This window comes from Grus americana, chromosome 13, assembly GCF_028858705.1.
Source record: "Grus americana isolate bGruAme1 chromosome 13, bGruAme1.mat, whole genome shotgun sequence".
Lineage (NCBI taxonomy): Eukaryota > Metazoa > Chordata > Aves > Gruiformes > Gruidae > Grus > Grus americana.
The window spans coordinates 13,669,642-13,812,878 of record NC_072864.1 but is presented as its reverse complement, the minus strand read 5'-3'; the positions used below and the strand labels follow the sequence as shown (position 1 = coordinate 13,812,878).

Genomic DNA, 143,237 nt, shown 5'->3' with positions numbered 1-143,237 from the left:
TAGCTGCATTTTCCTGTGGTGACACCAGTTATCTCTGGGCAGTTAATGCAAGATCTAGTCAGATGGACAGTGTGACGGTGTTGCGCGTTTAAGGTAAGTTGCTTTGGTTTTCTGCAGGCCTCTCTGAAAAAACATGAATCAGGCAGTGGAAAATGAAAATAAAAATGAATCAACCTGGAATGTTGTATTCCGTAGACCTGGTTCCAATATTTGATTAAAATACATTCAGATTTTTAAAATTACATAATTGTGTCACTTGGCTTACCAAGTGAGCTTTCCTCTAATGAAGCAAAAGGCTTTTTTACAGTAAATACAGCAGTTATTTTTCTGTTCCAAAATGCTTGGAGTTTAAGTGAGATAATAGGATGACTTGGTAAAGAAACACGACTTTCTTTAGCTGAATTTAGGGAAGTACTTTGAAATTTCCTATGTCTGACTGTGATCCTTATCCTTTCATTTGCGTAGCATTTTAGAAAGGACCTTAATTGTGGAAATGGTAAAGTGACAGCTACAGCGCCAGCAGGACTCTGTCAGCAGCAGCAGTGGAGCAAAAGCAGGATGTGCCATTGCCTTACCTTGTACCTGAGTCCTCTTCTAGGAGGGCAGGAAGGGATTTTCAGTTTCTCAGATGGTCAAAAGTTGCTTTTTCTAGGACTGCCAGTAATAGTGAGGGATTTGTGCCACTTGCATCTCACTAGGTGCGAGACTAAAACACATCTGTGTTCATACATGCTACTACATTGTGGTAATAAAAGCCCTCTTGTAGTGGGGCAAACTTACCATGGGGACCCAAAGGTGGTAATATCTTTGTAAAATGTCCATCTCCTTAATGCCAGCTGTAGTAGCCTGTGGATTGGGGAATAATACATAATCATCCCACAAAAAGCAGAACTGCTCTTTGGAAGAAGTTGGGGGAGGTGGTGTTGCAAGCCTGGAAGTGCATCAGAGCATGAGAACTGAAGAGCACAGTCCTTGGCTTCCATATGCGCGCAGGAGGGCCAGTCTTTTATAACCTAAAAGGAAAAAACGGGTGGAAAAAAAGATCTGAATGTCAGGCCACACCTAAATTAATACCGGCATTCATGTCCGGGAACTTGTTCAAGGACAATTATTCAATGCAGAGGTATGTGTGGAGTCTGTAACGTCATGAGAGCTCTAATTGTTCGAGTAACGGCTGGTCATGACAGTGAAACCTGCCTGGGTTTGAACTGTGGGTCCTCTGGTGAGCTCATCATCACTGCTGCTTTTTCCCAAGGGCAGAGAATATTTCTCAGTGACTCGTCTTCCTTCTAAGGGAAAGAAACAAAAAAAAAAATCCACAAGAGGAAGAAGAAAATCTGCCTAAATTTATCTAAATAAATAGCTGACGCTTAAAGCTGTGGAGCGTGTCCATCTAGGAGTAGTTATGCTTCTATTTCAACTGGAGCCATACCTCAGCATGCTCTCTTAGTAAACAGATCATCTGCTTTGCGCTGATACTTTTGTTTCATCACTTACAGAGTACATTATGTCTCGAATTGCATGCTGTGTGGTTTGCAGAAAACATGGAAGGAAATACATCATCTCGCATTTGTCCTTCCCTTTGTATTGTATCCTGTTGCCTGCACAGGGATGTGGCAGCAACTGGAAGTTTTGTGTGCGGTGGCAGGAGTAGAATTATCAAGGTCTTTTAGACTTTAATCACATTAAAGGTGAAAAAGTATTAAATCTGCCACTAAAAATAACTTTTTTTATCCTTTCTGAGATCAGAATTAAGTGTGCCGCGGTAGGAATAACAATTCTTACATTCCAATTCACTATAAAACCTCAGAACTACTAAACAATAACCTGAGGATTTGATGAAAAATCTCTTCTAACAAGAGAAATAGGCATCTTTTCTTTCCAGTGAAGACATGCACACATACAGAGATAACTCATTCCCAGCACAGAGGATAACTTCAACAAGGGAGCAGATTGCCAGGATAACCTGGCTCTACCTTTACCTTTGCTATATTTCTGCCTTCAAAAATGTGCAGAATGAGTCCTCCAGGTTTTGCGGCCTTGGTTTCCACATTCAGGCCAGAACTTTTGGAAAATACACAGCCTATGTTTGGCCCAGTATTTGCATAGTGCAGGGGAAATAACTGTCTAAAGAGGAGGCCACAGCTTTTGGTACAGTATTTAGTCTTTAAAAAGCACTTAAAGGAATGAGAAACATTGTGATAGAAAAATGTAAAGAATTTGGAGCTGTATTGCTTGTGAGTGCGTTAAGGACTTCTGCTAAAACATCTGTCCTTTGAGAGTGCTCTTTCTTCTGAAAAGGGCAACTGCCTCACTTCTGCTGATTGTATTTACAAAGGGCAAAGTGAGGTTTTGCTGTACCTTTAATGGACAGAGGCTAGTAGCAAATCTTGCTCTTTCATAAATCTCAGCATTCCTCGTGGTGTCTGCTGTCAGAATCGATTAGGAATAAGTGCTCAGGCTGCAGAGCCATGGCCAGGCGCCGTGTGTCCTGCAGTGCCACGCAGAGCTGGGCAGAAAGTCCTGCAGCGCCGGGGGTGGTGGGCGCATTCCCGGGCACCTGGGGACAGCCCCTGGTCCCTGCACGGGGGACAGCACGGTCAGCAGCTCCTCACAAAGGCAGCAAGCAGGCGAGCTGGGAAGCACGAGTGATGGCTGTTAGGGGCCAGAGCTGAGTCATCTGTAATATAATCATAAGGAAACACACATTTTTCCTGAGAGAAAAATCAATAGAACTTTGCACTTTTCCTTGTAATATTTCCAGTCTGCGCCATCAGCCGCAGTTTGCTCACAGTTATACTGCTATAAATTCACCGCGAGTTAATGGATTTCTACAAAAATGAATGGATTTACAACAGTGTAACAGAGCTGATGCTAGAGCCATGCACATGTAAAAGTACATGGAACAAAAGTAGTTTTATAGCACACAGGTGACCTTCAAAGTGCCAAGACCTAGCAAGTAAAAAGCAAAATTACCTAGTTCCTGGTATGCTCCTTTTCTGGGAAAACTCCCAAGGAAAATAAAGTGTGCAGTCCTGAAAACATCACTGTGGCTGGTGAGAGGGCCAGAGCCCCACTGAAGACAAGATGGGTGAGTGACCAGTTTCACACTGTGATGGAGAATGCAAAAGACTGACTGAACATGTCATTTTTCATTTCCTGCATAAAACATTCTGGAGCCTAGTCTCACTTAGCATTAGTAAGTAAATAATGTGTTTCCAAATTCGTGTGTCAAAACTAGGTTGGTTAATGTATGAGCTGCCTCTGTTGCATTTGTTACTATGCAGTAAATTTCATGCTTAGCCAAAGGCTGGCAAAGTTCATTTACTCATTATCCCCAAACTTCGGGCAGTTATTATTCAGACTCCCCTAGTACATCTATTTAATAAGAAGAGAACAGAAAATTGATGGGATCAAAAATGTTAACGTCTTAATTAATGCTTTTAGCAAAGACTGATTGGAGGGGGGGCTGTTAGGAGAATATTAATTTGTAGCAAGCAAGTGTGCTGCCTGGTTCTGCGCAGAGCTCGGCCTCTGCAGCCTGGTGAGCTGCCAGCCCGTGGGGACACCGCCTGCATCACCTGGGGGCTCTTGCCACCCGGTAAGGGACACCAGTGCTACAAGCCATGGAAGAGTGCTAAAATACCAACATACGCCAACTATTGCTGGTTAATAAGAGAGTGTTTTGATGATAAAACATTCACTTACAGCAGAGAAAAGACGTGAGGTTTTTTTTTTTCTCTTCTTCACTGTTTTGGGCTTTTGTGGCATTTTTGTCCCCCGGCAGCCATGTAGCACTGCCGATCACTGAGCTGCGATGCAGGGGGCTGCTGGGTGGTTGAGGGCTTCGCTCTCCAGCGAGATGCCCCGAGGCAGAGCCCAGGGCTGTGTGCATGCGTGGGAGGTTTGGGTTTGTTCACACAGCAGCAGCAGTTACACTTAGTCCATCGGAAAGTTAACAGGCCCTAAAACACCAGGAACAAGAGGAAGGCTAGAAGAATGCCTGCCAGCAGGAGGGCGGCCATTGAGGAATTTCCACATCACCCTGTCCTGGCCCAGAGCAGCAGCAGCAGCAGCGGCAGCACCCCTTCTCTGGGCACAGCCATGTGGTTCGACAGGGGATGGGCAAGAGGAAGGGAGGGGGTTTGTTCCTGGTTTTAGACCATGTTTCTAAAACCCAGCAATCTCTGCTGAGTAAACGATGGCTATTATTATAAATGGAGCCAGCTGGGGAAAATATGTGGTTCAGAGCTGCATCAATGACGATCCAAAATTTAGCACTGAACAAGATGGCTTTTTTTAAGGATTCATGCTAATGTCAATGAATGGATTGAAATCTCCTATTTTTCCTCTGGTGACTGCCAGCCTTTTAATTATAGCAATTATGGACATTCCAGGCAAATCACAGTTACATTAAGAGTCGAATCAAAGAGGACTGTGCTGTAGTTAGTTAATGGATTTCCCTATTTGTTGCCTATAGATTTGGTTTCCTGTTATTGTTAAAATGTTTCTTAAATCTCATATGGAAAATAATCTGTAGTTTAATACAAATTAAATGACCAAGGTCTTGATAAATAACTCAGAAATGCTTACAATTCAATTGAGGAGTATACTTTTTCAATAGGACATATTTGAAATTTACTCTGGGGAAGATGGGAAAGGGGGGATTAAGCTATTATTTTTTTCTATTCCATGACCAGATCTGTCAAAAACTTTAATTCATCTCTGTGTTAATATCCTTGAAATAAGAAGCAACAGGTAAGACCCTGGGAGTGTAATGCAGGATGAAAAAACAGATGGCCACACAAAATGAGCTCTTATGTTTGTATTTTCTTGTCATTTTCCTTGAAAATCTGAAGTAATTGATTTTTTTTTAACAAACTTGAATAGGAATTCTTCATTACTAAATATTTTTCAGGCCTGTAAGTTGCTCTGACACTGTAGTGAGTATCATGACTCATTTTGGGTTTTAGGGTGATCTACATAGTATCTAAGCAGGTGTTGATCTGTCAGGGGTCAGCTGTTTTGGCAAAAATTAGTAGGCTACTTCTGATTTCCAAGTGCTGTGTTTTTTATATCAGTTTTTAATTTCATTTTTTTTAATAGAGTGCTTCTGTATTCATAGTCTATGGTAAACATGAGATTTACCTCTAAATTCCCATGGCAGAGCCTCTTTTTAAAGTATAGGCTGTAATTTATTTACTTACTGTTCTGGACAGTTGTATTTCAGTGCTTCCAGAGTTGTCAGAGTTGATCCAAGTCACTGATACCTGTCAGTTTGTCCTAAATCAGCTGTCTTTGCAGTTTTAAAAATGTCTCATCAGCCCCACAGGGAGAGCTTCTGCATTGTTAGGACGGGTATGAGGAAGGTTGGTGTAAGGACTGACACCCCGCCTTGGTTTACCTCATCCTTCCCTCCCACAAAGAGCAACATGGTGGGTTGCTGTGACCTAGATGTGAGCAGCATGGCCAGATGGGAGCCTGCATTGTTATACTGAACACACATTGCTCTGAGCTCTGGAAAGCTGGACGTACCTAGTCAGTGCACCTTGCTGCGACGTGAGCTTGGGAGCTGCGCTTGCTTGGGAACGTTGATAAATCTTTAGACCAGGACAAGGTGTGCACATCTAAATCTGAGTCAGGCCAAGGAATAACTGTACTGAGTGATGATCTAGACCAAACCATGTCTGTCAGCAATATCTGTTACCCTGAGGGGAATGCACCACTTGAGAAAGTGCACAAGAGAAGCTAAAGGCAACAAAATCAAATGAGACAGTGAAAATGTACAGTTTGAATAAGGAAACATCAGTTACTTTATGATCTTTACCAAATACACTCACGTTTGTGATTCATTTATACTAATTCAGTGCAAGACAGTAAAAAGGTAATCATTCAGTGCTACAAATAATGATAATAGCATAATCCATTTATAGAATGTTTGGATATAATTTCAACCTTTATAGTATAGTGGTATGAAAGTCTCAAGTTAGTTAAATGCACAGCGAGGTGCTAATTGCAATCCTGGTTAAAATGAACCTCAGTTTATGGTTAAGTTGCTGGTTGAGCTAATGACTTTGTATCTGAGCTAGCCGAGTCCCACTGAAGTCAGCAGCCAGAGTCCTAATATAGTGAAATCTTTTAATAATTAATAACACTGGCATTTCAGTCTCCAGAGAAGTAGGCAGAGTTTGACAAGGCAGGAAGACCAAAACTGAGTACTTACCGGGGCACTGATCCTGTGGTGGGCTTGTTGATGTGGCCACCTTGCAGACTTCCAGCACACAGCAAGACAGAAGAAAGGCTCGCCTTGCTGCCACCAAAACTGGGGAGCTCAAACCAGAACACACATTAGTTAGCAATGCACACTGGGCACCTGTCAAAATCTGAACTGTAATGTGATTTACTATCAAAACTGAGTAAGTGGAACTAAATCCAGCTTGCTGCAGTGTCAAATGTGAGAAGTTGAACTTTTTTGCAATATTTTTCAAGACCATAAAATATCTTTACTGACCCAAGAGTTAATTATTTTAAGACCAGAGAGGTCTTAGGCTACTTATGCTAAAGCATTTCACTAAAGCAAACCATCTCAAAAGCAAATGCTTTTTGTCAACCTGGTCATAAATGTGCATGGAAAAGTCAACCAAGTTTAGACTCATTGCCCGGGGTAATTCAAACCTTGCCACCACATGTTTCTGGAGCAGAGCGCACCAGGGAAAGCACTGCTCATGTTCAGGGCCGTGAAAATGCCGTGTGTTCACACAGCGCGTTTCCCTTCATTCACTGCTCATGTGTTACTGCTGGCATTTACACGGCTTGGGAAAAACATCCGCCTGGTCTGTTGTTCATAGTTGGGAGTGCGACTGCAAAACGGCGAGGGAAGAGGGGGGGTGACGTGGGAAGCCACAGGGGCCATTTACCTGGGGACACCGTAAAATTCACCTGCTGTGGGGTTGTGGGAGTAGGAGACAGACGTGCTGCACAGCCTGCACGGGGAATGTGCTCAGTCAGTTCTGCGGTCATGCTGAAGCCATTTATTTTTATTTGAGCAACACTTAACGTTCCCAAAACAGCCGGATGGAGCTCAAGGAGACAGGTGAATAAGCAGGAGCAGCACCATTTGCCACGGCTCAGAAGTTTCACTCTGCTCTAAAATAAGCTTTTTTCAGTGGAGAAAAAGGGTGTGCGGTTTTTTCTTCATGTGCTGAACAAAGTAGCATAATAAGGTGTTTTCCCAAATAAACTCACAGATAATGATTTTCATCGTGCATCCCTAGCTAATTGGGGTGCGATGAAGTGCATAATTCAAATGCTATCTAGCCTGAGGGCTTAAAGCAAAGCTTAACTCTGCCTGCAAACTGGAGTGGAGATAGCTGATGTGACAACTGCCTATCAGTAGGCTGCAGACTTTCAAACGAGCAGGCGACATAGGTGCACTATCTGATTGCAGCTTAAATTCTGCCTACAATTGTGCCTGCTTGGTTCAGCGTAGTTACTCAATGGCCAATAAGGCATTAAATAGTCACAATGTACAGCTTATTTCAGGAGAAAACATTTTAACAGCACAGGTGACTCATGCATGCATTAAGAAAACCAGGACACAGCGTACCAAATTTAGTTTAGCTACAGTAAAATAATTGTAATAGAGCAATGCTGACCCCAGCTACTGAATGGTGACACCTGGCTTTTGCTGCACAGCAGAGATTAGGTTTTTCTGGTTTGTTTTCCTCCCTCTCTCTTTAGATATATTTCATGTATATAACATATATTTAGTATTTAGATGTTTGAGACAAAACCCCAATGTTTTGGAGAGAGAAGTGCCCTTCCAGACCAGCAGTGCAAACCATGGTCTCATGGAAATAACAATTGCAAGTGGAAAACAGCCCTTGCTGTGCAACACCTCTGCTTTGTTATATTGCAATATATTTTCTTATTTTTCATGTGCCTGCTTTGTGTGACCCTGCCAGTATGTAAAAATAGCTGTTGACAGTTTCTTTGTTTTTGTTTTATTATAATATAATTTATGGGATGCTGAAAGTCTGCAAGTTACTTGTACTTGACTGACATGTCTCTGAGAGTCAAAAAATTGCTATGTATACTTGACTGAGATTAAAATGGGTAGACTGTGTATAGCTGTATCCTGCTTTCAAAGTGCAGGATTGGAAGGCTTCCATTAAATTGTTATTTTCAGTTATTATTAGCTCCTAAATCAGTTAATATAATTTCTTTCCCATAATGAATGCACAGCATTGTAAGCCTAAATGCCATGTTTTCTATTGATCTATTTCCACAACCTGTTTAGTGAAATAATTAAAATGATTTACATGGCTGACCCAATATCTTAGTGGTTTAGTAAATCATGTTGCCGTGTGGGAGGCTCAGCTAGTTTTAAACTCTTGGCAGCACCAGGGCCACGGAGCCGGGCTGCAGTGAGTGCCATGCTGCGTCCGAAGGCACGCTCAAAGCCGGCCTGTGAAACTGCCTCCTCTGACGCTCAGGGAGAACAATGGCTCTGACTGGTTTGTTCCTTCATCACCTCTGTGCAAAGGAGGAACATTGCTTGGTGCTACCAAGCCAGAGCAGAATTTGAGCTGCAATGTGCAGGTAACAGATCTTCACTGGCAACTTGACCATTCCTGTTTTCTGCCCCAGAATTTACCCCATATGTCTCTGTGGGCAGTGAAAATGGGGCAACTATGAGCTTGGTATTTTTACATGCAAGACAATGTGGGAAATGGCTATTTCTACCTTTTTTGGTTGCTTTAACTCCTAAGAAGAGGACAACTCTAAACACAAATTCTGTTTAAATGCCAGGGTTTTGAAGGGCTCAGCAGGACTCAGTAGTGTCAAGACAGAGATACACTAAGGCATGCCCCAAAGTCTCTTAAAATCTCTGGAAGTCCCTTTGGTAATCTCAAAGGGCCATAGGTGACTCCTCAGGTGACAGGAGAGCTTCCTTAAGACAATCTCCCTGGCACAGGAGCTCTCCTGTAATGATATGGCTCTCCTGACTCCTCCACATCTCCCACAGCTCCTACAGGCAAACACACAGGGCTGACGTGGGGAGGACTTAGAAAATATTCCCAGGTTTGTTTCTAGCTCAGCTCCCGGTGTTAGGGTGACACTAACGGGGAGCCCTCAGAGCAGGGGCAGAAGGACACTACAGCAGTGCCTGAGAGGAGATGTAACAGCCAGGCTCTGTAGCAAGAGTGGCAAGAGCAAAGTACATGTAAAGTACTACTCTGAAAAGCTGGTAGCAACCCTCTTTCTCATGAAAAATGTGCATTTTGACAGCTGCAGTCTGGAACAAAAGGGACTGAGGTGACTTCTGTGGGATCAGGGCAATGGCTGCAAAGCAAGGAGTGTGCAGCCAGGGCCAGCCCTCACGGGGATTGCGCCCTGCGGGGTCCTGCCCTGGCCAGCCGCACAGGGAGGACATCCCTTGGGGACATGTGTGCGGGCACGAAGGTCGCAGACCTCCATCCTGGCCCATGACAGGAGGGACAGAGCCCATAGCTCTGAAATCAGTCAGCGTTTGAGACACCATTTATAATGTCTCCACGTGCAATCCCTGAGCAAGTCTCAAGCTTGCTTTCAGCATCTAGTACATTTTTTTTTTTAGTTCTATTCTTTTGCATAATTATACAAAGAAAAGAAAAACATCCTATAAAAACTTAAACATTTGAAGACGGTTGTTGGATGCGCTTTGCCGCAGATGTCATTATCTTCCTTCCCTGACCTTAACCTGCCACCATTTCTATTTTGCTTTAAATGGACCTGTAATTTCACAATGTGAATTCAGCTGGAACTATTCTTTTTGTTTAATAAACTTTACCCTTGTGCTGACTGCTCCAGACTCTGACAAGAAACACTTCTTGTTTGTGACTGTTCCAAAACGTAGGTCTGAAATTCAAAAAGAAGCGTTGGTAAATGGGCTGTAATCACACTGAAGGACAAGCGAGTATTACTCCTCTAAGGCAGGAAAAAAATAAAGAAAAATCTGCTTTGCTTTTTGCTGTCTCAATGCTGATAATTTTACAGATCAGAGGACTTTTTCAGAAAGAAGCCTGCTGTGCTGCAGTGTTTCAGAGTTGAAATACCTATAGTCATGCCCTTACCACCACACTTGGAAGTGTAAATCAGGGCCTTGTTTCTACAAGCACCACACACCTGGCAGAACCTCGCTCTGCCGGCAGTGGAGGGCCTGTGCGGTGGCACCCACCACCAGCAAGCCCCGGCAACTCCGGATTTACCATGGGGAAGAGTGTGCAATGTTAATGGCATATCTATCCTCTAACGCAGGCAGCTGTGTGCGAGAGCTGTAGGGATGTTATATGAGAGCTTGATGGCTGTGACAAGTATGATTGAAACTGGACACAAGGGTCAAAAATTACCTCAGAGAGGGACCATAACACAAGCACAAGCCACTCGTGTGCACAGCAGGGTCACAGTCCCCTCACTGCTTTCCACATCAGGCAAACATCTCCCCCACTCTGACGTCTGTCTGGCCTCAGAATTAGTTTTCTTCCTGAACAGGACAACCACAAACCCAAAGGAGTTGGGCAGCTCTGCCAATGGTAAATGCCACATCACTAAAGCTGAGCAGAGACTTAGTCATCGCCCCGAGCCCTGACAGCACACGCAGTTCTGTAGTGACTACCAGCGCACTTTGACAAACCAGCCAGTCCTTTCCTGCACCCCCTCTGTGCACCTACCAAAGCATCCTTCAGCTTACTGTCGTCTCAGATAACCGCTGTTCTTCCTGTAGGTGTGATCGCCACTGCAGCACTCCTAATTTCACACTCACGTAACTCTTAGAAATCCTTTTAAACCGCACCAACCTCCGTGACTCAGGCTCAAGCAATTTGCTAACTAGGGCTCTGTACTTACTGAGCTGTGGCAAAGCAAAGGATCCTCGGGCAGCTGTCTGCAAATATGGTTCAGGTCAGTTATAAGTCTGTGATTAGTTAATTTTGTTTAGTGGATCTGCTTAAATTAAACATCTTCTCTCTCCCATTCTCACCCACTGTTCTGTTTTTAAGAAGTATAAGGTGCTTAATAATCTCTGCCACCTGAAATAATCACTGCCAGGATGAAAGCTCTCCCCCTCCCACCCCACCATCTTGTCCCACTGCAAAATGTATAAATTAATCTCATGCTAAAATTAACATACATTGCTGAGGCAAATGAATTGGCATCTCCATGTATATCTATTAGCTTCCAGCATTTCCTGAGAGGGGCTTTCATTTAATTACCAGCCTGACAGGCTAGCTCACTCCAGAACTGCAGCTGCATTTATTACTTTTATCTCCTTGGACACCTGCCTCTCTCCATGGTTTATCAGATTTCTACTGAAGAGAGGGACAAAATATTTTCTATTGCACCAGGTTATTGTTCCTTTAAAAGGCACTTACTAGAGCACTGACCTCCAACAGGGGTTTTTTTTTTTTTTTGGTTGGCTTTGGATGGTGGTTTGTTGGGTGTTTTTTGGTTTTTTTTTCCAATTATCAAAGCAATGCAGCAGCATTAACCCCTCACTGCCTCACCACACACCTGCAGTTCAGAACAAATCAGATTACAGATAGGAGCTGAAAACCTCACCGCCAGCTGTGTGTGAGCAGCTCACCACCCTGACCACTGCTCATAAAAACCTTGCCTGCAGTGGGACTCCAAATTCTCAGACACTGAGACTACTTTTCATCCTCCCATGTATGAAAACTTCAAGTGGAAATGCCGAGAGATGCCTGAGCACATGGCTCAGTACCCTCCATTGCAATTTGGTGAGAGGGAGCTGCCTGAATTCGTCTTGATGGTTTAGGCCATGCTTCATATTGTCACTGATGCCTCTATGACTGGATCATAAAAAGCTAATGTAGATACAAGGAACATTATTTTAAAAAGTTAAAAAGCTGGCTACATGCATTACCAGCATAGTCACAGCCAGTGTTATGGGTTATGTGTCACCTGCGTGACTACGTACCACTCGGTAAGTGGTGAGTAAAGCAGCTCTTACCCCTTATTGCCTCAGGCAGCAACTCAGGACATTGCTAGTTCAGGTGTTGGCTGTGGCCATGGGGCTCGTTCAGCCTAGCTCCAACACATAAATACTTTTTTTCATTTGTTTTTCTCTGGGTCACACTACCTGAATTCGTGGATACACACAGGTCCCCTGGGCAGGACTCGCGTGAGCTGGTGTGTTGTGACAGACACGTTCAAACCACTGGGGCCTGAAGCTACGTGGTGCCTCGGCCAGTGAGGCCTCCATGTGTGTGGCTCCAGCAAAGCATCTCTCGAACAAGGAGAGCGCAAGCTGACTCATTTTATTAAAAAGAATGGTTCACTCCTGACAGCCTAATTGTGTTACCTCAGAAGAGTCTGGCAGGAACAGGGCCTTGCTGATAGTGATGCCTTTGAGAAAGACACCTCATTACAGAGGAAAAATGAGAAATTTGTATCTGGTTAATTAATGAACCTTTTCAACTTTCTTGGGATTTCATCCCGGTTCCCAGCTCCACGCTGGCAGTTTGGCATGCAGCAGCTGCTGGCTGTGAGCTACGCGGGAGGCGGCTGCGCTGCAGATGCTGCCCTGCATGGCTGGAGCCTCCCGCTCCTTCCCGGGCCAGGGCGGCAGAGGTAGCCCTTGAGCTGGGGGCATCCTCTGCCCGGACTCCGACCCAAGCAGTCGGCACTTAAGCACCTTCTGGGAAACGCAGCAAAAGGTGCTTCAGTGAAACATAAATTATTTTAACATAAGCCTTGTGCAAAAAAAAGTGCCTCTTCCTTCCTGTCACCTTAGTCCTAGTAAAAACTACTGCATCTCACTCCAGAGCCCTGAGGCTGAGTTACACACAGTACATGTAAAACTCCTGTTTATGTTTAGGAGCTCACTGTGTGCGGTGCCTGAGCAGGTGTGTGGCCTGACAGTGCCAGGAGGTTTGGAGGTGACCAGAGGAAGCACCCTGGCTCACAGGTATGCACACATACTGCAGCAGCCACAGTATGGCAGCACAAAGCTCCTCCAGGTAACATTTGTTCCATTGCACTCTATTACAAAGAGAAACAAGCAGTACACAGTAACATATTTTTGGCCAAAACTTACTTACCATGGGTAAAATGGCAAGTCGAGACAACCAAACCATGTCCCACAGGCTTGCAGAGTGCGACAACCCTTTTCTAGAGAAGAGTGTAAACATTTTTTGATGAAAAGCCAACATAATTGATTTTTTTGAGCCAAAAACCTTTGTATTTGTATTCTTTTAAAATTTTAATGAATTGTTAAATTTATGTAGTTTAACCAAAACCAAATGAAATATATTAAACTATTCAATCTGCTATAACTCCGACTATTATTACTTTATAATTTACCATTTTTAATACTCATTTTGCATCACACATCCCTATCGCGTATGAGCCAATGTTAATTATGTTTTAAAATAAAATATTCGACAGGATCTAAATAAGACTCAAAAAACAGCAAAAGTAATGACTGTAAGACAGACTGTCATGGAATAATACATGAATGCAGAACGCTGGTATAATTAGTAAATACAAGCTGTTCAGGAGCAGCAGTGGTGTCTGTCATTCTGATGTGTGTTTGGATCATACGTGATCGCAGCATGCAGGGGAAACCAAACGTCAGCTGCCAAAGCCTCAGCCTACTGACTCCTCGTTACTGTTTTCGGGAGCAAGTGTTGCTTTTTTCGCTGGGTAGGGCTGGGTAGTTCTAGTTTGCAGTAGTCATCTCCAGGTATTCTAGGGTCCCTCACATTTTTAATATTTTAAGAAGGATATAGCTTCTTATTTTGATATAAGAATATATTGGTGTTTAAAAACGTGGCCTCAACTTGTGGTGAAATTGAATTCCTTCAAAATCCTCTTTCCACAGATAATATTACTGTGACGCAGAAGAGGTTGGTGTATGGGAGAACTGGAGTCCTGTGTGCTAAAAAAAAGCTGCAAACAGGCAAATTTCTTCCACAAGAGGAAGCAATATTTAATTTCAGAGTTGAATCGGTTAGTTGAATGTCCCCCACCCGCAGCAATAGGTAGAGAAAACACGGGGCAGGCAGGTGCCCACCTGGCTTCACAGGGGCAGGACGGGCTGCAGGCGGCTCCGGACTCGGGCTGCCCTCTAGTGAGAGTTTTGCACTTCAAAACCCAGCTTTTAAATCACTGACATTTTCTGAAAATATTTGGGGATTACCATTTGCCTTCTGATTTCTGTGCTATTAAGTTACACAGGATTTTTGTCTCCAAGCTTTTTCTTATTTTCTTCATGCACAGAAAAGCTAGTCTTTTTTATTCGCCCTTATGTGGTATCTGCCAGTTGAGATGACAAGGAGCTGGGACTGTAAGGAAATAATGCACCTTCAGCTAAAAAGAATAGTTTATCAGCTGCCGGTGGGGGAGGGGGGCACATCTCATCCTAATCCGTGTGTTAAAGACGAGCTGATAAAGCAGAAAAATTTATGGAAAATATATGGAAAAGAAATATTTGTGAGATACAGGGTACATCAAAAGATGACATTCATTAAGCAACTACAGCTAAAACTGGTCAACCAAACCCACAATGCAAGAGTTTGAACTTCCACGCAAAACTTACCAACTTTCCTCTAGCAAACCCAGAATGACATGAAATGAAAATTCAGGCTACTAATACCAAATACTCTACCCACCCACCTGGCTGAACAGCAGTTCTCACCCTGCCTGCCCACTGCCACCCCCTAGACATGACCCTTTCCTAGATGGTTTTCCCAGGAACCATGAGTATTGAGTGCCTGGAAAAGTTCCACACAGGGCACACCAGCAACATCCCAACGCTGTGCAGCAGAGCCAGGAAGAAGCCAAGTGTGCAGGGGACAGTCAGCCAAGGCGCCCGAAAAATGCTGCCATGGAGTGGCTCTGCGCTCCCGGCCAGGCCAAAAGAAGACGTCAGCAGGAGGAGGCAAAGGCAGCAGCAGAGGGGCAGCAAGAGGCAGGCAGGGGGTGGTGGGACAGCCATGGGCTTACACAGGCTGGCTGCACACTGCTTCAGCACAGCCCTGGGAACAGGGTGGAAATTGCATTAGCAGCTTGATACTTGGGTAGCGGAAATCAGATCAGAGGGTTTTAAATGGAAATTATTTTCACCAGTACGGACGTCCCTAGGGACCAAATTCAGCTGCTAATACAATTTGGCCAGGAGGAATAAACTATATTGATCTTGAGAGCTCAAATGCTTCCTGAGACCGTCCTAGAGAATTATGGTATTTATTTCTTGTATCAATGAGAATCAGCAAAAGTATACCAGTGAATATAGCCCAGTCACTTTTTACACACATCAGTTAACTTCACATACTTCTGCTCATCTCTCGCTGCAGTTCATAATTACTATCTTTTTAAAAAAAAAAAAAAAGCACTGATCTATTCTTGTGTCACACAAATATCTTTAAGTACCGTCTCTGGTCACTCCGCATCTCGTGTTTTAGCTTTCTGTGGCTGTCAATATAAAGCTCTTTCTATAATTGCTCCCACATTAAGTCAGCTTTCCCCAGGACACTGCTGTTTGTTACCCAGCCTGGCCTGCACACGGTTTTTCCCCATCACTGTAATTCAACAGTACCTACAGGTACAGCAATATGGCCCCCTAGTGCACACAGTTAGATTGCTTCAATGTTGGGGTTTTGCATAGTTGTTTTGGGTTTTTTTTTTTAATTATTACTTTTAGAAAGCAATAAATAAAGCCATAAATAGATTTAATAGAATAAGAAATGCCAGCGTTGGCACCTATAACTCAGTATTTAATAATACATGTTAGGGATTTATATCATTATAAACCTATTTTACTTGAAGTAAAAAGCCTCAAAAGTCTAAGACACTAAGACAGGCAAAGTGGGTGATGCTGCACATTCAGAAAAATGCATTATAATTACTGTGTCTGCGTATTTCCAGTTGATTTTATCTTCACATTTTACCCATCTTTCCTCATTTCTCTGAGACTTCTTTTTCTTATCTACAAACTGTCTTTGCATATTCTCTGGTTTCTCGATTTCTTTGCCTATTCTTTTTCATGTTTATTTGATGGGAGTCTAGACTCCTGACACAGAGCCTTCTTGCTGGGACATACGCTAACGCGCTGATCTCGCTCCCTCAGACGTTATATCTGAAGATAAATTGGGAAATGAAGATGTAGAGCTGTTGGAAGAGACTGGCTTCCCCAGGCACCAGTTTAGCCTGGATCATTGGATTTACAACACCAGCACCGCCAACACTGATTTGACTATTAATCCCTGAAGTGCCCTAGGAATTGCAGCATAAATCCAGTGAAGGAGCACTCATATGGCCCTAAAGACCCATAGCGCTTATCCCGGTACTTCATTCATGAAAATTGATCTTTTCTTAGTAGCAATGACAACTCAAGGAGTCCATGCTTTGTAAAACCAAGAGATCTGCTTGCTGTGGCAATGTACTTAACTGCCAGGAGGTCTATGATACAAACCAACTAGTGCTCACACTTAATACTCTGCAGAGACCAGCCCATTCTTCTTTACACACATATGGAGAGACCTACAATTTCATTCCCTGTTAGGGATCACTTTAGTGCCTTTGTGCTCCACAGCAGCACTCAACAAAATCATCGTGTTTCCTACACCCTGTCTCAGTAACTTTCTCCCACAGTATCCTTTACCAAGCAGTGCTTAACTATCTGCTAAACCAATATCCCCCCATGACAAGAATATAAACCTCTTCTGTGTTTGGAGAACCATCGTGTCTGAGCAGAGGGTAGCATGAGTTGGGACTGAGCTGGCAAGGAAAAGGAATTGGCTGTTCCGGTTTCTAAGCGCCTCTGTGTCGTACAGTGAGCAAGACACTGTCCTATCCCAGGAGGAGAGAGGCAGTGACTTATCAGAGGACGTAAATCCCACAGTGAGAGGCATCTTCCTGATTTTTTGACCTCGATTGCTAGAAAGAGAGGGACAGACTTTAAACAAAGATCTCACATTGCTGTGTGAGTACAGTAGCGTTTGACGCAGGGTTAGCTACTGGGAACAGCTGAACAGCAGTGTGTACGAGCCAGGTACCTGCAACAGCTGGAGAGGCCTTGAAGGACAGGCTGGGACTGGGAAAGAAACTCTCTCTCCTACCAAGGGAAGTGGGATGGGAAGCACTTTGGTGGGGGGCAGAGAGGGCCTGCACCTGCCCACAGCCTGGGGAGCTTGGGCAGCGGCTGCTTAGACTGTTCAGACACCTAAGAGAAGTTGAAGGTATTAAAAGGTTCCTATCTAGCTTAATCTAAATGACTAATCTAACAATCTACCCTGGCAATAACTCTCTCTCCCCTCCCCCCCCCCCCCCCCCGCTTTGTAGAACCTCATGGTTGTGATAAGCAATGTCATTTCCCTGTTTTACATTCTTTTCTTTGCATTTTGATCTTAGCAATGGCTTCCCTCTAAACCAGAGTCTAGCACAGTTTGTGATTTAGGAGGGACACTGAGCTCTTCGAGGCCCTTAGTGTGCAGACGCCAGTGCCAGCCCTGCTAGGCAATAACCCAGCAACGTGGCTATATGCAGGGAGGCTTCTCTTCCCAGGACACACAGGGGTCTTGGCTACCTCCAGCAGTGCAGCTTCTGAAATCTGAGGTTAAGGCTGGGATTTACTACCCTAACCAGCAGAGAGGTGGTAACAAGATGGTGTTTCCTTTGATATGCTGAGTAGTATAAACTCTCTATAAAAGCTTTCAGCAAGCAGAGCTTAACAATTCCCCCCTCCCCACCCTTTTGGCTCCCACTTGCTGAAAAGGCTTTGACACCCCTTTCCCTTTGTCCCTTATGACTTTGTTGTGCAGAGGTCAGGCAAGGCCAGAGGGAGAGGACAGGGCTCTCCCTTACCCAGGGCCTCCCACATGGCTCACACGGGGAGCTGAGGCTGGTGTGTTGGATACGCGACTCGTGTGAAAGGCAGCATTGAGTAGGTTTCTTTAAATCTGAACTCAACCCGGTCTCAAGCACGCCCACGGCCTGAGCTCCCGTTACGCAGGGCTGGACAGGCCATGGCAGCGCCATCTTCACAGGCCTGCACGCGCGTTTGGCACCTGTGGCAGGCCCTACGAGCTTTGCACACCCCGGGGACTACCGGGAGATACTTTTAGCACACAGTAATTACAGGGAAAACCTGCTGTTGAATCCCGGAGCTCCTCCCCACGAAGACAAGGTGCTCCCCAAGGCACAACGCCCCCCGACCCCACGCGCGCCGTTAAAAGCCGGCGCGGCGCAGACGCCGCCTTGCGGCCAGCCCTGGGAGCCGGCTCTCTGCGCAGGCGCACGTCGCCTCAGTGTCGTCAGCCGCCTGCGCCGGAAAGCGCCTGCGGCCGCCGCCATGGAGGGTGAGCGCGGCGGGCGAAGGGGAGCCCGTGCCGCGGCGGCCCCGCCTGACGGCCTGCCCCGCTCTGTTCTGCCTTGCAGGGGAGCTGTACCGCCGCCTGCTGCCGGAGGAGACGGGGGAGCTGCGCCTCCAGGTACCGCCGCCCGCTCGAGGAGCCCCGGCCCGACGGGGTGGCTCTGGGGAAGCAGCACCTCTCGGCCCAAGCTCCCAGCCCGGGAGCGCGGTTGTCGGGAGTTACTCGGCGCTGTCAGCTCTTTTCTCACCCGGTCTCGTAACAACCCTGTTCGGGAACAAGGGGAGGGGTGTCGGCTGGCTCCTCGGCACTGCATCCCCAGTGCGTGCGCTCAGTTCGGCTTTAGTGTGTGAAACTGGACGGAAAACCTGTCGTTTCCTCCCTAATAGCCGCGTTAGTTACACCGACGTGAGGAAACCGCGGGCGGCTGCATGTTTGTACCCGGCCTTGGGTGTGCGAGGCTTCAGCGTGTGAACGTTTTCCAGTAGCTGTTACTTTTGTGTAGATCTCTAATTTCTATGGCGGTTTTGTCAACCTGATAAAACTAGTAGTCAGCGGCGAGTTCTTCATTAAAATTTAATATTTTAAAGTATATTTTAAAATATCTTTAGCCTCAAGGATCAGAAGAGGCCAAAGCATTTGTAAATGCCTTCCTGAAGCGTAGTATGCCAAAAAAGAAAGATGAAGCTATCCAGGATATACTAACTCGGAAAGCTGTAGTTCTTGAGCATTACTCCAAAAAGAAGACAAAGCCAAAGAGGAAGAAAACAAAAGGGTTTACTGCCAAACAAAGGAGAGAAATGTGTCTTTTTGAAATTGAGCCTGAACAGCAAAGGTAAGTTTTCAAATATTTTCTTTGTGTAGTAAGTGGGAAGTACATTGAATGTCTATAAAAGCAGCAGCAGGAACATGTGGATAGTAACCCTTCAGTACGTAACATCAGTCTGAGACTGTGGCATTTCACCATGAGAAAACAACTATTTTGTCTGTATAGCTGGAAAATTAATTTCTGTTTGTTACTGATTCTCTTTCCTTTTGTATAACTAAATGTAATAAGAACTCAAATCCGAATACCATCACCTCTGATTTCAGTTTTTAAAGTTAGACTGCCTGTGACCAGAGAGTTGGAATTGTGCATCAGGTTCCCCAAACTAATGCATGTTGAATAAAGCCCCTGCTGCTGCTAACATCAAGTAAGTGGGGAGGTAAAAGAGTAGAAACCTCTTCAGTCTTAGACATAGCCCAATCCTCTAAAACACATCACTGGTTTGGGTCAATAGAGAGGAATGTATTTAGTTTATGATTTTTTTTATAAAGCAAACCAGTTTCTGGAGTAGGTTACCTCACAGGTTAAGTTAGAAGAGGAGATTACAAAAGTTACAAATGTTAGTCTTAACTCTGTTGTAAATATGGATTACTTCAGTAATCAACCAATAGATTTTTTGATAATTGAGTTTTATATAATACTTCTTGTCTTTTTACTGCAGATATGCCATCTTTCTACCACTACATGAACTCTGGAAACAGTATATCAGAGACCTGTGTCATGGACTTAAACCAGATGCGTAAGTTTGAGATATTTTAAAATCAGTGTGGTTTTGATTTAGTAGATATTTCCGGGTTTATTAAGTTACTGCTTGAAACATCCCAGTTACTTGATAAGGATATGTACTATTTCTGTAAGCTTTGACATGATTTCAATAGTCATGGTCACATTTTGGAAACCTAACTTTCCATATAATTTTCTTTCCCTCTTCCCTGATCCCACCCTCTTCTTCAAGGCAACCACATATGGTTCAGGGCAAACTGCTAAAAGCTGATCTCCATGGAGCTATTGTTACAGGTATTCTGTTTGTTTTCTTTTACGAAATCATCTGAACTTAAGTAGACACTCCTGTATTTCAAGTGCTTATTTTTAAATTCCTTTCGGTATCATTACATCTAGAATCACATAGTTGAAATCATATGTTGATGGATTCTTTCTCTACTTACCAACACAAATTACTTTTCAACTGCTCTTAATCATGATGTTAGTTGCAAAGATTAACTGCAAGTTTTACCAGCAATTACTGTAACTGCATTATTTCAGAATGTTGCAAATAATTTTTTAGAATGAAGAGGCAACTGTAGAAGAGCAAAGAAACTGCCTGTGTCTGAAACTAATACATACATACTTCTGTTCTTTCAGTCACAAAATCAAAGTGCCCCTCTTACGTTGGCATAACAGGAATCATTCTACAGGAATTTAAACATGTCTTCAAAATAATCACTAAAGAGGACAAATTAAAAGGTATATAAGAATTTTTTTTCAGTGCTTTTCACAAATTACTCAGAAATTTCTTAAACACAGTATTCATCTTTCACCTCTGCGTACATTGGTTTATACTGGTACTTTTAATTCTTTGCATAGAGTGGCAAAAATCAATGTCTCTACTGACCATGTAACAGCCCAATATCTTACCAGAAAAGTATCACACTAGAAATGAACAATTAAAAAAAAAAAAAAGCATTTCCAATGTACCAAACATGATTATGCACATGGCTCGTTCATCTGATTCACATTAGATGTTCTCTGCAACACTGACTGCAAGCTCCTGAAGGAGGACTAACTTTAGTAATTCCAGTTTAAAATTTTGAAGGTCTGGTTATTTTTGTTCTCTTGCTAAAACATTAAAACCTTGAAATATGGCAAACCTCAAGTCTACATGTGAATAATAGCCTCTGGCATGTCAGCATATTTGGATAACAGGGATTTACATTGGTCCACTTTTGTTAATTTCTTTCCTTTTGCATTTTCAGTTGTTCCCAAACTTAACAACGTGTTTAGTTTGGAGATTGATGGATTCATTTCCTACATCTATGGAAGCAAGTTCCAGCTTAGAGCAAGTGAGCGATCTGCAAAGAAGTTCAAGTTGAAAGGAACTATTGACCTATGATTTCATGGAAAGTCAGAAGTAATAATAGAAATGTCTGCTGTTTACTTGCAGTTTAAAGACCAGGTTTTCTGGCAGACTGGAAATGGAAAAGCTAGGTGAAATATTTCTAAAGCATTTCTTCTTACTGAAGAATGATTAGTATCTGTTTTCTTTAAAGCAGTCTTTCAGACTGTTGGAGTTTGTTGTATTTGTTCTGTTATTTGTATATAACATTTGGCTTTTATTAAACTTGTATGATTAGTATTGATTACCTGACTTCTGTTTCAAATAATTGTGCAAATTTATGATTATGAAAATTATATCTTGTAACTCTAAGATAAATGTTATTGTTGCCTTCTGTACAAATTGGGTTTTATCTGCCTATTATAGGCTTATGAGACTGCAGGTGATAATTGCTCTTTTATAATCATTGTTCCTGGGTTAACACCATCTTTGCCTGGTGAAAGCATATGCAAGTTGTTTCAACTGATAGGTTTTTCCTTGAATATCTCCTTCCTTGTGGTTAATAGTTGCAGATAACATGTTATCTGCATGAAAATATATACATACTAAGTACGTAATGCAGCCCTGCAAGCTGTTAGCCTACCAATAACATACTATAAGATTAAATCAGACATGTAAATATATATTGTCATGCTAGAGCACAGGGAACACAACACATTACATAAGAGGGAAGCACTTGAAGCTAGAAATTTAAAGATGGAAACAACTCCCATTCAATCTGTACTTAAATTACAAAAAAAAATGCTTTATGAATATTTAACCTCTATTCATAGAGCTTTAACCTATTTTGTATATATTTAGTCATAGTGTCTGTTCTACACTTAAAAATACCTTTCTTACTAAAATACATGTTACACAATTTTTTAAAAAGGCTAGTGTGGACAGCACTTAAGTTTGTATTAGTTATTTGTGAGCACTATATCAATGGAACGCAAGAAGTCAGGTAGTTTTATAATGTAAGTCTTCTAAACTCATCAACCACCTGTAATACAGCACCACTTGTGAAGAAGCTTCTAGTGTTTAAACCATCTATAAATACTTCCTTTTTGCAGCAGTCTGCAACAGTATTTATAATGGAGACCCCATACTTGCACCAGTGGAGACTTGTTCAGCTTTGAGTGCACATGCTTTTCATGTGTCCTCAGTCCCTTTATCTCATTTTTTCATAATATTTTTACTATACATAGAATGGTTTGGGTTAGAAAGGACCTCAAAGATCATTTAGTTCCAACCCCCCTGCCATGGGCAGGGACACCCTCCGCTAGACCAGGTTGCCCTTGCCTCATGTCTCAAGGATCCTTTTTTGACTGCCCAGATTATAATCTCTCATCAACTAGGCAAGTTTGACTTGTTTGGGAGGTGGTAGTGACCCCTGTATTTAGATCACTTAACATTGTTCTATTATAAGAGAGCCTCTATGGTATTTGCATTATAAAGGTAGCTTTCAGTGTAAATTACAAAGTCAATTTCAAGATCAAACAAAAGACCCATATCTAGGAAGAGGAGTTTTTCCCACCACCATTCAAGTGTTCTTAGCCAACCAGGGTCATTTCTTTAAAGAGAACATAGCTTGTTCTCTCACATACACTACACACCAAAGCCTAGTTAGTACTGGGGTTAGGAGTACAGCTCCAGCTAGAGCTCTTAACTGCACCGCAGGGCATATAAGCCATTTATCTGCCATGAGAGAGCTGAAGGATCATCACCACCTCCAAGGCTCCCCCATCCTAAGAAAAAACTGGCTGTACCAGCCAGCCCTCAGTCAGTTGGCCTCCAAAGCTCCTACTTCTCTCTGGACCTGGTGCTGGGAGAGGTTACAGGAGAGCTGCACTTCCCTGGCCCAATGCCTTGGACACAAACCGGATTCAACATCACTGAACCAGGCTCTGATCAGGTGAAATCACAGCACAGGCAATACTGGTTTTCAAGAAGAACAGACTGCTACTCTGCCCCCTTTGAAGTCAGGAAATAAAGTAGTTGGTATAGAAATAAATCTTTGTTGCAATTATATGAAGTACTGCCCTTGAGGTGGGGAAAACGGACAGTGTTTTTGCTAGAGATGTATGTTTTACACAGGAAAATACAGTCATTTCACACCAGTGGGAAATGAAGAGAAAAAACACTGGGGAAGCTTTTGAAAATACAGATAAACACACTTGAAAGTGCCAAAGAGTAGAAGCTTTTTTCAATGAATTTCTATCTGTGAAGTAAGAACAAGATGTGTTAAAGTTGTTAGACCTAAGTTATTATTCTACCTAGTACCCATTACTCCTCTCAATGTTCCCTGAAATTAAATCTCTTCGTTTCCTGTGAGAGGTGAGAAGGAAAAACAAACAAAGTGGTAGAAAGCATAAGTCATAGCAGAAACTTTCCTTTCAGGACAATGACCTAATTTTGATTTTCCTCATAGCCTTCAGTGTAACATCTAATTAAGACATCTGTTAAATGCCTATAATATTAAATTAATAGGGGGAAGCTAATAGAACTTTATTGGCATAGTCCGGTTAATTAACATTAAGGGCCTTTAATGGCTGTCTTAAATAGACATCATTAATGGGAATGCCATACAAATTGGAATTAGGCACAATCATGTTTCATTGTGCTGTGAAGGACATACCATATTTTACCATATGGACACTCAGATGAACATGATACAACTTCCCATAGCTAATGGCATTTCCATTTTTTAAACTATTTCAGCAACCAAAAAAAAGACAAACACTGCCTAGCAGTCCCTTTCAATAAATAACAGCAAGGCATTCATTATTTACAGTGAAGACTGCTGAAGAGATGTTCAAAGGTCTCCTCAAGGTAATCACATGCTAGTAGCACATAAAGACAGATGACAAATGAAGAATAACAAGAGAACCAAACAGCCAGCGCATTCACGACGCCTTTACTGCAGTTGGTAAATCACCTGAAGACGCCTTTTTGTAATGACTCAGTGAGGCGTTCCAAACAGCCCCCATAAATCACTTAAGCTACATCACTCCTGCAGACCACCGGTATCACTGTCTACCCATCAGCTCCTTGAACCAACCCCCTGTCCCATCAGCTTTCTCCAGAACACAGCTCTGTGTTCATCTTTCACTAGAACACATTAAACTCCCCATTGTCTGTGAAGAAACTTCCTTGGAAACTGGATCATGTGAAAATGACTGCTCACCAGTCCTCCGCTGCTGATTCATGACCGTTCCCCATCTCTTCATTAGCCGAGACAGTAAATACTTAATGGATTTAATATTAGGAAATTGGAGAACTAATCGCAGCTGTCTCTAATATGCCTCTTCATATGTTCAACTCTGAATTGCATGCAGGAGAGACATTTTTCGTTATGATTTTTATACGTAAACTCTCACTAAAGAAAAGGCTAACCAGGGAATAATGAACAACAATGAGCAATATACTGTCTTACTGTGTTACACACATGCTTTCTTATTACTATGTATATATAATATATTTATAACCAACCTCAATTGACATAATTGTAAACAATCCAGTTACTGAATTTTGAATGTTTAAACAAGAATGGGAAAACAAACAAGCCCCCCACCCATAATTTCTGTTTGAAACTTCAGAATAATTCATTGTAGGGAATGCTTGAAATTAAAGCCAAGATATATCCAAGAAAACACACAGAATTTTCTATTTGAGGTTGGTTTTTTTTATACTTCATCTAAAAGATGGATTACACAGCAATACAATGGAAGCCCCAAAATACCTCCTGCGACTCTTCTTGGAAGACTCATATTACACCACTGAAATTGTGGCAGCACGTAGCTGACATTAACTCTTTATATTCAAGCCACCCAATGTTTTAGAGAAGCATGAGAGAGAGCATAAAATTCTGATCCAGACCAGAGCATTTTTTAATGAATTCTCAAGTCTTGGACAAGTTCATCCCTCTGGCAGACCCTCTTTGGCCATTTTAGTATTTCAGATCTGGGAGGACTTGTGTCAATGCAAGAGGTTAGAAATAATTTCTAAGCCTCTTACAACCTTGGACCAAGCAACTCTTGTTAAACAAACCTTAAAATAATTTGGGACAGTAACACATAGTCCTTAATAAGTAGCTGCATTTTGCAAAGGAAAAGTCCCAGCAAGGACAGCTACTATTTTTTACTAGAACAATGCCTCTCTTGAACTGGAAAAGAAAAGGTGAGGATACGGCTATGCCAGGCTGGTATGATCTGGAAAAGGAGGTTTCTTGTTCTGAAGTGTGTACATAAAAGGTAGGCAAACCTCACTTAGCCATTTTCACCATAATTTGCAGATCATAGGTTTAGAAACCTTTACTGGAAATATTGGTGGTGTTTTCTAATAGAAAGAGAACAAAAATGTCATGGGGTGAGAAAGAGTACAGAAGAAAAAACAGGGTGAGTCAGGAGTTCAGACTGAATAACAAAGGGAAGGAAAATCCGTTTGGTAGGGGAAATAAATCCTGCAGAAAAAAGCTGCAGGTATTCATTGGCATGACACTAGTAATTCTGTGCAACATCTGCAGGCTTCCACTTTTCTAGGGAAAAAGATACTCTAAATTTGCTACAGACTGCATGTGTCACACACTAACCAACTGGGGGCTACTGGTCCTTCTCCACATCAGCACTTTTTCTTTACTTCTGGTATTTATAAAGCTTTTCCAAAAGATTTAGAGATAACCTTTAATATTCTAAAAGTAAATACGAAGCAGTCCTTGAGAAGTTAACAAAACCCACAGCATACCATCTAAAAATTATCAAAATTTTTCACTTTCCAAGGAAAATGGTGTCTCTGGGCATTCAACAGCGTGACTGGGAAACACTAAGCTTGTGACAGTGCTCTGACAGCAGCCCAGGACCACACTCTGCCGGGTGTTTCTGTTGGTGTGTATGTGCCAAAGAACACTGACAGATTTGCCATCAAATAATTTACATCTTTGCTTATAACTCCTTTCTTAAATAGCATTTTTTGCCTTATGCAACCAGAACAGTTCACTTATTTTTTCTACATTTCCTTCTACTCTTTTTAAAATTCACTTAAAACACAGCTGTGATGTTGGGCAGGACCCACTATACTGCATTAGACCTGAGACACCATCTTGCTTCTCTGCATCAGCAGCATGTTTTCAGGAAACAGGGGCAAAGTCTTCTCAAAACCAGGGTGGCTTTTATCTAAACTAGGCAATTCCTCAGCCCCTTACCAGAGCAGTTACATGTGCTCATTCCCCGATTACAAGTCCCCAAAATATACACAGACAAGTTTTTAAACAAAAAGTTCTGGTCATCTGAAGACCACTGGATGACTAATTCCTAGCTCCTGCTGTTCATACTCCTCACTCAGTACACACTAATTTCCCTAATTAACCTTCCTTTGCCTCCACAGTGACCTTACCATAGGCAATACAAGTGCAAGGCTTCAGCAATCCACAAGCTCTCCTTTCTGGCTCCAACAGCCCCATGTTCTTCAGCCTACACACCATGTGAGGTTTGAGCCATACAGCAGGATAGAAGATCCCAAAGAGCCAGTAACAACTATATATAAGGCCAGTCTCCTGCACCGTCACAGCTGAGGCAAATGCCCAACTGACCTTTTTGTCAACATCAAAACTCCAAACATGCTCTCTTGATATGGAAAACACCTGAGTACTTTGAAAGACTAACCCTCATCAGCTGTGCCTCTTACCCCAGCTGTACTGCACCAAAGGTGAGCTCCTTAGCATGCAGGGCCTTGGTGAGTGAAGTACATTAGTTGACCTATATAACAAATGCTCACCTTCATTCATCTTGTTAGCCAAACAAAAACTGGATTTACAAAGCTTGTCATGCTACAACATTCACTGGACCACAGTCCTACGTACCAGGTCAAATTATACATCAACAGTGGCCGATTCCATGGAATTTGACAGAGGTTTGACCTACCTTTGTCGCACACTCCCCTTCATTAATTCTGTCATTCCTATGGTATCTAACTCCAATTCTGAGTCACCTTCTCTACAGCAGGTAATGAAAATGTGTTCTTCTGGTAAGGCAAAAATCTCCCTCAGTGTACTGGTTTAATTAAATTAACGAGTGAATGTGAAAAATAGAGGATCAAGCATCCACTGCTGCTGAGAGGAGCAGTTACATCTGGCAAACACAACCCTCCTGGGCTGCAGAACAAACAGTACCTGGCACTCTACCTACAGACGGGTTTTGACACCTAGCTCTGCACACTCTGCCTGTTGGATAGGGATTACAGAGAACCCAGCAACATTTAATACTGAATTAAGAGCTCTCCCTGTTAAGAGACTTCTCTGCTGCTTTCTATTACTGTATTAAGCAGATAAGGTACAGAACCTTATAACGATTAGGAAGAGAAAATATTGAGTATACAATTAACCAAAATAACATAACTGATAGTTTTGAACCAGGATGCTGAAGGAAAAGGCACAACCTAAACTTTATGGTCTATCCTGACCTGCTTCCCAGCCTATTTTTAGGCTATTACTTTTTTTTCATCCTGCTAGGAACTATTCCCATAGCACCTAACTAGTGCCAAACAACACTGATTTAAAACATGTTATTTTCGTATACTTTCAGGCACTGACCAGTCTTCTAATAACCATCACCTCCTATAGGCAGCTGAACAGCACATTAAAGATTTGCAGTGCAGGCCTGTTAATAGAAATCTCTTCCTGGTGTATTAGTTAATAAATTCAGCCTTATTTCTTTCAGCTCTCAGAATGAGCTCCTAGCCTCATGACACATGTGCATACTTTTGACTGATGCACTAATCTTAAAATAAACAAAAATACATAAAAATATAGATAGAAAATTAATTATAATATTCATATAATACTTTCCGGGAAGTATGATATTACCAGAAATGCCAAAGGACTTTGGCTTGACCTCACAAATTTTAAATCAATAACCAAATTTGAATATAAATGCTAAAGTCCTCATATGCTTGTTAAAGGCAAAGTTAAGACTTCAAAATCAAAACCTCAAGCATGACTACACTCACTTGTCTGTGAGTCAGGGCTTCTCAGCTGAGCCACATGGCTCTGAGGCCCCAGGCTTGTAACAGAATGATTAGGGAAATGTGCTTGTTGTGTATGTGAGTCCAGCTGCCAACACAGGCGGAATCACAGAATGGTAGGGGTTGGAAGGGACCTCTGGAGATCATCTAGTCCAACCCCCCTCCTAAAGCAGACCTCTGACTACAAGCCCCTTGGCCATCCTCTAGTGTACACACAGTCTCGGCCCCCAAATGGACTCTACTTAATAGCACTGTTATTCTGGGGTGGAGGGAAAAATAGGATTATGTGCTTCTTGTAAATGTTAGAATAATCCCATAAATCTGAATGAAATGAATTTTTTTTGGTGAAATTGTCTGCAACACTCTGCCATGCATGTTCTTCCTCTAAAGGATTATTTCAAAATTATGGACTCAGAAATGTTCAGCTGGATAGTTCTTGGGTGGCTGAGGTGCTCACTGAAGAATTTAAATGATGTAATAGCTATTGAACACCCCATTATATGGCTGCCTAATTAATGTAAATGATAGTTATGTCTCACTCACAGAGGATTATTTTACACGGAGGAAAATCTACTCACTGCCACAGTAGCCATTTCGATAGTTTTTATAGGAGCAGTTGCATTATGGCTTCATTGAGTAAAAGGCAAGTAGCCGTCCTAAATAATGAAGATTGAAAGTTTAATAGTCCCAATAAAGAATCCTGCAGGTTTTTTATTTCAAAAATTAGAGTCTGATTGCAAGCGTATGATAATGAGAGGGCAAAGAGCATTGGCACGTGGAATCCTTCTGCAGCCCAGGCTCCTTAGGAACTTCCATTTCTTTTGCACAGAAATATAGAAGAATAAGGACAGAAAAAAAAGAAAATAAGCTCTTTTTTACTTTTCATGACAGCATGTCCAAGCTCCAAACCTCTCCCTGTGGCAACATTTCAGTGGATAAGGATATGCTGGATTGTGCCTGTTATACTTAGAAGGCTGACATTACTGGAACAGCTGCATACGGCTGATCACGTACACACAAATACCCTCAAATAACGTGAAGAACCCAGCTTAGACCCATTTGAATGATGATATGCAGACATAAGCCAGCCTTGCAAACTTGTCTCAGAACTGTAGCCTATTACAGCAACTCTTTTTTGCGAGGCAATAGTCAAGGGACTCGGCATTTCTGTTACGAGACCCTATTTCCAAGGTTATATATCAGAGATTATAACAGCTATAAAAATTCAAATGAGATTTAAAACTTGGCATAAGCATTCTCACTTGGGATCTAGTATTTTTAAGCAAATCTTTGCAGGAAAAGCTAAAAGTTTACTTGTTCCACTTGTTATTTTAGATGTCTATTGCTACGTAATTCTCAATCTAGATTTTTACACGCTCCCCATCGCAGTACCCAAGTAATCTCTTTTCACAGCTGCATTTTCAGAATGGCAGTTCAGAGCTAGGACAATTAATTTGACATTTGTTTCTCCAAACAGCAAACTTCCAAGAAGGGTTTTAAAAGAACTTCTGTTCCAAGGCAGCCACTTTTTTCAGCAATAAAGCACCACATGCGTTTTAGCAAGTAAAAAGTGGCAACAACATTAAGCTGAATTATGGTAACAATGCCTACAAAACAAGCTGGCTGGGGATTTGCAAACGCAATCTCCAAATGTCTGCAAAAGATCTGATTTATCAAACACATTCCAGGCAGGATTTGTTATAGGTTTGCACTTCCTAATAAAAGAGGTCTGTAGTATTTATTTACTGTTAGTGTTGGTGAAAGGTGCTACCCTTGTGACATCTTTCAGAAAGGTGAGTAGATACCTTCAGAATAATCCACAGGATACACAGAGCACCACAGACCTTAGAAATCAAAGCCTGGAATCTCCACTGAAATGAAACAGGATGAAGCTGAAGGTTAAATATAGGGAGGGAAGAAAAAAAGATTGTAAGAATCGTAGGCAGCCTCAACAGGAAACCTCAGATAGTGCCAGGGAAAAGTCCAATGCACTCTGGCTGCAGGGACAAGTTAGAAACGCTAAAGGCAAACCATGGAGGATGCAACTGTGTATCAGCACGGCCTGTGGCCATTTAGAATGCTTCCCTCTGTGTGGGGCCTTACTGAAGGGTAAAGGCTAGTTCGCCCTCGGGTTTTGATCCATAGCCTTGCTGCTGATGCAATGATGAGAAACCCTAGCTAGTGCTTTCTTTAGGGATGATTTTTATTATATGATTCCCTGATATACAGGAGCTGGACTGACACAAACACACTCTTTCCAAGCAGGTCTCCACACAACCCTCCCCACAGATTAGTGCTGCATGCAAATAACTCAGCATTTATGTTAGTGGAAGAGTGGCACAAGTATGGGCAGAAGCAGTGGGGCCATTAAATTTATGTTCCCTCACCTTCGTTCTTATAGTTCTACCATGCAGTAGTTTGGACTGAAAACTAATGCTTCATACAAAGAATACAGGGTCCCTTATATCCTAGCTCAATATCCGGGGGGGGGGGGGGGAAGGAAAAAAAGAGACATACTTACATATGTACATGGAAGTAAAATAAGTAAAATATATGATCCATATTTTTAATTTTGCATTTGCAGAGCAATACCTCCTATTTGCAATGACTTGTCAACAACACTTTTAGGACAGCACTGCATTAAGGTAAGTACCTTTGTTTCTGGTTAACAAAGAAACAAAGTTTCTTGTTTGTTGGTTTGTTGGGTTTTTTTAAAGCAACAAAGTTGGGGCAATTCTTTAAGATTACTTAGAAAACTCAAGGCTTTCCCAATGATAACATCTACTGGTTTTGCACAATGACTTCTGTTTAAAACAAAATGAGTTACTAAGGTGAACAGATTGAGTAATCAAGCTCAATTAAGCATGCGCAATATGCACTGTAACAACATTCACTGTTTAAGGAGTGATAAACCACCTTTATTTTCTTTTGACTTCTGGCAGACTACCTCAAAAAAACATTCATTTCTACTCCAACCCAGCTAGTGTTTCCATGAAGACGTATCATGATTTTTAGCTACTTTGCCACAGATGTTGTTGGGGAGGGTGAAACAAAGACAAACATCCTACAGCTACAAACAGGAGACAATATTAGCACCTACACAGACATCAGGCTTTGCTGGTACAGTCCATGCTCTGATCAAACACTGTTTTCTTGCAGGAGAGCGGTGTCGGGCTTTGGAAGACAAGCCACTTTTGGGGCTACATGCTTACGAGAATGTTTCAAAAGACAGTTTTCTTCCCATGCAACAGAATGGTTTGCAGATTCAGGAAAAGTACATTAATAACTTGTGGCTTGGCTCTGAGGCACAGGTATTTTAATGTATTATTATTGTTGCTGTTGGTTTTGTTGTTGCTTTTGTTGAAGCTAACATAAAAATGCTATAGAAATCTCACCTCCTTTTATTTTGCTTTAGTGCCAGAAGATGGAGCCACATGCTCACAGTTTTAAAGTGATTTTTTTTTCCCCTGTTATGACAGAAAAAACACCATGAAGCAGACAGCGCCTAGAAACTGCTCCCTTACCTTAAATGAACTTGCCTTTTTACTGTGTCTGTGTGTACTGCTAATCTGGTGCATGCCTCACTCTATGTCAGCTGCCTTTCTCAGATGTTTCCATAACAACTGAATTTTCCTTACTGCAAATATATTTTCTGAATTGCCTACTGTGTCAAAATGAAATCAGGAAACAGAACCAAACTAAGCCAGGCATTTCCAACTGCTAAAATATCACACTTTTCATTTCCTTCATGAAAGGATATACTCTTAAAGGAAGTCATACATGTCTCAGAACCATTAACATAAGACTCAACTCCTCATCTTGTTAAAAGGCCAAATAAATGCAGATATAATATCATGTTTACTCTGTGTCCTAAAGCTTAAAAATACATGCTCAGATGAAACAGTAGGCTAGATTTGTACTCTGCAAACCCTTCAGCACTGCTGCAGTCACTCAGAGCAAGCCATGTGTTCGATACAACTGAGGCATGCCTTTGCCCACGCCAGCAGTACCCTGCTGCACAGTGTGACTGGTTGCCACAAGGTAGGGCACAGTTGGTTTTTCTGTTGAAGGGAAATAAACGCCCTGTTCTGCTTCAAAGCCTATGTGCCAAAAAAAAAAAACCAAAAAACCAACCACCAAAAAAAACCAACCCAAATCCAAACCCTGGGAGATGCTTTACCATGGCAGCTCCCTCAGGCCTTGCTCTGGGCAGCTCCCACCCACTGACCTGCAGATGCAGCCAGGCTGTGCCAGTGCCAGCTGCTCCACAGGCCAGGCAGGCAAGGAGCATTGCTGACCCCTCCGCAGCTCCATGCTGGGCAGTAGGACAGGGCCAGTCAAGTCTGACAGCGAGTCTGCTAAACCCTGCCCCTTAGCCACAGTGTGTGCTTGTCCTACTGCAGCCAGCCATCTCCATGACACATAAAGATGAAAAGGGCCTTTGTAAAATGACATACATCCAAGGGGAAGAGAAACTCTTCACTAATGGTATTAAAGCCTATTAGGGCTTTCCTTTGTTGGCTGCTTGCTCCATGTCAGCCAGTCCTAGAGAGTCAGATCAAAGCAAGATAATGGCATTCCTAATAACGCCAGCAGACACCTTTCAGGTAAAAATGTTTATTGTTCAAGAACACTGTCATGTCCTTTCATGTCCTTTCCTGACCTGGCAATGTCCCAAGTTACTACAGAACTGTTATAAATACACAGAGTTAATTATTCTTTTTGCCACTCTCTCAGACTGATCTCAGGCAGCAGCAGGAGGAGACTAGTTTTACTCTCATTCACTTCCTTGGTACAATGCCATAACCTCTTTCTAACAAATCCTCCACCACAACGCTTAACACCTCTCTAACAGGACATTACAAAGGAAGTCAGCAAAACATTCTAGCAAAGTGTTTCACCAAACAAAAAATAATTTATTTTTTTTACAAAATCTAAATATGGGACAAAGTATGCTGCCTCTATACCCTGAATGCTGCAACTTGCTACCAGCAGTAGATATTCACATGTGGCTTCAGCTCCCACTAGTCCTTGGGGAACCACCATTTGATGGTGAAAACCAGAAAGGTGTGTGTAACAGTGAGTGGAGCCCACAGCAGGTAAGATTGACACAAGTGCCATCCTCCAGCCAGAGCTCGTAGGTACCACAAGAAGGCTTCAGCATGTGGAATAACTAGAGTAATAGTTACTATTAATTCTCAGCTTTTATTTAAAAAATTGTACTTGCAAGCTTATCTCCACCAATTAATTAAGAGCACCCTGACCAACAAATCGAAGAAAATGTCATACTGATGCTTTCACCCCCCACATTTACTTCAGTGCTGTGGCCAAAAGCTCAATTACAGCTTTAGCTGCCAGGAGGGTAGATTGAGATTAGATATTAGGATGAAATTCTTCTCTGTGAGGGTGGTGAGGCACTGGAACAGGTTTCCCAGAGAAGCTGTGGATGCCCCATCCCTGGAAGTGTTCAAGGCCAGGTTGGATGGGGCTTTGGGCAACCTGGGCTAGTGGAGGGTGTCCCTGCCCATGGCAGGGGGGCTGGAACTAGATGGGCTTTAACGCTCCTTCCAACCCAAACCATTCTGTGATTTCAGAGCAGTGTCTCTAGCATTCCCTGTATGGTTTTTGGACAATCACTTAAAAATTTGGATTTGCTTCCTTTGCCTGTAACATATGAACAATACTCAAAGGCCCCAGGGGAGTATGCTAGATGTATCCGAAATACATCACCTGCACTGATCGTGCTCTCTCTGCTCAGAGAGAAATGGATATCCCAGACAGAAATACAGGATTCCTATTGAAGATCTGCACTGAAATGATGGCAAGCTGAGGAAATCTCCAGGAGAAAGCTGAAAAGGCCACACTATTGATTGACTATTGTGTCTACAAGATAGACAAGAATTTGAACCCCTTTGCAAGGAGATCAAACATATCACTTAATAAAAACAAGGCATCCTACAATGAACCTCTCTTTCCCATATTTATTCCTCTCTAAACACAGCAGTGCACAGATTATAGGAAATGGTTTTACATTTAACTTCAACCCCAAGTGGTAAAGAAACGAATTGTATCTCACAATGTAAATTTGCATCTACCATCATTTAATGGATGTTTTATACATGCTATGTACTACTGTGTTTTTATGGAAAGGCAAAAAAATTACTTGGGAATTTGTTTTTAATTAAGCAATAAGGCTCAATGGGGTACTGCTATCATGCAATAAAACCACTCCTGGGGTGTTGTGAGGCATTTGGTCCAGATGAGTGCTTCAAATCACCCCCAGATTGTGATTAGATGATTACTCCCTGGAGTTAATATTAGATGGTTCTCTCTAGAGTTGTCTTATTGCTATTATAAAAAGTCTTCAACATGGGGAAACTAAGTAGCTTTTGTGCTTGAAGAAGATGAAGTTCGCAGTTTCGACTGTTGAGTGGCTGTCTGAGCTGTGTGGGTCCCATAGATCAATTTACCTATTTAGCATGCATGAAAGATCATCTCAGTGCATTTCTTTGACCCAAACAGTTTTACAATTAAGTGGCTTTCTTTTTTCTAGGAGATGGAAGGATATAAAGAGCAAATAACTCCAAAATAAAGGAATCCCAAGACAAGGCGCTGAGGAATTTGACTCTGAGATACGTATTACTGGCTTTATCTTTTTGTTGGGAATAATGAATCCTAATCGCTATTATGCTAATTGTATTAATGAAGGCTAATGCATGCAACAGTGGTAAGAGATTCTCCCAAGTTGGGTGCATGAGGAGGTACACGGCCTGAGGCAGTTGTGGGGGCTCCCAAGCTAATGAATTCAAACAGCCCAAATGGTACAGAACCAAACTGCAGTGCCCTCCCCAGCCTCCCCCCCAGTCCTCTTCAGGGTTGAGGTTAGAGAAGAGATATTTCATTCTGAGAAAAGACAAAAAGGGGGGGGGGAGGGAACCAGAAAACAACAACAAAAAAAAAGCTTCCTGCATATTTCAGTACACCAGTAAGAGAGAAATCTCAGGAAAACATTAACTCTTGCAGGTCCCTTCCACTCCCAAAAAGGCAGGAAGGCAGCACACGCACATGGACAATTTTTGCACAGCTTGAGCTGAAGTACAAAGCAGAATCCTCAACTTCTCCTTCAGATGTCCCTCAATAGCCCACCACACACCTCTTATTACACAAAATCCCTCTGGTTTCCCAAGCAGGCAATAATTTTTACACTTTACAAATTAAGGTGTGATCCTTCACACACCCTCTGTGCCCTCGCCTGTATCACATCTCATACCCTGCACAGCTCAGGCAGCAATACGCTCTCTAAAAGCCAATAAACCACTTCCACCCAGTAAGAAATCCCCATGGTTCCTCCTTCAGCTCAGTACCTCTCCATTTAAAGATCCAGCATGCCAATGGATGAGAATCCCAGCCAAGATGAGGTTTGTTCTCTTAATTTCCAAGATGTCAGCAGAACACCTTGGGCAAAAGAAACCCACACCGCCTTTCTGTTTTCCCATATATTTGAAGAACACAAAAGGAAACAAGGATTTCCTTTTTTTTTTTTTTCCTTCCCCTTTCACAGAGCTCTCTGCAATACACACTCAGTGCATAAAACTTCCCTAGGCAATTGCAGCAGATGCCTTCCTGCACAAAAGGCATTGATGTGGGGCAAGGCTCGGGTCCCTTACAAAGAGATGATTTTTTCTTTCTCAGCAACACACACACTCAGCCTGGGCAGCAGTTCCAAAGGAACTATAGAAGTTATATCCATGGGCAAAGCAGGGTTTATGAATGAAACTCTTTTACGTGTCTTTGACTAATCAGTCAATCATAGATGAACACATTTACATCTCTTTAAATTAACTGATGATTATCACACTCTTGTTCCCTGTGCTTCTTCTCCACTTTAATACTTGAAATGCCTAATCTACCTAAGTTTAGTGTTTGAAATACCTAATTGTTCACCATGATTTATCTTGTGCAATAAAAGCACACTCTGAATAGGAGATCACTGTTTAAATAGAATAGCAATAGTAGGAAAAGAGTTCAGATGAAGAACATGCACAGAATGATGTTATTCTGGAAGGAAAGCTGAGCCCAAAACATGCAGTACTCTCTCGTAGCACACTGCAACATACTTTCAGCAGCTTTTTTAAAAAGACACATCTCTTTTCCACATTAATTTCCACATTAAAATGTTTTTCCTTTAATATTACACCCCTCTACGCACTGAATACCCACACCTTCTCGCAGTTCTGGTATTTCATAGTCTCTTACCTCACCTCTTTCTCACCTCTCCCCTTCATATTCCGACTAGAACCTGCTCGCATTACTGGGGAACACTACTCAGAAACAGCGGTTTGGCAGCATGCTAAACCTACTGTTTGTTAGTGCGTACTCACCCATTCCACTTCTCTGAAGAGAACCAACTTCTGAGCTTTCCCTGTTGTACGTCCCCATGCTGGGCAGCTCTTGGGTGCAACCTGGAGACTCACAGCGACTGACCCACTTGATCAATCCACTCAGAAAATGAACACAAAGCTCACGCTGCTAAGAATGAAAGAAAGCATGAGTTAGTGACATCCTGAAAAATCTGAGACAAGGTAACCTGGATTAAAAAAACAACCAACCACCTTTTCCACTGAAACAATGTAGCTCCTTTCTTGCTTGGACCTGCTCACTTATCAGCTACAAAATGCCCTTGCTACCTTCAACCCAACAGCTCCATGGGAGAAGCCACAGAGCTGTCACAGGGCACGTGGCGTTGGTGCTCCAGGAGGCAGGGAAAGGGCTGCCAGTGTGGGACGGCGAGGGTGTTTCTGTACCATAAGGTGAGGCACATCCACAGTCCTGGAGGCAGCAGCTTCCCACTCACCATTTCCCACGCCCAGCACCAGAGGTCCAGTGTGCCCTCTGAACATCCACCTGCTCCTGCACACTCTCTGCTTGACCCCACGAGCATGAATCAGTGTATTTGGTTTGCTTATGGTTTCAAGTTTTACCATATCTCCTGCTCACAGTACACTCTACCATGCAGAATGGTACACACTGATGACGTTACATAAAGAACATTTCAGTGACAAAATACCTCAAGTATTTTACAGTTAAAAGGTGGGATATAAAATGGAACTACATATTACATGCTGATTCAAAACAAAAATTAAAACTCTTACCAAGCTTTGAATCAGATCTTCTACACACTTCTGTGATTACAGTTACAGACCACTGCGAAGAGAACAAGCTATTGAAACCGAAATTGGCTTAGCAGGGAAACCCCTAGCATTCCTCTCTCCCACTGGATGTTTCACCACTGCTATTTATCACTGAAAATTAAGAAGGAACAAGCAAAATACCTTATGCCTTCACAGCACTGAGATGCACAGACAACTGCCAAAGCTTAACACAAACACCAGCATACAGCCTAAAGATAACATGGGTTTGAAACACCTCTCGTAGTCCTGACAACCACACATGTTGTTTTCACTGGAGACAATACACCCCCTTCTTTTTCCTAGAACCCAACCAAGAGCAAGTAATTATTATGTATCTATACACAGCATTTAAATTTAGCCTCTGCTGTTTACCCGCTTAGTCATTGTTGGTTGGTCAAGACTTCAGTTCCAACTCTACCTAAAGGCCACACACAGCACTGCACACACGTGACCAGGAAAACAGGGAAGGGCAATGTATAGCAAGAACATAGGCTCTTATGATGCAAGCTTGCAACTTTTTAGGACTTGCAACCATGAGTGGTTTTGTGCTCCTTGCACACCACAGTTTTTGCAATGATCACTGAGATATCTGACCTGGGACATGACCCTGCAGTGAGGCACACGGGGCTATGAGTCAGGAGCTCCAAGGGCTGTTCCTCAGCCTCCCAAGTGATTCACTCTGAGCCAGAGCCTATTGCTGCTGAAAAAAATAGCAAATAACCCACTATTCCTATTTCAGTGATCAAGCTGTGTATGATCATATGTAACTCCAAGTTTCAGTTTTACTCTGTGAGGAAGGTACAAACCCTCACATGGTTATTAGAATTTATGCTGCATTTCAAGATCCTTAGAATAAAGTGCTGCACACATGCAAAGCACAGCAATGCCATTGTAAAAACAAAAGCACAGTGATTGCATACTGCTTCCTTACGCAAAAGGCAAAGGAGCAGGCAGGTCTCAAGGTTGCTTTCAGGAATACTTCCATCACTCTCACAATTGTATTGTGGCCAGGCTCCCAGGAACAACTCAGGAAGTGGGTAACTTCCCGCACGTGGGGCAAGAGAAGCCCTGAGGACACAATGACCCTCTGAAACAGGTTTGTCTGGCAGCAGTTCCAATGTGTGTGGACTAGTGATATTTTGGAAACTGACATTCTGAAGTTTCAATCTGTACTGACGGAGCCAAGCACGGCTCTGATTTCTGCACCGTCAGGCTTGGAAGCACCTCATTTCTAAAGAACGCAAATGATGCTGGTAAGGCTTCAGAGACACAAATCAATCATGGCAATTCATACATTTCTAAAATAGGCTGATTAGCTGAATCCACTGGGAGCCAGATCAGACAAACATTCATCCCTCCATGCACACCACACTCTCACAGAACGTAGGACAGAAGTTATTCATGCTTACAAGTAAGCCATATAACGAACACATGCTGATTTATTTTCTCATTAAGTAATAGGTAACAGTAATAAGCTCAATTCAATAAAATCTTGATAGTTAAAAGCTGTCTTGTCCACTGATGAAATACTCCATGTAGTCAATTAGTTAAAACCGCTGTCTCTCCTATGATCACAGTGGGTTCCTAACAGCCCAAACTGCATCTCAATATTGAGTTTTATTCAAAATAATTTTATTAAATGCCTGTTTTTTGTCTAAAACATGCACTAAACATACACTGAGCTCAGAATTTAACAGATGTTTTTGTTACTATTATAATCTAATCTTTTCCTGTAGGCTGTTGTAGTAATTTTGCCACTAGAAGACAATAAAAAGCCATTTTCTCCCCTGCAGAGCTTACCTTTGGCTGACTCAGCTGAGCAGCTGCAGTTTCCTTTACTTGCTTTGAAATTATTGCATCCCAGTTGGGCAAGATATTTCTGCTACTGAGAAACAAGTGGTTTTGGAAAAAATGCCAGAGGCAATAGATCAGATAATGCAACTGGAGCAAGGTAGAGAGATTTTAAAAGCTGGTAAATTGGGCTGCAGCTTTTTCAAGTGGTCCCACAAATTTTTCACTTTTACAGCCAAGAAAAAAGAGCTCCTGAGCCTTCCTATCAAATATGTCTTAAGATTACTCATTAAACTCTGAGTTTCTCTCTCAATAATGTATTCAAACAAGGATGTAACAGCTTTCAAAACAACCATCCAACAGTCAGCTCTCAAGTGCAACTGGTTAATACTGACTGCACGCCCAGTGCGTACCTCGAGGCTTCCCTCACCTCACGCAGAGTTGCCTGAACACACCTCCACTTCTGATTGGAGAGGGAGAAAGTAGAAACAACCTTCAAATCCCAGGCTATTTGGCTAACCCAATGCTACCTTTGGCCGACATGTAATGATTACTGCCCAGGGGAGCATATTGAGAAACGACAAGAAAAATAAATCAAAGTACTACCTCTCAGTGGTAAAGACTACAATTAGGATAACATGAGAGCAAATTCAGAATACTTTTAGCACATAAGGGGGAAAAAAAGTTTAAGAGTAATAACCTATGGCTGGTTAGATCTGAATTATTCTGGCAGCTAAGACAAACTGACAGATTTAGTTCAGCACTTTGTATATTTACAGTTAGCTTTATGTAAAAAAACATTTTGTCAAGGATGAATTTCTAAGCTAGGCAGATCTCCTCAGACCTAGAATTCTGCTTGCAAGGCAGCCAGGATGGAGATGGCTGGTGCCCAGGCTCAACACAAAACCAGTTGCGAGAACTGGTCTGCAAAGGCCCTGCCCCTCCTTCCACTGCCAGACCCCCCCAGTCCTGCTCTCCCACAGGGACGGAAGAGACCCCACACTAAAGCACTAGCAATAACCTGAAAATCACTGCTCAGCCCGGCAGCCTGCCCTCTGTGGTGAGATCTCTTCTCCCAGGTTTTTGGAGGTCTGTTGATGACCTGACAGCCCTCTCTGTAACCCTCCCTCACACACTGCCAGGGACTCATGGACTGCAATTAACTTAGTCTATGTCCACGCTCATCTGCTCATCTGACACAAAGTATGAAGAAATAAAGTCTCATGGAAACTCTCATGATGCCCAACCACTTTAGCTCTAAAGCACGCCATGAGCTTCCCAGCCCACGTTATTATTACCAAAGAAAACGAAAACCTGGAGAAAAAAAACACATTTCTAATACCATGACAGGTCCATCAGTTCCCATTAAAAATAGAAAAGCTATTAGAGAAAGTGAGCAAGCACCTGAATTATAGATCAGCACAGGCCCAGGTAGCTGGGGTTGTTTTAAAGCACCAGGCAAGGACCAGAGCTCTGCTCACCCACACCTCTGGCCCGGGGTGCCACAGCAGGTGCAGAGGGACACTCGTGGCTCCCGCTCACCCGCCCCACCACCCTCACGGCGGTGACAGGCGGCAGCGGTGCTCGGTGGCCCGCGGCACACGCAGCCGCCGGGGAGGCGCGGCCACAGCAAGAGACGCCCCTGGAGTAACCCCGGGCGCCAGCCCCAGCGCTGACAGGGCGTCGGCTGAGGAGAGGTGGCAGGAAAGGCGCAAAGGCGCCCGAAGGGCCGCACGGCCCGGCCCGCTCACAAACGCTGAAGGCCGCGAGCAGCGCGAGGCAGCCCCGGGGAATGGTTAACGGCTCCAGCGCGAGGAGCAGCGGCAGCTCGAGCCCACTCCCGCCCTTCCGCCGCGCAACCACCCGCCCCGCCCCACAGCGGGGAGGCCGCGCTCCGGCGCCCCCTGGTGGCGCCACCCCCCCCCCCCGCCGCCTGCCCCGCTCCGCCATTGGCCGCTGCCCAGCGAGGGGGCGCGGTCCCCCGCAGCGCCCTGAGCCCGAGCGGCGCCCATTGGCCGGCGGGCGCGGGGCAGGCGGGGCCGCGGGAGCGCAGCCCGGCCCGGTGGCGGAGCGGAGCCGCCTGGCGCCGGGCGGCCGGGGAGCGCTCGCCGGAGGCGGCCGAGGCCCTTCCGCGGAGGTACGGGGCCGGGCGGGGCAGCGGGGTGGGGGCGGCCCGGCGCGGCGGCCGGGCGGGCAGCTTGTGCCGGACGGTGGAGAGTTTTGGAAGAGTCGAGGGTTTCCGCCGCCAGGCCGGTGCGGCGGGAGGTGCCGGCGGGAGGGGAGCGGTCCGGCGGCTGCGCTCCCCCGCTCCGCCCGCTGCAGGAGAGAGGGGTGGGCGAGGCCGCGCTCGCTGCCGGGAGGGTTCGGCCCTGCGGACCCGCGGTGCGCCCTGCCCGCCTGAGACCCGGGGGTCTCCCGTCACGCGTGTGCGGTACCCTGCGCACGGGGGAGCCGGTCAGCACCGGATCGCTGCCCGCCGCTCTGCAGCACCCTGATGTCCGTGCGTGGCCCAAGCGCCGGTTAGAGTGACGATTTCTTGATTTTCTTTGGAAGGGACTCTTAAGTTACCAAGTTTGACCACGTACCGAAACCACAGAAATTGATCCCGTTGTTCAGTCGCAAGTGGAAACCCCACCTTTGGCCACGCACTTCTTCTGAAAGGCACTTCTAATGGCTTTCAGGCACTGGGACAGATGGGGAATTCATCTCGTCCCTTGGTGATTCCCCACCTCACCAGCAAGCCTGTGTATGTCATTTGTCATGAGCGCTTGTCCAGCCTGAGCCTGTAACCGGTGGCCTGACCAAATTCTGTTACGTTAGTTGTATCGCCTCCAACGCCCGAGAGTTCCTTATGGAGGCCTTTTCCTTATGGCTGCTCACCAGGTTGACGCTGATGAGCAGCAGAGTGGGGAGCAGGAGGTGCATGTGGAGTCGGAGTACCACTTGCCGCACCGCCTGAGGACGTGTGTGCGGACAGAGAGCAGGGGAGAGGGAGGGGGTGAGGCTCCTCCTTGAGTTTCAGGTTTTCCTTCCTTCCATACAAAGCTGCTTGGACACCTCTGAGCCTGGGTGGTATATGCAAGAGCCACAACTGAGCTCAGGCTACCAGCGGCTGGTTTTGGTAGAATTAGTCTGAGCTCCTCCAAAGCCTCTGTTCAGCTGTCCCCTTGCTCTGGCCCTACATGCTAGAAGTCACAGAATCACAGAACAGTTTGAGTTGGAAGGGACCTTAAAAATCATCTCATTCCAACCCCCCTGCCATGGGCAGGGACACCCTCCACTAGCCCAGATTGCCCAAAGCCCCATCCAACCTGGCTTTAAACGCTTCCAGGGATGGGGCATCCACAGCTTCTCTGGGCAGCCTGTTCCAGTGCCTCACCACCCTCACAGAGAATAATTTTTTCCTAATATCTAGTCTAAGTCTTCCCTCCTTCAGCTTAAAGTCCTGGGCATGCTGAGCAACAGTGGCAAGAAGCTCAGCAGGTCGGTTAGTCCACATCCCACCAGGACTGGTGGCATTTCTCAATCAAAGGCCTGTTGTGACAGTCAGTCCTAAAACGTACATGTACTGAATTGGGTTCCTCCTGAGCGTGGCTGGAAGGGGGCTGCCAGAGCCCACCCCCCTTGTCCTCAGTGGCCCAGCAGTTACAGCATGCTGGGAAGGAGGGAGAGGCAAGCTGAAATCCCCTCCAGCAGGAAAAGGAGAGGAACTATGTTTTTCTGGCTCTAAATGCCTGTTCTGGCTAAAAGGCATCTGCATCCTGCTTTCCGTGCTGGCTGAGGAAGAGCTTATGCCGGCCCTAACTCCAGGGGAGACTTCTCAGCTGAGCGAAGCAGAAAGAGGGAGTACGGGAGAACTGCAGAGAGATGAGGCTTGGGGCATTTTCTGCTGGCAGACCTCAGCAGTGAAATCTCAGTGCGCCAACAGTCACGGACCATCCCTTGCATGTGGCGTGCAGTAGGTATGTGGTGGATACCAAGACTGTCAGTTCTGTTTGAGAGCAAGAACGGAAGAATCAGGTAGAACAGCTCACTACATTGCTATGCCTAAGCCTTAAATACATACAGACTTGAAAAACATACCCCAGACTCGCTGACCCAGGAGCTTAAGTTGAAATGCTCTGCCTGGCATGCATCAGCATGGCTGTTTATAATCACAAGTGAACAAATGCTCATTGTTCAAAGACGTAGCTTGCTTACTTCTGGAGTGGAGTGCCAAATAGTATTTTTTTTTCCTTTGAATATCAGTTGTATTCACTGAGTTATATATTCACTGCAAAATATTTGCTCACATGCAGAACCAACAGGTCTTGATGAAACAAGCAACCCCAAAGTTTGCCATGCCAAAACCTCCTGTGAAAAGTAGCACGCCAATAAATTACATCTTCCCACCCTCATCTCAACTGTGCAAGCTTCTGCTGCACATGGAACACATGCAGACATATCACTTCATAATAAGCACTGTGGCCCTGCTGACCTGACAGGACAAACTTGAAGAAACGGGGAAAAATATTCACCAAAATGAATCAAACAGATTAGAATTTATATCCTCATTTTTATATCTCATCACCATTGTTCCAAAGGGAGAGGCTCTCACCTCCCAGTAAAGGAGACCATAATAGCACTCAGCAGCTCGCTCTATTTACCAAATTCACATAGTACTTCAATTCCACAGCCAAACTGAGTATTATTTGCAGAGAGTCACAATATTAACGTGAAATCAGTTTGTATGTGGTTACTCAAGCTGAGCGCTATCTGGAACTTGGGGCAGGATTGATCTTTCACGTGGTGGGATGAGGCGAGTCACCCTCTGCAGATGGCTGCTTCTCCCCTCCCTGATGGAAAAGGAGCGTGTAGATACAGTTAGTTGTCCAAGTCTAAAGGTAGGTGATGTGAATCCCACCCCTCCTATTTTTGTACTGCTTAGCATGTGTATGTGCTGTTCTCTAGTCATTTATGCCTGAGGGGAGAGAGATGGAAGAAAAATGCTCTGCTTTTGCTTCCCTGGGAAAACTCCTTCGGGAAGTACCCTGGGCTAGAGCAGCAGCTGACACTCTTAGTCTTGGCAGGGAAGATTTTCCCAGAATAGAGTTAGCTTTTCTTTGGTTAATTTGTGGCATTTTAACTAGGTAACAAACCAGACTGTGGAGGAATAAGGACATACCCTGCAGGTGGAAGCATGATGTGTCATGAGAGCCCACTTTGATTTCTTTCACGTTGCAGGATTGTGTCCATTCCCTGTCCAGCCCCTTCTCCCTTTGCTCCATGCAGCAAGTCCAACAGCTTTGTGGCCTATGCAGGGGCCCAAATCAATGCAACAGCTAAAGCTTGCACTGCTCTTTGAAAATGAGCTTATGTTTCCTGGCTCTTTGCAGGCACGGTCTTTATAGCTTACAAAACATTTTCAATTCCACTGGGATCCAATACATGGAGGTGCCTAGAAATAGAGTCGTGTCAAGTAGCATACTGGCTTGAGGGGCTGGACCATGTTCTAAAATACATAAAATAAAAGCAAAAGCAGCATGCTAAGAGCTGGGGCTCCATAACCCAGAAACACAAGGAAGCGAGACTGGTGGGAGCAGGATTAACTGCTTTGGTTTATCGCAGTTGGTGTTGCTGGTGCCAAAAATTCTTGACAGTATTTTGTTGCATTCACAGTCTTGCCACACCAAACTTCCCAAGCTGTAATTTCAGGTTTTCTTTTTCCTTTATTATTTTGTGTGCTCACCTTGCTCTTTCACTCAAAAGCTCCTCATCCAAGGATTTGTTTGTAGGAGACCTCAAGAGACCACATCCCACGATAGCTGAGTCCGGGTATTCATAGTCAGGGAGTTTGGTGTTCAGTTGTGGACCATAGTTTGCCCTGCCTGTTTGTTCTTCAGCCTAATTTGTGTATATAAGAGGGAGAGAAAAACACACATGCTTCATTGTTTTCATTCAGAATAGATTTGAATGTACTTCCTGCAGCAGAGCAGCTCCCTTCCACGCACAGGTCCACTTGGGCTGACAGATCAAGGAGGGGAAAGGAGCCTTTCTCCTCTCTTGACAAGTAATAAATCCCTTTGTACAACTTCTGCAAGTCTGTAGGGAAATGGCAGGTTGGTTGGGGCATTTGTGCAGCTGCTGTTGATGGCATCGGTCCCCTGGATTCCCCCATCTGGCTGCAGCACAGCCCCCAGTCAGAGCGTTGCGATTAATTGCCCTCCATGCTGGAGAAGACACACATGAGTGGATATGTTTAACGCTGTCCAACTCCATCGAATCCATTCTGGTGCTTAGAGGCCCTGAAGACACATATCCTTCCAGACGTTGGAGGCCTTGGGACCTTCCCTCTAGTTTGAGAGAGACCCTGAAGAAGCCAGCTCTTCAGGAGCACTGGCCACTCAACACTTCTCTGTGAAAGCTATTTCTGCAGAGTAGGTTGCTTCATTTAGGTCTCCCAGGGCTAAACCTGCATCTTAGATTTGTGCCTGCTCTAGAGAAGAAAATTCTGGGAACTCAGAGGAACTGACTGGTCCATCTGCCAGATAGCTCAGGCAAGAGGTAAACAGCACGCAGCAGCCTTGAGCAGCGGCTCTGTGGTTTCCCTTCTAGCATACCAAAGGGGTGATTTGGGGTGAAGGGCAAGGGAGGAATGTAAATCATCATTGTCCCAAACACACAGGACCAGGCATGTTGTCCTCCTCTTCCCTTTCCCCTCCAGCATCCACGGCTGTAGGGACTCTGGACAAGGAGGGCGGGGAAAACAGTGGAGAGCAGCTCGGCATTAGTGATTTGATGAACCGCTAACAGCAACCAGGGCGACACACATCCCTGTGATCCTGGAGCCGCCTCGTGATGGCTGAGCTACCTCGCTGGAGGAGGAAATGACTCACGTTCCCGTGGCCAGCCGGCCTCGGGGCAGCACCCTTCAGCACAGGAGGGGCTAGGTGCAACGAAAAATGGAAATTACAGCATGGAGTGCTTTCCTTACTGCAAACTGCCAATAGGAAACATTTGCTTTCACTTCAGTTACCCTTATCTAGGTTTTTCTATTAAAAAAAACCCCAACAGACTATCGAAACCCCAGATTGTATGAGAAAGAGGACACGGAGGTGTGGGGAGGGATGAGCGTGCTGCCTTCCACTTCCCCTTCAGCGGAGATCTGACTGTTTTCAGAATGATGTGTCTTGTAACTGGAAGCACCGACAGCCCTGGTGTAACTGGGGTAATGGAGGAAGGGCTTGGCTTGTGTGGGTTTATTCACATAGCGGGTGGTTTTTTGGGTGTGTTTGGGGTTTTTTTTCCCTTTTTGTCACGCAAGGAGGACCGGTGGGAACAAGTGATACTGTGCTCTTTTGTTCCTGCCTCAGCTCTGGCCCAAAGTGGCATTGTGGGGTGCGTGTGTCTGTAACTAATCCTCAAGAAGGCAGGTGTGCAGTCAGAAATGGGAGGTTTGCTCCCAAGACCACAGATCTCCCTGAGCCTGGATCCATCCCAGCATCAGTTAGCTCCCACTACCAAAAGGGACGGGGCTGTTGCAAAATGGAGTTAGAAAGTTTGAAAATTAAATTTAAAAAGGTAACAAACTAAAGCGAGGAGTGGTAAGGAGATTACTTGTAACTTCAGGTTGCATTAGGAGCATATCACTTGGGCATATGTTTGCTACTCAGCATTACCCCAGTGCAGATGTTTGCAGCTTCACCACTTCCCTCTTTATTTTCCTTTCTCAGAGCGAGCTGGAGATGGTGGACCATCTTGCAAACACTGAGATCAACAGCCAGCGCATTGCTGCTGTGGAAAACTGCTTTGGGGCTTCCGGACAGCCCTTAGCCGTGCCGGGAAGGGTCCTTCTAGGAGAAGGGATTTTAACCAAAGAATGCCGCAAGAAGCCAAAGCCTCGCATATTCTTCCTTTTCAATGACATCCTCGTCTACGGCAGCATAGTCATCAACAAAAGGAAGTACAATTCCCAGCACATCATTCCCCTTGAAGATGTCACTTTGGAGACGCTGCCAGACACCTTGCAGATGAAGAACCGCTGGATGATTAAAACCTCCAAGAAGTCCTTTGTGGTTTCTGCGGCCTCCCTCACGGAGAGGAAGGAGTGGATCAGCCATCTGGAGGAGTGCATCAGGCACCTGCTGACGAAGACGGGCCGGCAGCCCTCCACAGAGCACGCAGCCCCTTGGATCCCAGACAAGGCAACAGACATCTGCATGCGCTGCACACAGACCAAGTTCTCCACGCTCACCCGAAGGCACCACTGCCGCAAGTGTGGCTTTGTCGTCTGCGCAGACTGCTCCAGGCAGAGGTTCCTGATGCCCCGGCTGTCCCCCAAGCCCCTCAGGGTCTGCAACCTGTGCTACAGGCAGCTGCTGGCAGAGAAGAAGAAGGAGGCGGAGGCAGATCGCAGGCAGCCAGAGCCGATCCACTCTTCTATCCCGGGCTATGAACCCTCCAGTGGTGACGACAGCGACAAGTCTGATGACGACAAAGCTGACCAGTGGCCAGCAGACACAGAGTTTTATACCTCAGAAGTATCCTGGTCATCTTTCCATAGCTGACCTTGGGAGTAGGTGACATTTAGACACTGGGAAGCCAACTTCTGGCCTCCAATGCATGTCCTTCTTGACGTTTTCTCTGGAGGCCATGCCTAGGAAGGTGGATCTTGGTGCCTGTGTGTGGTGTCTGTGTGGGGAGCAGAGATGGGGTTACCCCTCTGAGAACGTGTCTCATACAACGCAAGCACAGAGAGCAACAGCTCAGTGAAGAGCACGGACTGGGGCAGAGACCTGCGGATCAGCCTCGGCCAAAGGAGCTCACCCTTCAGTGCCTTAGTCTCCCTGTCTGCAAAAACAGAACAATACTAACTTCTTTTCTCAAATGCTTTGAGATCGGTTCTTGGGAGAAAAAGGAGCAAGAAATCCTGGAGTTAAACACACTTGACTTCTAGCAGTGCGTTCCTCTGTCACGGCAAGGGGCACGGCGGATGCTGTTTTCCATGAGCATGGCATCTCCACCAGAGATTCTCATTGCAAGCATGCCACCCTGAGGAAAGAGCCGCTCAGCCCTGCACGGTGATGTCGACACAGGCTTCCATTTCTACAGCCAGGTCTCTCAACTTTGGAAACACTAAGGAAATGGTGCTCCAACTGCAGGGAGCTCATACAAGGCTTGGTGTGAGCAGCCGTAGCAAAGCGCTGGACCATCCAGCTGTCTTGCACGGAGAGAGGCCATTGTGGTGTACCAGGCCAGGATGGAGGAAGGAGAGGGGAGAGGGACAGGTACAATTATACAGAGTAGCGAGATAAGGAGGGAGAGACTTACCGCCGTTGACTCCACTAAGTGCAGAGCCCCAGATCTCGAAACCAGGCAGTTCCACGAGATTACCAGCAACTTGATGCACTCAAGCCTATCAGTTAAAAGGATAGCCCAGGGAAGACTTGTTAAAAGTCTTGAAAAATCCAGGAAAATGCCCCAAATTAAGATCCTATGAAGTACAGCACTTCAGCTTCCACTTCCCTCCTGCGCAGGCATTGAATGCTCACTTGTGGGCTCACTTCATGTCAGTCGCACGAGTCCAAAGTTAAGGTCCTTTATGTACTTCAAGGATTGGAGCCCAAGACCATACAGTTAACTTGAGATCAACTTTGAAGTTCCAACTAAGTTAGAACTAAATGGTGTTTATTCAAGTATTCTATCATAATATAGCGTGGAAGTAAATATACTGAAAAAAATCAGACAACAGCAATTGTTTTGCAGCAGACATTTCTACAAAACTCCATTATTACTTTTACTATATTTTTGTATTGTATATTTTATGCTCTGGAAAAGGAACGTGGCTGGGAGTACACTGCCAATGTCATAAAGCGTTCCCTTACTATGACCTGTTCCAATCAGTGCATTGCCTGCCAGATGGCCAGGCTTAGGGTTTTTTAAATTTCGGTTCAAAGTAATCATTCTTACTGTCTTTTGTAAACTGCCACTGTTCCAGTGAATTTGTATCATTTGACTGTGTGTGAATAAAGATATGGCCAACAGGAAGAAGCCAATAAGAGGACAATAAAGCATGTTGTTATTTAACAAGAGTCTTAAACAAGAACCGGGATTCAGGCCCGACCTGCCGGTGTGAGTTCTGACTCCTCGGCTGCGGGGCAAACGCTCTGGGTTTCTGTTTACTGCTTGAAGGTAAGCGCGAGTGCAAAAAAATTGCCAAATCTGATGCTTCCTTTCTATTTATGCCATATTATCATCTGACCGAGTTTTCCCAAGTCTTTTGCAATCCCCTGCAGTAGTCTGTATTATTTGAAACGGTATTTTTCTGGTGGGGGCACAGCTTAGAGTAGGTCAACAAACCTGATGACCTAAGCAGATGTTTTTGGGTTTTAAAGCAATAAGTACAGCGAGTTCTGTTTTTTCCATCCCTCTCCAAGCTTAGTTCATAACTCTGCGCAGCAGTGATTGTTTTTTAATGCCTCCCACCCACCAGAAGGGTGTACATGCTATGCAAACAGAAAATGACCTTAAAAATAAACAGCCGTTAGAACAGTTCACAAGCCAAAAATAGCCCAGCTGCTGAGTCCGCGTCCATAGCTGGCGTTCCAGGTCCCTGCTCCTGAGGTGAAACTTCCAGTTTCTTCCTAGTAACTGGCTCCCGAAACGTATTCCAGTTTTGAACCTACTCCTTTGTTCTCTTAGAGATCAGCTTTTCTTTATCTTACGTGTCCAAAGGTCTTACTATTATCAGCCCTGAAAGAGCTATGAACTGTTTTTATCCACTAATGAAGGACACGCATGCCTCTAACAAATGCCTTCTTGTTGAGCAAGAGCTTTTCTTAATCACAGCAGGGGAAACAAACTACACAAAACCCAAACAAACTCACTCCACCAAGAACAACCCAGCCCCTTTCTTCTGTGCACGCTGTAGCTGACGGCCTTTCTGGAAACGCACGCACCTTCCAGCAACTGGTTCCTTACGGGAGGTAGATATGGAAAAGGGTCAAGGGTGGAAAAGCTGCAACGCTCTTGTGAATAACTGAGACTAAGGGCGACTTGCATCACATAGACCCACTGCTATTCTGAAACATGGTGGTTTGGAGCAGAGGAGGCACACCCGAGCACTTACACTTGCAGAGGCTTCTTAACACGCCTGCTGCCTTGTCTGCGTTTCCGTGCCTTCTCCCAGAGCTTTCCCTATTGCCAGGCAGTTGCTCGGCGTTGCTCCCAGCTCCGCAGCCGCGCAGGCAGCACCAGGGTATCGCGCCGCAGCTGCTGCCGAGGAGGGAGACCCGGCCAGGCTGGGGCTGCCGCAGCTTCGGGAAGACATTTCACGTGGAAGCCCCGAGTAGCCTGGTGACTCTTAAACTGTTAATGCACACGGTAAAAGCAGCCTGCCCAGGAAAACATGGGCCTCTCCCCGCCTTCCTATCGTTTTATTAGCCAAGCTGGGGAGCTCGGCACTGGGATTAGAGCCTGGGGCTCCTGGCTTCTGGCCTGCTGAACACATGGGTTTTACATCACGGGCTGTGCTGTTACAGTCCAGCCTGGAGTTTTCCAGCCTGATTCTATCTGCAGTGCATTAATGGGGCATTTCTTGATGGTCTGGGTTTTTTTCTTTTTGTGAGCTAAATAAATGCCTTACCATTCATTCAAGTTTGCAAACCCATGTGACCAGGAAGAGCGGCAGCTTGAACGCTCACTTTGAAAAAACATCTGCAGGCTGGAGCTTTTTTGGGGTCACATCCTCCTCCTGAAAGGCTCCCAAACATGATGCGTGGGGATCAGTTGCCTGAAGGGGTTCCTTGCTCAGCCCCTGCCTGAAGGGCACAGCACCGTGCAGCCATCCCTGCTGCACACCAGCCTTGACACTGCCCGGCCCCGGGCTGCGCTGGTTCAGGAAATGAGACGTGCTGAAAACTGCTCCTTCTGCTCCCTTGAGCAGAAACTGGAGCCCAGGCACTTTCAGAAGAATGCAAGAGGTTTTTTGGCCCTCAGCAACATGATTCTGTTTCAGCTGGGCACACAAGAGCGAGAGAACAGTCCCTGTAGCTGTCAGGAACAAGAACAGCAGCACTAGTGCACCGGACATGGAAAGCAAAACGTGAATGTTACCATCAGACCTGCTGAAACTGCTGGGGATTCTCCAGCGAAGACAGGAACCCAGAGTTAAGGGCCACGCAGTGAGGCAATCCTCTCCTGCTCTCCAAAGCTGGTAGGAAGGCAAGGAAGAGGATGGCACTACTGTAGCAGCCCGTGACAAAAGCCAAAGGAAAGGTAATGGGGAGATTTTCTCTGTGAATATGCTGAAAAGAAAAGATCAAAGAGGTTCAGTGAAACACGTGTGCTCCGCCATCCCAAGGTGCAGCCGAGGCACACCACCAACTCCAGAGCACGGTGCTGACTCAGCAGTTCACAAGCATTCGGCGGCAGCAGGGTGAAGCGAGCCAGCTTCACGGTCACACTCCTGCTCCCAGTTACTCAAACAGTTTTTATCCGAGCAGGAGTTCTGGCTCTGCTGCAGCCCACGACCTCTTCCGACGTGCTACTGCTGCAAGACAGTTTCTCATGTTCCTCAGCCTGGGATTTTTGATTAGCAGGAGGAACACAGGAGCACAGATGGTCCCAACTACCACTGAGCTTTAAAGGGATGTGTTTCCAATGAAAATACAGGCTTCCGTTTCTGACTCTTTCTGCTCCAGGCTATGGATCTTTAAGAAAGGTGTGGGCAGGAACACTACTGTCACTTCCATGGTGGATACGATATGGCAAAACAGCTCCAAGAAACTATTGCCTGAGACCAAAAAGCTGGAGATGCTCTCCAGAGCACCTGGGAAGGAGCAGCGTGCTCCAGGGAAGCACAGGCTGCACACCATGGCGTAAAACACAGCGGGGGCAACACACAGCCAGGTCTGCGTTACATCGCATGTCACAGGCGGGAGAAATCCCAGTGCCGCGCACGTGTATGGGAAAGCGCCTCTCCTGCCCGCGCACTCGTTCATAAAACCTCCGAACAGACAGAGCCGGCGGTGCTGCGGTCCGGAGACGGCAGCTGGAGGAGGCGAGGCAGGCGGGGAGGCGGTATCGAGTGCTGACCAACGCTGAGCGACTCCCTTTGAAGCTGGCATTTGACTTCATTTCCCCTATGGCCCAGAAATGAAATTAAACCATTGGCAGGTTTTCCATAAACCTGTTGTCGAGAGGTTCACAGCCAAGAGCGAGTTACACAACCTCCCCGGTTTGCTGTTGTAGGAAAGGCAGAGAAAAAGGAGGAGGGGAGCTAGACACGAGGTTTTGCTTTAGCAGAGCGCTCTCATGTGCCACCCTCTTTTGCATGGTCAAACCACCCTGGGGCAGAGCATCCGCTGCCAGCAGCGATCCCGCTGCCCCCGCGCCTCCTGCCCGGGCTGCCCCACGCAGCAAGGGAGGCCTGACCCCTGTTTGCGCTTTGTCTAGCCTCCGCTTAAAACAACGTCTTTTGGTGAGAATCTTAGAAAAAAATGGATTTCAGAAGAGTAAAGCATTAACTCAAGGCCAGACAGCCTTCTTGTCCTCCAACAGACAGCAACAGGGAGAAGGAGTCACAGGTAGTTTTTATGGGGAGAGTTACACATAAGGTAAAACCGGACCCTTAGTGGTTTCAAAGGATCTTCCAGAGACAGCAGAGGGAAAAGTGAGTGTGACACTGAGGCCTCTCTGCGGATTTGTTCCCTCCTGTCAAAGCCCACAGGAGGAACCGTGTCCTCTAACACACATCACATTCCCACGTAGCCAGTAGCCTGCAACAACCGCCTTACAGAGCACGGGCCACCTGCGAGAAGGCAGCAAGGGCGAGCGTCAGTGCTGGGGAAAACCTCTGGGCACCTGCCTGAGCTGCACACAGAGTCACAGAATCATGGAATCATTTAGGTTGGAAAAGACCTTCAAGATCAAGTCCAACCATAAACCTAACACTGCCAAGGCCACCACTAAACCGTATCCCAAAGTGCCACGTCTTAAATACCTCCAGGGATGGTGACTCCACCACTTCCCTGGGCAGCCCATTCCAATGCCTGACAACCCTTTTGGTGAAGAAATTTTTCCTAATATCCAATTTAAACCTCCCCTGGCCCAGCTTGAGGCCATTTCCTCTCAACCCTTCCATCACCCTGTGTGTGGCACGCTGGCTCTGCACGTTGCCGCAGAACGAGCCCTGTGCCCAGGAGCGCGCGCCAGGAGAGCAGCTTACGGGAGCACTGTCCCATCCCACTCGGCGGGTTAGGGTGAGGTTAACTTTTAAATTCTCTGCGCGGTAATCATGAATAACGACAATTACTCTAGAGGTTCAAACAAATCACAAATTTACTTAAAACTCAGCAGAACTACAAAAGATAGAGGCTTGGCAAATGTTATAACAATACTTAAAACTTAGCAGAACTACGAAAGGTAATGGCTTAGCAAAACTTGTGACGATATTATCTTAATGTGCCAAAAATGAAGTTAGAGACAAAGAGAGTGATGGAGAGGAAAAGAAATAGAGACAGAAAGAAATAGAGAGAGCGATCCCTTGGATCCAGCGATATTCTCTGCTCGTGGTTGTAGCCCTCAGGTGGTGGGTGCGTGCCAAGAACTTGTGTTTCCCCTTTTTATACCCCAAAATGGTTCCCATAGGGGGTGGACTGTCATCACTGAGCAGGCACAGTATGTGCTCAGGAATGTTCCAGAAATGAGTCGGTGGGTTGTGGGGGTCTTGGGGGGTCTCACTCTCTGCCTTGCTCGGGGTTGACTGAGCGATGGCCTTTCACGGGCACGCACGCACAGGACACAGATGGTCTTTTGTCTGCACGTTTCAGGAATAGGGGAAGGGGTGCACAAGACGGTATCCTGCCTCCACAGGTTCTGTTCTTGGCCGAGACAGATGTCTGCCACGTTCCCTTGTTATCAGTTTATCCCTACTTGGGTCAAGATGGATGTTTGTGACATTCACTTGTTATCAGAGCCTTACAAGCACCCCTTACAGTCGTCCTCAACTGGCCTGACAGAGCACGTGGCCTGGCCAGCTCAGATACCGTGGTGTGAGCTGGCAAACCGAACTGTGTTGGGTTTGCATGGCAAGGTTTTGGTAGCAGGGGGGCTACAGGGGTGGCTTCTGTGAGAAGCTGCTAGAAGCTTCCCCTGTGTCTGACAGAGCCAATGCCAGCCAGCTCTAAGACGGGCCCGCTGCTGGCCAAGGCCAAGCCAATCAGCACCTCTGTGATAACATATTTAAGAAGGGAAAAGAACAGAGAGAGCGCTTTTGCAGCCAGAGAGAGGAGTGAGAAGATGTAGGAAACTCTGCAGACACCAAGGTCAGTGCAGATGGAGGGGGAGGAGGTGCTCCAGGTGCCAGAGCAGAGATCCCCCTGCAGCCCCTGGTGAAGGCCATGGTGAAGCAGGCTGTCCCCTTGCAGCCCGTGGAGAAAGGATGAGGGGGTGTAGAGATTCCACCTGCAGCCCGTGGAGGACCCCATGCTGGAGCAGGTGGAGGCACCTGAAGGAGGCTGTGGCCCCGTGGGAAGCCCACGCTGGAGCAAGCTCCTGGCCGGACCTGTGGACCCATGGAGAGAGGAGCTCACACCAGAGCAGGTTTGCTGGCAGGACTTGTGACCCCATGGGGGATCCACACTGGAGCAGTCTGCACCTGAAGGTCTGCACTCCATGGGAGAGCCTCACATTGGAGAAGTTCATGAAGGACTGTCTCCTGTGAGAGGGACTCCATGCTGGAGCAGGGGAACGATGAGAGGAGTCCTTCCCCCTGAGGATGAAGAAGCGGCAGAAACACCGTGAGATGAACTGACCGTAACCCCCATTCCCCGTCCCCCTGTGCCGCTGAGGGGGGGGAAGGTTGAAGCCGGGAGTGAAGTTGAGCCTGGGAAGATGGGAGGGGTGGGGGGAGGTGTTTTAAGAGTTGATTTTATTTCTCATTCCTCTACTCTGTTTTGCTTGGTAATAAATTAGATGAATTCCCTCTCTCAGTTCAATCTGTTTTGCTCGTGACAACAATTAGTGAGTGATCTCTCCCTGTCCTTATCTCGACCCACAAGCTTTTTGTTATGCCTTTTCTCCCCTGTCTGGTGAATGAGGGGAGTGAGAGAGCGGCTCTGGTGGGCACCTGGCCCCCAGCCAGGGTCAACCCACCACACAAACCCACAAACAAGAGCCACCAGCACCCAGGTCACAACTACCTGGTTTCCATCAAAGTCTTTGACTTGAGAAGTGTTTGTTCAGCAGCCAGTTTCAGGCAAACCAAACCGAGTCTCTGGATCCTTCCAAAAAATGGCCTTGAGCACACTTGTTTACTGGCCAGCCGGCAAGGTTTCACTGTGCGTGGCTTTCTTAGTTGAAAGGTCTTTCATACACCCCCGTAAGACTTTGCATGCCCTTTGCAGGCCAGCCCTGCTCCCCAGCGGTGCGCGGAGCAAGCACTCCGGTCCAGCCTCCACGGCTGAGGCCACAGCAGCAGGGGAGCTGCCCGAGCATCTTCCCCCCGCACAGCTCCGGCGGCGGGAAGGAGCCTCCCCCACTCGGGGCAGAGGGTGTTTTCACTGGCTTGGCGGGGCCCAGCTGCTCTCCCTGACACACTCCTAACACAGCCGACTTTACTGAATCACCCCAGCGGGGCAGGGGAGGAGCGACGCTGTGCATTAACCCTGCAAAGGCCCCGGCTCCGGCCGCATTTGCCCACTCGACTAGTACCACGTTCGAGGCAGACGCAGCGCCCGCGCGCTGAGCGAACCCCTGGATCCGTGCCGGGTCCTGACAGGCAATTGGGACGTCACATGCTGCAGCCATCTGTTTGCAAGGAAACGGCCTTAATGACGAGAGGTTCTACAAAATCCGCGGGTAAAGAGCTATGGTGTTAATTTGGGGAGGATGACAAATGGAGACTGTCACACTTTGCTATTTCAAGCCTTCAGCAGTACCATTGCTGTCCCTATATACAGCACTTAGAGGTATGTTACCTTCATAAAAATGAGGTGTGTGCTGCAGGTGGTGCAGCCCCCACAGCACGCCCCCGGAGCCCAAAGCCAGCCCTTTCTGGAGCAGCAGCGCTGCAAGAACCCTGGCAATCACTGAGCAACCGTCCCTCACGCCAGCTGACAGCCTCTCTCCCCTCCGGGACGTGCAACAGGCAGAGCCCAGCACACGGCTGTGTCACGGAAGGGATTCTAAAGGCTGCGTTTGCTGGTTTAGACCTTACAAGTTAGAGACAGACTGGTAAAAATAGGGTTACTCCTCCACACAGCTTCCCCCCATTTCAGCACCCTCACCACTCAGGAGAATCATCTGAGCAAGCCATGAAGCACGGGGCGCCCCAGGACTGCAGCTCCCCTTCCCTGGGGAGATGGGGGAAGGGTCTTGCGCTGGAAGCAGGCAGAGGAGCTGCTCATTACCCCAGCACGAGCGACGCAGCTCCCCAGACGCAAGCTTTCACAGGCAGCTCCAGAACCAGATGTGGTGTTAGCAGCTGTTTGGAGCTCAGCAGGCTGATCCATCTCCAGCACAGCTCTGCCTCCCACCCAGCACCACTCAAGCTGTCTCCTCCCTGCCCATCCTCCCACACCAGAATTTGTCCCCTGTGTTTCGGAGGCTGGGGTTGCCTGGGGCCGCGGGTGGGACACGCGCTGCGAGGTGGAGCAGCTGAACCAGCCCTGCACAACAGGTACCTCTGCGAGCTGGGCGTTTGCTGGCTGCAGGGTCGGCAAGAACAGTAAGGTAGGGGAAGAGAGAAGGAGGTTTTTGGGGTTTTTTTAGAGAAACTTTAAATTAGTTCTGTGAGAACACTTAAACATGCCAAAAGAAAACATGAAGAACTTTTCAATCAGCATATGACCCATGTTGTCTCTCTCTGTAAAACAACTTTCCTTTCTGCAAAACAGAACAATAGCATGACCGTATCTTAATAAAACTTTCACTGTATGTGAATGTGAATAAAGAAGCTTTCCTGCTTAAAAACACTGTCTAGTGATTTGGATTCTGGTGGCAGAGACATTTTCTGCTTGCTGCAAGCAATAAAGACAATTTTTAAGCTGATACTGCAATTTTGAGAATATGAAATAACTGATTGCAACCGATGGACCGATAGAGGTTAGGCTGCCTACCTCTGCTTAATCACTTGTTTGTGCATGGGAAAGTGTTCAGGGAGGAAGGCTCCGCTCCTGAACGAGATAAGAGGCACAAAGGCAAACAGGCAGGTTCCCTGCCAACAGGAAAACCCTTTTGTACCATGCAAAGCATCCCACACTCTTTTCAGAACGTGATTGCTTTGGCAGCACATACATCATGTTTTGCTTGCACATATATTGGCATAACACTGCAGAAATTGTGTGCTGCATGGGTTTGGGATAACATATGAAAGCAGTCTTGATAAACCGGAGCCAGAGTTCACCTACCCCAAAATCATGGAGGTTGGTGTGTAAGAGGCACCTGTAGAGCAGTACTGCTGCTGCTTTAGTCCCTTGACAGTTTATGGTGAGAAACTTCGAGACAGTGGTTGATTCTGGACCAGTGCATTTAATAGTCCTCGCTGCCATCAATCTGCCTAATTGCTTTCTGAACACATTTTCTGAACACATTGGGCACCTAGAGCATCCCGTGCCAACTATTCACAATTCACCCTTACACTGCGTGAACAAGCACTTCCCTTCACCTCCGCCAGTTCCGTGGGGGCACCCTGCCTTGTACCCCACGCTATTGTTCTCCTGTTTGTCTCCGAGCTGTTCACAGCCTCGACCAAAGCTCTCCCCACTAGTGTCTTTTCCAGGCTGAACAGTTTTAAACTGGCCCACCTCTCTACACAGATGCACTCCCATATCATGTTATCCTTCTCGGTATCCTTCCTAGCTCCATGATGCCCTTTTTGGCTCAAAAAGGACAAACCAGAGTGGATCGAGCAGACTGCACAGACTATTCAAATGTGGCTGTGACCTGGATTCATTCAATGACATAACGACATTTACTGACTCCTCCTCGGTTTCCTTCCCCATCCGCCCTAACCTTCTCATTGCCTTCTGACCTGCTGCCGAGCGCTGAGCTTGTATCGTCAAACACCCGTCCACAGGGACCTCAGGCTCTTTCCTGAGAGCAAACAGGTCACTCGGAGCCCAGCACTGTGACCGTATAACCAGGGTTACCTTTCTTCTGGGGGCATTTACCAACGCCTACTGCTCCACCGCCTGCTGCCTCACATCGACACTAGCAGCTGATGGCAGGCGCTGGAGCGCTGCGCGCAGGTGGCCTCACTGCCCAGAAAGGCTTTGAAACCTTGCAGTTAAAGTAGAGCATCCACTCTGCTCCTCGACGTGTCAGCACAGCACATGCACGCAGCGTGACCTCGTTTTCCTTTGCGACCAGTACACACCAGTATGATGCAGTCGGTACAACACGGCACCAGCAGCATGGAAACCAGGGCTCTCCAGTTAAACCCAGCAGTGCCCGGGTGTCACCGGGGTGCCAGCGGCACTGGGACCGTATCCTCCAGGCAGGGTTAGGAGATGGTGAAGGCCACATGCACAGATGGAAACTGAGCTGCTGCAGGAGCCACTCTGTTAAACACTTGGAATATTTGAGGTTCCCAAAGATGGGCCAAGGCTAACCAAAAGACGTGGGGCAGCTTTGAAGCTGGCTGAGTTATTGGGGTGTGAGGAGCCAGTAGTTAGTCAATTGATTTCCTGATTGCTACCCAAGACACCATCCGATTTTGGTTTATTGCATAACAAGACAGTACAGTTAAATTATGCACAGTAGAAATACACACCTTTGTCACAAGGCTGAGCTTAATTAGTATCAGCAGAGCACTTGGAACATGTAAACCACTACAAGAGTGCTCCTTACCATCCTCATTGCTACTTAGCATCAGTGGCACAACACAAAGGCTAATCTTCACCCTATTCTCAGGGGAGACGGGCTGCCACCATCGTCAGCAGCCCCGGTCCCTGTGGGACCGGGGCTGGGGACATGAAAGCCCGAAATTAGGATTAGACTCAGTGGCAGCACAGGCTCCTGCAGAGTTAAACTTAAGAGACGGCAGAAAGCCTCAAGTATGCGGGCGGCTGCCAGGCGAGGGGAGGCTGTTTGCTGTGGTTATGGAACAAAAATTTTTATGCACAGATTCTTGGAGAGAATGGCTGGGAAAAAGCAAGCAAGCCCCTTTTATGGAAACCAGCAAAATCAGATCCAAGAGCCTGCCTTGCCAGCACCCTGTTTAGCTTTTTATTACTGACTTTGATCCTGCATGAGCAATTAATAAACAACAGTTCAGTCAAGAGTCTGCTGCATGAACTTCAGCTCACGGACAGGCGCAGAGCAGCCAGCTGATTCCCACCGGTACTCCAGCAAGCCTTCCGCTTTAACACAGTATTTGTGAAACTGTTTTGCCCTGTCCCTTGCTTTCTTGAGTAACTTGAAGCATTTGCTCTTGCACTCCATCTCTCCCAAGCCCCAATATTACATTCAGCTGTTGTGTCTTCCATATCCTTTGCTGCTCTAAAAGGGACCAAGGCTTTAACTTAGCATTTGAAAATCTGGTTATGTAGGGCTTAAAGTTAACCTGGAAGGGTGAGGTAGAAGAGTTAGATGGTCCCCTCATTTTGGCCTGAAAGAGTAGGATACTTTGAGCCAGAGAGGTTTGAGTACATGCAGACGGCAGTCAGAAGTCAGAGCTGCCCTGACCTCCTTTCCTCTTGCAGAAAGCTTCCTTAGCATCACGCAGAGCTGCCTGCCGGGGAGAGGGCAGAAATTGAGAGGAACTACCCACTGGCACAGTTAGCTGGGCGAGAACAAAAATTCACGTTGGAAATCCATACAGTATGAGAAGAACAAGCTTACCTACGGTTCTGCACCCAGGACACGCTTCAGCAGGAGACACGGATCTCTTCCAGCTGGGAGCGAATGTCGGTGCCTGGGGGTATGGTCAGAGCTCCACACACCCCTGCCCCAGCTCTGTGATCTCTCTCACCGGGAGCCCTCCTATCTCCTCAATGTTCAGGGGCCAATTCTGACTCAGCTGGGTGATTCTCCAATTATTTTGTCCTAACATCTCTACACAAGGAGCAGCTCAGGGAGCTGCAGCAGGGTGAGGTAAAAATAAGACCTTCAAAGCCTTGGTTTTGTTAGATCAGGTTTGACCCCAAACTACAAAGATTATTCATCATATCTTATTGACTGATACAGAAATAACAAACCTTTCATGCTCTCTTCAGATTACATGTACAAGGGAATATCTGAGAGTGCTTTACTTCGAAGCAGCACATCAGAGCACAGGATAGATTTCATTTTGCCCTAAATCACTCCTGCCCACTGAGGCTGAGCAGGAAATAAGGAATACAAAACATTTGCATCCTGTTAGGCACTCCTCTGTGGGGTCTAATTAGTTAAGGTCAAACACCAGTGTAAATCTTTCATTCTCCTGCGACACAGTAGCTGTATTTCACAACCTAGCAGTTTCTCCATCCCCATTGCTGTGAACCTCTACTAACATTCATTACATTCCTCCTCCTTTGATGCTCTTGTCCTGACTGCAGGATCGGAAAGTGGTTAGCTGCATAATAGTGCTATTACATTTGTGTAACACACCATTTCCTATGGATAGATTGCAAAGTGTTTAACAAAGAACGCATTCAGGAACAAGATGGGAAGTTACTCAAGGTCACCCAGCAATCAAGCAGAAGAGCCAAAGGAGGTGATGCCTCCTCCGAGGCCCGGCAGAACGGGCTTTCCACCAAGCCGCGCGGCTTTCCCTGCTGACAGCTGAAGCGTTGTCTTTGTTGGGAGATCAGCAGTGACACTAGATGAAACCACGCCATTCTGAGGGAATTGCAAAGGTACAGATGTTCAAACGCAGTGTCTTTACCAAATGTTGAAAGCTGTAATGTTCATGTTTGCCTAAATCCTTCCTGCTGAACAGTCATCCAAAGAAATGAATGCCTTCATTTTTGCAGACTTCAGAATAATTTTATGTATTTACCTCTTAGGCTCTTCTGGAATTCATAAATCACACTTAATGAGAAGTATTAGCACACACTTACTGCAATTATGTGATGAATGTTTGATTTCTGGCTTACAGCCTGAAAAATACATAGATTTCTGTGATCTCTAGAAAGGTAAAGATGAAACCTCATGTTTTAATTAGGGGCTAATAGCTTCAGTTCACTGCAATGCAAAGGCCTTTGGTTTTTTAAAAGCTTTCCAACCCAGCTGAAAGTCTGCTATTCAATTAGTCTGGAGTTATACATCAGCTGGTCAAGCAATGACAGCCTTTCTAAGAAGCTATTGCTCTCTCCATAAGAGCTTTCTTTTACTCTGGGGAAAAAAAAAATGCATTGCTTTTACACCCTCTGGCTGCACCGGTGCTGCTAAACTGCTGGTGGAGACCGAGCTCAGCAGGTCCTACTGCTGCAGCTCTGCAGGATTAAACCCCTGAGCCTGAGTATGTCGCTAGTGAGCACTACTGGAGCTGCTGCGACACTGCGAGGAGAAAATGGGAAAGTGGAATTTCCACGTGGATCCGCATAGGTTTTAACAGAAGTATTAAGATTGTTATATATGACATATGACCGGAAATGTGTGTGCGTGGAAGCACCAGAACAACAATTAAGAGAGGCCCATGCGGCCAGCGAGGGATGCCGTTTCATCAAGCGGAGCAGAGCGTGGCTGCTCTCGGCCCCGGGGGCCCCTGTGCTGGTGAGACCACAGCACCGGTGGCTCCGGCGGGGACACCCGCACTGACAGCAGGACAGTGGCGCAGGTTGCAGCAAATCACGTATGGCAGTCCTGACAGCCCAGCGGGAACTGTTCCCTGCCCTTACTTCAAGGTTTCTGTTGCAGTTCTCATGCTCCTCCAGTGGATCAAGCCTGGGAGCCTCCGCGATGCCACTGGGAACGGGACCTTTAGGAAGTCTGCGCTGTGACAGTCACCAGCAAAAGACAGAATTTGCACAGCCAAATACTCCTCAGCCCTGCAGGGTCCACGTGAGCAGCAGTTACACGTGGGCCGGTTGTACGCGAGAGGCGAGCTCCACTCCAAAGGTGGCAGGGCTGCTACAGGTGAGAAAACTGAACAAAGAAACACAACCCTCCAAGAAACAAGCGGTTCCTCTTTGCTGCCTTGCCAATTCAACCGTGGTCAATCAGGCTTTGCAAACTGGCTGCTGCTCAGCTCACAAAATCCGCTTGTCCTTCAATAATCACGAGGGTGAAGCTGCCCTCCTCTGCCTGATTGGGTATTTTCTCACTATAATTAAACGTGACATGCAGCTGCAGTAAATATTTGTGCAGCCATAGCTCACATATTATAATCACAAAAAAAACCCCAACTTCAGCAGGGAATGTATACGAGTTCTAGTCTAATCTGTCAGCTGGGCTCATATTTGTAATCTAATACAAATTCATTAAAGCCAGGAATTTAACAGATTAAGAGCAAAAAAAGAAGTTAACCCTGCTTTTCATGGGAAAAAGATAACTGTGTTACCCATATACTGAGGCAGCCTTGATACGCTGAATTTAAGAAATAATCTAATTGCCACTAGATGGCACATCTCAATTACTAATCTCTGAATTAAAAAAAAAAGATATTCCCTTTCTTTGCTAACGTTTTACAATCATGCTTGCTTTCTATTTTAAAATCAGACAGCTTAAAAAAAACACATAAGAGAAAAAAAAGAATTTTTAACTAAAAATACACCATCTGCCAGTGAAAACCTAGCTTGATTCTGTCACATCTACCACCAAACCAGGTCAATAACCAGCATCACAGATGGTTTCTTTATATAAATATGTACATCTCCCCATAGTGACTCTTTCAGCTGCTTCCTGAAACTGCTGGCACTGCGTTACCATGTTTCCTAGGCGATAGCTGTGCCTTACGCTCAGCCCAGACGTTGTGCAGCTGGAATGGATTGCAGAGGATGCCAGCCCCTGCCTGTGGCTGTCTCCAATACGGACGAGGAATGCAGCGGTGGACAGCCACGTCTCTACCTAAGAACAGCAACAGATGGGTATTAATACATTCTCACGCAGCTGGTCTTTTCCTCAGATGATCAAATCTGCTGGAGTTCTTTAAACTTGCTCAAATCCCCACGTAAGGCTATATACCAGCTATTGTGGTGACCTTGATAGTATAGCATGGGGCTGTAGTCAGAGCAGTAAAGGTGGAATTTGGTCTTTCTGCAGCATTCAACAGTATGAACTGACAGAAACTGCTAAAATGCAAACAACAAAACCATTGTGGGGTGTCACGCTCATTCTCCCCCGATAGTTACATATCAAGGTCTCCACACTCACAAATGGTCATTTCCTAATTCTTGTATGTCCAAACTCACTTGAGACGGACACTTGAGCTGGATTCTGTTGTTCTTCTATCACCAGCAGTGAAAGGTGTTCAGACCAAACTGCAAACCTTGCTGCAAACCTATTGCTACCACTTTGAAGTTAAATTTATTATAATGACTAAGAGCACGCTACTCTGGCACAGAGTATAAAGCTTCTCAGGATCTCAGCAGCAGTGGGGTTTAACGTAAGCTAGACTGATCCATAGAGAACTCCGAGAGCACAGGATGTGACTCACATAACCTAAGGTCCATTTGTGACCATTACACTGATAAGAGTGATTAAAGTCAATTCATTACCTATGCTTGCGCCCAAATTTATGAATACCTGTAAAATGGGAGTCATGATATTGATGTCTGAAATCTGCTAATGATCTGTTTAAATACTGGATACTATTATAAATTAATTGAAACCAACATCTCTCCTATGGCCTGCTTTACAATCAGATGTCGACTTCGCTCACGTCTGGGTTTGAACAGCTGATTCCAAGATGGCAGGCTGCATCCTACTGTATCATTCAATCTGCTGCTGCTGTGAGCAGTGTGTGAATCAAGTTGTGAAATAACCAGAAAATTGCCAATAAAAGTAACTGCATTCATAAAAAGTAGTATTTTAAAACAGATATACAATGTAAAGTCTTAAAAAGCCAATTGCAGTGTGTGTAATCTGTCAACGAAACTGAACACTGATTTCAGGCTTGGCACTATGAACCTCTGACAGGGTAAGGAGTGCGCACTTACCATTCGCTTCAGTCTGTCTTTCACGTCACTGAAAACGTGTTTTCAAATGATGAGAAGAACAATCACTGCCCTGCACTCCAGGCAGGAAAGTACACTGAATTTATTAATGGCAAATTGTACCTGCAGAAGTAAGCTGTACAATAGCAACTTCTGAGTTTAAAGTTTCACCATTTAAAACTCAGCTTTTAGAAACCGCATCACACACAGAGATAAATCTTCATTTTAGGGGAAAAATGAAATTATCAGAACAGTTTCACATGTTTTTCCATACAAAAGAAGGCACACCTCCACACTCTTCTATTCACAAAGTTGTCTTACGAGTACCTTCAAACAAACGGTGAACCACTGGCTGGCTGGGATACTTGGCAACACTGCATTCGGAGCTTACACTGTTAACTGCAGCCGGCACGTCATGTCATCCCACGGCACCGACACCGCTGCCAACTGCTGGCTGGCCAGTACAAGGCTGCCTTCTTCCTCACATTTCAGTACCCAGTTCTTAAACACTTCATTTACTTTAAAGCAAAACACGGGCCACTATGATGTTTCTTATGAATATTTTAATGAAAACAGAGGACAAGCTGTTCAGTTTCAGTAAAGAAATCATTGATGAAATGACAACCCTAATCCTAGGGATAGTATAAAACCGGCAGATTCAGCCATTTCGGATTTTTTTAAAAGACTATTTTTGCCATGCTTTCCTATTCTAGGACAGCAGGAACTACTAATTGTGCAGTTTGTTTACCTGTTGCTTTAAATCTTGTTTAGGCTGTGGCTTCACTTGTTACAGAAAGGAATAAATAACTCAAGAATTACAATCAGAATGTGACAAAGAGTAAAGTAAGGATTGAGATTGTTGACTTCACAGTATAATAATGTACTTTCTTATAACTTTCTTTTGCAGGACTGAAACAGTACGTAAAATTCTTCAAGGTGCCCCAGCTACTTTGGCACCTCTACATCATTCACAGAAGAAAATTAAAGCACTTAAACAGGATTAAAGCTACTAAACAAAACACAATGACTTTGAAAGTTTTAACTAGTGATACATTAGTACAAGAGAAGCATAATTCCCTTCAGTGATTCTGAATTCAGTCCTAGTGTAGAATAATTCAAAATTACATAGCAAGTCAGTGTCAGGATAATGCAGTAATCTAATACTATCCTTATAAAAACACAAAAAAACCCAAAACCCCCCAAACAAATCCCAACACCAAAATAATTCTTAGATCTGCCTGTATTCATAATTAGTACTGATAATTAATAATTGCTATGTTGAAGAATCACACTTGTCAGAGTACAATTCGTTACACTGTAAAATGCCTGCTCCGGAAAGGTTTATTCTCCATACTGTATCTCTGCTCTTAGCTCTTTGGAGAAGTAATTTATCAGCACTGCTGTCAACTTCTGCTGGAGACTAGCATTTCCCATTACAAGAGCAGTCAGCTGAGCAATATCAGTCCAGTCTAAGCGCCTGAGAATAACAATGGCTTCATCATAGAGTTTCTGCTGCTCAGCAGGAGGCAATTCCAATAAAATCTGAGGGACCGGCCTGAACTGTCCACTAGTCAACCAGGCACCAAGCAGTCCACCAAATGCTCCTCCTAGAAAAGAGAGAGAAATGTTACTCTTTACCAGTTAATGTTAAAGTCTGAAATTCTATCCTCAGCCTTCAGCAACAACGTTCCCACCTTTATTAGCAATCAGCGCAGAGTTGCGTATGTGTCTACTTTAACTAGGTTTATACCTGACATTCAAAGCACCAAGAAGGATTTTTAAAGCTTCTTACATCCACAGCAATCACAAAGGAACTCTTTATACAATCAAAGCTAATAGCTCCAAGCTAGAAATCAGAAACAAAATAAGAGTCCTTAGGGCACTGGTCTCTTTAGGATAAGCTCCACTACTAAATAAAACCATGCCTAAGGAAAACGCCTGACCGACAATTGCCTTACCAGTGCCAGTCACACATGATCTCTTACTAGAGATTCCCAGAACAATCGATCCAAGCTTTCTGCTTCTGCAGGGCTGCACATTGCAGCCTCTTACTCCCACAAAGTCCACCCCTCAGAAAGTGCTCTCAGAGACCAATCCCACCCGCTTCATGGGGTTAGACACAGTCATGCTTCGGGATTAGACAGGGTCATGCTTTCACCTACCACCAGCACCCCACCCGTACCACCCACCCAAGCTGGCCAAGAAACGGTCTGGTGTGCAGGGTGGTTCCAGGTCACCAAGATAACAGCAAAGGGATCCTCTACAGCTGACGAGATTGTGGCTGCTGCTGCTGAGAAACCAGCCTTACACTCCTACACGGTTGTTCTCTTTCAGTTACCAGTCTAACTTGCAACGCAGTGCTTTTCAACATAAATTCAAATGACCAACGCCACTGCCCAGAGAAACAGACATCCTGGTGGAAGGAAGGTAGAACCCTCACAATGGGGGGGTGTCAGAACCAACTCTGCCTCCAAAATTCCCACCCTCAGCGACTGCTCCTAAAAAGTCATTTATGCACTCACAGAGATGCAGTTTTTCATTAGACCAAAATTTCTTAATTTGCACATTTTACTCAGTTGGCAATTTTTCCCATGGTACCACAGAAATACTTGAGAGCCTACGATGGCTGAATTCATCTTCAAGGAACTTTTATGAGAACATCAATATCTGATTTAGGGGCACTTAATGCAAAAGCCACGAGAAGTATTGATGTGTAAGCTCCTCGTCTATTGAGACAAGATTTGTTACATGACCACGCTTTTTCCCCCCAAGCAACACATCCACAATCCATTCCTCTCAGAGCAAGTAGTCCTTAGAAAGCGTGATACGCTGCAAGCTTCTCCAGTGACCACTGCAGATGGAAGGCAATTCATCCTCTAATTCTTGGTGCAAGGCAGCAATAAGGACAATCCCTGCTATCCAGTGCCCCACCTATCCAGGCTGTTTGTGTAAATGAAAATGCACTTAATTGCAAATGTCCCTGTAACTGTCCTAAAACCCACTGAAGACCCAGGGTCATTTACCTTTGCAATTTAATAGTTGAAGGAGGGTCTTCTGATTTAGTTGCACTGTGATCGGGACACGGCTTTTGGTATACTTAGTACTTATTATATATACTTATTATTGTATACTTTTGGTATGCAGTAATAGGTATACTTTTTCCAGGTCCCTCATCAGTGGCTGAAGAACATGGAGCTTGACTGGGAGACATTATGAAAGCTTACACAAACACTTAAACAAAATGAGGAAACACATCCAAGAATAACTTCAGTGTTTCTCATCGTCTCACTCAAGGACGGGGCCACGTACATTTTTACTTTTACTTCTGATTTACAGCTTACAAATTTCTTACAAAAGCTTAATTTCACTTTGTTCTTGATAACTTCAGCCATACGTTTGTCAAAATATTACTTCTGGCTATCAATTAAGCTCTGTACTTGTAACAGGAGTAAATACACAGCTTCATTTTGCATTTTCTGTTATCGCTCCTCACATATTTTTTAGTTATTCTTTGTAACTCAGCCTTGCTAACCCTCACGCAGGCATACTGCAATTCACTCTTAATTCAGGAGGTACAGAGGAGAGACAACTCTTTACTGGCCAGAAGACTCTGGCCTTCCTGTAATTTGCCATACATGGAATAAAAGCAAAGCAACAGGGAATAACAAATTCCAGAGAAAAAAACCAAGTTCACCAAGAAGTGGATAGCAGGTACTTTTAAAATACAGAAATAAACATCATTTTTCATAAGATCATTAGGAAGGTGATCCTGTCCCTTGCTAAGGCTGACTAAGAATACTTACTGACCCTCGCTTTACACCCTGATTTTCTTTTTTCTGTGCCACCAGGTACCAACACCCCCCCAAATGCTCCCATTGCCTCTTGTGCTCCTTTGCCCTTGCCTCATCCCTCTGCTCTTCACCCTCCCCCTCCGCAGTCCTGGAGCAGAGCCTGCACTATCGAGCTCAGAGCCTGTTAGTTTGCTCTCCGTTTTGTCCCACGCCTCGGACACTGGTGTACCTCAGCAGATGGGAAACAGGGCTCTACCCACCAAAAGCAAACAATTTGTTAAACGGTTGTTCAAAGGGTTCCAAAGGCGCCACTATCGCAGCCTCAGACCTCTGGACGCCTTCCTGTGTGCAGCACAGGAGCCAAGTCAGCGAAGTCACTATCATCCTAGAAGGAAACGCTGACACGTGCCTCCCTGATGGAACACCTCGTTTCTAAAAAACTGACATATAAAGTGGCATCTTGTTAAAGCCCAGCTACATGAAATCTCAATGCTGCACGCCCCTGTCCTTCAACCCGTACCTACTACACAGACTTACTAGTTTCTTCACTCAAGGAGTTAACCACGCTTACTGTTCCTGAAGTAGAACACACTTACCTACAGCGATTCCAGGTGGACCTCCCACCAGACCCCCAATAAGTGCTGTTGCACCTGCCAGCAGTGCTCCTCGACCAGAGTGTTTGAGAGCAGCTTTCATCCCCTTCTCCTGAGAGAGGTGGCAGAACAGTTGCATCACATCATCGACACTGATGGGCATCTTGGCAAGTTAAGATCCTGGAAAAGATATTTTAAGGGTTTTTTTTGATCGCTGCAACAGGGACTAAATCTTGCTGCCGAACACCTTTTAGAAAAGAAGCAGAGTTCAGGATTCCGTGAGACCAAAAGGACAGAGGTACATACAATACAGGAAACAATAAACTTACTTTCTCTTTTATTTCTGAGAAAATCAAACCTATTTGCCAACAGCTAAAAGTTACTGAAGCTGCAAATGAAACCACACGGTAGACGAGAAAAAAATCTTGTTTTATGACAGATTCTGAAGACCAAAGAAGGACACAAGTATCAGCAATGAAAGACTTAAGGAAGTTTCAAACTCTACAGTACATTGCCTTTGCCTTGAGCAGTTGCCACACGTGTTCAGCTCTGTGAAAAAGACAAAGCAGAGCCTCGAATTGACAAATCTGCCAGGTATTTTCTCCTTGTCCTAATTCTTGCCACAAATCAGTTGTTTGTTTTCACATTTCAGTTTTTCTCCCCATTTTGTTACATACTTAAACATTTCCATGCTGATTTCTGAAGGCAGGAGGCTGTTTATAGCGAGTGAGAAGAGCCTGAGGAAGGGAACAGATTTCAGGAGTCAGAGGAGAGACCTAGGACTGGGAGTAAATGGGGACTCTGGAGACAAGGCATCAGAAACACAGGGGTGTATGCGTACAGCGGGCGGGACTCAGAGCAGGCACAAGATGACTCTCATTTGTACGAGGAGGCAGAGATGGGACCTGAGCCCCCTCACGTGCCATGACAAGTCCCCAGCATGGGACTGATACCTGCCCCCAGAACGATCCCTCTGGGACCAAACCTTTTCCACCTCCTTCACTTTCTGCTGCTGCCTATCTAAGCCCACTCCTGTCCGCAGAGGCCCACGGAGAGCGTGGCTACCCACTGCTGCTGCCGCAGCCACCGCCGACAGAAAGGGCAGCAGGACATGCCTGGGTGAAGATTCCAGCCCCCAATCCTGCAGGCATGGGAAGCCATGCTATCGCACCGAATGCAACCCTGAGAAAAGGCACATGAACGTGACCTAGTTAAAAACACAAAACTAATACAGGGCACCTTTTCAGCATTTATGCATATGAAATACTCTCTTCCCCAGGTTGCTTGCCTTGCCACAGCAGGTAAATCAGGAGGCATAACAGAAGCAAACATGTGCCTCAGAGTTGCAGGTGCCAGCAAGTGTAGTGAGCAAGGAAGAGGCTGCATGGAAAGACAGTACAGCTTCTCTGCTTTAAAAAAGGGAAGATTCTACCTAAAGAAAAAGATTTTACCCCTTATTTTGCACCTAATGTTTGCTTGCTGTTAGCCAGTCACTTGAATCAAACTTTTTAGAAACGGTTACTAGGTTCTAAGTTTTCCAGGCACTCATCCTGCAATCTCAGAGATATTTGCAAAAATGCTGACCCCTCAAAATAACAACTGAATTCAAATGCAATTCTGCTTGAGTTCAGTCAATCTTTGGCTTTCAGTTAGGCAAAGCAAGTGGATACTTTTGACTTTAACAACTATTTTAATGACAGGAGAACAGAGATACTAAAAATATCCTCATCTCATGTTGCGAAAATAGGTTCAATACTAATGAAAGACGCTGATTCAGACCAGTGAGATCACAGGAAAAAACTCCATCCCCATAGCAGAGTTGGAGGAGTGTTCAGTAAGTAAGGCCCGAGGACTTAGCACTGAACGGTAAGACAAAGCTTGCTCATTAAGCAAATACCTTCCATTCTGCACGCTAGTTGAGGAAAGGGCTTACAGGGAAAAACAAAAAAGTATTCAATATGATTAAAAATATAATCACATATACACAGAAGGCACAGATTTACTGTTGTACATGTAATGTTAGCACTATCAAACAGATAAGTGTTCGGTTTTCCAGTCTCTAGAACACTTTTTATCCCAATGCATGTGCAATACTTTCCCAGCCCAAGCCAATTTGTCTTCAAGTTTTTCTTCAGTGTAAAGTAAAAGTGGAGTTGTATCACACAATTTTTCATATTACAAATTATCTACTGCAAAAGTGAAAGCTTTCTTTTACACTGAAACAGCTGACTTCAAATCATCTGTGCCACTGTAGTATCCAAGCACTGCTGACACTAAACAAAAATCTGGGTTTTGGGAAGGGACCGCATACACTCCATAGCTGCAGACAGGCACAGTAGGAAATTCATCAAATAGTTGCGCTTCTCTCACTACTTCATTCATCTTCATGCCAGTCTAAGGAAAACATCAAAGTTCTTCATTTTACCACCGTTGCTTTTGGGTTTTTGGCAGGCTTATGACACAGCAGTCTATCAGAATGGCAGCGCGTGCTGTTTAGTGACTGCAGAGTGACACACTCAGCTTCCAGAGTTATGTATTATTCAATCTGATTCAAGCTCAAAGTAATAAACAAATGGCTGCTCTGTTTGTCCTAGAGCAGTAGGGAAAAAAAACCCCAAATATACAACTGGTACAGCTCACACTGCCAAGCCTGATAATGCTGGAAAATGAGAAGATTAAATATTTGGTTTTACCTTCTTGACAAAAGGTGAGCAGATTGCCACCGAGAGTAACATTCGCACCAGCACCGAGAAGCGCTGCAGATTCCGTTCATCCCCTCAGTGAGATGGGAACTGATTTGTGCTTGTCCTGCACCTCCTTAGCACGACCTCAAACTAACCCAACTGCCTGAGTGCTGAAATGAATTTGCTGCTTCTCTTTGGTCTAAATCCAGCAAATGTCTGATACAAAGCTCTTCAGCATGAAGGCTCTGCGGCACGGACAGGACAACACAAGTTGGAGAGTTGACAACACGACACAGCTCTCGCCAAGCAAACTGACTTCCACAATTTCCTAAACCAATCTAATACATGTGCAAGGATGTTTTGTTAGTAAAGAAACCTGAAACACTGGGTTCCTGCAGTGCGTAGAAGCTGGCTGCCCACAGAAAGCCACCCGCATTACTCCATCCACCACGCTGCCAATGCTAGGAAGTTTCCTTATGGTGACACGGCATCTCAGGCAGTGCAAAGCTGATCAGATACCCTGCGCTTTCTCTGAATAAATAAAAAACTCTTTCATGACTAGATTCAAAGTGTAATTGGTTTAAGAGTGAAAAAAACCCAGACCATAATGAAAACAGGAATCTCAGTGCTATCTGGTGGCATGCAAAGTGTGGCTAACACACAAATTCGCAATAACGTATTAATCTTAAGGTCAAGCAGAACCATACTGGAACTCAAGCAAGTCTAAGTATTTTTTCCATAGTAAATTATTTTACTGCTTTACTCCCCTTACAACTTCCCCAAAGGGAATTTCCACTCGCAAAATTAACACTTATTTGGGGTTTTTTTGGCTTGATTGAAGAAAGTCCATGGCACAGCAGAGCTGTTCCTGCTTAATTCCAAACCTGAGTGTCACACTCACAATTCTCAAAGACATTACAAGGAGCGCTCATTTTCTTTCAACTCTTACAAGTACTTCTATGATCTCTGAGCATATTCACTATATTTTAAGTCCTGTACTGAACTTTATTGAATACAGTAGCTGATGCACAGCACATACAATTTTTTTTTTAAACTGTACATATAGAGCACTTGTGGGAGCCATTAAAATATAAACAACGTATTACAACACACACACATAAAGTAATCCCAGAGATTCTTGTATTCAGCACAAAGGCACAGATGAGTGGACCAATGTTCCAGAGATCTTTTACTAAGTCACACCATTATGAATTTCTTTGACAATTTCAGGTTCTGATGAAAAATCAAGGTGCCCAATCAGGCAATTTTCAGTGAGCATGTATTTTCTAACCATACACTACATGCCATGAAAGAAGGGTATTTTAACAGTACATTAGCAAGTTGCAGCACAGAGACTCCAGAAAAGTTTAACCTGCCACTAGAATAAGCAGCCACAAAAAAACCCCACAAAAGAAATCAAACCCCACCAAAACCCCACCAAACCAGCACTTCCCCCTCTCCCCCCCCCAAAAAAAAAAAAAAAGGTTAGACAGTCAGCTAGCTTTAGGCTGAGGAAATCAAACAAAAGGCTTATAAAGCTCTGCAGCTGCAACTCTAACACCTCACAGACTTGTAAGGTCTGCAGAAACCCAACTGCAAGAAGTTGTGGCTGACATCAACCTAATGATCAGAACCATTGGGCAGGCAGAATAGGAAGATAAGGGTATTTGAAAATGCCAGTGAACTACGAAGGATCAAGCATCCCACTCCGGATTAAAAGGACCTGTAAGTTTTATGTCTCAGAGGCAGAACCAGAAGACAGTCAAAAATATTTATAAATGTTGATTGTGTAACTGACCAGTAAACAAACACGCAGTTTGATGCTAGCAACAAGTTATTCTCTATGGAATCCACCCAGATGTTAAGAAACACGAGGAATGTAAAATACTGGATTTGCACTAATGGAAGGATAGAAACGCCAATGACATCCAGAAAATGGGGTCTGGCTTTTGGAATTGCTGAGCTTCCACAGCTCCTACTGACTTCACGTGGCATTGAGAATATTCAGCACTTCAAGAACAAAAAAGAAACACCAAGAGATTTGGAAACTGAAGTTGCTGAGAAATGAAGCTTTGCTGTATAACAGACCTTCCTTTTTTGTTCTATTGCACTTCAGGGGCTGCATTCCTCTTTCAGGTCTCCCCAAATACTCAACTGAGATGTTAGGCTCTCTTCTTCTCTCTCTCTCTCACCCCAGGGACTGGGGAGCAAAGCGAGCAGTGATCCTGCTCTACCTATCCAAAGAGAACAACGTCATGTGTTTGTATCTCATCTTTGAGCCTACAACCAACTGGGTTTAGTAAAAGTACATTCCTCTCAGAACTAGTTTATTACTTTTCAAGAAGAGAAATGCCATAGAAAGAATTAACAGAAGGATCACATTGTACCCAACTCACTGGAAGTCCTATTAATGCAAACAACCAGAGAGGGTCCCCAGATCTATGGTGTGAGCCTCATTTCAGCTCTTTCCTATTTAACGTTCCCACTTCATTATCCCACTTCCCGCTTCACAGAATGATGACTTTAGACAGGCAAAAGCTATTTTATCCCCTGGGTTCACTGTCCCGCTTACAGGTAAATGAACACACCCTCAAATGTCCACACGAGATATTCTAACCAGTACACAGCCTGGCCCACCGCTGAGCTGTCCTCACTGCTCCTCACAACCTCCTATTGAGTTAACGGAGTGTACTCTTTAGTAAACGTCTCAATCATGTGCATGTACGTAGAACAAAAGTCACCTACAGGACAAATTCCAAATGTACCAAGCAATGACGACATAGGTCCAAGTCCTCTTACCAGGCACTAACTTTATCTCAGTGGACACCATCCGGTCATAAGCAAGAATGTGGGGTGAGAATCTGCTAGAAAGAATACCACTGCTAGAAAGGAAACACATGAATTGTGTAGATCTTCGAAACTTCAAGACAATAGGAAATACTTCAGGCAGAGATACCCAGGACAATTTCTTCTGTCTCAATTGTACAGTAACAGCTCTGTCAGTGCTGCAACTTTTAATAATAAATATGAGATCAGCACTAGAGCAAAAACAAATGCAAAGTACTCAGCAACCGAGGCAGACTAAAGAACACAACTTCACAAACAACAGCATGCACAAAGATCTGACTTGATGATCAAACAGGCCAGAAGTCCATTAACTATTTCAATAACAGCTGATGGATGTGCAGGGAATCAAGATATTCCTATCTGCAAAGGAAGACAGTCTCATCACTGGTCCATCCGCATACCGTTGGCTTGGGTAGCATTTGTGCTCCTAAATCATCGCTTTCTGAAAATCCTACCCTTACAGCCCAGCCTAATATTTGAAATCTGCTAAGCAGGTGGCTTGATTTAAATCACGATTGGCATCAGCAGCCAGTAAAACTTCATTTAAATATACCAGTTTTAACCCTGCTCTGCATTTGTAATTTTCAGTTATTTTCCTAAGATAGGGTTCATTCCTACTTATTGGTGTAAATATTAAAAAGTGCTGATTGCCACTCGTTATCTCTGTATTTGGTACTCCTCTCTCTCAACCACAAGGATTCACTACATCTACAAATATTTATTATAATAATATAATCATGTTGCTGACTATACAAATCAAATGCTCATTTTTGTTTGAGTTTCGATTATATTAGAAGATGGTAAGAAACTCATCTATTTGCTAGACAATCTAAATTCAATTGAAATGCATAAAAGGGCATTTTAATACTGTTTTGTAAGAACTGCGACCTTAAGAATGTTGCTTATTTTCTTCTTCTGTGTATTTATCAAAGCACTTAATTGGTTTATTTAACAAAAGAGGCAACAAATTTACTCATATAAACAAACTACTTCTAGGAACCAAGAGGCTGATTGTACAAGGCTCTCAGATGCTTGAAAATGCAGGTAAATGTTCCATGGGAATGATAACCTTCCACTGAGATTGAAGGAAATTTGGCGTCTAACCTGTCTAGGCGCTTAGGACACCCCGCTTACCTGGACTGGACCGTTACTAAGTGTCTGTGAAAGACTGGCTGAAAGTCATTCAGCCCTTAAAATGTTTTTAGACCTACTTGATGTCTTTTTAATTTATAAATTAAGGGTGGACTTTTTTTCATTTCCTAGCCAGCTTCTCTGTTTTGAAAGCAGTATTTGAAAGAGTTACAGGTCACTTGCATCAGCTAGCCGGCACTGAAGCCAAAATGATCAGACTTTCAGTTAAGAAAAAAGAGCTGACACTTGGAAAACACACAAAGAGCAGAGCTGTTCCCCTGTAGAGATACTCGGCACAGCACACTGTGGTGGCATCTTCAAAATCTGAACTAAGCTTGAAAATTAAAGATGCCTTCCCTGACTCACTACAAAAACATAAACTTCAGCTCATTAAAATTAATCATGTTCTGAACGTTTTAAAATTTGTTAAAATCTTTATGACTAAAATAGGCTGAGCATAAAATGTAATTATAAACTCTTTCAAACAGCTGAAATCTAATTACACTTCAGATTTTTAAATTTATTTTCCTACAACGCCAATTTCAGGTGTACTATTGCTAAGACGATGACGCAGCCGCAACGTAACTCGGGGAGAAAAGGAATCGGGAGCTAAAGCAGCGCTCGATCCCATCCGAGGGTTTTCAAGGCCGTATCCGAACAACAAATGCAGGGGCGGCCCCGCGCCCCTCCCCACCCTCCCGGGGCGGCCCCGGCACCCGCCCGGCTGTGGGCCGCGGTCCCCCGGGCCCGCTCCCCGGCCTCTTCTGGAATCCTCCCAGCCCCGCCGACACCGGGATGGGGTGGGAGCTCACCCCCGGGCCAGGGGCAAGAGCCGCCGCGGCTCCCGGCCCCCTCGGGCAGAGCCGTTGCACAGCCCGGCCGCGGCCCTTCCCTCCCGCCTTCTCCCGCCTCCTGGCCGCCTACCTCTGCCGGCAGCGCCCGGCTCACGGAGGCCAGGCTGGAAACAGCTGCGGCGCCGGGGGAGGAGCGCAGCCCGGCGGCGCGACTCCCGCGCAACCCGGCCTCCTGCCCTGCCCGCCCCGGGGCCCGCGGCCCCCGTCCGGCATTGTGGGCCGCCCCGCGCCCGCCCGCCCTCACCTGGCCTGGGCCGGGGCACCCTGGGAGCGGGGCGGCGGCAGGCCTCGGGGAGCGGGCCCAGCTCCTTCCGCTCCACCCGGCCTCTACAGCAGCTCCCGCGCTTGCTCCGTCGGAAAAGCGCGTAGCCCGGAGCGGCGTTAGGCAATCGGTGTGCCGCCGCCTCCTCCCGCCTGCCCCCGCGGCGGCACCGAGAGCGAACCCGGCCCAGGCCCCCCGAGGCGGGCGGTGCGCCCCGAGCCGCGGGATTCGCTCCCCGCCCGGCCCAGGCCCGAGGTCCGGCGCGGTGTAACCGCTCTCCTGGAGCTTTGTGGTGCTCACCGTGGAACAGCACAGCACGCCCCGGGGAGCATCTGCTGCTCTGTGCGCGGACGCGGCCTTTGTGAAGGATGTTACAACCGTGACAGCGTTTGCAGGTACCTTGTTCTGGAAGAACACACCTCCCGGTCCCAGCTGAGCTACTACGGGAGGAGGAAGAAAGGGACTGCCTGCCACAGAATGCTATTAAGACATCCCTCGCCCTAATCTGAGAATATCATCTGAGAGTATTTTTGCATACTTTTCATCCAGGTTTATTTCAGTCATCAGCTCAGTAAGGTGCAGCATGCTAGCCTGATACAGCACCATATGTAATAAAACAAGCTATGCACCGAAGCAGCGTTAAACAGCTGCGTCACATATGGCTCCTGAAATACCACAGTTTTTTAACACCAGTACAATCTTTGAAAAGTTACTGCCTAATGTTAAAAATGCTGCCATTTCCCAAGAACAGATTATTAACAGAGGTGTTTGGTTTTGTCAACTAAGCCTTTATTATGATTTCACTTCTGATTTGAGGTAAACCATCTCCCCTCATTCCTTGTTGAGAAGATGAAAAAGCAGGATGAGAAAAAGGAGGAAGAATATAACTCACAATTTTTGTCCCTTTCCTGTGGCTGCACTGGGGACTTCTTAACCTCCTCATGCTTTATATGATCCCATAAAATAACTCTCTGTGTAACAACTCAAAATGTTACAGGTCTACTGGTGCTCTTGATTTTTATGATTTGGATGTAAAAAGCAAATGTAATTCCTAAAATGAGCAAAGAACCAAAATGCCATGTACATTTTAAAAAGTAACACCCCACATACCAGCTGTAAGCAGCTTTCCAAGGAGCAAAATTAAAAGCAATGAAGTCTGCCAACTATCAGAGGAAGGAATTTTTTCAGTCTATCCCAAACTGAATCGTTACTTGACTACTCCCATTAAAAATAAACACAGGTTATTAGGGCTACATCAGCAGGTATTCATTAGATCTAATTTTTTCTATGGTAGAAGTTACTAAAATGAAAGTGTGAGATAACAGTGCAGAGTGTATCCTTTAAGGGTATACATGCTGCTGTAAATCATACTACACTCAGAGAAAATTGACTCTGTTGAAGTCAATGGGAATCTGGTTATTGCAGTCAGATGGAATAAGATTTGACTCTGTGCATGGTTATCAGCCAGCACCTGATGGCTCGCCTGTATTCTCCCTGGGGAGCGTGAACCGATACACATGAATCAGCACACCATGCGTTCCACCAAACATTCTGTGAGTTTGGGCTAAGTAACAGACCAGAAGTCCTGTTCTTGGTCTTGCTAGACATCTAGATTTTCTCCTGACCACATTTGCTACCCAGCGGGCTCCATCTGGTGGCTGCCCACACCTTGCCATCACAGGGGTTCAGCTGCACGCTTGCAGGCTGAGAAAAAGTCATCCTAAGCACAAGAAGGGACAGCTCTGCTGGCTGTATTCTCTTCTACAGGATTGTGTATTCTGGCTGGATCTGTCACTGTAATTCTGGTGTGTATTTATGCACATTTCAACACCCACTCTTAAATAAATAGTACCTGAGACAAACGTTTATGTGCTTTTTAAATTCTAGGAGAGCAGTTCAAGGTGGTTCTGCTGCAAATCAGATCCTGCCAATAATCTCACTGTATTCACTGCAGTATGCTGGGCTCTTAAAAGTACTACATGTTATTGCTATTCCTGTATCATAGTTCTCTTTGTCCCTTTTATCAGTATTGATTCACTATTTAATTTCCTTTATCAGGATGTTTTACATATTTTTCCTCTTGCGGTTACTAGGAACTCTATACTTTTAAAAAATCAAGAGAAAAAAAAATTCCCTTTCACTCCCCAAAATCCTCAAGTCATCCATCAAAAGCAAGCATGAGAAATCAACTACAGCAATGGCATTCCGGTCTGGTGAGCCACTCGGCATATTTCTGTCAAGTCCTTCCCTAACATACCACAGAACCCAAAATAACAACAAGCCAGTTCAGCACAGCCTCAGCGTGCTGGGTTTACTGCATATTTTCACAGCTTTTGACATACTAGGAGACAGGCCAAGGGGCTCCAGGAACGATTTCAGCTGGAGATGGGCTGTTGCTACCAACAGAATGATTCACTCTGGCTTCTCCTTATGGGGTCTTGAGAAAATGCCTATCAGGAGCAGGCTCCGTCTGGAGGAACTGCCCAGAAATACCTGATGCAATTTTCTGAAATACCCATTACCTTCACAGGAAACTATGATGGATTTTTTTAAGACAAGGCACTTAATCTTGCTGGACAGAAAAAAGCTGTTTCTCTAAATTTTCTTCTGTGCCAGAGATTCCCGGACAAAACACAAGGATTATGCGACTCAATGCGACAGACTTAGTTTCATCGTCTCATCTAGTTGCACTTTTTTTTTTCCCTCCTTTTTTCCTTAAAATCTTTAAATGTCTTACTATCACAATGGCAGGGAAAACAACATTCAAAACTTGAGGCATGTGCAAGTAAGACAGATCCATTTGCCTAAGTTTGCAAAGCACCTAACAATACTCTTGAGATTTTCCTTTTGTGTCAGTGTGTTAACTTGGATATGGATGAGGATGGTTTAGTTTACAGTGTTACATCAAGGCAAGAAGAAAAGAGGAAAAAGGAACAAATGTCATGTGTTCCCCAGAACATGCGATGGGAGTGGTCCACAGAGATGAAAGGGGCTGGGAGATGTAACAAAGCAGGTTTCTAATCATATCCAAGTTTAGGAAGGTAAGAGACTTTTATCAGTTCCCCCAGAAGTCTGGGAAACCCTATGCTGCAGTGAAGAAAAGCTGCTTTGCTTATCCCTGTCTAACATCTAGGGCTCTACACAACCTACATCTCTCCCTGGATACTATAAAACCCAGTATGGGATGCTCTTACAGGGTCACGGAATAACAGCATCTGTTCTCAAAGAGTCTGCCACTGCTGCTTCATATTGCATTTGTAATTTGAACCTTCCCTTCTCGATGACAATACAGTTTTAGAACTTCTGAGTTCCTGATATCATACTCCAGATTACCAAGAAAATGGTGAGCCTCACAAGATCAAACAAGGCACAACCTTTATCAAAAGAGAAAATGAATATAAAAGTAATGCTATAGCATTTAAATCCTTAAACAGAGCCACTTAGTAAGGGGAGTTTTGCAACTGCAGAATGGCTGTTTAAAAGGAATGGTGCTTTCTCCAGAGCTCTGTACTATGAGAAAAGGCAACATTTCTAAAATCAGGAACCTAACTCCAATTTTCATCTATTAACACTCTTCACCTCTGTGCCTGCAGGTGTAAATAATATAGTAAAAATGACCAAATTTCTACAGTAAGACACAATAGCAGGTTACAGAGATCCACTACAAGCAAAGCATATGTTCAATGGCAAATCTTTTCCCCATTTCCTACATTAGATATTCATCAGGGTCTGACTTCTAATTGAATGCAAATAAAGGATATAACAGGTTTTTGCATATGAAGTGAAGATATAGAACATCTGTCTCTTCACAGCCTTTCAATGTACCTTATGTGACATTAAGCTAAGAGGTTTGCCTCATCAGCTTGTAAGAAACAGTTTGAATTTGAAGAACAGTGTGACTGAACTAAATCATTCCACCACTGCTGTAAAAGGTGCTGCTTTGGTCTCCCCGCAAACTCTCAGGTAATAAAATGATAAGTTGGACAAAATCAGTTTCAATGCCAATAAGATGGACTACTGGTGCAGAAGGTCACAAAACACTATTAATTGTCTTATATCATCTCAGTCTTGAAAGATGATCCAGAAATATAGGCTGGTGCTTTGGAATAATGCTCACATTGCTAGCTAGCACTATCCAAGCGAGCTGTTAAAGATATTTAAGGCATATCCTGAACTGCAAATGGTATACCTCTCTTCTGCTCTTTTAGACTCTTATTACAGTAGTCATTTATGCTGGTTTTCTACTTCCTCAGCAGCCTAATTCAGTAATTGTGGTTACTAGTGCAGTGTAGCCATTTTGTGACCTTTTCAGAAAAAGCTACAGCAAATGTGAAAGTAAAAGTCAGTGTCCTGAAATCAGCTTACATGTTTATATTTTATATCATGTATGAACACTGAAATGAAATAAAATCCTGGTTAAAAAATAGCTACACAAAATACCTGCAAGGTTTCCAGAGCAGAGCTAAAAAAGAGACTATCTCCTACAACTACTTCCTCCATCCGTTACTCTGTTACAGAATATATCTAAGAAAAGTGCATCTGAGCTTTCTTCCAACCTGTAATTAAAGCGCATACATAAAGTAGACGAAGTTCAAAATCAGATCCAATATGTGTATGGTAAATTCAGGTAAGGAACAAAGCATTCCAGTATCAAGGATGGAAGGATGACATTTGAAGGTGTCTGGAATAACCACAGTGATACATTTCCATGCTGATACTATTCAGTGGTGTGAGAAACCTGTACCATAACCTGGTGCTTGTGGAGTCTGAGAATAGTAAATGTTCAGCTACGTATAATTCTGGCCCCAAACACACAGTACTTTGGAGACACAAAGAGGAAGCACAAAGTAGCTGACTTAAGTCCCATCAGCGTCAAGGGTCCTGACTTCATGGGTGCTGAATGAAAGCCCAATTTTTACAAAGCTGTTAGACAAAGTTTCCTGTTCTTCTGGGAACACAGACCAATTCTCTCCAGCCTTCCTGGGTCTGAGTTCTGATAACGTGGCAAGCAAGAAAGGAGCTCACAGTTAGCTAGGTAGTAGGGTGGAAGGGAGGAGGCCAGCTTGCACAGATTGCATCACTGATTTTCTTCTCATGTGGAAAGTTGGAGGCAAGAAGATGGAAAGGTGAATTTGAATCACTTTCTACAATCATGGACCAGATTCAAAGCTTCCAGAAGTCACTGCAAGTACCCAAATGTGTTACAAAGGGATTTTCAGATTTACACAGTTTCGTGTGTTATATTTTAATACTGCCTCCAGGGCCACCTCTCTGCTTCACTTGCAGTCACAAGGGTGTCACAATTTAGGATCACATAATGCCTATGTGGCTACAACAGGGTGATCTAAATTGCTATTGCTAAGCTAAAAGAAGAGCAGGGCAGTGTTTATACCATATTTAGTTGTCCTATAACATGATCTAGATTTTGGAAACAAAAAGAACTGGAGTTTGCAAAGACGCCCTTTGCTAGCTTTCTGCAGACCTCTATTTGGGAACCAGTGCCTTAAAAATGCCATGAACGATTGTCTCAGGAGTAACAATGTGCATTCAAAACCAGTAACTGGCATAATTTATAAAGAGCAGCTAGTACCAAGTGGCTTTACCTACAACAGCATGCATATACACAATCACGAGACAAGTGCCACTGCAGTAGAGGGCACTGACCAAGCAGATGACTGAACGCTAGAAAAGGAAAGAACTGGGCAGCCCCTTCTCTATTTAAGTTCCAGGGGATCTTTTCTTCTGCCCTAAGTAGACAAGCATTAAGTTCTTAAAAGTCTGTTGAAAAGATGCACAGCAGGACATGCCAATCTCTATACCAGGGAAGAATAAAAGGCTAAGATTCTGCTGCAATTAGAATAAACAACTGTCCTTAATTTCTGTCAAACAGTAGATGTCTCCCTTTGCCAGTATTTGAAACGTGTAAAATGTTGTTAGGGTACACATCCACAGCCAGCATTATTACTCTTTTTTCAGCCTACATTCCCATCATGCCTCATAGAAAAATCCATGGGGGATGAAAGATAACACTGAGTCCCAACCCTGAGAACAGAGCCCCATGAAAGCAACAAATTATAAACTCTACTGAAGAGATTTTCTTCAGAAAGATCACAGGTCTCATGCTTTAGTCATGGCCTGTTCCTTTGCCAGCAGGTTCAGAGAGAGTGATCCGTGAGAGCTAAGTGATTTCTTTCAAGTAAGCTGCTCACGATGACTACAGAAACCTCAAGGATTACAGTGCACAAACAATGGGAGAAAAGCTGCTTCAAATAATAAACCCAGACAATGGAGTTGCCATTATGGTAGCAATGCAAAATATGGACAGGGATTTAAATGAAACGGGTGATATCTGTATACTTTGGAGGGCTCACGTGTGCCAAATTTGGCAGCATGAGTGTTCATATTGCTTGTTGCTCCACCCCTTGAACAATGAGGCTAAACCCCATATGTGCAGGAGTTGGTAGAGCACAAGCAGTTTTGCTAATCACACTGCATGCAAAAGCAAAAAGACAAAGGAAACTAGTAATGCTTAGACTAGCATTGGGGAAATAATTAAGCATGAATGAAATACTGTATGTGGATTTGAAATGAATGTTCTTGGAAACAATTGTGCTGTTTCAGTTGTGCTGCTTTCCCCCCAAGTTTCACAAAGTAATTTGCATGTCATTTAAATAAATACCATAAATTATCACAAACTTTTTGTTTTTATTTACATAAACCAAAATGCTCATTTCCATTATTGTTTGGATTACCTGACAAGAGTGAAATGCAGATGACTGAGAGGAAACTTGTCTCTCCCCGAAATATTACAGATTTCTCATGCGAGTCAGCCAGAAGACAGGAGCCCATCTTTAGCTTTACACGGGCAAGTAATACTCTGTACATGTACAGAAATACAGGATCAGATCTTCCTGTTGAGCCAAGCTGGAGCCTGTACTGGTACAGGCTGCCTTGCACTTGTCTGGGTTTCATGGCCCTTCATGAAAATAACAACAGCCTCAGCACTGCTTATCTGCCAGCCAAATCTGCGCTTTCTGGGATAGCTTAGTTCTTTGCAGCTTAAGCACACAGAGTGAACAACTGTACAAGAATACTGAGCTTGCACAAGCCACCCGAGCACTCGACAGCATCCGCAGCGGATATTCAGTACAGCTTTCACACGCAGGGAGGTTGGGACACTTAACTCACATTTCTCTGATGAATTCTCTGTTTCTCTTTGAGAACTCATACAAGGGTTAACTTCAACTGCCATAACTTACAAGGCCTACACTCTTCTCTGATGCTCATACTGTTTTCACTTCCATTCAGTGTTATCCACACATCACCAACTTGATTTCACCTCTGAAATATTTGCCTTCCCTCTTGACTATTTAATTATACTTCTTTCTCAGAGTCCTCAAACCTGCTTTCTCCTCTCACCCCATCAGGGGGTCAACAGCATCCAATTCGGAACCCTTGCTATTCTGTGCAGACAGTTAAAGAAATCAAATGATTGAAATCCTGAAAAAGGTAAGTACAAGGTAGCCTAAAAAGTTAGGTAGGAGCACATTCCTCTGCAGGTTCATATGGGGCCTGTTGGCCACTGAAAACTAAATATAGGTACCATCACCTGAAAAACCAACTGACCCAACCATCTGCAAAAGGAGGAATTGAATATCTAGCATAAATTTTAATGTTCTGGCCATAAGACAGTAAAGTATCATTCGGGCTTCTGACCTGTGAAGACTACCTGCAGGTATTCTCCACAATGCCTTATTTACATCTGGTTGCCCCTGCAGTCTAAATGGGAACCCAACGAATATTCTCTTCTCTCCTCACACAACTCTGGGCTGCTTTTCCCCATGGTCTGTTGTAAAATGCAAACCAGATGAACTTGTTATACGGATGTTCTTTTCACAGGAGAATATCCTATAGTCTCACTTTCTAAGGCTGTTTTTTGTTTTATAAGGGATCCAGCCCAATCCCATCTTACGATTACTTTCCCTGGACTTTGCTTAGCAGAGTCCAAAGTTTTAGCTTCACCACAAAGGAAGTAAAATTGACTGGGTCTAACTTCATGATTTGCAGATATCACTAGGGTGTGCTGTAGATCATGAAATTTCAGTAAAGCACAGTTAACAAGGAAAAATCTAGCTGCTATACTAAATATTTTAAATTAATTACAAACATAGAAGCAACTCAACACTGACTCAAATTCCTTTTAAAACAACATACACCCTCAAGAGAGGTAACATAACAGGTTAATCACTTAAAAACATTTTTGTTACAGAGGCTCAGTAAACAGTGTGGTACACAACAGAACTAACAAGAGTCAGGCAGATAATCACACCCCTAAACTGCACGTAGATAACAACAATCCAGGCATGCAGTCTGGTGGGAATTGACAAAATGGAACTAGAACCAATATCCATAACAAACACATTGGTAACAAGCAATAAGGGACACTGGAAAACTTTCTTTGAAAAAAATTACGAGACTATTTAAGTCACTGGAACTCACAATGGTAAGGCCTGGGGATGCAGAGTCAGGGGCTGAATGGTAATGATTTATAATGATTAATGCATATAAACAATGGTGCTGAAATTCCCAGTGAGGATAACAGTAGAACTGAACCAAATTCATCACAGGAGACTGCACCTGTCAGGCATCAGCTCTTTGTACAAGGGTGCCCAGCATGGAGTAACACTGGGAAGGGGATCACAGCCTCTGCGGGAAGGAAAGCATCAGCTCCCAGCTCTGGGCTTCCACCCACTTCCAGCCCCTGCAGGAGGTGGAACCCTTGCTACAACTTGCACCCAACCAGCTGCTCAGCTCTTGGGAAGATGCATCTTCCCACTCTTGCACCTATAACCTTCAGCCTAGGAAAGAAACATATATCCTGGCACACCGTCCTTCAGTGCCCACCAACTCCTGGTATAGTCACGGTGTGGTGGTGGGATAAGGAACCCAGCACAATAAGGGTGCTGAATCAGAAGAGTTTAGGCACACCCTTAACTTTAAGCATATATTTACACTAACAGCCACAGACTCAAATGCAAATTTAAAAACAAGCACCTATTTAAACACTAACAAAAGCTTAAATGGTTTACTGGGCTGAGGCCCCAACTGTCAAGACATATCCAGTATGCCATAGTTAGTGGTAACAGCAAACAGAATTATCAAGTGATGCTTCAGCAGGCTGTATGAACTGAGTTTGGTAGCCTTACACCATGAACCACGTATTCATTATTATAATAATTTGTATTACTATTTGTAGCATCTAGGGAACCCCAATCAGGGCTCTATTGTGTTACAGACTGTACAAGCAGAGAAAAATAGGATGGCTCTTATAATGAGTACATCACAAGGCCCACTACCATAATTAACATTGATTAGCATCGATGCAAACAGCATGGGAAGACAAAGATTGAGCTAGTTTGGGAGCTGAGGTACTCTCTCACCCTTTAAGGTGGCTCCACTGGTTCCCAACTGCAGAACAGAGGGGAGGCTGTTTCAGTGGAGGAGGCTGCAGTCTCCAGCACTCCCAGTTAGCAGCTCCCATGAGCACATTCTAGGACACGGGATTCAAAGAGGCAAGGAATCTGTCACGTACTAATCCAGTCGCTATCACAGGCAACTACATCACACAATCCTGCCCTTAAAATTGTCAAGAACTATTACAAACCAGCTAAGAGTACTTTTTCTTCCCACTCAGGGCATACATATCTGTCAACGTTACTCAGGTTGGCTGAAACGGTTGGACTATACTGTGTATCTTTACACATCAACCTAAACACTAAAGAAAGACTGCTATTTACTGTCACAGGCAAGTATCAGTCTGAAATGCAATGGCTAGAATTGACCTAAAATCACAAGAGTGACCTTAATGGACATGGGACATGGAGCTGCATGTAATCAACTTCATCCCTCCAATATACAGCCCTTGCTAGATCTGTAATGATCATATGCATCTTCTCCTCCCAGGCCCATGGCGTTTTCCCAGGTTTGCCTTGGATACTAAAGCACTTTTTCCTTTGCAACTGTAGGAAAGTGTTGACAGTTCTGCAATGCCAACAAAAAAAGATAACATTGTGAAATATAAAGTGTGAAATTATAGGGTTGAATATTTTGATTGCGTTAATGAAGTCGTCTTCGTTAACCAAATGACATTCAAGACACTAAACTTTACTGTGAACCACCCTCTCCCCAAAATGTTTTGCACATTTTTATTGCATAACCTAATGAAATACAGCCACCTTGAGTTTCACTTTCACATCCACTACTATGGAAAATATATCCACAGAAAATACATTCACACTAGAAATCTTGTTCAGTTCTCCATGACATCACTCATGTCATAACCTAATCTGCAACCTGGTGTATCCTCAGACTCCATGCATGTCTCAAATTCTCACATGCATTAAACAATGTGTAGGTAAATATTTTCAGGATTATACTATAGTCACAATTTCAAATGCAATTGGGATGGGTTTGCATGCTAAACTGTAGTTAGGTTCCAGTGTTTTGCTACTTTTTGCTGTTCTGGTAAAGGCGTTGGGTTTTTTGTTTGTTGGTTTGTTTTTTTTTTTTAAGATACTTCCTACAATTTCACTCACAGGGAAATGAAAGATAATTCTATAAAGCCTAAAAATAAACTTGGATTTGCTAAAAAAATTCATCATTTCACTCCCAGGCTTCCACCGGCTGGGCTTCTCTGCTTTAGGTTTGACACTCCTAAGAGCTACAGGCACGACTTACAAAGATGAGCAAGTTTACATGAGAATAATGAAGAGATCCATTTTTTAATCTTTACTTTGCCAAAATACTGTCTGGAGCACTTATTACTGGAAGATATGTATTTTTGGCAACTTCTCACTCACTTTTAATACTGTACTTGTTATTTGCAAATTTGGAGAGGTAATGTCCAAATACATACACTTATCTACATGTACTTCTTTCAAGTTTGCTCATTACATTCATTAAACTATTTAATTCTCAAGGATCTACTGGAGATACAGTGAAGACCCCCCGAACACCAGTTAAGAATAAACCTGTAATGAGAATAAATTACACATACATATCAATTGCTACAAGTCCTGTAAGGAGTGAGACCTTTCTACATAAACATCTGCTGCAGAATTAAATCTGATACAGTAATAAAAGCCCTCCCCACCCAAATCAAACAATGGCAGTACAACAGTTATCTGATCAGTTAAAAGAATAAACCTTTTAAATAAATAAATTTGCGCTACACCAATTTATGTCACTGTGGTACTTAAGGCGAAACCTTTTAAAGGAATAGATTTACTGTGCATACAGATCTCCACTGGGTATGTGTAATTATGCAAAGGAAAGGCATTACTTTTAAAGTGGATGAATGGGTGATACTTTTTGATTTACTGCTAGAAACAGAAAAATGGTAATGGCATGAAATAAGCATTTGCAAAACCGTTTTGGCAGACTGAAAATGTTTGATTTACCTAGGGCATCCATCAGGTTCTACGTTTTAGATCAAAGTAGATAAATGGAAAGGCAAATGGATATTTGGAAAAAATCTACAGCTTTTCTGTCAGCCCTGCAAGTAAGTTAAATGTTTGGAGGGGGAAAAGCCCAAGGCTCTTTGGATGGCAGGAAGTCATGATTCATCACTGCTCTGGCAACTACAGCTTTCTGTATTTACCTGGAAAGGTGAGAATTGCATGGAAGTAGTTGTAACTTGCTCATTCTGGGCCCAATTCTGAGATATGATTTGAAGGCAGCTGGCAAAGCTCAACATCTCTATCTGGCACTAGATAACAGATATCTGGAAATAGATAATGCATACTCTGGGTCATATTTTCCTCTCAACTCCAAGTTGTTCACTCTTTCTCTCCTCTTCTGGCTTGAATTCACTTTGGTGAAGAAAATATGTTCCAGTCAAGACACATACACCCCCAAAATCAAAACCTGCTGCCTTCCCAGATCCTTTTGAAATCTATGCAATAGGAAATCACACTGAAGGCAGGATAAGGTTTACTGAACAATTATCTGTGACAAGTCAGAAGACTGAAGAACCAAAAATCGGCTTCTTTCTATGGCTGAGTTATTCCTAGAGGTTCCTAGTGAAAAGCATGACTTCTGAGTGTGCCATGATCCTGTTCTGAACTCCTCCTATACTGAAATGCATCACCAGGAGCTGTGTAGTGTATGCAATGTGTCCAACCCTTAAAGCATCTTCAAACCTGTGGTACACGTGTTGCGCCGATGGTCTGAAAATGCACAGTAAATCCAAAATGTTTGGGACACATACGATTTGTTTTGCTCGTGAAAATCCACAGGAGGGCACATGCACAAGAGCCCCAGCCACATCAGATTTACCGCAAGTGTGCCCAACCTGTGCAGTGGGCATTTCCAGCATCAGATTTGCTATACATGCACAGTAGAAAGGATTTGTTCATGTGCCGAGAAAAGGCTGGGATTACTAGACATCTGGAAATCTTGACAGACATATAGAATCCTTGTATATAACCTCTCGACAAAATGTCTGGCTGGGGAAGGACACGTCTGGAGAAATTCAACATATGTCCCTCTGCCTGCTCCATCAGGAGATAATGCAGAGTGGGATATAGCCTTTCCAGCTCTCTCCACATCATTATGAACATGAACAGCAAATCTATCAGCTACTTCTGCATCCATTTACTCTATGGAAGGGTTGCCCAGCTCTTAAGAAGCCAAAGAGCAATCAAAACGCTTTTGCCCAGATAGGTAAAAAAAGCCAGCAGGACTTATAATTACACAGTAACGGAGAGCTGGCTGCTCTCTAGGATACTCATTTCATAGATTTATCACAACAAAATTAACAGATATCTGCTCCTGCTGATGTACGTGGCCTGTGTTTTTAACTCAGTAGCTTATCCTTGAACAGTGAAATACCAGAACAAGTTACCCAAAGAGGTTGTGGAAACTCCATCCTTGCAGATACTTAAAACCTGTCTGGACAAGATCCTGAGCAACCTGTTCTAGCTGACCCTGTGCTGTGGCTTAACCCATCAGGCAGCTAAAACAACCACAGAGCCATTCTCTCACTCACCTTCCCCAGAGGGATGGGGGAGAGAATTGGAAAAAAAAAAGAAAAAGGTAAAACTCATGGGCTGAGACAGACAGTTTAATAGGACAGAAAAGAATAATAATAATGAAAGAGTATATAAAACAAGTGATGCACAGCACAACTGCTCACCACCTGCGGACCACCAGTGCCCAGCTAGCTCCTGAGCTGCAGTCCAGCCCCCAGTCAGCTTCCCCAAAGTTACATACTGAGCATTACATCATCGGGTCAGCTGTCCTGGCCTGGCAGCTTCTTGTGCACCCCCAGCCTCCTCGCTGGCAGGGCAGTATGAGAAGCTGAAAAGTCCTTGACTTAGTGTAAACATTGCCCAGCAACAAACGAAACATCAGTCTGTTATCAACATTATTCTCATCCTAAATCCAGAACATAGCACTATACCTGCTACTAGGAAGAAAATTAACTCTGTCACAGCCAAAACCAGGACACCCTGATTTGACCTGGGGGGTTGGACTAGATGATGCTCCTTCCAACCTCCACTGTTCTGTAATTCTGTAATGAAGATTTTTCCCTTCAGTTTTGAAGATGCACTTGCCTTCCAAGAAGTAATTAATTGATCATACCTCTACCATACTGTCTACAGAGAGTTCAAAGATGTTGCACTTGTGGAGCAGGCCAGACCTTCTGCAATGATCAACAAAAACATTACCAAAAAATATAAAGTTTTACCAACAAGAGAGAACACAGAAAGACCCAGAAAGACAATGCTAGCCCTCTGCTGCATCCCTGTATGTGTCACTGGTAAACAGCCTTTTATGTATAAGTCTTTACATACACAGCTCCACAGATGAGATGAAAGCCAACGCATCTTCAGACCAGGGTCAGCAGGCAGCATCCAGACCTTTTGTGCCTATATGCCCTCCAGTCTCCTCAAGCTTATCTTTAGTTACGCCTCTCTGAAACCAACAGCAACCCCGCTACCGACTTCCACATACATAAACTCTCAACATCAAGACTGAAGACTAAGACCACCAAATGCAAGATGCATGTACACATATAACAGTCAATGCACTTACGTGAGCTGAAGATTTGTGCGCACCCAGAGATATCCGAAAGTTATACACTTTGTCTGCAGAAAAAGTCATTGCAAGCTTTCATGCAAGGAATAAGCGTTAAAATACTGAGCTAGAAGGCCAGACTGTATTTCTGCTCCTGTAATAAATCAGCACTATATGTATATATTAAATCCAATCCCTTGATGTGTCCAGTTTCAGTGATAAAAACTTAGCGAGCAGGGCAAAAGTTATTGGGTAGAGATCGATATGCTTGCTTGTTGTCCTTGATTGGCACTAATGCGACATTTTCTCCTTGACTGTAAGAGGCGCTTTTGTGATTTGGGAGCATAAAGAAATTCTGTACTTGACAGATTTATATAGTAGGAATACGCTAATGTCCTTTGACCTGCTTAAGAATAAATACGACCTACCAAATTGTCATTTTTATGGGTATTTACAACTGAGGCACTTTGTAAACCTAAGAACTAATATTTCCCAAAGGAAATCTGTGCTCTCCAATCTTGATAAATTATTGAAAAATACAAGCCACTACCAGCCCTACAAATTTTCTCTTCTATTTCTCCTATTTTTAGTTACATAGGAGTTGTCAAAGCAGATTGGACCACTGATCTATTTCACTGGGTATGTTGCTGCAGCCATGGCTAGTGCTTCAGAGGAATCATATAATGTTTTTGGCTATTTGATCAAGGCTGTGTAAAAAAATTCCTTCCTGAAACTTGAAGGTTTTCAGTGCGCAATTGAAAGTCCTATAATTCTTTAAGCTCTCAAATTACCATTAGAAAAGTATTACAAACTCTAATTTCCACAGCCCAAATACCACCAACTGCATTTACTCTCATGAATGCTTCAGTTCATACTTTAAACAGATAGTGCAAGGAGTAAAATAAGCCATTCCAGTTTACCCAAACTCCAGTGCTCACCATCTCATGGATATAGTGCAGATACTCTGCAAATTTAATAACTCGTTACTGACCAACTACATCCCTAGTTTCTTAATTCTGCAGGCCAAGTGACCCAGGAAGCATTCACTTGATTGCTGTATCTCAGCTCCACTTCATCTCACCTACCCACCCACTTGCCACATAAATTTCTTCCATCACCTTCATATTGCCTCTGCCCACAAAGGCTTTCAGAAAAGACAAACTAACTACCTGCAGAGGAGATGGAAACTAATGAGATGAGGACCTTTGCTCTTCAGAATCTTCCTCTGGAAGATGACAATGCACAACTACACCTCTATAGTTTGGCCTTAAGCGAACAGAAGGTTTTGACACAAAACTGGTCATTAATATTGTCATCCATAACAGAATGGTTGAAAGGTATTTCCTTTTATCCTTATTCTCCAGCTGAAAGTTGGTAAAAAGTCAACACTATTCAGGACAGTATCTAAGACATGAGACTTGCAGTATTTTTCCAGCAGCAGCTCATTGTTTCTCCTCTTGGTTATATCCCTTTACAACAGTACAGATCCTCTCAAAGGCTTTCAACACATCAGATTTTGACTAGAGCATCATGACGTAACGCTCATCTCTACTTTTACTCTATTTCTAAGGGCAGCTGCTTTTCTATTTTTCTTTGCACATCTGTGGACAACAAAATCTTTTCTCTATCACAAGAATGTCTTCATTAAGTCAGTTTCTGCCTTCAGCTTATTCTTAGTCTTCTGCATACTATAATCTATGTATATGCACAAGAAAGGCTTGAGAGGCAAACTGAAAAAGCAGGAAGCTGGAATAAACAATGAGGCAGGAACTGCAGGAAACTTGAGCATCTTTTCTTGCCCTGACTGTGCTGCCTTCCTTTTCATCCTTGTTTACTGTTGAATTTAGGATTCCTCCTACATTTGTATGAAACATGATTTCAATACCCTCTGTTTTGTGACCTCATTCTGATAGCAGCATGACATGGCACAACTAATACAGTGACTGCAGCACAAAGTCAAACAATTCTGAGTTTAATTGCTATCTTGAACACTTAATTTCATATCAGACTTGACAAATTTAGATATTTAAATGTACACTTAACTTACACTTTTATGCATATGTTTTTCACTAAGTAATAAAAAGGTCCTAAATACCCAGTGATTCATCAGCTCTCACCCCCTTCACTGGATATTCTATCTCCCTTTGCACAGGTAGTAGGACAGGAGGTGCATTTTAATGTACAAAACACCCAATAACCCAGCAATCCATGCAACCAAACAGCATCTGTGACCCACTCATTTCAAGGAGAGTGATGTTGTCTGGAAAAAGAAATTATGAAACACTAATGTTTGCTGTCTGACACTGAATTTACTTTGTGAAACAATGAAAATCTAACAGTGACAGGAAAGAGGGAAGTTAAACAGAGTAGTAGTTTCAGCTCAAATCAGCAAAATCTCTTTTTGACATCTTGAAAAAGCCTACCTATTAATAAAATCAACAGATTTTTAATCAAGATAATTACCCTCACATCTTTTCCTATCCTTAAGTGTTTAACAAGAAACATCTTAGGCTCTCCTTGCCTTTACTACTTCTAAAGCTTCAAACTGTAAGCAAAGAAACAGACTATGTTGTGAATTGCAACCCTTTCGCCTCATGTGAGAGGCTTTCCTATTTGCAGTGCAGAAAGACTTTTTTCTCCCTAAAGTTACCTGTGCATTTAAAGATTGGGGTGAAAAAGCAACATTTTCAACTTAATATTGACCAAGTATGGACTTTTCAATAGAAGATTCGTAATCAGTCACCATATGAGAACAATGAAGTGAAAGGTATTAGTCCTAACACAGGTCTTTAACAGACATCCTAAGGGAAATAGGCTTTTTATCCCTAAAACAAGTGTTCAAAGGATCAAATAATCCTTGTCACTAAGAGTCAAACAACAGTTAAGAGGAGGGAAAAAAAATGGAGAGAAGCTCCATAATGCCTCAACATGAACAATTTCTTGCAAGCCCCAGTACAAGCACTGGTTCTTACAAAAGCAAGAAGCTAACTGGGTAGTTTTCCCTGACTCCTCTAACACAGGAATCCAGCTCTGTTTTCCTCTGAAGGATTTTAAGTTCTAACGGTATTTCTGCAGCAGGGACCGTAGAGTGGAGGGTCAGTTCTTCTACACACCACGGCACATGAGCCCACAAAAAGTATCTCAGCCCAATTCTCCGCTCTTTCTGAACAACATATCATTTAGGTTGCATAGATAAGCGCTGCAAGAGAAAAGGCACAGACGGCAAACACTGACCGGACATTAGGGCCAAGGTGCAGGAAGTAAGAGAATATTTTGTAATACAAACCTTTAATGGTTTCTTTTTGAAGATACATAGATCTAAATCTGCTCTTAAACCAAGGACCTGTGAATTCCAAGCCTGAATTTTGCTACAGGTATCACCCCTTATTGCCATAATTATCCAGCAAAACTTCAGCTTTCATTTAGGAAAAAATGTCTCCCTTAGCACACATTCCAGAGGTGATGTTGGAAACATCACCTAGGTTGTGTGAGCTCTCGAAGTCTTAACTGAAGAGGCTGCAAACAACCAGAAACTACAGCAAACATCCCCATTCACTTCTCTCAAGAGAATCATGCAACAATTTGCCATGGACTTCAAGATTTTGCTAAAGCCAAATATTTTGGTTTCCTTCCCGCTCCACCAGGGCCTGCCTGCAAATCCTTTATATTCTTCAGTTTTCCCCCAATAAGGAGTTTGTTGGAATAGGTGCAGGAAACAAAAACTAGACTCCAATTTGTAATCAGGGAGTCTGCAGAGTCAAAATAATGGGATAAAAGAACAGCCTAGTGGCTGGATCGGCTGCTTAAATGACACAGGGAAGAAAATCTCTGAAAGTTATCCATAAATCTTACAAGCCGACATATTTTCAGCACCAAAATATATAAAAAAAACATTTGTCTTATCAGGTCCAGATAAAACTACTTAAGTTTTATGAATGGAATGAGGGATTATTAAGATTTATACATTGATTTAGACTACAAAGTCTATTATTACCAGTGATTTTTATTTATCTATAATTTCACTAAAGAGATCCCCATTGTACTAGGTATCTTTCCTGCACTAAAGGTGATACTGAATCCTCACGTAAAGTCATTTTCCTGCACAACCTGACACTTACATTCTCTCTGCTGGTTCATAAATTAACAGCAAGAACCACATGTGAAGTTTGGGTGGGCAATTACTTTTATATTTTCACAATCCATTGTTAAGTTTTTCCTGTTCAGCACAGAACGGACACCAGTAAGTACAGGAACTATGCAAGAGCAAAACCTGAGAGAAAGAAGAGATCCAGCAGGAAAGGAAGGCCACTATCTGACATTTTAAAAGGGCAAATCGAAAGCAATCAACACCCAACAAAATGCTCAATGTAGGATGAGGTGATCGCTTAGGATATACTTAGGATACTGTAATGAGGCTAACAAGTGCTGTGTGTTTTAATGTAAATTAACACAAGATAATCTCTTCACATATTTAAGTGATGCACTTCAAATTAATTAATACATATTTAATAGAAGTCTTCTTGAACAGCTGTTATTTACTTCTGGAGTTTCTACACATTAGCACTGCCTGCTTTGTTCTGCTCTGAAGTTGTTCATGCTCCAAAGTACTTTAACAACTTGGGCTGTATAAAAATTGAACACTCTTCCCAAAAGAGACAGCCTTTCTGATAACTTAATATTTTTTACATTAAATATTCAAACACTTTCCGAACAAAAGGTCAAATTCTACTTACAGCATCTGTGTGAAACAGGCAAGCAGATGCTTAATGCTGCTAGACAAACACTTTCGGCACAAAGAATGATAAAGAGTTGGCGATCAGTCACATTTCCAGGCTTTAAAATCAGCTTTCCTTTACTTCTGTTCTCTGAATTCTGCACTTAACCATTCATATGTAACAATACAGACCCCAATTATGGCCTCTTCCTTCCATAAGTGTTACACAGCAGTGTGTTAAATGAAATCCTGGCAGTGAAAGTGCTGTCTACAATATTCATTGCATGTTATGAGTATTAGCCCAACTCATTAGGTTTTTGTATTACAAAGACTACTGTGTCTGACATGACTTCATTTTGACCTTGCATAGAGCATCACTTACCACCCCTTAAATTCAATGAAAGCCTGTCGGAGTTCAGTCACTTCTGAGTTTTCAGGATGTGAATGAGTAGAAACCAAGTCAAGAAACATGTCGGTAACACATTGTATTTTCACAATCAGTGATCAATGTGACTTTTGGCAACTGTAATCAGTTTCTTTAAAAATAATTATCATCACTGAACAATCCTTATCAGTGTATCAGTTGTTTTCAGCTGACTACTTGAAGATGTTTACTCTTCTTGTGGCACTAGAGCACTGGCTAGTGCTCATCACTTACGTGTCAGCCTTTCTAGCTTACAGCTTTACTGAAAATAGCTTTCAAAGTTGGAAACAATTGTATTGTAAAATATCTGTTGGGACAACCATCATTAAATCTTCTGTACAATGATGCAACTTGTGAAAGGCCTGAAAACAGTCCTAAATACACAAAGGTGAAAAATATGTACTGATTTAAGCATGCTGGTATTACTGATATCTAAATTCATTCTTTTTATTTAATGTGGTGTTTTTCACAATAAAGAGGACATAAGACAGCACTCATTACTCAGGCTAAGAACTTAAAGACAACCAGATCAATGCTTTACCTGGTAAATATGCTGTGGGTGAATAAGTGTGTGGAAGACACATTTAGAAAGCATCTTCATGATCCTCAAGTAATTCTGCACTGCCTATATGAGCAGCTTGGAGATAGAGCTGCAGATGCAAGGAGTGAGGAAGATGATCTGCATTTCCCCTCCAGACTGTGGCCAGTACAAGACTGAGTTAGCTCTCAGCTAGACTGAGTTTCCTGATACCTGTGAAACCACATGAATGCTCCTGCTGGCATGAGAGAAACTGTGGGGACAAGTGGTTGGGACAGAACTGTTGGTTTTGATGAAGTCCAAACACATGGCAGATTAAAATGCCTGTGTAAATGTGGACTTCGGAAAAAGTAGTGCTGGTGCACTAAGTAGGCACCTGAAGGGATTTCTGTGCATTGAAACTTTGTCAGTGTATTTAGGAGGAAAAGGGAGAAAAGCACAAGAATGTCAAGATTGTCATAGGGTCTAAGGAATCTCTTTTCCAGGAGGTCAGCACACCAAAGATATTTCACTGCTTTTGATGGGAGTCATGTGGGAGACAGACTAGTCCAGAAAGAAGAGACACAAGAAGACTTAATTCTCACGTGTGATGTTCTGGAATCACCATTATGTTAATGAAACTAAATTTCTTGAAAATCTTTTTGCCTTTGGAAGGAGGATGTATCTTTTGTTCAGAGAAGCATGGGCACTCTGCCAGCTGACAAAAAAAATGTGTTTGTATACTTGCTTTGATATCTACAATATAACTTTCATTAGCATCAGCAGAAGCCTGATGCATAGATGTCAAGGAAAGAGAGAGAGATCCCAGAAGACAAATTCGGCTCCCAGTCCCAAGAAATGAAAACATATGCCCACATTTTATACAGCCATGACATAACAGGTATTCTTTAGGTTACTTTAAACTTCCCTAGAGCTAAAAGATAAAATTCAAGGGGAATCTCTTACAATATACACAGTGAGACTGTCATATTTTTCCTCTATGTTCTACAGAAAAATTAAAATCTCTGTTTACCTGTCAGCTTTGGTAGAAAGGTTCCCATCATAATTACACCTTGTGTACTGGAAGGAACCTGGCAGTTTTTAACATCACTAATACTAGTCTGGAGAGGTACAAAGCTGTAGGAGTTTGCTGAAAAACAACAACAAACCTTTATTAAAATTCCCAATTTTTGCAAAAAACATTTTGACTAAATTCCAAATCTACTTAGAATGTAATTAAATATTTACATTTATTCTCTAGTAAGTGTAAGTAAATCAATTTCCCAATTATCTTAAATTTTTGTATGGTATACAATTACTACATTTTTGTAATAAATGCACAATTCTAATGAAAAAATAACGATCTTGAACTTTAATAGAGCCCTTCATTTGAGGAGATGAAAGTGCTGTACATTCATTCATTTATTATGTCTTACAACCCCCATGTGATGTAGGTACTATTATCATCATTTTACAGATGGGAAACTGGAAGGCTAATTAACTTGTCCAATTTACAATACTTTTAGCTGTAAACTTAGGGCATCCTATTGTAGTCACAGGCAAAACAAAACGCAGCTCACCTCTGATGAATATTTACTACAAATTCTTAAACTCCATAAGCGTTTTACTTATAGGAGAGAATATATTACACAAGCCTTCAGAGAGTTGGTTTTGCATTGGCGATGGCTTTCAGTGCCACAGAAACGTGCTGCCTAGAAACCAAACATCAGAGCACCAGTTTATTGTAAAGTGTCACCATGTTTCCCAGCTAGTTACAGAGATGATGGGTGTTTTCATTTAATGTTATTAGCCATTCAAGCACACATTTGTGCTTTAATTCTGTACGATGTATCAAACTGCACTTATACACACACAAAAAATAGTTTGCTGACAAAATCATCCTCTCAGTTTACTTATGTGTTCCATAAATTTCTTTACTCTGTCAGGATCGACAGCATTTGCCCAATAACCTTCTTTCTTGAAATACGAACCAATTATTAGAGCGTTTGCATCCAAGTAACTCCTCACATTCTCCAGAGTCACTCCAGACCCAATCAACACAGGAATCTTCACAGCATGTTTAACCTCTGAAGAGAAGAAAAGCAAAATTAGGGTTAAGTCCCATCTTTGAAACTCTATCAAGACTAATTTGTGTAGTTTTTTCAATGCTAAAGAAAGGTGAGTATCAAGAAACTCATGATCATGGTATTTTTTACTTCTATAGAATGAAAAAACCTCTCTAGAAAAAACACCTTTGGCTCTGAACAGCTGTTAAGAAAAATCTCACTTTTATTTTGCATTCTGTTGTTGTATGAAATGCTACAAGAGAATATTCCTGGTCATATATCAGAGGATGGTTTCAGTGCTACGGAAGACATGAAAGTTGGCTCTTGGTACCACAGCTGTAGCCCTCTCTGTTCTCAAGGAACAAGGTTTAAGCAAGATTAAGTCAAATTGGCTGGTAAAGAATGTACTGCATTTTACTATATTCTCTCAAATTCATTTTTATTCCACATCACTGGTAAGAAGAGATGCGATGCAGGAAGTTTTTGCACAGCAGGACCAGACTCTTTCACTTACTGTGACCGTTACCATCACACTTAGAGGCTCCGTTGTGTGTGAGGTACTACACATACAGAAGGGAGCTATGTTTATTACTGTGTTGTAGTAGCACTCAGTATAGATTCCAGGCAGACCAGGTCCATTGCCTTGACAAAGGATTTACTGATGCTGAAGTGACCATGTGGGCTCCCATGCTGCATGTGGAATCTTAACTGTGTTCTAGATTTCCCTCACCTTAAGACATGAATAATCACCTCCCCCAATATTTCCACAAAGTAATCAAAATACAGCTACAAGGATAAGATACCATTTTTGTTTCCATTCATTTTATCAGCTCAGATTCTTTTTTGCTAGTCTGGTGAGATCATTACAGTGGCAGAACTATTCAGCAGAGCTGTGCTCATTACAATGCTTCAGTCATCAGTTTAAATCACAATAATGGTAGTTGGACTGGTGTGTATTTCTGCCAGGTCTCCTTGCTGAATTTATGCTATGTTGACAACTAGTAGAAAATCCTCAGCAAAGAAACAAGAAGGGCCTTATTCACAGGGAATGGAAAAGGAACATGCTCCCTACTTCATGATAAATTTCAGGGACATGGACAAGCAAGCAGTGGTCTTATAGACTACAATGATTGCTCCAGCTAGTTTACCAGAAAGCAGAAGACACTACTGATAAAGACTTCTTCTCTTTCTATGAACGGCAAAGGAACAAAAAAAGGCAATTATTTTTTCTATATACTGTATGTGTTACTTAATCATCTGACCTTTTACCTGGCTCCAAAAGGAGCAACAGACTTATCAAAACCAGGGCTCAAAAATATACAGACCCCAAAATAACACTTCAGATTTCAGTCTATGGTTCAGGTGATCACATTCACTGTGAAATGCATGCATTCTGACAGATCTGACTGTGCAGCAGGTGATACATGGCTCAGTCACTGTACTTCACATTTTTTAGAATAAAACCAAAAGGGGATGGCTGTTTTGACCATGGAAGGGTTCCCCATTGATAAATAAAAGGTTAATAGAGTATCTTCTGCAGAACTCAGGTCAGTACTAGCTCTGGAAAAATAAAAGTTGAAAAAATCCCAGTTCAAGAATTACTAAGCATCCTTCTCATCCTTCCATTTCACACTGACCATGCTAAGAATCACTCATAGGACCAGATGCTTCATCCCTTACTTACAGAAAGGTTATGAGGCATTACTTCTGACCTTTAAAAACATATAAATTGCTTTAATTGGTGATAAACTGATGTAAGATGGTCAGAGCTTGAGGTAACTAGGGAAAGCATATGCAACATACAAAAGTCTGCTTCAAAACACTATTTGTTTAAATGAAGTTTCATCAGAACCCTAACTTATTAATTATGCTTCAGGGAAGACTAATTATTTATCACCTTCCTACTTCACTGAAGAAAGAGGATCAATTAAAATGCTCTTGAATCTCTTCTTAGGTCACATGCCTGATCATTTTTCCATCTAGGAACAATAACTCCTTCTTACGAACATTTTAACACAAAAATAAAACCATTCCACACAATCCTTATTGAAAATTTTAAACAAAGTTGGATCATGCACATATGATTAAAGCTATAGTTATTTCTATGCATATTTTATATTCTTATAGTTGTCCTGCTTACAGGAACAAAATAATTCACATTTAGTTATTTATAGCATTATTACTGAAATCCTGTTCTAGAAAAATCAGATTTTTATTTATACAGTATCTATGTGCTCTTAGAAATATCGTACCTGCTTTACATAGATACCAATGCATAATTAAGGTGCTACAACTGACCGCAGATTTGTGTGACAGTACTTTACTGTATTCCCAGAGGAACTGCATTCCAAGTCAATATTTGTTTTTATGACAAGTGCGTAAGGCACATTAGCAGGTAGTTGTTTTATAATTATTTCGCATCAGCAGGAAAAAATGAAGAGCCAAATAATTAAACAGAGTGTGATCACATGAGTGAAAGACAATAGCTTAGCCCTACAAGGCAAAGGGTAAAAACCAGTGAAACCCAAGGCTGCTGTGACACTATAAAAAAACCCCAAAGCTTTCCAAAGTAGCAAGATATCCAACTCCTGCTGAGATTCATACATGACATGCCAAGTCCACACACATCTCCTGTGCTGGAGATTTATTCAGATTGATAATGTGAAGAATGGCAATGGGAGTGCTCAGTCTGCAATGAGTCTGGGTTACCTAATTAGGTATGCTTCAGATGCTACTTTTAAGTCGTTTCCAAATACATCAAGGCCTAAAGTTGATTAGTAGAAGGTGATTTGTCTATTAGCTGTGTTACTACAAATTCTAACTTGTAAAAGAAAAAAGCAACAGCACCAAGATATGCTTTTGCATGGCAATGTTCAGTCACTGTCAAGATGTCTCTAAACACAGAGCCTTGCTTAAATAAAAATCTCTCAGCTTTCTTCTTCTGATTATATTTTGACATAGAGAAAAGGAGACAATTTTGTGATGTTACAGTAACAAGATCCTAAAGTTTACACAACTTGCACATTTTTCTATTTCAGTAAACTGTAACTAGAGGGCACTGTGCTCTTTCTTGTGACAGTACATCTGCAGACATGTCTTTAATAAAATCAAATGAGATGGTGCTTGGTTGCAAAGCACAATGAAAGCATTTGAACTATGGTATGCACAAGTTACATGAAATAAAGGCCAAATGCTCCTAGCTTGAAAACAATGGTGAAGAGCAGCGTAAAAATAAGCACCACTGTGCCAATAACTTGCTCGGCTACTCTTCTTTATCAGCTTTTTCATATGCAGTAATCACTGTACCATACACAACACTGTTTATGGTAATGCTCCACTGTAACACATTTTAGTTTTTTAATTCAAAGGACTTTTTCTCTGTCATTAAACCTAGGGCTTACAAGAAGTACAGATCAGAGACATCTCCTGTTTATCTCTACGAGCCTCTATTTTGACCTAAACGTACCATCGAAAGGTGAGAGGGTGAATCAGTCTTGATGCCCCTTTTGTGAACAATAACTAAGGAGACAGTCACAGCCAACCGTTGGGTTTCATGATGTACCCCCTGTTCCACTCATTACTCACCAGAGGCCATTTGCCTTATTCACACAGGTAACTAGGCAGTCATGACACAAAGTTTTGGTCACTAAAAATCCAGACTGGATGTGAAGCAGGTATTTCAGCAGTTATAGCCAAAGAGAAAACCCGATAGATTCGCTCTCCAACCAAAGAACATTTTACAGTGTAGCAAACTGGAACAAACTTCTATAACCTCTTAAAGGAAAATATGGTTTATTAAATAAATTAATTGTAATTCAAAACACTCAGCTATAATTCCTGCTCCTTAATAACCTCAAGTCTGATTTTAGGCCTCTTACTCCCTCAACCACTGTTGCCTTGGTATGCTCAGGGAGCCCTGGAGCAAAGTCTGCCAGCCGCTGCAAGGAGCGATGCTGATGGTTGCCTACAAGAAGGCAACGACACAAACTACAAACAAAACCCTACTGAAGACAGTTCTCTGGCTTGACAGGGAAACACTCATTTCCCACATCCCATCACAAATCAGTCAGTTCAACACAGACACAAAGGCAAAACCACTTCTATATTACTGCATGACAAAGCTAAAAAAAAAAATGACAAAAATCTCATCAGTCTCTTGGTTCTGCTTTCAAGAGATGCTTTGCAGTGTGATGAAAGGTGCCCAATTGTGTGTATCATCGTAATACAGCACTTCCAGGGCTGCATAAATTTGTGAAATGCAAAATTTCACTCACATCAACACCAACTTTGTAGACTGTAGATCTGATTCCTTTTAAGAATCTGCTGACATAGATATGCCTAATCTGTCATTTCCTTCTACTCTGGAATATTGATTCTTAAATTCTTCTCTTAGCTGTTTTAAGCCAACATTCTTCTCATAAGAGGGCCTGTTAACATCCAAAATGCTGTGACCTAAGTAAAATAAACCTATGATCTGCAGACTCTTGTTTTCATAGCATAAATCCAAACACAAAATTAATGGCTGTACTTCATTACAGCTGCCAACTGTGATTCATTTTGTTCTTCAGACCCAGAAAGAGAAGACGGCAGAGACGGACATGTTTGTTCATATGAAAGAAAAGCAGAAGCCATGGTGCTGTCCGGTCGGAGTCCTGTGATAAAAAAAGCGTGGGCCTAGAGGTCAGGTTTTGCTCTCTGATGCAGGAAATCAATGGAGGTTGCACGTGTATATGTGAAAGCAGAATTTAACCTAGGATTTTGCCCTAAGACTTATGAAATCTTTACTTTCAGGGTCTCCTGTTCCATGTACCATTTCTAGTTGACTATACCAAGAGACCCAACTAATTCAAGAGCTCAGTGTTCACACCAAACCATCATTTTCTTTTTAACATTGGTGACTGAAGCATAGTCATTTATAACCTATTATTTGTCACAAAGTTTAATATGTACGAAGTAAGAACCCATTTTGACAAGTTCAACATTCATTTTAAATGCTGTTAAGCACATATGATATAGATAAACCCTGAAAATGCTGAATGATTTAATGTTATTTCAAACGATGTTTCAGGTCCAGATAGCTATGGCAAGTAAAGTATGTTTTTCACTCTGATCAGCTAACATAAGTTGTATACAATACACCTTGCACTGGAACTTCAAAACACGCTAAGTTAAAGCATGTCAGCAAAAGTAAAACCTAAAAAAATTACACATTCTATTTTATGTAGTGAGACTCTCAAAATTCAAGCCATTAATCTAAATTAAAATTATTGATGAAAATTTAATGCCCCCATGACAGAACTTTAATTCTAGCATGGGAGCAGTCTAGTTTCATGAAGACAGCCCAAACTTATGCCAATATAAAAATATGAAGAATCACATAAAACTTTTGCAAAGGTCAGAACTCATAGGTCAAATGATTCTCCCTTGATAAAGTCCACACTGTTTAAAAACTATTTTCATGTAATATCTTTCTATCTACCAACAAACCTGTATTTTTTTTTAAATCTTCCAAGCAGTACTTTCCCCAGTATTGCTGTTTGGAATGTTGCCTTATCAAAATGCCCCTTTTCCTGTAGGAATTCCATTTTCATTGTGAAAAATAAAAATGCTTAACTCCTTCAATGAAAACATTTATAGTTAGTTAGTTTTCTAATAAGGCTATGAAGTGGCTTTTTCTTATATTAAGACTTTTTAGAATTAGAACAGGGTGTTTTAACAGTTTTACATACTTTTTTCATTTCAGCCCCAGTGTCATAAAAGCTTGAAATAATTTTCATTTTTGTCCCACCAAATTGTTGTTTAGAAACATATGACAGCCAATCTGAATAGCACCTCAATCACATTAGTTCTGCCGTATCAAATCAAACCCTACAGTGAGAGCTTCTTTTCTTCCCCTTAAGGAACAGCGGATATATAGATTTCCTTCTACATTAATCCAGAAGCTGATTCACTGCCTGTTGCCCGACCTTCATATGACAGCTCTCACCTTTCAGCTCCTGGGGATCTGCAGGCAATCCGGTAGCCGTGCCAGTCAGTACAACCCCATCAGCCAGGAAGAGCTCGGCAGCCGAAGCGGTCTCGGCCACACTGATGTCTGCTGTCAGGGCATGAGCACTGTAAACAGAGGGAACATAACAGTGGTTACTGTCAGCACACACATTTGTTATCCATCTTGTTGAATGTTTAGACTGCATTTCTTCATCTTCCCTGCTGTCAGAACAGTCAAAGGCAGGCTTTGTGAGAGGGTAAGGGTCCCGTTTTAAATTGGGAAGTAAAATTGCAATATAAACAGGAGGAAAAAACCCAATCTTTTCCATCAGGGAACCATAATTGATCGGTCTATTGCTCTGGGTCTCCCATCTCTAAAGAGTGATTGCTAAGTGTGAACTACCAAGTGTCAATTGAGACAGCTGCTTACATGTCGAGCACCTGTATTTCAGAAATGTTGAGCACACACAGCTCTCTGACTTCAAGTGGGAGCTGTGGATGTGCAGTCATTCATAAATCATATTCTGTTGCCTAGAACAGAATTAACACCCTTTACTTCATTTCACAAAGTCCAACTAACAGAAAGTATAGTTATTACCTATGATATAATCACAGGAATCATCTTACACAGCAGATATAAACATCAATTACCTGCAACCTAGCTTTTCAACAGCAGTCTTTGGTATATGGGTGACGCACTTTGTCTGAAACCTATAGCAATACCAGCTTTTAATTTAAATGGTTCTAAACTTTGAAAGAATTCCAGCCATTGCTGGTTCAACACCTGACTTTGTTGTTTCTCTATTTCCATTTAAGCAGAAAACAATGGCTATGGCCAACATGTTGCACTGATGAGTGGTGATGGAGCCAACCTCTTTCCTGGATCAGACTAGATGGACAACACTGTTGGGGGGTGGGCCATGCTCTGGCCATAGAGGCAGTACATGTGTGCAATGCATTCCGCTCATGGTGATGAATGCAAAAGGAAGTACACTAATTCCCTTTCTGGAGAAAGGCAGGCCTATACCTAATACGTACAATGAGGATGAAATGGGGCTTAAGAGTAGCAGGCGCCCTAAAAGTAGGGCATGGAAGGTAGTCGTAACATAGCACGTAGACTACAAAAATAGTTTCTCCCCATTTAAAGGAGGCTAGCAGCTCTCAGTGGCAGGCATATTTTTCTACATTAAAAAACTCAACCAAAGTCCTTTAACATCTCCTTTTCAGCTTACGAATCTGCCTGAAAAAAACCCCCCTCTTTTCCTTTCTTAAGAAGCAAATCCTTTGAACAACAGTAAGTATAATCCAAATACCCATTCATCAGTTGTCAAGACAAAGGGAAAAAATCATGATACAATCAATTTATTTATTACAAAAAAATCTAATGCAATGTATTTTTTTTACATATATACCTAAAGAAATCATTAGAAAGAAACTACGCTGAAAAGATTTTAAAACCTTAATTTGACCATGCTACATTGTTTCCTTTCTATTTTGAAATTTACTACCTTTTATTAGGTATTTAAGATCTTCCAGACTTGGTTATTCTCATGATTATCCACATACTACACACAAACATTTTAATTAGGTTATTTAGCATGTATAATACATAACACTTGAGCAGTTCTTCTGGGGAAAAAAACAACCAGAGTGACATCTAAATAGCTGAAAGTACCATGTGACAGTTACGATAAAGTATCAGCAGAAAAGAGACTGGATTCATCTGTCATAAGTTCTTTCTATTTGATAATCATAGAACATAATCCGTACATAGACAGCACTGATTTAAGTAGAAGAAACCAGTATTATTGGCATGAAGGAGAAAAAAAGAGAATAGCTTTTTAAAATGCCAAAATATTATGATTTGGATGCTTTCATATGGCAACTGCTTGTGTAAATAAAAATAATGTTGGATGCCTAGCCTCCAGAAACAAAATTTCTTTAAACATAATAGGCATACACACTTGTATACACACATACACAAGTGTACAAAATCTCACCTAATACCAGATGTAAGACTTTTGCAGTCTGTATTTATAAATCCTGAAGGTTAAACAACTGCAAACTTCACAGATGCAGCAACCTGCAGCTTACATGTGCAAATTTGGTTTTAAACATATACCTGAATATCACTGCAGGACTTTCCTTGAACTATAAAGTTCTCCCTATATCATTAACTCTCCTGACACTAAATAGGCATTAAAAAAAAATCAGAAAATGGAGAAAAATATAAGATCATTATAACATTCATATTTACATAAAATATTGCTTGTATTTACCTATGTTTCTTTTTAATATCAGCAAAAATCTGAATGTTCTCTGCTCCAACTTGTTTTCTGTACCGTAGCAGGCTACCTGCACAGGCATTTATAATCCCTTCATCAGCAACATGAGAAAACACGAACCCTTCAGCCCGGATAAAATTAAGACCTGAAAAAAAAAATAGCAATATCTTAGTTAAAACTGAAGACTGAAAACCAGAAATACTCAATATAAACAAAACCTCACCTTACTGCCCCTTTTATTTGATCCCAACACAAGTTGTTCCATAGGCTCTAAGACTAACCAATCTTGGTTTTCCACACATTTAAGTTTTACAATCTCTATTTTCACCCATATTCTCTTGACTATTTCTTTCCATCTTAGTACTTTCAACTCCCTTCTCTCCCATGGAGCCCACCAGCCTTCTCCCTGTCCCTATGGTTCCCTTCTCTTTCTCAGCCCCTATCAATTTGTTCCTGTGCAGCTCAAAACAGGCGGCTGCACACCCTGACCTGCCTCTTGTCATGACATGCCAGTGGGCACATGCCGACAGAGGAGCAGGTAGGTCAAAACACAGCTCCTCTGTTCTAACGAAGTGTCTTCTCTCCAAAAAGGGTCATTACATTGGGTTTCTCCTCTCCTTCCTGATACTCTTTCATTGCACTACTTATTTCCCAACATCTATTCCCCTGTTTAACATGCCTGAAGTTGGCCATCAGGTCAAAAAAAACCATCGAGGACATGGACACAGAGGAATAGCATTAAGTCTTCTTATGTCTTAGCAACACAGTTTCCACCATATTGATTAACTTTTTGCACTAGGAAGGTTTTGTGCGGTGGATACTTTACAAGAAGATTATGAACAGCAATGACTTCACACAGGCCATTCATCTACCCTCAGGGACCCCCTGCACAGCCTTGAAATACTGAAGTCATGGGCCATGGTGTAATAAGCCCACAGCTGTGAGGCACAAGATTGAATTCACACTCCCTTATTGTATTTCCCTCTTCTCTCCAGTCCTTCCTAGTCTTGAAGTTTATTTCACCTGCCACTTAACATACATGTAAAGGTTCTGCACTCATCTTGTGCAGCTTTCACTTTAGAGGTCTCTTCCTGGCCCTTCTGAAGCTCTGCTGCTGCTCCAGCTTTGGAGTCAGCTGCACATTTAATTAGGGTGACATCACACCACAGAAACCAATGCATGTGAAAGCAGCCATCAAGGATCCATCCAATCCCACCCACCAGAGAACTGCTTAGGCGAAGAGGCCTCACCTTATCACATTTCAAATGTAAACATAAACAATCTTTAAAATGTATTTACCAAATGATAAGGTGCCTGTTTATTTTAAAATTTCAGTTTCATTCCAAAAGCCCTGAAGTTGCAGAAACAGAAGCTTATGCCTGATAGAGAAAAACCTGTACAGCTTAGCAACACAGGCTCCAGCTAACAAGAAACATCAGAAGAATGTCAAATCAAAAACGAGCTGTCCTATGCCTTGAGATTAGGGGGTGAAAAGCATGGAGTCTCCTTGGGACCGAAAGACAAGAGCATGCCACAAGTATAGTTACAGGTGCTAGTAGACATTGGGTAATAAACACAGTCCAAATAGCCAGACTGATTTCTCCATCTAGGAACAAAAAGTGTATGTTCTATTTAAATCACCCAAGTTTACAGTACAATTCAGAGTTAAATAGGAAAAACTACTTCTCCTCTAATGACACTATTGATGAGTCCAGAGATATGTTCCATTTTCACAGCAATCATAATGTCTAACTCAGGACAGAGGCTATTCATTGAGTAATTTCAAAGTCACTGCTTACATGTTGTTTGTTGATGTCTGGTTTGTCTTTCCTTAACTGAGTAATTTAAGACTTTCTGCTAAACATTAGGATTGTACTTAGTTTAACAAGGCTGCACTCTATCTGGGTTTTTGGGGGCTATGAAAACACAAATTTTAACCAAGTCTAATAGGTGCAGGCACCAAATCATTACCCTTCTGTTTCATGAAGCCATAATCAGATTCTGCTAATGAATTCATTTTTACACTCATAAAATTGTGAGAATACTATTGCTTATTTTCACATTTAGCAACTTGAAAAGTAATAGCTGTTGAATAGTAAATGGCTAGTTCCATTTCTGACTTGTATGGGAACAAAAAAAATTTGTAATCTCACTGGAAAACAAGAACAGGAAATTTCCAACAAAACCTAATAAATGGAACTTCAAGACTATATTAAGAACATGCAATCAAGTAACCAGCCACTGCAGGGCCTGCTCAAGGAACTAGAGCTTGTCTCTTTTTCAAAAGTTAATGTTACTCCACTTACTTTAATCCTACTTAAACAGCTTTACCTAAACAGCTGTGAAGGTCTATCAATTGTAGAGAAAAGCTTTATTTTTTAGTTTCCTTTCCATGATAAGTTATGATTAAAAAAAAGGACAGACTGAAACGCTTTTGTTGGGTGAGAAAATATTGCAAGACTGAGTTGATGGAGGAAATAGTAATTTTACTTTATCCATCTTAAATGCTGCAAATATGCATATCACTGCATTTTAACACCCCAAAACAGGGCTTCTCAATGGTTGCATCCAATTCACTGTCTCAGGTATGTTCCTTCCTTCAGTTATAAAGTCAAGAGGACTAGCTGGGAGCTAGTACTTACTGCTTTCACAGAAATGAGACCTGGCCTCTGCAAGGCAGCAACTCCTGGGTGCTGCTGAATTTTGGACTTGAGGCAAACATCTCTGCCTTCACATAAAGGCAAGATGCAGCAGCTAACTGTACTGGAGGCATCTTGTTTTATACACGCAGTAAATCCTGGCTCCTAGCTCTTCTTGCCTTCCTAATCCAAAAAGAATCTGAAAGACTGATTTTGTGCTGAAAATGAAAACTCGGGAGTAATGACTGCCTGCTATTGACAATAGAAGCATACAGTCTCCATGCTGCGAAGACCCTTTACTACTCAGGACATTGTCTTGCAGCAGCTCCTTCCATGCTCAGCATGAATGGCAGGCCTGGGAGAAGCATCTCCAGCAGAGCGCTCACTGCCTTGCTCCACAGCACCTGCGGGTGCTCAAGGCATGCACACCCCTGCTGCCATTCTCAGCTTAGCTGCCTCTGCACCACCACAGCATTAGTACGGTGGCAGTTAAAAAACCAAACAAGCAGCACACAGCTCTGCCCAATTCTATCCCACCTTAAACAGTACCAAGGGCTGTAGCAAGTGAATTCCTGTGGAGGATATCTCTGCTGGTGGATGAGGGCACAGAATTGTCTCAGACAACAAAGCTGTATTTCTAAAAGACATGGAGATATCTGGGTACCTGGTATATCTTCTGAGATGAAGCCTCACTTAATCAGCTACCAACTGCATCATTATCATTGATGAAGACTTAATTCATAAATGAAATTTCAGTAACGTGATCCTTAAAGGAAAAAAGGGCAGTTTCAGTCAGGTGGAGATACAGTCAGACTAGATGATCATTTTAAGTCCCTTCCAACTGAACTATTCTATTCTAAATTTATGAGCTAAGATAAACTTAAAAACTGAGCCCTGATTCATGATGAGTATAACACAGGCTCACCCAGGTATAAGGAGGCTACACTCTACAGTAGACCCAACACTCCTTCCTCCCAGGCCCCCAGACTGAAGCTCTGGCCAGAACACAAGAGCAGAACTTGCTTCTGGCCCATGTGCTTGGGTTTCCACCCCATGGAGTCAAGATACAGCAGGGAGGGGTACCTGGAATAGCAGAAGTGTTCAGAGATACAACTGTGGGGACTGTTTTATGCCTCAGAGATCAGCAGATGGCCAGGCCAATATTCCACAATGGCAGTATTTCTTGAAATCCTTCTTACCATTAACTTTGTTTCCATTAGTTAATGATGGGTCAGTTATTTCTTTCACTGCTGTATGTTGGTAATGGAGAACATGCAGAAATGCAAAATAATAAAGGGAATATCACCAGCATATATGCCCTCTATTATAAAGGCTCTGCATCTCCTCTGCAAAGACCTACACTGGTAGATTAGAGCCAAGCAAAACATCTAACACAAGGAAAAACACAAATAGCAGCTGAGGGCTTTTGGGCAATTCCTTTAGACACAACAGTCCCTTCTGATATGAATAGTGCTTCACAGTTAGCAAACTTTCAACAAAAGAAAAGCCATGTAATTTGGAAGTAGATCAACCACAAACATGAGTACATGAAATTAACACAATGGTTAACTTCAGGAAACAAGACACACTGATAAATAAGGAAAACTAAACACTGTGCCTAAACCCGACCCAGACTTGATGAACATATTGTAGACATTCCCAAGCACTGAGAAATGATAACCAGTAATATTTGCTAAACAAAAATAAATTAGGGAGCATTTGTATTTTTATCTCCTCTACAAATGCTCATAGAAGCTGCTCATATACATCATTCTGTTTCACTCTTGAGCACATGTAGTTAATTAAATCAGAAACTACAAACAGGAAATTATACACCTCTAAAAAACACATGGTACACCTGTTAATAATGAACCAATTGAAAAGTAACCCTAGCAAACAAATTCTGACTTGCTTCTCCACAAAGAGCATCTGAGGAAAGAAAGAAGATAATACAGTCTTTGGAGGATGTCATTAAAATGAACTATTAAGAAGGGTCATTTTTCTGAGAATAAGTATTTGAGATTAAGATGGCTTCCAGTCAAAAATATAAATACAAAACTGTACTATTCTGTATTGCCTCTATGTTTTGCAGTCTATGGTTCCTTAGGGACATTACTGTATTTTAAATTAAAATGCCTACATTAGAAGAGTATAAAAATTGAGCAGTAGAGGACTTTAATTTTAAGAAAGATGTGACATGAATCTCCCTCACTATTTGTGTACACCCATTTTTGAGTGGGCTGACATTGCCACATCTGCCCTGAGGAATGGGGAAATCCGGCAGCTTTCAACATAATCTCTTGAAGTCAAAAGTGAAAGCAAAAGGTCAGACACAGTGATGCCGGTTTGTGGGGCAGAGGGAGGGAGAACACGGGCCCTGCCACGAGGCCCACGGCAGAAGGTGGCCATGGCCTACTGGATGGTTGCCCTTGGGCAACCGCCTCCTTCAGCCCCCTGTGGTGGGCCTGTCCGTGAACCAAGAGCACTCAGCACTGGTGTAACAGTCTGCAATAACGTTTTGGAGCTGGGAGGATGTTGGCAACAACTGTTTTGGCTCAATAGTTCTTTTTTGGTAACATGAGGAACTGCTTGTTTCTGTCAGAGTGGAGACACAGCAGTTCCCTTTTTCCTCAAGATCCCCCCACTATTTTCCTACCTCTGCCCCATGCCTTTGCTGAAGCACCCAGAATGAACATGTTCTTGCTGGCATTCCTCCCTTTAGGTGCCTAATTGAATAAATGTACGTTGCCTAAAGAACCAAAATAAATTAAAAAAACCACTCCACTTTCTCAGATGCCTCATCCCCTGATATATTACTGTTATTTTCAGATTTATCCAATACCTTGTCAATATGCTAGGAAAATTCAGTAATTTAATCTGTTACTATTCAGCTACCCACAACATGTTTATTAGCATAATCATGTTATTGATGTTGAGCTCCTTCTAGCCACACTGTAAACCTGCTGACTTTTTTCCCCCTTTACAAAATAAAATCGTTACCTTCACATAGAGACCACTTACGCTTTCCCTGTGCAGTTCTCTTCAGAGCAGTTATTTCTACTGAGATAGGAGTTTCCACATGGAAAATGAAATGACTGCATAGTAGCAGGAGATGCTACATACGCTTTTTAGCTAAAACACCTTCAGCAAGTTATTTTTTGTAGCAAAAGCATACAGGGCTTGCTTTATTAATAGCCACCTATTAAAACTGTATTGACATTAAAGTCACTACTAAGTTGCTAAAGAAAAACTACTCAAAGATTTGTTACCTACACAGCAGCACTCATTTTACTATGATTTTGCTTAAAGTGATTTTCTTTTCTTTTGCTTTCCTGTTCAGTGAACTTGAGACAATCATTTTTAGAGAAGTGCAATGAAACGCATTAAGCACAGGCCCTTCCTAGCTGGTGTTCTCCAGTTACAGAGCAAATAGCGCAGAACAGTAGTAGAGCTGAGCAAAACCCAAGCCCTCCAGGAACTTCCTCCCTCATTAATAACTGCTGAGAGGTAAGAGAAATACATTGTCCCCACACTATATCCCTTATTTAGTGATCAATTTCGCTCCTAAAAGGATGCATAACTCACTAACAGTTTGACTATTGCATTTAAAAATAAGATGTGTAAATATCTTTGCAAATGCCTGTGTGCCTCAAGTATCCTACATGCATACAATCCCTAAAAACTAAAACTTGGTTCTGTTAGCAAGCATTTTTCTTTTAAGTTTTCATATAGGTTCTACTACAGCAATAAATAGTAGGTTTTGTCAGTTTGCCAAGTAGCTGGATACCTTGAAAATGGCAACTTCTGATCTTAAAGCACTCCAAACAAATCTGAGTTCAAAAGACATCTACGAACAAGAATTCCCCCAACAAAAAAGAAATTTAAGACTTATAGAACATATCCAACATAATTTGCAGATAAGTTAGCCTACATTATTTTACCTGAAGCACGGCTTTCAATTAACACCAGCATCTTTTAGTTTTGCATTCTTACAAAATTCTGCCTGTTTTTAAGATTTGTACATTCAAAAATGTGCACCCTTACTGTAATCACATATGCAATTTGGGTAAAACCAGGCATTAACCCTCAATTTATGAAGTGTTTAGGAAGTACAAGCCTTCCATATTAAACCAGCCTCCATCTTTAAATCATGGAATATTACATATGAAAAACTAAAATTGCTTCAGCAAGCAGTAGGAGCAGAAAGGTTAGCAAGTCTAGGGTTCGTGCAATAAAGATAGATTAATTTGTATTTAATTCCCTCAAATGCAATTTAATTTTAAGTAGTTTGGCTAGCTGTACACTCAATTTTTTTTGTTATTAGATAAAAAGCTTAATTCCATCCATTCATTAAAAAAGGCAATGAAAACTTAGTTTTAATGGATAACACTAGTAGCAACAACATATAATTAGATGCTGAAACGGGATGCTCGACCACAGTGGGTTAAATTGATCCTCAAATATAATTTAACTGAAGTAAATAGAGTTACACCAAAGGTGGCTTTTAGACATGAGTAGGTTTAAACTAATCATTATCTTTAGACAGGTTTCACCTAGAAAGCTGCAGCAGCGGCCTTGGGATTTTTAGCTGCCTCCAACTGAAGCAGTGCACAAGTATCATCTATTATAATCAAGCAGGCATCTTTCTCAAAATCTAATTTCTGCTTTTTCAGGGTACAGTGAGCTTTTCATGTCTCATTTTTCATGGTATCTATGTTAGTACAATGCACAATTTGCAGAGAGTAAATGCCATAGCAAACAACAGTAGTAACTGATGAGTCATTTCTATTACCTGCAGCAAGAGCAACTGCTATTGCCTCTTGGTTTGCAGCACACAGGATCTGGACACCCAGCGCGAGATGGGGGCAGGTTTGTCTCACTGCAGCACTAATGACTGTCATTGCTGCGGTTACTTCAGGCCCAGGACACACTGTGTAAGGAAGATCATGCATATTTTCTACTATCAAGCCATCCTGTGGAGATTATGGTAAAGAAATATGATTAAACTGGGGAAAAAAGGAACTTAAACGTGGCTAGTTTACCATTACGCTGTTTTGTATTAAAAGACACGTGAGTTTAAAGGTTTTCCTTCAAAGGAAGGATTATCTACAGTAAATTGTGTTGATGCATACAGCTACTTATAAAAGTGCTTTCATCAACAGCATGGTATTTTCAGGGAAATCATGAAGAGAAATAAATGTGATTTTAATTATACATTCATCAATTTGGTTTCCTTTGATCCATCCTAAAATGTGAACTATGGGCGAATGAGTTAAATCTTATACCTCATTAAAAACAGTGTAAAGTCAAACTTCAATTATCCAAGTGGAATACAGGATATTGAGTATGTTTGGATAACAGAGGATTTAGAGATAATCAAGGCAATTTTCAATTCAATTAATGTCAGAAAATAAGTGTTATTTTGGATAAATAAAGGAATTTTTTGTTTGACTATTAATGTGCCTATTTGCAGCGTGCCTAACACCACAGTATTATATTAACTATTGATATTTCTCCCATTTTGGATTCAGAATTACTTGAAGGAAGATATTGCTATTTATTATCTACTATACCTCTCACTCCACATGGACATACTCTTAGCAAACAACAGAGCAATGATAAAATACTCTGCTGATACAATTTATGCAATTTATTGAAAATCTTTGCACATTATCTGGTACGTTGTACTTTTCCAATCATTGTATAGTATATACCAGAAAGTTTTCAGCAACTACAAATCATATATAATTTTGTCAAGGAGTAATAACAAAAGTATAGCCTTGAAACATATTTCAAGCCTGATGTTTTGCATTTGAAGCAAGAATGTCAAAAGAATCTAGAAATTTCTCACCTGCTTCAATCTAAAAATACACAAAGTTTAATAGACAAATTAATTGCATATATAGAAAATAAATTCCACTCTCTCTGGAGTTTTATCTCACACATCTTAATTCTTTAAAATGAGAGCTTTACATTTCAAAGATATTGCAACTGAACCAGAATAGAAAGAAGAACATTTGGGGGAAAAAAACAACTAGAGATTAAACAAAGAAGTTTGGTTCATAATAACGTAGAGAATCACGAAGGGGGAAGAAAAGGTTTCCTTTTTAAAAAACTTTCATATGTAACGCTTCTTTAATCTTTGCTGTAGTGTAGAAGCCCTTTTGGCAGTAAAAGATAAGACAGTATATAAAATGCAGTCAGCATTTAATGGCTGAATTACAGGCTAAACCACAGACATCATAAATGAACACCTAACATGGAGGAAAACTGAGAACAGAAATAATCCAGTGGAACAGTAGGGTCAGTCCACAACCCACGTAAATTCAGTGCACCAGGGTACAGCTGCCTTTACCAAATGACTTATAGCTGAGTATTTAAATACGCAAAACACATGCTACATTAAAAACAAAAGGATACAACCTATCAGTGGAAAAAGTGATCTAATACTATGAGCACTCAACATTAGACCTACACACTACTTGGTGCCATTCATCAGCATATTTAATTACAGAATTCCAGTCCAAGAAAACTGCAACTAGGCAAAGGAAAGCCAGATATGGCAACTAACCAAAACATCTATCCTTGATTTTGCTTCTACACCCAATTCAATGTATAATTTAACATCCACACTTCTCTACCTGTGATGGGAAGTAGCCATATGACAAAGATGACAACCAGTCCTCAGAAAACCCATGGCATTTTAAGGGGAAAAAAACCATCACCACCTTTTAGCCAGTTTCTCTGGGATGAGGTCAGGACTGTTCCAAGAAACCTGAACTGACCAAATGGTGCTGTACCTCAGGCACAACTACTGAATCCTTTGTGGTACCAACAGAAAGAGAAATCCCTTAGCCTTTTGCCTTCTGTACACATAAATACCTTAGGTCAGTTTAATCAAGAATGCAAAGTTGGTCAGTAATAGTATGTGGCAAAAGGATTAATGTAGAACTATAATATTTTAACAAAAGAAAACAAACTTAAAAAATTGCGATGAACCCTCAAAACCAGGTAATTCCTTGAGGCTACAAAACCTGGAAGCCCTTAGTCCTTGGCTCAAGAATGCTCTACTTGGCAGACTTCACCCAAACCTGGATAGCTAGGAAACTCCAAGCTTATCATAAGGGCAAGGAGCTGGGATCTACAAACCAGAACCCCCAGGCTTTCCGGCAGTCAAGAATCAACCTCAATAGGACAGGCAAGAAGAAAGGCATCTGGGAACAGGGCTTCAGATGCTCAGCTCCTGAAGAGCTGTGCTAGTAGCTGAAAAAGCAGGAGAACAGATTGGCAGAACTCCACAGGAATTCCACAGTGAAACTAAGCTTTCTTTGAGTTGCTACTACTTTGACAGCTCAGGATTTGCATAAAGCAAACTATTCCATTAGATACATTAATGAATTAATTCATTTAAAAATAATTAAAAACCCTAGCCATACTACTGTGCATAAAAAGTATCTGATTGAATTCTAGTTCAAAATGCAGGCATATGGGAAGATTCCAACATTCTTCTCTTCTGCCTTAAACTTACTATATTCACATTTCAGCAGTTGTCTCTCCCTATAGCCTTAAGGTCCACGGTTGCACTGAATATTTTTGGTATTACTTTCTTTGGGTACCATCTGATAGACTATGTTCTTTTGCATATTATGTTTTGTTTAATTAAAAGAGAACAACATACGTTCTGCAATACAGAGAACTGAATTACAGATGCAGTAACTCAAAGCTTTCTTTCATATTTTATAGAAAAATATAACACCACAGATTTCTGTGTTTACTGAATTGATATGTATATAAACCAGACTTCAGCACTATCAGACAGCTAATTAAAATGGTGGAAAGAAAACAGTTATGCTAAATTAAAGTTCCTGGAACTTAAGCTTATAGTTTAGACTATGGGAACAGCTACTGTATTACACCCTCCAAAGCAGAATTTATTTAGATAGTAAGAGATAAAACTCTAGCAAATACCTTTTGTGCTCCTTTTCCACTGAGTATTTAGATAATTTAAGTGTTGCTTATATATAATAGCCTTATTATAAGTAATCCTCAAACAATATATTTCCTTTTTACTTTGAATGACTTCTGAAGTGCTACATATGCACAAAGTGCCTCTTGTATCACAGTTAGCTACTGGAAAATAGGTCATTTAAATAGCTCTCTGATTATATAGAAAAATAATTTCCCTAGCTTTATTCCACTTACACAAATGACCTCTTAAAACACTTCAGCCATGCACATACACATATCACAGCACAAAAGCATCAAAAATAGTCACAACATTATAAACCACAACAGGTATAACAATCTTACAAGCTTTAACTCTGCACCAACTTTAACCCCAGCGTTTCCCCTAAAAGAAAGGCTTTACCTACAGACACATACATAATAATACAAACCCTTGCAAGCTTAAAACAACTACTTTTTCCTACAGGAAGAAAAGGGGCTTTTTGTACCACACCCATGATTATATAGGCTCAGGTGTGTACTAAGACAATTACAGCCTTTCTCACCACTACAGTCATGTGCCCCTTATAAAGGAAATCAGGTGCCTTTGTAGAGCATTTATTTGCAATGTTGAGGCACACCTTCCTGGCAATTCCTTTAAAAACTTCACCTCCAGAGCTAAGAGATTACTGCCTCAATACAGTTAAGTAGGTATTGTATGTTCTCCTGCATATACCATGGGAGGTATGTCCGCTATTTTATTCCACTGCAATAGAGCTAAGATTTGAAATGCTAACTTCTGTAATCCATGTGATAACATGTTTCTATGTAGAAATACTAGTTTATTCTATCTCAACTGTTATTAAACTTTAAGTAATTTGAATGCTAACTATTATTATAGTTATAAGAATAAAAGGCTTAAAACTTTCTATTTCTTAAAAGCATCAATATAAAACATATACTAGAAACTCTCCTTCTGGGTACAGAGACTAAAGAAGGGTCAGGAGGATCAGAATAGTAAAGAATGTATCTCCAGAGACAGCATTGGTAAAAAAAAAAGCACATCTAAAACATCGTGTGGTGAGAAGCACTATAATATTTGCAATTCAATGTAGCTTTATAATTTGGGGATTTTTTTTAAAGAAATAGTTTTACTTATGGTATCTCTAGTTGTCTTTAATGTCAACTACTCAAGTAGCTACAGCTAGATAATAGCAACTAGTAGTAAAGTGATCTATATCAATGAAACTAGAGGGAACTTGTGCTCTCTTTCTGGCTATAAAGTATCACCCAGGCTGAAGAGAATGAATTAAAGTTAACTTGAATATATATTTTGCATTTTTCTTAAACAAAAGCAGATATACAAATTGGAGGGATCATAATGCCTTATAGCTTGCTGCTTATAAAACCTTGTCTAGGGAATTTCATTGTTTAGCAACATGCAAGTACAAAGCATATACATTTTGAGCACAGATGGCTTCCTAACTGAGCACTCACTTGTTTTCATTACTGTGCTGTAATATCACAAATCTTTCATATTTATTATGTTAAGCTGCTAATGTGCCAGACAAGTCACCTTTTTCTGAATATACTAGGATTTACTTCTAAGTGCAATGCATATTGAGTGAGCAAGACCATATACTTTATTTTTAAATGTTAACACCAATTCAAGCAACTTGAGACAATATGCGAACATCTAGTAGCAGCAAAATAGTTACATATCTTCTTAAAGGCTACTGTAGACAGCATTTGGAAATACTGTCAGTGGAAACATCTGTGGAAAAAAACCTTTATGTTTCTAGCTCCTCTTCTAGAAGAAAAAGACTGCTTAACAGGTCAGTTGGAGTACTGAGGGGAAACCCAAATACATCAAAAGAAGTGTGACCAGCAGGCTGAAGGAGGTGATTCTGCCCCTCTGCTCTTGTGAGACCACACCTGGAGTACTGTGTCTAGCTCTGGGGCCCCCAACATAAGGACATGGAGCTGTTGGAGTGAGTCCAGAGGAGGCCACAGAGATGATCAGAGGGCTGGAGCACCTCTCCTATAAGGACAGGCTGAGAGAGTTGGGGTTGTTCAGCCTGGAGAAGAGAAGGCTCTGGGGAGACCTTATAGCAGCCTTCTAGTACCTAAAGAGGCCAACAGGAAAGGAGGAGAGGGACTGTTTACAAGGGCATAGAGTGATAGGACATGGGGTAATGGCTTTAAGCTGAAGGAGGGGAGATTTAGATTAGATATTAGGAAGAAATTCTTCACAATGAGGGTGGTGAGGCACTGGAACAGGTTTCCCAGAGAAGTTGTGGATGCCCCCTCTCCCTGGAAGTGTTCAAGGCCAGGTTGGATGGGGCTTTGGGCAACCTGGTCTAGTAGAAGGTGTCCCTGCCCACGGCAGGGGGGTTGGAACTGGATGATCTTTAAGGTCCCTTCCAACCTAAACTATTCTATGATATTCCCATTATAGAAGCAGGATGGTTACTTTGGAAGAGTGGTGATCTTTGGGCAAAAGCTGGGAAGCTCCTGAAGCACCCATCGTGAAAACTTGCACTTCTCTTAAAGCACCAGGAAAAACTAAACAAGTGAATTGCAGAAAGTGTTAGGCAACCATACTGATATTTATGGATGCCCTCCTGATTATCTCTGACCTTTACAGCATTAGTAAAGGATTTGTTTGTCATATTGCTGTAAGACTATTATGTATGGACCTTTAGAATGAAGATTGGTGTGGAACATATACTGATGTTCTTGTGACTTCTACAGGAAATAGACTAAGCATAACTTTAAGCCCTGAGTTTGTCTAAGTGTGTAGAGAAATAACAGCATTCACCTCATCTGTCTACCTGAGAGAGAAGTTTAAAAATATATTCAAGTTCAGAGACTGCAATGCAGTAGGAGAAAAGGTAAACCAGTTAGACCTGGAAGAGCAAAATTTATTACAACTGTTGAAAAGACAAAGTTTAAAACATAAATTTAAAATTTTGTGTTATTACTGATTTTAAAGCTTGTCTTAAAACTCCTCCAGCTTTGTGCATGCCAGCAGTGAAAGTAACCGCTTCTGTATCCTCCCTTACCTTTAGGTATACTTGGGTGTTTTCTCCCTGCTGCTAAACGTTTCAATGTGTAATTATTAGTAAGGGAAATGGGTAAACAGGCACTGGAATGTGGGGCAATGGCTTTGAGTTACAGATCACTTGTGAACCACTTCCGCTAACACAGGAAGACAGACTAGTACTTGCTACTCTTCTGATGTAGATCAAATCGTGTTATACCTCATGTTGATGCTGTAACTGTAAAGACAAAATATAAAGTCACAGTACAGCATACAGAGCTATTGCACACCTGTTCTTTCAGGAGGTATGAAAAGGAAGAAAACTTACTCATTCTGTACAACTTGCAGTTAGAGATTATTCTAACTGTGTGGACATCTTACATGTGCTTATCTGTTTAAAGGCACTGAAGCCCACCTACGTAAACATCATTCTTCTGCACTGCTCTTTTATCCTTTCAGCAATTCTGTTCTCAGGATTCTTTCCTAATTTAACCTTACTAGTTTCTGCCCATAACCTACTTCATGTGACTTGTCTTGCATTTTGACCTTGGTCTTCTATAATTCAGACTGAGCTCTTCTGTTTTGTTCAGCCTGTAAAATATTGTTCTACCTTATGCCATTAAAAAGGTTTCAACTGGCCTGTTGTTAAAGTTTTGCAGAAAACAGTAGTTCAGAGCAGTGACTACTTGTTCATTTAAGACATTTTCAAACCTCAGACATTAGGACACCACCTTATCATTCCAGAAAACGTACATAATACTGTAGGCAGGTCAAAAGAAAAAGCATATCAACACCCAAAGACAAGGTGCAATGAAATGTTTAAAACATATCTGACCTTTCAAAAGGACATACACCCTGTTAAAATAGACTGACCTATGAAGATTACTACACCACTTTAGGTCCAATTGCAATTCAGTCAGTAGTACCTGCCTCTTCTTGCCTCTGGCTGAGACTGGCCTTTTGGGCCTTCTCTTCTAGATGCACAACCCAGGCATGCCTGCTGCCAGGGGGCTATGATAGAAGGGTTAAAGAGGGCAGAAAAGGGCCTAAGCTTTTTTTAGTCCCTGAATAATCTATGCTGTTTTGGCACAAACACAAATGTGGGGTGCTCCTGCACCCCAAAGTGACTGAGGTATGCATGCAGTGCCTCAGCTGTGCACATGGCATTCCTCTGTGACTTTGGGAACCACTGTTGTACAGAGCTAAAAATAACAGTGGCCTGTCAGACCGGATAACGAAGCTTTCTACAGCCAGATACCTAGAATGCCATCAACCATCCATGTTGCAGTCAACATTCCTTTTTTGTTTTCTTTCTTCCCCTTAAATTGACTTGATTATTAAAAATGCGTGGTAATCCAACTTGAGCAACTCGAATTGCATAATTAGAATCTAAGCTTTTTCAATTATTCTGGGTGTATGTGATAGTTATTTCAGGTTTTGTAATCTAGAAGACCTACTTACTCTGTTGAAATAAAAGATGTGGATTTAAATACCTTCCTAAACTGTGTGGTTTAAGATGCATTTGATGAATTATAGACTCAAATATTGGCTATGCAGAAGCAGCTTTGTGTAAACGCTGCCATAGGAGGAAGAAAATCAAAACTTACAACTCCAGCATCCTTGTAAGCTTCTGCCTCTTGACAAGCTTGATCAATGATTTGGGTCAATGGAAGAGAACTTCTTGGTGTCCCTGCAAGAATAATGCTGCTTACCCCAGGGCACGCACAAACCAAAACCACATACAGTAATAGCTTTCAGGTAGGATAACTATAGGGATTGGCATACTGAAATAGGGAGAAATAGGGTAAACTTGCTAAAAGGCTGCTCTATCTCCTTGTGACGTGGTTTAGTGGCATCTCTTACCTTAGCTGAACTTGACAGATCTGCTGTAACCATTCAGCTCCTAAATCTGAATCACAAAATTGAAGAATATCTGCTATAATCTCTTACTGCACCAGGTCTGCTCTCTCTCTCTATTATTCCTGTACTACTTATAGCTTGTCTTGCATTAGTGATGCTCCACACAATACAACCTATGGCAAGACTGACCTGTAGGTCTGCAGAATACCTATGTTAAACACCAGCCAATTTAAAATCAGTTAAAGCTATCTTAAACTCTAATCTGCAGGGTTGATTGTATCTGATCTTCAGTATAAGTGCTTCATGGCAGAAATGAACACGCATGGATTTTGAGTTCAATGAGTTTCTCTTAAGATCAAGTTCAAAGTCGTTCCTGATACTTTGGCTCCTAAAGCCAGGCACTGAGAGTCTGAAAGGGGGAGTGTGATGAGCCCTCTGACAACTTTGTTAGATGGTCTGATTTCACAGCGTGGGGAGAGCTGGCATTAGTACCTGGAGGCTGCTTCTGGGAAAAGTGGAGCACAGCGAGCTCTGGACACCAGCCTGTCCAGGGGAAGGTGAGCTGCTGTAATCAGCTCTGGTTATGCTGAGCCCCTGGGAAGGTGGATGGGGAGGTCAGGGTGGAACAAACCCTGCCTGTTGCCTGAGCTTCCATTTGCCTCTCGGGACCCCACGAGAGCGTTACCCAACATCTATGTGGTCCCAATGTTCATTTGCATAATTACCTAACCATTGCCTCTTACAACACAGCAGTGGACAGCTCACCAAAACCAAACCCTTGTTTTCTCAGTCTGCCTCCCTGCACGGAAGCGTCTCCTGCCTCTGGCACCTCTAGAAAGGGGAGATGCCCAAACCTGTGGCACTTCACGAGGCACCCGCGGCGGTGGCTGACGGGACGGGCTTCCAGGGGAGCGGGCTTTGCTCCGGGGGCTGCAGCCGGCTAACGGGTGACGCCGACGACAGGGCGGCCGGTCCCGGTCCCGCCGGCTGGCCGTCTCAGCGGGCGCAGCGCCAGCGGGCCGCCCGGCCGCCGCTTACCTGGCAGCGCTCCCACGTGCACCACCCCGACGACCGCCGCCTTCAGCCGCCCGAAGAGCCCGGGCGGCCGCATGCCCTGCGGGAAGGGAAGGAGGGAGGGGATCAGTGGGGCCGGCCAGCGGGGCGGGCAGGCGCCGGCCGGCCATGGCGGCGGCCTGCCTCTCGCCGCGGACAGGCCGGGCCCGTTCCTGTTCCCGCTCGCGGGCGGGGCGGCCCAGCCCCTCCCGTCGGCTGCCTCCGCTCCGCTCCCCTCCGGTCCCCTCAGCTCCCTCACCCTCCGCTCCGGTCCCCTCCGCTCACCTCAGCTCACCCCGCCGCAGCCAGCCCGGCGGTGTCCACCTGCGGCGGCCGCGCGCCCTGCTCCCGCCGCGGCTTCCGCGTCGGCGCGGCCGGCCCCGCCCCCGGCCCGGCCCCCGGCCCGCCCCGCCGGCCCCGGCGCGGGATCTCGCGCGCCCGCGGCGCCCTGCGCCGCTTCCCCCAGGGCCCGCCGGCGGCCGGCGGCGCCCCGCCGCGCCCCCCGCAGACCCCGCCCCGGCCGGCGCCGGCCCCCGGCGCTGCGCGCGGGGCCACGTGTGCGGGCGGGCGGGGAGGCGGCCCCGCGCCGCGCGTTTAAATGTCCCGCTCGGCGCGGGCTGCGCTGTGCGCAGGGACGGGAGCGGCCGCGCCGTGAGGCAGGAGGCGCCCAGCGGAGCCCGCCCGCGCCGCGCTCCCGCCCTGCCCTTGCGCCCCGCCAACGCCGCCGCCGGGCGGGCACCCGCTCACCGCTCTCGCCCGGGAAGGTCGGGGGTGACCGGCGCGGCGGTGAGTGAGCGAGTGCGTGGGCAGGGGGCGGCTGGCGCCCCTGCCGCCTCCCGGGGTGCCCGGCCGCCGGGCGGGGGGAGCCGGCGGGGCTGGCCCGCGGCTGCGGCCGCCCTTTCCGCACCGTGCGCCCGCGCCTCCGCCGCCCTTTGTGGGGGCTGGGGCCCGGGCCTGCTCGGCGGCTCCCCGCACGGCGCTCCGCCCGCCCCGCCCCGGCCCAGTCGGGCACCATGCGCCGGGAGAGGTGAGTCCGCCGGCCCCGCCGTGCGCGGGGCCCTGTAGGCCGAGGTCTCCGTCAGGCACCCCTGAGGAGGCTCCCCGCGGCCGGGGCTCCCTCAGCTTCTCCTCTCTTGGCAGCGACTGCGTGGAGGAGAAGGCTCCCGCCACGGGGGACGGGGGCGCGGAGTGCGCCGTGCGAGCCCGCAAGAGGAAAGCCGATGTGGCCACGGTGAGTGTGGGCCCGGCCCGGCGGCCCGCCCCGGTGCCCGCAGGCCAGCGCCTGCCCCCGCTGCTGGGCTTGGCCTCCGGCCCTCCCCTCCTTTTGTTGGGTGGCAGGGGCCATGTGGTGGTCTGGGCATTGGGCAGGCGGTGGTCAGCTGCGGGGCTGCGATCCTGAGGGACCAGGTGTGAGTCGCGGTGCCCAATGGTCGCTTGTCCTGTGGTTTGTACTACTGGAATTATATGTTCCTTTTTGTAGTTCTTACAGGATCCTGACGAAGAAATTGCCAAAATGGAGATGACTAGAAAAAAGCAGTATGAAAACCAGGTAACCCATTTGGCTTTAGATCGTACTCCTGTATTCTTACTTAACCCTACTATTATTTTGCAGTACCTCGTTATTATTGCAAACGTGGTGCAACAGATATGCAACTACCGTGTGCTGTATAGCAATGGGCGAGGGGGTCTATCAACCCTGGCTGATGAAGAGTGTGAAACGCTTCAGGTCATACAGGTTGCTTTGGAGTCTTTGCAAGAGATGAGGCCTATGTTGGTCTCAAACATTATGTTTGCATGACATAATTGCAAGGGTGCACCTTACAAAAGCCTTAATATGTATTTAGGCCTATGCAGAGGGACTCGGCATTGACTTCCCTAGAGAGATGCAAGAATACAGTCATGTGCTTACATACTGTACCTTGCAGGCCAAAGCACAGGACACTTAACCGAATCATCTTTTGCCATGGTTCTGTTTGCAGTCGTGTCTCTACTTGCATATTGCCTGGTAGAGAGGAAAGATCCCCCTTTCCTTCTACTGTCAGCTCCGTTCCTATTGACAAGTGTCATTGTCAGACTGACAGAGAGTACGAGGTTCCTGATTAGAGCTTTGAAGTTTATATTAGATGCTAATGCGGTAGTACAATGGGCTTTGTTTCTCTGCGTAACAAAGGGATAATTTCTGTAAAGCCACTTAGCTGTGGAAATCAGGCCTGCAGTGGAGGTTGGTAGTGACTGTTGCCAGTTTTCTCACTAAGACATTTAGCATGATCTGAGTTATGAAGTCAAAACTAACTTCAGTAGCATCCTCTTGTTCCCTTAGTGCCCTTCCTTAGGCATTGCCTAAGGCGATAGCTACTGGCATCTATATTGGATGCTACGTTGGTATATGGTATTGAAAGCATGATGCTTTTGTACATTGAGATGCCCACTCTGAGTAGCCTGTTTTATGAAATAGGTTTATTCCCCTCTGTTTTTTTTTTCCTGCACGCACACACGCTTGCTCAGTCACTGTCACTAGGACTTCAGCCTGTTAATGCACGTGCAGGGTGATACTTAAGCTGCAAAAGTCATGATCAGGGAGCACAGACCGTATTTATTTGGTACGCAAGGCTATGCATAATGTGGCACATCTAACCAGAAGTGGCAGCTGGAAGTTCTAAGACTAAAGTGCTACCATAACAGATGGGCATCATTGTTTGGAATGGCCTCTGCTTGTTGCAACTGTGTATACTAGTTATCAGTCAACATATTAAGCAGGGCTCAAATGGTGAGCATTTAATGAGGGGATCTCTCCTTCCCTTCTGTCTTTCTTTTGTGCAGTATATTAAACTAATTTCTCACTTCTGACAAGGAAGAGCTGCCTGTCCTTCACCACAGCTCTCTCCTTCACCAAAAGATTCATTCTGTTTGAGCTAAGCAAGGGCTTCTTGTGCGTGTTTATTGCATAATAATGTGTTGTTAAAAAACCCTCAACAGGGACCCAATTTTACCTTCTTTCAAAAAGGCGGTGGAAAGAAACTTGAAATATATTTTGCATACATTGACCTTCAACTTTGAAAGTAGATAGACTTCCAGTTTTTTGTTCTTGTTTGTGTTCCTGGCCTGGTAGCCATTCAGTGTTACTTCAGGAATGATAGGTAAATTAAAATTTAAATAACTTAGACAGTAGGCATTCAAAATACTTGAGAATATTTCAAGTTAAGCATAGGATACTGGTGGGATTTGGCCCTTTGATTCTGTAAACCATAAAAAATGGGTACCTGTGTATCCATCCCTACATAGAGAAGGGGTTTTTTGTGACAAAGTAGCCAGATTGTTACAGATCTGTTTAAAAAAGGCTAACATTTGGCTGCACAGCAGCAGCTCTTCAGTCTATGGTGTGACACAAGCTATTCTCTGATATAAATTGCCATGGGCCGCTAATGAGAATATGTTTATGGTTCCAGCAGCAGTATAGCAGGCTTGTATGATAGCCAGTGAGATAGTTATTCTGTTGAGGCACAACAATTCTAAAATGCAAGTAGCTATAAATCCACTGCAGCCTGTACCACATGACTTCTACATTAAATAAATTGTTTGCTGACACTAGTTTATGCACAAGGCAAAATATCATAGTCACATCCCACTTTACGGCATCTTCATAGTCAATTCATTAGTTTGCTTCTGGTGAACATAAGGCCTGAGTTCTTAATTAGGATGCTGTTACCCTTTATGTGATGAAAGGGTGGCTATATCATCAGGTTTGTGACAGCAGAATATTGCATAAATTCTGTGTTTGATTTTAGAGAACTGGCACTGCTGTAATTCTGCTAGCAATTCTCATATTAATTCTGGCTGCTTTCTGTGGATGGATACACTTCCAAGGCTCAGTGTAAAACAAAATTCATCTAACTAGATTAGAGTCATCCGTGCAATTGTGATACAAATTACATGACCACCTCCATCTAGAGTGGAGAATTGAATCTAGAAGTTGGTTTCTTTAGATGAAACTAATGTTTTCAGGTGAAAAGAAGATGGAGTAAACTCTCAGGAAATAGTTTTTCTCACTAGACATTTTTCAAGAATCTGGTCTTACTGTTGTCAAAATGTTCCACTGAACTTAACTGGTTTGAAAATATCCTCCCAAAAGTTTCTTTAACTGGTCTAGGCTATCTTTGGAAGATTCAATTTAAAAAAAAAAAAAAAAACCAAACAACCCCTCAAAAAACAACTTACAAGTCTTCAGACAAACAGATAAAGAATGTAAACTGTATCTAGGTTGAGAGCTTGACTTGGCCCAAATCAGGGGCAAGTCAACATTCAGACTCTTTAGAAGCTTCTGTTACTTTTAATTTTCTATGCTATTCAGAAAGAATTGGAACAATTGTAAGTTACTATTCTGTCTCATTTATTAATTCTGGAATCCCTTTCCGATGGCAAAGAAAAACCCTATACTTCAAACTAATGCATCCTGTGAGTGAAAAATGGCTAGAATTATAGGTCTTAGTATTTCTGGTGGGCAAACTAAGGCTGCAGCCTAGCAGTTGATATCAATGTCTGTTGTAGGTGCTGCTTTTTAGGGTGAGACACAGGCCTGTCCCCCTGCTCTTCCTCTGCCTTCAATTTCCATGCTGAAAATCCTCTGACCTTGCTGTTGGAATGCAGTTCTGGGTCACCCTCTTCCTCCATTTTCCTGCTGCCCTCCTTGCCCCAGTCTGTGGAAGCCTGTTCTGGTGGCTTCTAGCTCATGTTGAGATGCATGAGTGTCTCAGCAGCTTCTATTCTTAGGTGTGGCTGCTTCACTGAGGGCTCTGTCTGTAACCAATAACCCCAATGGTCGCTACCTGCTCAATTTTGTGTCTGGCCTGTATGCCTGAAGGATGTCCAAAAGATCTGGTTAAATGAACATTATATCAGTGAATGGCAATGTGCTGCAGAAAACTGAAGTGTGGGAGTGTTTGAACTTTAAAAAAAAATAAATCCAAAGCCACCACCTCTGAACTCCTGGGGTTTGGGTGCTTTGGGGGTTTTTTTGGAGCTGTATGGGCTTGACTGCTCTGGACTCCTTTGGTCACCTACCTTCTGCCCTTCTTGGTGCCCCTTCTTCTAATGAGCCTTCTCATGTCCTCAGTTCAATTTCTCCAATTTGTGTCTAATTCTGAGACATGGATCTGTATCTCTGATCAATTGTTCTGTTCCTGTATCTAGATTATTACTGTGAGCGTCACCAAATTTTCTTGCTGTGCTCCATATAGATTTGAAGAGGCAGTTTTCCCCACTGATTTTTTGGCTTGCATCTCACTCAGCTCCTGTTTGCCTCAGAAGTAAGCCCAGGACTGTAGTATTTCCTCCATTAGGCTGCACAGATTCTCAGTAACATCCGTCACTTTTTGGCAGTTCCCTACTTTTGAGTTGGCTCTGTGCAAGCCCAAAGGAAGCTCTTCATGGTTTCTTCAACACCCTCCCAACCTTAAACTAGGGAGTTTTTTTGGTTTGGGTTTTTTTAGTGGTGGCTCCCATTTTCTTACAGTTACAGTGTGATATAATGCAGTTTCTTGATATTGTTTCTTAGTTTTGGTTGAATGTCTTGCTAAATCTGTTTTGAAGACTCAAAAGTCTGATTAATATGCTCATTCCCTCAAACAAAATCCATGCCAGAGCAATAGTGTTCCCTAACTTACACTAATTTGGATTCCTGTCTCCCTTCTGGTAGCCTTTTGCTTTCGAGGGCCCTGTGTGTTTGTCTCCCTCTTGTCTGTAGCTAAGCTATATCTTTTTCTGTTGCTTGCATCTTTTTCCCAGTTGTCTTGGTGAGTGCTATTATCTATTAAAAACCTTTGTTTTCACTTCTCCAAACACCCAAGAGGCTCTTGACCCTTGCTTATATTTCTTAATAGAAGATTGGGTGTAGTGAAATCCCTTAAATCAATAGTTACGTGTTACTTCAGTGTAGTATGTGAGGTATCTGCTTTGGTTGAGAACTCCGTGGAGCAGATGCCTTGTCGTTCAGATCTGCTGGTATAGTAGGCACCTTTAGATATTATATAATCTACTGCTTTCCTGTGGTTTGCTGATTAACTGATAAGGTAGCACTTCTCCAAAGGGTGTTGGCAGCTGGGCTTGCCGTGCAGTTTGGAGGACAAAGTGTGACTGGAGCCTAGTTTTGAGGGAGCACAAAAATTAACTTAAAGCAATACTGATGTGACACTTTTATTCAAACTCTCAGTTTGTAAGGAATCTGTCATTTTTAAGATAAAGATACTATTGCCTCTTTTTGCCTTTCCCCACACAAATTAAATTGTGGCATGGCTGGGAATGTAGCTATACTAGATTTGCATGTAGAACTCCAAGAAGAAAAAACTACCCATCTGTGTGTGTCAGTAACTCAAAGTACAAAGTCTTAGCTGTGAGTGAACTGTGAAATGTGGGTTTTGTTTCATCAAGTCAGTGGTTTCTGTTTCTGAAGCTAGTGCTAGAGGGCAGCCATTTTGCTAGAAAGTGGTGTCATTTGTAGCAAGGACAGGACAAAAATAAAGTGTGGAAGCTTCTTTGCAAAAGGCAAAATTTAGTGTAGAGCATTTTACTGTTAGCATCTAGTGATTCTCCTGATTTTTAATTTTTTTTTTCTTGAAGCACATGAGGAATCTTGTTAAGGAGTTCTATCCCTTTAGTGCTGCAGAACAGATCAGTTTGCAGCAAGATGGCTGACTTCACTGTTAGGCAGAAATGCCAAATTTTAATTTGCTTAGGCATGGTGACATGGGGCTGGCTTTGTATTCTAGCAAAAATAAAACAAGTAGTATTTTCCTGGGGAACTGTGTGAAGTGTACACCAAGATCTTGTTTAACAAAGTTAGCCAGGAGAAAAGTAAATTTAAACTGAAGTTCTGGTCCAAATAAAAGGGTATGATGGATTGATTGAGTGTTGAATGTCTGATGTTTGCAGACCTTGGCAAAATTCTGTATATGAAATGGTCAACTTGATACTTTAGTGGTAATTTCTTAACATGTACTTACTTTATTCTGAAAACAGTTGGATCATAAGTGCTTTGTTTTTTCATCTTAGCACTGCAAGATGAATGAGTAAGAAAAATTTTATAAACTACTGTTTTGCTGTGTTCGTTGTCAGGTTTGCTTTGCATGGAACCATGACTTCAGGCATTGCATCCACACATTCCTTACCAGAAATCCTGACCTTGTATTTGTATAATTATAATTACAATCACAAATTGGGTTTTAAAATTCCATCTGCTTATTCTTTACCTGAAGGCAAGCATCTTGCTTTCCTGCAAAATATTCTTGGTAAAACAAAATGCAACATGACAATAGGAGACTGACTTGGATATTCTTCTATGAAACAGTTGTGGTCCTTCAAAAGGAGAACAGGGTAAATGTTAGCAACTAAAGCTGAAGAACTTTCTCTAGTGTAAAAATATGCAACACCCTTCTACTCAGTACTGGTGAAGCCACACCTGGAGTACTGTGTCCAGTTCTGGGCTCCCCGGTACAAGAGAGACTTGAACATACTGGAAAGAGTCCAGCAAAGGGCCACTTAGGTGATTAAGAGACCAGAGTATCTCTTGTATAAGGAAAGGCTGAGGGAGCTGGGACTATTCAGCCTGGAAGAAAGAAGGCTCAGGGAGATCATATCAATGTATATAAATACTTGAAGGGAGGATGTAAAGAAGATGGAGCAAGGCTCTTGTCAGTGATGTCCAGTGATGGGACAAGAGTAGATGGACACAAACTGAAGAACAGGAGGGAAACACTTTTTTTAGTGTGAGGGTGACAAAGCACTGGCACATGTTGCCCAGAGAGGTTGTGGAGCCTTCATCCTTAAAGATACTCAAAAGCCATCTGGATGTGGTCCAGGGCCACTGGCCCTGACTGAGCAGGGGGGTTGCACAAAGTGACTTACAGAGGTCCCTTTCCATCTCATGGATTCTGTGATTCTGTGCGGTTTAAAAAGGTAATCATAGTTTCTGTCACAGTTTCTTCCCGATGCCTTGTCTTGTATTTAAAGCTAAAACGATTATTTAAAAAGGCACAGTGTAAAATCTTGTGTATTTCATTTAATAGCCATCCTGGAATAATGTTCACAAAAATGCCCATATGCTTATTCCTACTCCGGATAAAGATGATGATCCAGTTGGTGTTGATTACTCTCAGTTTATACATCTAAGTGTTGTTCCAACTAGAGCTTCACCATTACCAGTTCTGGGGTAAGTGTGCCATTTTGCTGCTGCTTTTCTGCCTTCCTTTTGTCTTATGACTTGAGACTAAGCATATTAATCTGTCTTAGCTGGGCAAACAGAGAAGACGTATGGAAAAACATGATAAACAAAGAAGAGACATATGTGAGGGATAAACTTTATATGCAAAGGCACCCTCTCCTGCAACCTAAAATGAGAACAATCCTTCTAGACTGGCTAATGGAGGTGAGCTTTTCTGTGCTTGTGAGTATTTAAAGCCTGCTTTTGTTGAAGTGTACTAATAACTGCTGTGAGTACATTTAATGATCTTTGCATAATCCATTTAGCACTAGACACTTGTCTTTATGTTAAAGTTTGTCAATGGCACCAAACTTAAAAAAAGAATATATAATGGATTGAGTTAATGGTGTAGAAACTGACAATATATTCTGATATTCATGTAGATTGATATGGATAATAATCAATTTGTCCCTAAAGCTCCATGATGTAAGTTTTTAAGGTCATACTGCAGATAAAAGCTGCACAAATGATTATGAAAGCCACTGTAAGAAGGAGGGTGTGGTGGCTTAGAGACCATATGAATCTCACAGCTTCTCTATTATTGGCATGTAGAATGTACTGCAGTTCTTCTGAGTCTTTTGCTGTTTGGATGACTTGATGGCATAGTCTCTGTTCTTAATTCTAAAGTATTTGTGAGAATTTTCTCTTTTGAGGTGTTGGAATGATGCATATTTGCAAAAATGAGGAACTGATGTTCTGACATTGTTAGAACATGTGCTTGCATTTCCGAAGAAGGGTTTTCACTCTGATCTCTTTTTTTGGAGTTACTGTAGTGGCAGTCGTCTTGTGTCAAAGCAAGCTGTTTAACTCATGCTCTTAGTTAACGTGTTACTTCACAATAGTGGTGAAGCAGAAAGCCAATATGAATTTTATGTCTATCTCTTGCTTTTTTTAATACATCTGTAGCATCTGTTTTTGACTCTATAACACTGTTCTTGACCTTTGTAATTTCTGATGTCTGTCCAGGTTTGTGAAGTCTACAGGCTTCATAGAGAAACTTTTTATTTAGCACAAGATTTCTTTGATCGGTTTATGGCAACACAACAGAATGTTGTAAAAACACTATTGCAGCTTATTGGTATCTCTTCTTTATTCATAGCAGCAAAGCTTGAGGTAAGTGTCTCAGCTTTACTTAAAAATGTGAATGGACAGACAGCACGCTTACTGTACACTAGACGTACTTTGGCAGGCTTTATGGAGTTTGTTGCTATGACTTTTCAGCTGGGGGACAAAAATGCTTTTGTTTCTTTTCAAAATTCCTCCTGTTCTTAGAAGTGGCTAAAATTAAGGCTAGCTAACATCACAGTATATCTCTTCAATCTCGAAAAGATAGTCTTTTCAGTGTTAGAATAAATCTAAAGTTTTTAATTGTGGTTGCTAAATGAATTTTTGGCTGGCTGCTGTATACAGAGACCACTTGTTGCAATTCTGTTGTCAGTGGAGTACCTACTGGATGATAGTCTGAGCTATTCTTTATTTGCTGGAACAAATTGAACTATTAAAATACATAGTGCTTTTTAAGTTCTTACTGTTTGTCTTTTAAGAGGGCTGTTATTCTTCAATCTGTTCTTCTCAAGCAAAGGATAAAAGGCCTTTTCTTCAGGATGTATAAAAACATCCTGATGTCAATTATGATACTGTCTCAGTGGTGCTGTAGTCAAACATAATGCACGTTGTACTGATCCATCAAAAGTGAAAGGTGAAGGCTATGTGCAGGAAGGTTGAATAAGAAATCTGCCTATATTAAAGACAGAGTTAAATGCCATGAGTTAGGATGGGGGGTTGGTTCTTTTTCTTATTTTTCCTTCTTTTGAAATGCTGAAGTAGCGGTGGGTTGTTCTTTTCCTTTTTTTCTTAAGCACATGAGACTAGTTACAACCTATTCCACAAATTAACACTTGATCTCCTATCTTTCAGGAAATTTATCCACCAAAGTTGCACCAATTTGCCTATGTTACAGATGGAGCTTGTACAGAAGATGAAATCCTCGGCATGGAATTGATCATTATGAAGGTAATATTTCAAAGTAGAATTAGTTCTAATTTAGTTTTTTAAAAATGTATAGCATAATCAGACTAAAAGCAGAGAGCCTCGGTTAACTTTATGTGCTGCTAAGAGGCGCAATTTCTCTTTCTAATTAGAGAAAACAGTGTTCTCTAGGTAACAAGTGATTTAAAGCATCCACCAGTATGTGCATATTAACAAAATGAATTGTTCCCCCCACCCTATCAGCAGGAGGAGGTACAGGAGAGGATTAGATTTGTGTGTTTCAAAGATGCCTTGATGAACTGGAATTACAACTTCTGATTTTGAGTAACGGAAGTTGCATGGTTTAAGTTAGGAACTCTTTATTAATCCTGAAGTCTTATGCATGTCTACTCTTTCAGGCTCTTAACTGGAACTTAAATCCACTGACAGTCGTATCATGGCTAAACATTTACATGCAAGTTGCGTATTTAAATGAGTTTTATGAGGTGTTGCTGCCACAATATCCACAGCAAATATTTGTACAAATAGCAGAGGTAAGACTGATTTATTCCTTCAAATGCTATTTCACCCAGGGGAAGAAAGTGTTCTTGTGATAGATTTATTAAACATTTGTTGTCTTGTAGCTCTTGGATCTCTGTGTGCTAGATATTGGCTGCTTGGAATATACATATGGAGTACTTGCAGCTTCTGCTTTGTATCACTTCTCCTCATCTGAGTTGATGCAGAAAGTTTCAGGTACTGGCATTTATAAACTAAGTCTAATGTGTTTACAAACATTAAGTCTTCATTCAGGCAGATAAGCATGTGTCTTGTCTTCCAGGTTATAAATGGTGTGAGATAGAGGAATGTGTAAAATGGATGGTTCCGTTTGCAATGGCTATAAAGGAAGTAGGAAGCTCCAAACTCAAACACTTTAGAGGTATCGCTCCTGAAGACTTGCACAATATACAGACGCACATAAACAGCTTGGACTTGCTGGTATGTATGTGCATAATGAAGACAAAAACTGTCTGCAAAATCTCTTACATCTTGTTTCTTCTTTGGTTAGGACATGCAGTAAACTTAAGTGAAGCATTACCAGATTGACACTGAGTGTATGGAGATCGTAAAAGGCATAAGGCTGTACTCCAGTTGCAAAATTCTTGGGACAGAGACATGACTTGTTCAGTATTTAGTTTAAAACGGTGAATGTGACTTAAGCCTGTAATCTCAAATGGCAAAAAATTACCCTAGAAATTGGAAGCATATTTCTTCCCTTTGGGATGCTTCAAATACTGTGTTAGACCTCTCCCTATAGGAAATACAGGTAATGCAACCTTGTCTGATGAAACAGCGGAGACAAAGACTGATCACTTGAGATCCACACTGACCTTGTGGGACTGTTATGTGATGGCAGTGGCTGACAAGTTGAGCAAGAGAGGTTTTTAACATGAGAAAGTTGCATAGGATCAAAATCTTGTCCAACAAATTGTAGTTAATTGAGCTATTGGAGTTGTTTTTATTTAGGTTACTTAGTTGTAGTAGAAGTTAAAGTTCTTCCTGTTCTGTTGCTTCTGAATCTTGCTTTCTTGAAGATACAAATACCATAATGCTGATCATCAGGTTCCAAAAGTTAATACTGACCTCTTGAGGTTTGTGTTCACTAACTATTGTGTACTGCATGAATTAGCAGTTACTGTTAGGGGGGTTAGATACAGATATGCATTTCCAGATTAGCAATCTATCAAGTTATAAACCACTGAATTATATTGATCTGTTGCAGAGATATACCAAAGTAAAAATATTTTTTCTTTTTCCTGTGCTTTCAGGACAAAGCTCAAGCAAAACAAGCCATATTGGCTGAGCAAAATAGGACTTCACCTTTTCCCACTGGTGTCCTTACACCACCACAAAGTAGTAAGAAACAGTCTTCTGGACTGAAGCCAATATGACTTCAGAAACTGTTGACAGACAGTTTTGCTGAAGTGCCTGTTCTGCTGGTTCTAACTCCTGCTCCATTATGGAAATGCTGCCAGTGAAGTTCATAAGCTTTTTATGGAATCTGAAAAGGAAGCCTTACTTTTTTTGTGACAGAAGAATTTTTCTATTTGAAATATTTTTATTGAACATTAAAATATTTTAAAGAAATGGATCAAGTACACCAGCCACTTAAAAGAACACCGAAGAGTGCTCCAAATGCTGCTATGGAGGGTGATGCTTGATGTGACCAACTGTTCAGAAAAAGGGCTTGAAGTTTAGATTAGTTACTGTTTGTCCTTTGGATAATCTGCAGTCATACTGTCCCCTGTTGACAAGTGGGCAAAAAGTGCTGTGGAAAACAATATTTCAAAGCCTCTTTTTCAAATGGTTGGCTTATGACTAGATGCCTTTTTAAAAAATTCTTTATTGTAAATGCTGCTATGTCTGTGTATCCATTTTTAATAAAAATGCTGTCTAAGACAGCTGGTTTTATGTATATTCCTATTTTTCTTTTAATTATGGTCAGCTAAGATTTTTCAGACTGTGACCACTAGTAGCGTGGGAGTTGGGGATGAATAATGTAGTAACTATGGCTTTATTTATTTACCACTACTGACTTGTCAATTAAAACTCCCTTTTTGGATACTAAGATAAAATTGTCATGTTGGGCTACTTGGATTTCCCTTAGCCAGATGCAGGTGGCTAGGGAGGGGATAATAAACATGACAAGTATATGCGGAATCCTTCCACAACCTGCTTTCTAATAATCAGTGTATTGGGAAATTCTTGAATCAGATTGTCTGGACTGTTATGCTTAATAGCAAGAAATGATCAGTAGGAAAAGCCTACCTTTTCTTAAAACATAATCATTTAAACTTTGGGATTTTGGCAGTCTGACAACTAATTATCTTCTGTGCAAAATTTAATTCTGGAATGGTGTGTGCCTTTTTACAGGAGGAGTTGTCCTTGACCTTTGCAAGGTCTGAGAATCTAAGAAGTCCTAGTAAGATGTTTTCTGAGAAGTTATGGTTCTGGAGAAAAGGGGAAATGGAGAAATAAATGTAAAAAATGGTTGCTTGTTTTTTCTCATGATGTTCACTTTGAAGGAGGACTGTTCAACAACACTGAAAACTTCTGTGAGACTACCAGGATTCATCATGTCCTTCTGTAGATAAATGCTACACTTGTATTTCAGGAAGCTCCTACTCTGCTGTTGGTTGATTTTTTTTTTTTTTTTTCTAAACATTAGTTCCCAGTAAGGCTGCTTTTTACTATTTTTTAAGTTATTCTCCCTCTTGCTCTTCCCTGACCTAGTATTCTGATAAATGCTAAAGCTTTAATGTAATAAAAATGTCTACAGTAACTAATAGTAAGAAAAATTATTTGGTGTTGCTGGCTTTTTTTTTCCTTTGCAATGAATGGTTCTAAGTTCTGTGCTAACACAGGTGTAAACGTTAGCTGAGATGTTTTAATTTCTCAGATATAACATTCCTTTGTCTAGGATATGTAGTTATTTGCCTGTTGAAAAAGTTTGTAACATTGGAGGAAATGTCAGGACGCATTTTGGTACTCTGTCCTTAAATTTAGCACACAAAGTGCAGGGGGTGGGCAATGACACAATAACCCTCCTGAAAGGTAGTCTCTGGGCTTAATTCCTAAACTGCCAGTTGAGCTTCAGTACTAGTCCTTTGCTGTTACTTTTCAGTGCTTAGTTATGTTTCATCTGTTTCTCAAAAAAAAAAAAAAATTAAGAACCATATTTAAACTGTAACTGGCCCCTTATAAATGGGGATTGCATATTCTTTAATTGTTCAAGAAAATATTCTGTAATAACATTACAGATATGATGAACTCTAACTTTCAGTTTCAGCTAAATATAACTTTACAGTTAATACCTATTCAAGAGTGAATGCAGGTGTTCTATGTGTTCTCAACTGCGTGGGAAACCTGTGCCTGAGAGATATATATTTATCTATGAATGAAACTGTTCAGATAGCAGGCTTCTTTCTAAATTGGATCTCCGCTTTGCATGGTAATCCTGTTAATTTTGTAACTTCCCCTCTTCCTGAAAGGTCAACCTGCTTCATTTGATGGGAAAGCAGCCTGTTCAGAGCATGGGCATCGCAGCTTTGCAGCTTCCAAGGTAGGAATGCAATGGCGTGCCAGAGATGTGGTGCTTTCCAGCTGGGGTGACTTACCTTAAGAGCTATTTTCTTACTTTCTCATCTTTATCTTACGCCTTGAGGATCTTTGTTTCTGGTTGTCTTGCGATACATGTGGATACTTAGGTCTGTCTGAGTGTGCTGTGTTTCTAGGGTAGCTTGAAAAAAATCATGCGCTGGTTATCACAGGTTGAAAACCATTTTAGGGCGGAACCGTGCAGCTAATTTTAAGGAAGATAGTTGTACCTATTAAAAAACCCAAACAAAACCAACCAAAACTTAAGAGGGAGTTCCTTCCATATTTATTTGCCTGAGGATCCTATTCTAAATTCTCTCTGGTCCTGGATCAATCTGGAGACAGATTTATGGCAAGCTGGGAGAAACAAGTGGGCAGTTCTGCCTGACCAGAAAAGAGAAAAAGGGTTAGTGTGTTTACAAGCAGGCTGAAGTTTGTGTAACAAAGATGAGCTAATATCAAATAATATGCTCCTGCAAGCTGTCTCTGTCTCTAAGTGTGTTACCCTGAGAGGTGGGGAGAGGGCTCCAGGGAGGATGATCCCAGGGCAATGTGCGAGGCTGCTGTTCCTGGGGAATGCCGAGAAGGCAATTAGCTGAGCATTGCTGCGCACTCCTCGACTGGAAACTGTCCCTTTAATAGCTACAGACCCAGCATAAAGCATGCTGCAAAGTAAATTGAATTCTGCAGTAACCCAGGTAGCGTATGATTATCTTCCTCCTCCTGAAACGTTTGTCATACCTATGTATCAAAACCTCACCTTGGTCTGAAAGCTGGGGGCATCGGGGAAACTTGGAACAAGAGAAATTAACCCAGTGCTAATTTTCTATTGCTGCTACTATAAATTTGAAAGTTGGTGGTAGCTGTGACTGTATTGAAGGAAATAGCCCCAAATGAGTGAGTTGAGGCTGTAATTGTGAGCTGGGGTTGGGAAGGAGGAGCACTGGTGAGCAGAAAGGATGAAGACGTGGAGGTCTGCACTGTGAGTCTGCCAGATGCTAAGCTGTTAAAAATGCTGTAATTATCTAACAGTAGTTCACAGAAATAGTTCTGCATAGCTTGTCTCATAAAGCAGCAGGATGGTCTGTCTGTGGCTATCAGTTTCTAGGTCTCAGGTCAGCATCTCCTCTTGGTTCTCAGGAATTACGAGGGGGTTTATTACATCCCTGCTTGCGCGAGGTGGAGGCAAGCAGCTGGCACGCATTCAGTGGAGTGCTTGCACAAATATTCACCCAGTCATCCCATGGGACCTGCCAGGCCCTGTAAGCTCTTAGAGCCTGGCTCGAGTTTCTCTCAGTTCCTGGGTGCTGTTTCCTTCACGTACAGCGCAGCTGGCTTGTCTCACAGCAGCAGCCTGAATTCAGCAGCTGGGTAAAACGTTCTTCCTTTGACTAGGCTGTGAAGTTGGACCTTGGCACAAGCGTACGAGGCTTCCTGCAGCATCACACCTGCGTCAGGGCACCCGAACTATAGCTTGGGAATTGCCAAAGGCTACAACTGGCTTTTCTCTGGACTTTTAATGGGAGTAACACCTAGTCAGAGCACTGTGAGGTTAGGTGAAGTGTGTTGGGAAATAGTCGGGGGCCAATGTGTACTGTGGCTGGGGAACTGGCAAGTGCACAGGTTGATGTTGGATGGACTCGCTTTGCCTTGTTTGTTGGCATAAATCTTCTCTTATTTTGGGAATGTGCTTCCTCTAGGTATTCAACAACATGCATCCGATTACTCATACCCTCGTCTTCCCAACCTTCCTCTCCCACAATCCTCTCCCTCTGCCAAAAAAAGGGAGGTGCTAGCATATACTGTGAAATAATACAGGTTAACCAAGACTTTGTCTAGGCTTGAATCTGGGGATTAAGCAGAGCTCCTCCTTGCTGTCAAGGTTGAGGTCAGCTTGACCTGGGCTTTTATAATCTCTGAGCAGGAGATCTCCTGCTCAGACTTGGCACATAAATAGGGGGCACAGCTCCACTGCGTGATGCCCATGGCAGAAAGCAGCACAGCTCTTCCTTCCTCTCCTCCTGCCCTCGCCCCTGCCAGCATCGCCTGTGCCACAGGGTGCAAACCTGCCGAGGGTGGGGTGGGCAGTCGAGGTGGAATAACCGATGGGGTTGGGTTTTTTAAATTTTTTGTGTGTGTGCGCGTCTGTGAGATGGCAGGAGGTGATGATTATGTACAAATGGGGATAAGACTTTAATGTCCATTTCTTGCTATTACAGCACTTGATTTCTAGCCAATTTGTGAAACTTCTGTGCTTTGAAGTTAAGTCACCAGCAAAAAAGTCACTTGGCTTGGGTTGTCAAACATAATAATTTGGTGATGGGCTCTTTCAGCTGGGCTACTTGCAAACAAGTCACATTATGTCTTACCTTTGAGGTATAAAACCTGTTTCTCTCAAGTTTTTTGAATTGTCCACTACTGACACAATTTACACGTAATCAAACATTTAATTAAGACTGCAGAATATTGCAATACAATGTGATTTGTTTCCTTTCAGTCTCAGTTCAAGCCAAGCCCAAAAGGGTAAGTTTGTATATGAAGATTTTTATTTCTGTTTATGGTGAGTTGGAGATCATAAGAAGAAATAAAGTATTCTTTGCAGACTGAATAAAAGCAAGGCTTTCAAAACTCTGCAGGCTGGCATGTTTGAGGGCAAATTAGATCAAATGGCTATCAAGGAAGAAAGGAAAACCTTTTTGATCCCAAGGGGCTTTGGTCCTACGGCTGCTGGCAATTCAGAGGAGCAGACTGTCTATTGGAACTGCATATCTACTTGCAAACTGGTTTTGTTTTACCAAGCTGAACATGCTCTGGTGTAACAAGCATAGTAAGAAGACAAATGTATTTTAAAATGTACTGATTTTTGATGTCTCAGCAGGGCTGCAATAATATTCAAGGAGGAAAAATATGAAAGGCCTATTTCTGTTTGGCTTAGGATACGTGATCACCTGGGATATAAGGCAAAATGATGTGCGGAGCCTCACCCTAACATTCCTTTTGCTGGTGCACCCTGGCTGGGTGTTCTTCCTCTTCCCAGGAATTTCAGTTAAATATCTGCTTGTTTGAGACTGCCACTGACACCTAAGGGCTGTGAAAATGCCCTGCTCCTCAGCATGAGACTAAGGCCTTTCTTCTGCCAACTGGTGCCTGCGCTCCATCAGCCTCTGCTCCTGGGATGGAGAAAAGCCTGCGGTCACCCAGCAAGACCTCCTCTTTGTTTGAGGAAGAAGTATTTCCTTTATCAGCACATTTCCTGTGAGGGATTACAAGGCTCAAATGTTACATTTCTGACTTGGACTTGGTGAAAAAAATAAGGGTTTAGTTGCTTTCTTAAATTTCCATGCGGATTGGAAAGAGGAGGAGCTAGCGTGTTCATGGACAGTGGCTGTGCTGGGGAAATGGTTCTCTAAATGCATTTAGTGTCTTTCTGGCAATATTTCAGTTGTCTTCACTAAAAAAAAAAATGTATTCAGCTGCATATGTTAAAAGACTCTTAAGCTATAAAGGCAAAATCAAATGATCAAATGTTTGGTTTTTTACAAACTGTATACAACAAAGTTCCTTGAAACTTAAATGATACTGGTTTTAATCATGAGCTAAACAATTTTCCTGATAAAGAAAATCAACAAGCCTAAACATTTTCTGGAAAATCATGCAGCTAAAGGCCCTGCCACAGACGTGATTTTCCTGGTACTAAAAGCATATCTTGGTATGTCATATTTTCTTCCACTGGAAGTAGATTCTTTTATTTTCAGTAGGGTCAGAAGTCCAAAGTAACTTGTGTACAGATGAGCTATTTTTTCTGAAATATGGCTGGAAGAGTCCTCATATAGAACTAAAGATAAGTGGTTTGGTTGGAAATTAGGCACTCCCTGCAATGACAGTAAAGATGTAATATAGCAGTGTAGGGAAGGGTTTGAGTTTTCCCCACACACACGCAAGGCAAAAGCAGACATGGGGACAGCTGTGATTTGCCAGGTTATCGTGTTCAGATTGCAGTTACATGAGTTTACCTATTGCGTGCCCTGCGTGTAGCTAGGATAAATGGTTTGAGTGTTCTTGGATTGAATCCCAGAGTAACAACAACAGACAGAAAAGAGTAATAAGATGCTTTGTTTTATAATTCTGTGTAAGGAGTTTTGATTATTTTGGGGGTGGGTGGGTACTCTACCAGGATGCCAGCCTCGGCATCTCAGCGCCTCAGCCCACTTTTTCTGTATGTTAAAGAATTATTGACCATGACAAGAATTAAAAGAAAAACTTTTTTTCCTTGCCACCCCAACATTCATCTTCCAAGTTCTTACCAGATGTCAATGTAATATTTGGACCGTACAGCTCACAGTGAAGTTTGCTTGTTATGCTTCAGTTTAAGGTCGGTCTGAGAATAAACAAGTTTAAAGATCTGCAAAATGTTGCTTTCTGATGTTTGTAAAGCTGATGTTTCTGGGCATCCCCTCTTACCTATGCCAGGATGATGATGTTATTTGGGCACAGTAGAGGGCAAGTGAAAACCTTTTTACACCTTGGTTTAGGAAGTCTGGTTGTCAGCCACAGGCTCACAAGATCAAAGAAAAATGTTTTCATTTTGGCCGAAATCTTGCAGAATGAAGAATGTGCTGAGGAAAGCTTGGCTGATCCTGTGTGGTTTTATTAGTATTCTGGGCTTCAGTCAGGAGATTAATAATGGCCGCAGACAGTGTCTCTTCATATTAAAGTGTCTTCACATGAGTAGTTTGGGTGAGTGCAAAAGGACTGCAAGGCACAAGCAAGCTGTCTTGTCTCGCCCCAGCTGACAATGAGTCAACACTTTAATATAAAGAAGAGACAGTTGGTAACAGTCATTAACATAACAAAGTGTCCTATCGGTCACTCCAAATTCATCTGACTGTTTTTAAGCAAATGGTTTCCCCTGAAAAGTGGCAACAGGACAGAGTTTGAATGTTTCGCTGCCTGGACCACCCTGTTCTGCTGGGAGTGGGAGAGGTGCTCCTGCTCCCGAAACCTCCTAATAGAGGATGGTCTTTTCTTGCAGTGACGATGTGCTATTTTTTATTTTTTAGCCTGTTTTCCTATCAAAACTGGACTCATGGGTGGTTTTTTTTTTGTAATTCCAACCCCCCCCCAATTTTTGTGTCTATTGGCTTCTTCCATTTGACAACTTCAAGAAGATCTGACCTCTGTTGATAGAGGTAAGAAGAAAAAGGAGTCAGGCAGGCTGCTGATCCGCCATGTGAGGGAGAGGTAGAGGCTTGGCCACTGTGCTCTGTGCTTGGCCGGACCCCTGGACGGGTGACAGCAGGGGCTCTGTGCTGGCAGGAGGAAAGGTGGGAAGCAAGAGAGCAGAGGGGAAGAAGGAATTGGGGGTGTAGCGCTGGCAGTGGTGATGTACATCTGGCATCAAAGGGGGTTGAGTAGAGGCTAAGTGTAGCTCCAAGGAGCGAAGAAACGCCATGCACGAAAGCAGGTCTGTTAGTCTGGTGCTCATGGAGAAATTTGCTTGACTTCTGTACGTACCATCGCACTGGGATGATGCAAGAAATGCATTGGCTGAACGCACCAAGAAACCATCGTGTGTCTGCCCAGAACAACCTGGTTTTGTCATTGCTGTAACTTGCATGTGCTCTTGAACTAAGGTAAGACAACGGGTTTCTCCTGCGGTTTCCGAGGGCTGCCCGCTGGTGTGCTGGCAGCCGCAGCGGTTTGGATCCTCCTGCTGCCACGTGGCCTTTGCTCCCCAGCA

At 43.0% G+C, this 143,237-nt stretch overlaps 6 protein-coding genes across 26 annotated transcripts in view; 3 read left to right on the top strand and 3 right to left on the bottom strand.

Moving 5' to 3' along the window:
- The window catches only part of LOC129212203 (uncharacterized), a 50,120-nt gene extending 9,020 nt beyond the window's left edge, over positions 1 to 41,100 (bottom strand). For 2 of the 17 annotated variants that reach the window (XR_008579100.1, XR_008579104.1), the window contains exons 1-12: positions 39,298 to 39,648; positions 37,459 to 37,510; positions 36,688 to 36,835; positions 13,101 to 13,170; positions 9,833 to 9,900; positions 6,940 to 7,146; positions 6,224 to 6,330; positions 5,536 to 5,708; positions 2,977 to 3,110; positions 2,362 to 2,680; positions 781 to 1,289; positions 576 to 706 (exon numbers count right to left, since the gene is read on the bottom strand). Coding sequence is in view for 7 of the 17 variants with exons in the window: in XM_054840464.1 (XP_054696439.1) it covers positions 2,601 to 2,680; positions 2,977 to 3,110; positions 6,224 to 6,330; positions 6,940 to 7,146; positions 9,833 to 9,900; positions 36,688 to 36,835; positions 37,870 to 37,881 (756 nt within the window). In the remaining 10 variants the exon portion in view is untranslated. Of the gene's footprint in view, positions 707 to 780; positions 1,290 to 2,361; positions 2,681 to 2,703; positions 5,709 to 6,223; positions 6,331 to 6,939; positions 7,147 to 9,832; positions 9,901 to 13,100; positions 13,171 to 36,687; positions 36,836 to 37,458; positions 37,511 to 37,869; positions 38,091 to 39,297; positions 39,649 to 40,692 lie in introns of those variants that run through there. The other 15 variants (XR_008579099.1, XR_008579102.1, XR_008579098.1 and 12 more) reach the window with 15 other exon arrangements.
- On the top strand, positions 18,263 to 21,622 carry POP4 (POP4 homolog, ribonuclease P/MRP subunit). The gene is made up of 7 exons (XM_054840472.1): positions 18,263 to 18,359; positions 18,439 to 18,491; positions 18,983 to 19,206; positions 19,859 to 19,936; positions 20,153 to 20,214; positions 20,560 to 20,661; positions 21,171 to 21,622. The coding sequence occupies exons 1-7, from the start codon at positions 18,353 to 18,355 to the stop codon at positions 21,305 to 21,307; spliced, it is 663 nt and encodes a 220-aa protein (XP_054696447.1). The 5' UTR covers positions 18,263 to 18,352; the 3' UTR covers positions 21,308 to 21,622.
- A 208-nt stretch (positions 41,101 to 41,308) lies between the features above and the next one.
- Positions 41,309 to 49,337, top strand: PLEKHF1 (pleckstrin homology and FYVE domain containing 1). The gene is made up of 2 exons (XM_054840954.1): positions 41,309 to 41,425; positions 47,001 to 49,337. Exon 2 carries the CDS (start codon positions 47,013 to 47,015, stop codon positions 47,832 to 47,834), a length of 822 nt encoding a protein of 273 aa, XP_054696929.1. The 5' UTR covers positions 41,309 to 41,425; positions 47,001 to 47,012; the 3' UTR covers positions 47,835 to 49,337.
- A 15,557-nt stretch (positions 49,338 to 64,894) lies between these two features.
- On the bottom strand, positions 64,895 to 97,392 carry C13H19orf12 (chromosome 13 C19orf12 homolog). 4 transcript variants are annotated; one of them, XM_054840549.1, is made up of 3 exons: positions 97,276 to 97,392; positions 68,734 to 68,910; positions 64,895 to 65,953 (listed from the first exon to the last, which is right to left on the bottom strand). In XM_054840549.1, the coding sequence occupies exons 2-3, from the start codon at positions 68,891 to 68,893 to the stop codon at positions 65,688 to 65,690; spliced, it is 426 nt and encodes a 141-aa protein (XP_054696524.1). In that variant the 5' UTR covers positions 68,894 to 68,910; positions 97,276 to 97,392; the 3' UTR covers positions 64,895 to 65,687. The 4 variants fall into 4 exon arrangements, with proteins under 4 accessions (XP_054696524.1, XP_054696526.1, XP_054696523.1 ...); XM_054840551.1 differs by lacking the exon at positions 97,276 to 97,392 and adding an exon at positions 76,809 to 76,898; XM_054840548.1 differs by lacking the exon at positions 97,276 to 97,392 and adding an exon at positions 76,491 to 76,746.
- LOC129212231 (uncharacterized protein F13E9.13, mitochondrial-like) lies at positions 97,389 to 123,499 on the bottom strand. The gene is made up of 8 exons (XM_054840547.1): positions 123,406 to 123,499; positions 123,106 to 123,181; positions 121,815 to 121,897; positions 114,013 to 114,193; positions 106,576 to 106,726; positions 104,295 to 104,422; positions 98,234 to 98,329; positions 97,389 to 97,954 (listed from the first exon to the last, which is right to left on the bottom strand). Exons 2-8 carry the CDS (start codon positions 123,176 to 123,178, stop codon positions 97,932 to 97,934), a joined length of 735 nt encoding a protein of 244 aa, XP_054696522.1. The 5' UTR covers positions 123,179 to 123,181; positions 123,406 to 123,499; the 3' UTR covers positions 97,389 to 97,931.
- A 54-nt stretch (positions 123,500 to 123,553) lies between these two features.
- CCNE1 (cyclin E1) lies at positions 123,554 to 135,817 on the top strand. 2 transcript variants are annotated; one of them, XM_054840874.1, is made up of 11 exons: positions 123,556 to 124,147; positions 124,261 to 124,351; positions 124,601 to 124,669; positions 131,178 to 131,320; positions 131,401 to 131,536; positions 132,338 to 132,484; positions 133,289 to 133,384; positions 133,759 to 133,893; positions 133,984 to 134,095; positions 134,181 to 134,338; positions 135,169 to 135,817. In XM_054840874.1, the coding sequence occupies exons 1-11, from the start codon at positions 124,134 to 124,136 to the stop codon at positions 135,289 to 135,291; spliced, it is 1,224 nt and encodes a 407-aa protein (XP_054696849.1). In that variant the 5' UTR covers positions 123,556 to 124,133; the 3' UTR covers positions 135,292 to 135,817. The 2 variants fall into 2 exon arrangements, with proteins under 2 accessions (XP_054696852.1, XP_054696849.1); XM_054840877.1 differs by lacking the exon at positions 132,338 to 132,484 and having other exon boundaries at positions 123,554 to 124,147.
- Positions 135,818 to 143,237: the final 7,420 nt, after the last annotated feature.

What these genes read in the sequence shown, in the direction of transcription:
- PLEKHF1 (XM_054840954.1), top strand. Translation starts at nt 47,013, where the DNA reads ATGGTGGACCATCTTGCAAACACTGAGATCAACAGCCAGCGCATTGCT.
- C13H19orf12 (XM_054840549.1), bottom strand. Translation starts at nt 68,893, where the DNA reads ATGCCCATCAGTGTCGATGATGTGATGCAACTGTTCTGCCACCTCTCT. An exon ending in TCCACCTGGAATCGCTGTAG is followed by an intron (nt 65,954 to 68,733) that starts GTAAGTGTGTTC and finishes TCTCTTTTCTAG; the next exon opens with GAGGAGCATTTGGTGGACTG.
- CCNE1 (XM_054840874.1), top strand. An exon ending in TCACCATTACCAGTTCTGGG is followed by an intron (nt 131,321 to 131,400) that starts GTAAGTGTGCCA and finishes AATCTGTCTTAG; the next exon opens with CTGGGCAAACAGAGAAGACG. An exon ending in TTCTAGACTGGCTAATGGAG is followed by an intron (nt 131,537 to 132,337) that starts GTGAGCTTTTCT and finishes ATGTCTGTCCAG; the next exon opens with GTTTGTGAAGTCTACAGGCT.
- LOC129212231 (XM_054840547.1), bottom strand. Translation starts at nt 123,178, where the DNA reads ATGCGGCCGCCCGGGCTCTTCGGGCGGCTGAAGGCGGCGGTCGTCGGG. An exon ending in CTTACAAGGATGCTGGAGTT is followed by an intron (nt 114,194 to 121,814) that starts GTAAGTTTTGAT and finishes TAATCTCCACAG; the next exon opens with GATGGCTTGATAGTAGAAAA. An exon ending in GATATTAAAAAGAAACATAG is followed by an intron (nt 104,423 to 106,575) that starts GTAAATACAAGC and finishes CTCTGTTTACAG; the next exon opens with TGCTCATGCCCTGACAGCAG.
- POP4 (XM_054840472.1), top strand. An exon ending in CATGGACTTAAACCAGATGC is followed by an intron (nt 19,937 to 20,152) that starts GTAAGTTTGAGA and finishes CTCTTCTTCAAG; the next exon opens with GCAACCACATATGGTTCAGG. An exon ending in CCATGGAGCTATTGTTACAG is followed by an intron (nt 20,215 to 20,559) that starts GTATTCTGTTTG and finishes CTGTTCTTTCAG; the next exon opens with TCACAAAATCAAAGTGCCCC.